This window comes from Meriones unguiculatus, chromosome 2 (assembly GCF_030254825.1).
Source record: "Meriones unguiculatus strain TT.TT164.6M chromosome 2, Bangor_MerUng_6.1, whole genome shotgun sequence".
NCBI classification, from domain to species: Eukaryota; Metazoa; Chordata; class Mammalia; order Rodentia; family Muridae; genus Meriones; species Meriones unguiculatus.
Window position 1 is genome coordinate 5,403,573 of NC_083350.1, and position 114,336 is coordinate 5,517,908.

General features: G+C 50.2%; 2 protein-coding genes and 2 long non-coding RNA genes across 8 annotated transcripts; 3 read left to right on the top strand and 1 right to left on the bottom strand.

Annotated features, from left to right (window-relative positions):
* Positions 1–5,818: 5,818 nt before the first annotated feature.
* Dipk1c (divergent protein kinase domain 1C) lies at positions 5,819–57,867 on the bottom strand. Of its 4 annotated transcripts, none has more exons than XM_060376977.1 (4): positions 57,667–57,866; positions 46,429–47,088; positions 40,586–40,750; positions 5,819–5,938 (listed from the first exon to the last, which is right to left on the bottom strand). In XM_060376977.1, exons 1-4 carry the CDS (start codon positions 57,847–57,849, stop codon positions 5,834–5,836), a joined length of 1,113 nt encoding a protein of 370 aa, XP_060232960.1. In that variant the 5' UTR covers positions 57,850–57,866; the 3' UTR covers positions 5,819–5,833. The 4 variants fall into 4 exon arrangements, with proteins under 4 accessions (XP_060232960.1, XP_060232959.1, XP_060232961.1 ...); XM_060376976.1 differs by lacking the exon at positions 5,819–5,938 and adding an exon at positions 14,231–14,467 and having other exon boundaries at positions 57,667–57,867; XM_060376978.1 differs by lacking the exon at positions 5,819–5,938 and adding an exon at positions 17,037–18,395 and having other exon boundaries at positions 57,667–57,864.
* LOC132652260 (uncharacterized) lies at positions 11,365–31,980 on the top strand. The gene is made up of 3 exons (XR_009589729.1): positions 11,365–11,520; positions 24,168–24,225; positions 29,804–31,980. It is a non-coding gene; the product is annotated as an uncharacterized LOC132652260 (long non-coding RNA).
* LOC132652259 (uncharacterized) lies at positions 54,911–65,272 on the top strand. Its single transcript, XR_009589728.1, has 5 exons — positions 54,911–55,185; positions 59,031–59,163; positions 63,106–63,437; positions 63,765–63,937; positions 65,181–65,272. It is a non-coding gene; the product is annotated as an uncharacterized LOC132652259 (long non-coding RNA).
* A 20,487-nt stretch (positions 65,273–85,759) lies between these two features.
* Cndp2 (carnosine dipeptidase 2) lies at positions 85,760–103,646 on the top strand. Of its 2 annotated transcripts, none has more exons than XM_021648774.2 (12): positions 85,760–85,888; positions 88,958–89,039; positions 89,761–89,904; positions 93,757–93,919; positions 95,259–95,347; positions 97,406–97,606; positions 98,633–98,717; positions 99,570–99,730; positions 100,625–100,789; positions 101,756–101,897; positions 102,128–102,275; positions 102,970–103,646. In XM_021648774.2, the coding sequence occupies exons 2-12, from the start codon at positions 88,980–88,982 to the stop codon at positions 103,037–103,039; spliced, it is 1,428 nt and encodes a 475-aa protein (XP_021504449.1). In that variant the 5' UTR covers positions 85,760–85,888; positions 88,958–88,979; the 3' UTR covers positions 103,040–103,646. The 2 variants fall into 2 exon arrangements, with proteins under 2 accessions (XP_021504449.1, XP_060232962.1); XM_060376979.1 differs by lacking the exon at positions 85,760–85,888 and adding an exon at positions 88,472–88,490.
* Positions 103,647–114,336: the final 10,690 nt, after the last annotated feature.

The following is a 114,336-nucleotide window of genomic DNA, read 5'->3' on the forward strand; positions in this document are numbered from 1 at the left end:
CCTGGAGAGCTGTTCTAACACTGAAATACTCAACTTTCTCCAAGTCGTTCTCAGAACATGAGGCCTCCAGCAAGTGATGAAAAGCTTTACTCAGAAATCTAAAGAGCTCAGGGGGAAATCTCCTGAAGACACTACCAGTATCCAGGACGCCCAACTACAAAGCTCAGCAGATCACACAAGCTGCTCCAAGCATCCAACTGCTCAGAACTCGAATCTTCAATCCAGCTCTGAGGACCCAATTCTCAAGACAACCCTGACTTTCCAGATGGAGAGCAGCCTGGACAGAAGGCAGCCGAGGAGAGAAGCCAGGCTGCGGGAAGAGGACAACCTCTGAAATACCGTTAGCTTTCTCAGAGGGGAAGGAAATGTTTTTTTTCTATAAACATGAGTAAGTAAGTAAGATTATTTTCTAAAAAGGAATAGCAATAAAAGAGCTGGTGGCTAGAGAAAAAAAATTCTTTTTTTCCTTTTTGTTTTTGTTTTTTGAGACAGGGTTTCTCACTTTGTCCTGGACTCACTTTGTAGACCAGTCTGGCCTTGAACTCACAGAGATCCCACCTACCTCTGCCTCCCTGAGTGCTGAGATTACAGGCCTGCACCACCACGCCTGGCTAAAGCATTATTTGAAATACATAGAAAAGTTAGAAGGTGGAAGTGAGGTTAGAGGATTTGTGATCACCGGGCTGTCAGTCTACAACCATAAGGGAGTGATAGGGAATTTCCCTGCCCTCAGCTATGTTAGATACCACAGATGCATGGAGTAGCTTTGAGTCCAGAAATCTGGGACTTGAGAGGACTATTCAGTTGCTTAGAAATGCTTCCCCACAGATGCTACCAATTCCCATTTCTACTGAAAGTTAAAAGAAAAGCAACCCCAACATCTCAGGCCCTTGCTTCATAGTGTCTGACTTTCTTTGTATTGCATAGATCAACTGCTGGGGACAGAGATGAACAGTTCCACAGTTCATGATGATGGCAGAGCCTGGGGCTCGTTCCTATTTCCTTCTGCTTCCTTAAACAGTCATGTGTTTCACAGAATTCTGTGTTTTTACCTGTCAGACCCATGCATCACATTGTCTTCTATTATTTGTTTTTATAACATTTTAAATCTGTGTCGAGGTAGTATGTACACTGCCCAGTGCACAGGTTATGAAAGGGAAGAAAATCGCAGTTCTTCCTCGCCCTGTCTCTCACACCTGCAGCTTCCTCCCCAGTGCCACAGTGTAGATCCTTCTAGTGACACTTCCTGCGTGGACAAGGCCCGCCCCCTCTCCACAGCAGCTCCTTCCAGGACGATTCTGACCGACTTCTACGCAGCCGGTATTTGGAGGTCTTTGTAACTGCACATTCCCTCCCATTCCTCTGTCAGTGCAGGCTGCTTGGCCAGGGCTTGACTGGTGAGCACTTGAACCCACCACCCTCACGGTTGTCTTCACATGTCTCAATGATGTTTATCACAGTAATTTAACTCTGAGAAAATAAAAATGACTGAGAGAAAAGTGATAAGAACTAAAACAGCAAACATGGCATACACAGAAAGGAAGCTACAGATGAGGGAAAGTCCAGAAACTAGACCAAAAAAAAAAAAAAAAAGATGTGAAAAAGAAGTGAGAAAATGCGGGAAAAGAGAAAAGTTGGAGGAATCCTAAACTCTAGAAGAGAAATGGAAGTTATTTTTAAGGGAGACTTACTGAAGGGAGTGATAAGGGATATTTGGGGGATGTAAGGGGCCTGGGTTTTTGACAGAAGAATCCAGTGCCGTGTGTGAAGGGTTACAACGCATGAGGGATCGGAACAGCGGGGATCTGTTGTTTTCTCATCCTACAAATTTCCAGAATAAGTAACTGAGCAGCTACAAAGGAGCAGAGCAGGAAGCTGAGCCCACCACAAGGCAACAGCGAGGGTACCCGCAGCAGCGCCAGTTCAGTGCTCTGAGAGTGACGCCAGAGCCTCTCGCAGGACTCACCGGGGCTTCCAGGGCACCAACAGCGGGTCAGACAAGCAAGGTCAGAAAGGACCAACATCTTCGGTCCAGTCCTCTGAGGCAGGGCAAGTGCAAGGCTGGCCTGGGAGCCAGACTTCCTCGGTGTTTGCGCACTGCTCCCGCACGGCCCACCCCCACCGTGTGGCGTGGTGTAGGAAAGGGCTGAAGCTGAGAGCCAGCACACCAGCTGGCAGGTCTCCTTGCATGCGGCACGCTGTGGTTAGACACTGTGTCCTTGAGACCCATCTGGCTGCACTAGAGCGGGCCGACACCCCGGAACGTGGAGGCCCAGCATCTCCTTCAGAGAGGACGCCCGAAGTGGGAGCGGGGCAGGGCAGTGTCGTGTCCACACCTGGGACCCTGACCTCTCTGGGGGCCTGTGCAGCTGTGTCCTCATCTGGAAAGGCTCTGGAGGCTCCGGGATGTCCATTTGCTCATTAGCTCAGCTGCCCAGAGGGTCAGTCAATTGTTAACTCTTTCTCTTTTACTTATCAAATCCCAGCCTCAGCCCTATTGGACTGGCTCACCCTGAGTTATTTTCTTGGCCTAGGATCTAACGCCTGACACTGTGTTTCATTTAACATGTGCAGATATTTTTTCAGAGCTGAGATAGATCACAGTGAGGGCCTGCGCGTTAGCACAGAGCCTCATCCGCCCTCACAGACTTACCATGCTCTGCAGGAGACATACAGTTTTACTGCAAGGAACTGAATTTGCTTAAACATAAAGAAGGAAACTACACATAATAGTTTTTTTTAACATTGAAGTTTCTTTTTGTTGAAGAGATGAAACTTAACCACATAAATCCACAAGCCAGATCAATACTATAGGTTGTGTATACACACAGGCACACACATACACACATACACACACACACACACACATGGTCATCATGGCATAACCAGGAGGAACATAAAATTTCACATTACAACATAATAAAACTAAGCTTGAAATAACCCACTAGGAATTTGCAAGATACAAACAAGAATGTTTCATGCAATTTGGCTTCTTAAGAAATTCGTGTCCAAGTGCAGTGCCTCAAACCTTTATTCACAGCACTTGGGAGGCAGACAGGCAGATCTCTTGAGTTCCAGACCAGATGGAGGCATGTAATGAGACCCTTTCTCAAAGAAAGTTCTGGGGACAGCTCTCAAAAAAATACTGACGTTTAGCCAGGCACAGGGGTGCACACCTGTAATCCCAGCACTCAGAGAGGCAGAGGCAGATGGATCTCTGTGAGTTACAGGCCAGCCTAGTCTACAAAGCCAGTGCAGAACAGCCAAGGCTACACAGAGAAACCATGTTTCAAAAATAAAACAAAACAAATACCAAAGAATTCTGATGTTTATATTTATTTGGGAAAGATGGTGTGTTGGGAACATGTGTCATAGTAAGTGTGGGGGTTTGTATGAGAAATGAGCCCCGAAGGTTCATGTATTTGAACACTTTGATCCCTTCTGGGTGGCACTGTCTGGAGGGTTATGGAATTACAGAACCTTTAAGAGGAGGAGCCTTCCTGGAGGAAGCAGGTCAGTGTGGGGGGACTAGAGGTATATGGGCCCTCCTCCCCCTCATGCACTGGCTCTGCTCTCATTTGCTCTCCCTGGTCTCTTCCTCTCTTGCTCTCTCCTCTCTTGCTCTCACTCCCTCTCTCTCCCTCTCCCTCTCTCTGCTCTCCTTCTTCCTGTGTGTGAACGGAATGCGATCACCCCCTCTACTGACATGCCTTCCTGCCCTCATGGGCTCTTTCATCTCTGGAACTAGAAGCCAAAATAAACCCTTTCTCCCCAAATTGTTTTGTTTCCAAGCGTTCTACCATGGCAACAGAAATTTGGTAAGTATAGTAAGTGATTAAAGAGATTGCGATACGGGCAAACTTTAAGGATAAAAATGAGGGTTTTAAAAACAAGTAACAGTTTTGGATCATAATGGCCAATGACAAGAATGGCGCCCATCTGAGGCTGATGGAGTTGCTGGGCAGAACTCCGGACCAAGAGCCCACAGTCCTGGCGGTCTTCGAAGCTGTAACTGCATCACAGGAAAGAACCTTCCTTTGGACCCTTTTTTTGTTTTGTTTTGTTTTGTTTTGTTTTTCTTTGGCACCATCCGATTAAACACAGATATGGGATCTTTGTCCATCATGAGGGCAGTTGCATGAGCTTTTTTTTGTCAGCCCCACACAAGGAATCCACAAAACCCTGCACTAACCAAGCACATTGGTGGTGACATCTGGCATGTGGTCATCTTTGTCACTGTGACGGAGCATCTGAGGAAAGTGTCCTAAGGAGAGAAGGGGTGCTGTGGCAGCAGAGTGCAGAGCAGCTGGTCACTTGCATCCATGGCCATGGAGCGGGAAGAGGCTGGTGCTCGCTGGCTCTCTCTCTCGTCCATTCCAGCCCAGCCCGTGGTGCTGCCCGCACTAGGGAAGTCTCAGCTCGGTTAGACAAATGTGGAGATGCTCATGGACACGCCCAGAGGTTGTGTCTCCTAGGTGATGCTAGCTAACCTGTCATGCTAAGAGCAACTATAGCATATTAACTGTGAGATCCCTCTGTGGGTTTCTTTCCCGTTACTCGAAGCTCTGGTTGGCAGAAGCCAGAGAGTTCTTCATACGTAATACATTCCAAAGCTCTATGACAGGAAAGCAGACACCTGTGCCCTGACACGCATCCCTTCGGGCCGGGATGGCTTGTCTCTGCTAACCCCAAACGCCCCACTGTCTCCAGACCAGGTGCTGATGTGGAGGCTGACCTTCAGCTTCTCACGCAGGCTGCAACCACCCAGCTCCCCTCAGCCAAAGCAAATCCTGCCCCTGCACTAGGGGTCCCCCAGCTTCCCTTTGCTGGAAGTAGAGTCATGTCCCCACAGTCTCTGGAGACCAGATTTCCTCATTCAGGAGATCTTTCTTGAGCCTTCTCACAGGACAAGCGCCCTTGAGCACCCAGGTTCACACCCGTCCGCCGCCCCACTTCCCGTGCACATCTGTGGTAGCACCTGGCCCATCATTAGTGACTTAAGCTAGTAGTGGACAGTGGGGGCTGAGAAGGTAAATCACACTCTTTACGTGCACAACAGAAAAACAAGTCCTGAAGGTCAACATGACCACTTGGGAGCGAGGGCAAAATCCCACCACCAGCCGACTCCTGGGAAGCAGCACTATGGCCAACCTGGGCCATGCCAGACTCCAGCTGGGAAAGTAGGAAGACCACACCAACCCTGGAGAGAACAAAGAAATGCTCTTCCAGATTGCTGCTGGCTCTGTGGTTCCCACTTCTCAGACTCAGGAAGCGTGCGCCCGGAGCCAGACCTCTGGGCATGTTCTCAAGAAAAACTGCTACCCGCATCTATTAAAAGCTCCCTAGAGAGCGTGGTCAGTACTTAGGATTCCACTTCATATATTACGTTCTCATATTTCCCAACTTGAAATACCACAGCGAACACATCAGCATTACAGGACAGCCCTCAGTATTCGACGATGTCAGATTTAATCTGCTATTTCCCTGGCACCTGCAAAAACTGGGAGCCAGGAGGAAAAGGCACTTAGCAAGTGCTTGTGCCTTCAGCAGCCTCTGACTGCCGAAGCACCCTGAAATGCTTGTAAGGTATTATTACTCAGCACCTCACCTGTGGATAGGTAGCTGTGGTCTGGAAGTCTTAGGGGTGGCTTGTGTCATGTCAAAGTTCATAACTGTTCAAGGTCACAGCGTCATGCTGTTTATACAGCAAGTGCCAAGCAGTATCTGCTACTGCCTATCACCCCACAGAGCCCCAAGAAAGGAGCTGCCTCCCCTGGAACTTGATGACTATACTGTCACAGCCCGTGTCCTCATGCTCCTGCAGCTCCTCACATCACACAGGCCACGTTCTTGTAAGCAGGTCAGTGAGCCACGAGCAGGGACCATGAGTCTTCGGCTCTTCGATCAGGTGAGCTGGTATGGCAGCTGCTGGGGGACCCTGGAGAGAGAGTGAGCAGGTGAGAGTGTGCTTCTCAGCTTCCCTGGTTTAGAAAGGAGAAGGCAGTTACCGTCAAGGAGTGTGCTGCTGGCTGTGCGGGTTGAAGAAGCTCGTGGATGGACACACAGGAGGTAAGGTAGGGTAGGAAGTGAGATACAGGGTAACTCATAGGCCCTGCAACTGGCCCTTGTTAGAGATAAAACCTGATGGTTCATTTTCAAAGGTGCTTTGAGCCAACTTAGATCCAACTACAAATGAAGAGAAAGTTAATTTCTAACCCTCTGCTGATGGCTGCTAGTCTACCTATAACCCCACCCATCCAAACCCTAAACTCCCCTACACTCACACACATCCAAACTCTAAACTCCCCTACACACACACAATCAGAAATTTAAAGCAGAAAATTACTAGCAGCCAAGCTTGTCTGCAAGGTCACGGATCTGGTAAACTTTAAAATAAACAAGATGCAAACTGCAGAGAGGAGCCCACATGTGCACGGGAAAGGTGAGCCCTAGACAACCTGTGAGAGTGTTTCATGATTATTAAAAAGGGGAGGAAGTGCTGGGCTTATAAGCTGTCCTCTTCAATCGGCATGCCGGCCATTCTTAGACCAAAACCCAACTTTGCAAGGTCATGAAGCAAACGGCCCTGAGTTCAGGACTCCAGGCCTGCTGTGCCCTTAGTATGAAATGATGATGCCCTTATTGTGCAGTGAGGATTATTGTTTCTCAAAGCCCCAGGACACTGTTCTCAACATCTGTGCAGCTTCAAGGATGCTTCTGACCTGGGCATCCCAGTCCTCCTAACTCCCCTCCCCCGCCATGCTGATAGAAGGCTGCTCTGTGAAGCACCACTGGGCTGGAGTGTTTCCTGGGCAATGGACCCTTGGGAAAAGGGATGTCATGGACACAGGATGGGAGTGTGGCCTGCGTGTGCCCCTCCCACCCACCGCCTCTGTTACTGATAGTGTATCCTTGGCAGCTGTAACACAACACCACAAACTGGGACTCAAAGGGTGAGTGCTGCAGCTCTACATGCTCAAAGTGGGCTGGGTCCCAGCAGGGGCTCTAGCAGCTGCAGACTGCGACTCGGAGAGAGAACACGCTGGGGCCTTTCTTATAAGGGCACTAATCCCATCCAGGGAGGCTCCATCCCCGTGACCTAATCACCATCAAAGCTTTGAATGCCACCATTTGGGAAAATGATGAATTGTGTAGGGGCACTAGTGATTTTTGTGTAACAACAAAGTGACTGGACAAAATCACACAAGGAAAGAGGGAAAGTTGTAAGTCTGAAAATAACAGTATTAACTTAAAATTTTCTAGGCTTTGAAACCATCACCTTTAAAACAGAATGGTGCCCAAGAGCTCCTGCTAGAAATAGCCAGTACGCTGCTCATTTCCTGCCTCCATTCTAAAGCATGGTCCCTAAGTAATGGGTGTGTCTTTTACAGAGCGTGAGTGAGCGTTGCCACTGGTCAAGGGAGGAGCACAGGGGTATCAGGAACACCGCCTGTGGGCTGGAGAGAGGGCCCAGTGGCTAAGAGTGCTTGCAGTTCTTGCCAAGGACTGGTGTTCGGGTCCAAGCACCATGTCCAATGGTCATAACTGCCTGCAACTCCAGTTCCAGAGGATGAGATGCCTGCTTGTGGCCTTCTTGGGCACCCACACACACACTAAAAATTAAATCTTAAAAGAAGCAGAGCCCTGGCGAGGCTTGAGGAAGCAGCTCTGTCGGTGATGTGCTTGGAATGCACAAAGCCCTGGTTTCCACCCCAAACATCACATACGCTGGTGGGGGCCGAAGAGTCTTCAGTCCCAGCACTTGAGAGGTAGCGGCAGAAGGGCCAGGCCATCCTCAGCCACCTGCGCAACGTGAGAGGACAGTACCAAACAGATGCAGACATGATCTGAAGTGGCCGTATCTCTGCCCTTAAAAATAACCTGTTCTGCACTGCCCCATTTGCATCACAACCTGTTCTGCCTGTCTCTGCCCCACGGCAGCACTTGGACTGTGCCCTCTGCTGGAGCCCTTCTCATCCCTAAGCTCCAGAGGGTTCTGGGAGGCTTCTTACCCAATCAAAGATTTTGAGAAAGGATCCTCCAGTCATGGGAGGAGGGCAGGGCAGATGGCTGCAGGGGACACGCGGTTTCCACTGGGAAGGGAGTTCAGGAAATACACTGTGGTGAAGGTTAACCAGCATTGTCAGCGCACTGAAGTATACACCTCCAAAGAATGTGATGGCTAAAGTTTATGCTGTGTATATTTTACTGCAATAAAAACGGCTAATTAGTAAGCCCTGCTGCCGCTGCCAACATTCTGGTCATTAGCTAGGAGAGGGCCGGCCTTGCACTGCTTGAGGACGAAGGGGCACACAGCCTCACCGAAGGCACGGCACCACTGCTCTTATCGCTGTCATGCTGCTGTTATCACTACCTGTCTCAGTCAGGTCTGTGTGGCTGTGCTAAGCTGGTGACATAAAGCAACTTAAGAGGATACATTTATGTCAGCTTACAGTCCTGAAGGGAGGTCAGAACAGGAACTCAAGGCAGGACCTGAAGCAGAGGCCAGGAGAACACTGCTTGCTCCCCATGGTTGCCTGCTTTCCTGTAGCACCCAGGACCTCCTGCTGAGGGATGCACCGCCCACAGTGGCCGGGCCCTCTTCAACCCTCAATCAAGAAAATGCCTCACCCTCACCCGAAGGCCCACAGGCCAGTGAGTTTCCATCTTCCCAGATGACTCCAGCTCCTGTCAAGATGAAAACAAATCTGTCAAGGCGTCACTTCTACTGTTGTTGTTAATGTCGCCATTACTATTGCGCTATTACTATTTTATTAGTACTGTCACTACTTTTGTTATTACTATCAGTATTATTATTGCTGTCACTATTATTATTATTACTATGGATTTTTATGTTTATATAGCCCAAAGGGGAATATTAGTTGATACAAAGCTTATCACTGCGACCTAAAACTCATCTTCAGAGTCTAGAAGCATGGGTTCAAAGTGTTGGTTTTACTGAATGGTTATGAAAAGGTAGAGATGGACATTATATATTACATTGCATTGTATTATATTTTATATTATATATTATATATCTTATGGACTTCTAAAATTTTCCTAAAAACATTTTCCCTCCAATATGCTTCTCTTGGTAACAGTTGCTCAGTGCTCATTCTTCCTCTCTTTGCCTCTCCAAACCTTGTAAACTCAATTACTTTCTGCCCTAAGTTTTACCATTGTGTATCCAATAGCCCAGTGGTCTACTGAAGACCACAGCCCACCAGGTGTGCTGTTGGTGTTGGTGTTAATGTGAACTGCCATTTTAAGATCTAGGTGGGCCTAAGACACAGGCCTCCCTGCACACCTGCAAGCAATTATCTAGGTCCTGTTGGCCCCTGGGTGTGCCTCTGAGATTAGCATCTTTTAGGCTGATCAAGGTGGGAAGACCTGCCCACTGTGGATGGAACAGTTCCGTGGGCTGGGACCTGAACTACAGGAGCAGGTGAAAGGGGCTGAGCACAAGAATGCACCACTGCTCTCTGAGTGCACGTGAGATGTGGGCAGCTGCTTCGACTTCCTCCTGCCTTGACAGCCCCACCATGAGGGAGCGTAAACAGTGAGCCAGAACAGAACCTTCTCCCTAAGTTCCTTTTGTTGGGATGAGGTATCACAGCAACAAGAAAAGAAGCCATCCCAGAAGCCGAAAGACACACACGGTATATACTCACTTAAAAGTGGATATTAGATATATAATATAGGATAACCAAACTAAAATCTGTACACCTAAAGAAGCTAAACAAGAAGAAGGACCCTGGGTAAGATGATCAATCTTCACTCAGAAAGGCAAATGGGATGGACATCAGAAGAGGGAGAAAACAGGGACAGGAACCTACCATAGAGGGCCTCTGAAAGATTCTATTGTATCAAAGCAGATGCTGGACTCATAGCCAAACTTTGGGCAGAGTGCAGGTAATCTTATGAAACAGGGGGGAGATAAAAAGACCTGTAGGGGACAGGAGCTCCACAAGAAAAGCAGCAGAACCAAAACATCTGGGCACAGGGGTCTTTTCTGAGACTCCAACCAAGGACCATGCACGGAGATAACCTAGAACACCTGCACAGATGTAGCATATGGCAGCTCAGTGTCTAAGTGGGTACCCTAGTAAGGGGAACAGGGGCTGTCTCTGACATGAACTCTCATGGCTGGCTCTTTGATCACCTCCTGCTGATGAGGCCACAGAGGAAGACAATGCAGCCAGTCCTGATGAGACCTGATAGGCTAGGGTCAGATGAAACAGGAGGAGGACCTCCCCTATCAGTGGACTGGGAGAGGGGCATGGGAGGAGATGAGGGAGGGCAGGTGGGGTTGGGAGGGAATAAAGTGAATAAATTACAATAAATTTAAAAAAAAGAAAAGAAGCCAAGACAGTGCGTATGTCCCACAAGCTTCCGTGCAGTGTTTATACGGCAGACCCCAGAGTCACGTCCTGACTGTGAGGAGAGAGCACTGTGACTTTCAGGAGTGCCTCCGCACATCTCACCATATGCTCAGTATTTCCATATAAAGGCTCCCCAGGCAATCTTGGTCTTGCTGGGCTGTGGGCTACTGTGTTCTGAGCAACCCGAGGAAGCTGTGCTGGTTAAACTGCAGCCTTCTGTAGAACAGGTGTGTTCTACAGTGTTTACAGCCTTCTGTAGAACAGCTGTAACGAGTGTTTCCAGCGCCTGATACAGTCCCGAGTGACAAGTTCATCAGGACAGTCCAGGTAGTAGTTGAGGAGCAGCTGAATAACTCACCTCCGAGTGGCAGGCCCTCCTTCCTTCTACCTCATGAGTGCCCTGACTGGCGCATTTTTGTGTCCCTGTCACCCAGCCTGGCACCTGGCTCCCCAGCACCTGGGGCTTGTTGAATGACTGAAAACGTGTAAGGCTGGCTTCATGCCTCACCACCCTCTTTCTGATCGCCTCTCTCCAAAGTTAATGACATCCCACAGCTCTCAGCCAGCCGAAGAGTATGGCCACACTGTGGCCAGAAGCACACAGTAAGGGGCTTCTCCATTTGCCCTGCACACAGTACGCAGCATGTCACGGCCCCCGAAGCTTCCTTCTGATCAGGGTACACGACAGAATGGACTGACTTGGAGGCAAATGCATTTCGAGGTTTTATGTTTCTGCGTCTGCACTCTTTGCTTTCCTTGGCTTTAACCCAAACCTCTTGGGCAATTATTTTTGGCTCATTCAGAAACGGCTTTGAGCCAAGATTTGGTGTCCTGAATCCTTAATGTAGGGCTTGTCTGCTTGCCGCGTTTACGGCATCCCTGGCTGCTGCTTCTTGGTAGCAAGTCTTTTTGTCTCTAACCCAGTTTCCTGCTCATGTTACGGCCATGCTGCCGGCCCAGCACGGCACAGGAGAGAGTTGAGTTCTTCGGTTAAGAGAAGTTTCTCAGATCGGGAATGTCCACACTGTACACATTAGCAAATGACCGTTAGACTCCTAACGCTGTGGTCAGCAGTGGAGCCAAGGAAGCCAGCATGCGTCAGCTCTCTGTCCCCCGTGGCCACAGAGAGGTCACACAGGTAGGACTGTGGATGCATTGCCCTCCGTGTCTGGGGCCTAGTGCGTAGTGTGGTTGTGGTTTGTTTGCTTTAATCTTAAAATTTTTTGTCCTGTTAATAAGAACACCTAGGCACGAGGGGTTGGGGAGAGGGCTCAGAGTAAAAGCAGCTTGCTGAGCAAGCATAGAGAGCCGAGTTCCAACACCAAGTAACCAAATGAAATAGGCAGGTGTGGTTTTCCTTGCCTCTCTGTGTTAAGGCTCAAGGGCACCCTAACACTTGACCCAGATTGCTTCCTCCGATAGAGCCTGTCCTAACGCTGGCTCCAATTGCTTGTACGTGGGAGCTTCTCTGTTCACAGAAGTGTGAAATCAGTGCAGGTGTGAGCCATGTCAGTACAATCTAGCACCGGCTCCGGCCCGCGTAGAGACCTCGTGGAGTGCCCTGTGCTTGGCTTTCCTGGATCGTTTCATACCTTCATTTCTTAGCTTACTTCACACCCTAACTGGAGGCATCTGTTCAGATCCTGCAGTTTAAGTCGCCTAAGACAAGGGTGCGCTACTGACCCTATTCAGATAGCAAGTCCTCCTAGTCCCCAGGATTTCAGACAGGCAGCCCTCCCTGACTGGTGACCGCCAAACCGCAGCTCCATGTTAGCTCAGTGTGTTTGTGGAGGACAGAGCATCCGCAGTGCTGATCATGGCCCTTTCTCCCTGAGCACTGAGCCAGAGTCCCGAGTTCACAGAGCAGCAGTCCCCATCCTGCTTCTCATCTGTGACTTTGAGTCTCTTTGCTCTTCCAGCAGGGAATTCTCAGCAGGGTCTCAGGTTCTGCATGCTTGTGAGTCTTGATATTCTTCACGTGCTTGAAAGGGGCTAGTAAGTGAAAACTCGTCTCCCAGCCAGCTCCGTTCTCCATGATGTGTTGACCCAAGTCTATAGAGCAGACGGTATCAGCATGTCTAACGGTGAAATAACTAAATCAGGTTGGAAGGGAGCGCCCCGGGATAACAGTTCAGTCTCCGAGAGCTGCCACTGTCCCCTTTCATTGATGGGGAATTTCTAAATCTCCCAGCCTTGTGTCTGCCTCGCCTGAGTCCCAAAGCTACAAAGAACTGCCTGGTTTTCTCTAATTTGTACAACCTTTTGCAGTGTGTTTTACATTTAATTCTTCTTGTCATTGTGGTAAAATATGTGTGGCATAAAATTGCCATCTTAACCATCTTAAGTGTAATTCCACTAAACACAAAATGGACTTGTGTTTGGGTTTTTTGTTTTATTTCTTTTTTTCTACTTTTTTGGGGGACATGGGAGAGGGGTGATGTGAATTCCCCAAATAATACACAATAAATACATACATAGGAAGTAGTGCCACCACCACGACCCTCTGCCTGCACATTGCTTTCAGCCTGTAGAACTCAGGCTCTATTCCCACCCAGCCCAGGCTAACTCCTAATGCCCACGGCCAGCCCTGGAGACCACAGCCCGACTTCTATCTCTCATAACCTCTTTAATTAGAAGTATCTGTGCCCAGCTCCAGCTGTGAAATGCAAAAACCTACATCAGAGAGAAATTAGTCCCTCCACAAGGTCATGTTCTACCTGAAGTCCTGCTTGGCCTCTGAGGCTATGGGCTGTTCTGTGGGTCCTGCCTGTGGAACACATGAACTCAGGAGGGAGGAGGAGGAGAAGAGATGAAGGAGGAGAGCAGATGTGGGAGGAGAGGGGAGGAGAGGGAAGGGAATGGGCGGGAGTAGAGGGGAGGGGAGATGTACGCCCCTCATAATCTGGAAAATGAACACATAGACTTTCAATGGAAACAGACTTCAAGTCATAAGAAATTTTTGTGGAAGAAAAAGTGGAAGTGGACATGACCAAGATACATTGCAGACACATGCGTTGTTGTCAAAGAATAAAAACATTCTGAAAAGGAAAATTTGATACCAATAAAGTCAGTGCTGGGTGTTGAGAGAACTAGGGTATGGGGTGGGTGGCCTGGCAAGGGACACTGTCTGGCTGAGCAGCTATGCAGACTCCCCACCCTCCATTCTGGGGCTCCAGTGCGCTGTTTCCCCCTAGTCAAAGCCTCCCATTCACTCGACTACAACGCTTCACTTGAGCTAACTGATGACCCAAATAGCTCCAAGCAGCTCTCTGGGTGGCCAGCTCATTAGGAGGGTGTCCAGTTCCAGCTGCCCGTCCCAGGTGCCTTTCTACCCCATAATGGGGGAGTCCTGCTTAAGAAGCTCCTCAAACACCCTCTCCAGAGGGGAGGGGGAGAGGGCCGCCACTGTGGGCAGTGCAAGCAGGGAGCGGAAACAGAGAGAGAAGAGGCGAAGGAGGACGGCAGAATGCGTCCTTCAGACAGCCCTGGTCAGGGCCTGTCGCTGCCTAGGGACCTTGGTCTCGTGAATCTTCTCCACCAGTTAAAGAGCGGCAGACAGGAGCCTTCTCTGGCACAGGGCTGCAGGTCGTAGTTATTAAACGTGGAGAGACACACACAGCCGGACACATGGGGAGGAAACACACACAGCCGGGCACATGGGGAGGAAGACGCCCCACAGGGCGGAGGGCGCTCCTGGAAGCCAAAGCCGCTTTCCCTGATGGCTGGGGGCTTGAAGGGGCTTTGTTGGCCTGGGATGGGACCTGCTCCCCTAATTTTGTGTTGTTCAGCTTAACAAAGAAAGGAAAACACGTTTAGAGCCAGCCTGAATGTACCTGAGCAGCTTGGAGCGTCAGCCGCAAGGGAAGCCCTTGCCGGTGAGAAGAGCAGCCAGGTGGAAGGGCACGGACAAAGCCGGGAACCTGGCACGTTCTTAGCCATCCTTAGGCATCCCAGGGCCCTCCGTGTCTGTCTGACTGCCAGGGATCTGTCCAGGCAGCGTGCAAACACAAGCAGAGGTTATCAAGGAAGAGCAGAGTGATCCAGTAAGGCTCGTTATTACCGAGGCGTTCACAACACCACGCATGCTGGAAAGAAATCAAATTGTATTAAGTAGGAGAAGAGTCTGTAGCATGCAAACCTTCCTTCCAGCCAGAACCCCAAATAATGCGTCCCGCACCCGCAAAAGCTTCTGAGTGCAGGCGGCGGTTAAATCGGGCTCTTCCTGCCCGTGGCTAAAGGCGCTAGGATTAGTGTCCACCAACTTCAACAGGAGGCCTGACCTGTGTGTGTGTGTGCATGGTGTGTGGGAGTGTGTTCATGTGTGCATGTATGCACACGCGTGGACGTCTTCCTCAGCCACTCTGCTGTGTCCTCAGAAGGCCACTGAACCCCTGCACTTGACCACACTGTGCATGGCAGGCCCTGCCCTCCTGCCTTTGCCTCCCAGCGCTGTGACCGCAGCTGCGCACCGCCAGGCCCTATCCACTCATGCTCACAGCTGAAATGCCGACCCTCAGTCAACACAGGGAGAGCTGTCAGCCCAGCCTCCAAGATAAGATGACAGTGGCCACTTTAAGAGGGAAAATTAGGCCTGAGGATGTTAACTGCATTTTTATGGCTTGTGATCACCCTCCTCTCTGTTTGCAGAGCAGGATGGTTAGAAACCCTGTCACATTCCATGACTGTGAGTGAGCAGCCCTGAGCCGGGCACCATGCTGGACACTAGAGACAGAGGGACAACACAGACGAGCCACCGACTACGGGACCTCAGAGCAAGGACAGGCCACCTCTGTGCTCGTGGTTTGTCACAGGTGGGCACACTTGCCAAGATGGAAGGAAAGGGACTGTCCTGTCCGTGCTGGGTTTTTATCCAGCAGTAACCGGCACGGCCTGCCAGGCTTCAGCCTTCTCGGCTAGCCGTGCCCTGGGCCCTCTCATCAGCTAGGCATGCTCAAGACTCCTCAACAGCAGCAAACCTTCCATGCTCAGAAGCAGGCTGAGGGCGGCGCAGCCAGGACGGGAGGTGGTTCCGCAGGCCACTGACACACGTCACCATTCAGCATTTTCCCTTCCAACAGAAACGTGAGCCGTTCCCAGAGACCCTGGCTTTCTGCAAGGGCCTGTACAGCTCTGCCCTCCCTGGGGCCTCCTCTTGGCTACCCTAGTCACACAGATTCTTTCCCCCTTTGGAAAGCTTGCAAGGCAGAGGACACATTCCCACACTCAGAGGGGACCAGAGCTGCATTTCCAAGCCAGTGCAGGCATTAGCAGCTCAAAGGAGGTTTTCATCTCAAAAGACTTTATTTGGTGTGAAAGACAAATACATTATTCATCCTTTCTTTAAAGGAAAGAATGCCTGTTTGTAAAAGCAAGCCAGTTTTAAGTATCTTTCTATTCAGGGTCTTGATGCACGTTTAAAAAGTCTTTCCTTTCCACCTTCCTCCCAGCCCCTGTCAAGGCTTGCAGTGATTTGTAATCTGTGAGTCTATGTTTTAATATCTGCAGCTGTGAAGCTGAAAACACCCTCAGGTTCGTGTTGGGGAACATTTACTTCACAGGAGAACAAAATTTCTCAGAACACTGTGACTTGGGGTTAAAGGGGGAAAGAATCATGGTGGAAACTTTCCATCTGAGTCCGTGAAGCCTCATCACCTCGGGCTTAGAGGACAACAGTAACTGACACAGGTCTCAACTTTGGGCCTCTGGGTCAGACTCAGGAGTGGTCGGTAGGGCAGAGGGGCCTCTTTGCCTTGCTCTCAGGTGACAGTCACAGTCTTTACTTTCCCTGACTCTGGGAGCCGCTGACAGGAGAGGAGGAGGCAGCCTCAGCCTTCACAGAAGGGCTCGGCACTCTCTTCAGCCCTGCAACCCTCTCCCAGAACCAGCAGCCCCCCTGCACTCCGCACAGCTGGTGTGCCAGGAGGTAAGCCTGCCCAGCCTGCACCTGCGTGCACTCTTTCAGACTAAGGCGTGTGGCCCTGATGCCTGCGTCCTACCCTGTGAGTGCAGACTTATACGGCAAAAGGCGCCTTGCAGATGTGACTGTGAATTCTTTTTTTATGTGTTCCATAAATATTTATTGTCCATAATAAGCAGGCCTGGTCTACAGCTGGATATCCATCCACGACCAAAGCAAACATGAATTCCTGCATGGATGAGACTCCTTTCTGAGTGGGAAAAGAGACAATAAAAATACCAATAAACGCTGGGGAAAAATAAATCAGAGAAGGGGGTAGAGAGTGAGGGGGAGACGCAAGGACTGAAGCAGTCAGAGCTGCACAGCCACACTGCATCCCAACACACTGAAGAAGATGGCACGAGGAAGAAGAAGGTGCAAGGAGACCCAAGGAGGTCTGCCGGCAGAGGACTTGAGGAGAGAGCTTGTCTGGCAAACTCAGGAAACAGCAAGGAGGTGGCAGTGTGACCAAAGCCAGCCTAGGGAGAGGAAAAGCAGAAGGAAAAAGGAAGAGGAGCACGAAGGCCTTTAGGTCATGGAAGACGTCTTTGTCCCTTTATTCCTGTGGGCTGAGAAGCCAATGGAGGTCATTTCTTTTTTCAAAATTTTTTATTATTATCATTTATCACAATTCATTCACTTTGTATGGTAGCTGTAGCCCCTCCCTCATTCCCTCCCAACCCCACCCCACCCTTCTCTACACATGCCCCTCCCCCAGTCCACTGATAGGGGAGGCCCTCCTCCCCTTCCCTCTGATCCTATCAGGTCTCATCAGGACTGGCTGCATTGTCTCCCTCTGTGGCCTGGTAAGGCTGCTCCTCCCTCAGGGAGAGGTAATCAAAGAGCTATCCATTGAGTTCATGTCAGAGACAGCAACTGTTCCCATTACTAGGAAACCCACTTGGAGACTGAATCTATGGGTTACGTCTGAGCCAGGGACTGGAGGCCATTTCTTAAATAGATATTATTCATTCTCTGAGCTTTCATTCAGGGAGACAATGTGTTTTTATCAAATCAACCCCACACTCTCCTCTCAGACCCCTCGCCATGTCCCCTTCCCAGCCTCATGTTCTCTGTTCACAGCCCACTGAGTGCAATCAGGGCTGCCTGTGTGTGCACGGGTCACAGAAGACGCCACTTCCCTGAAGAAACCAGACTTTGCGACTCCAGCAGCCTTCAGCTGCCAAAGCTTCTCTCCAGGGCTGGTGTGTCGTGAGCGTTACTCATCTGTGCTAGAGTGTTGGCTGGCTTGATCTTCCATGGGTCTTGTTTGGACAAGCAGAACCACGGTGACTTCATGAGTACAGTGACCCTCTTATGGCTATTCTGGCCAACCTCAGGCTCTTGGTCTCTCTAATTCCCTCTTCCTCAGTGTTCTCTGAGCCATGTGAGAAGGGAGTGATGTAGATGTTCCCATCCAGGGCTGAGGCCCTCACAGTTGTTCGTTCCTGAACTCTGACAGGCCGGTGCTCTGCACTGATCAATGTCGACAGCAAAACCACCCTCCCTGTACAAGGTAAAGCTGCGCTGGTCTGTCGGTGTAGAACAAGTATGTGAAGGCAGTTTGCTACTGTGTCCGTTTGAAGTGACAAGACCACGATCTTAAAAACACTCTCAGCTTCCGGAAGCTGGAAAGGCAGGGGGAAAGGTTGACCTTGCTACCTCAAAACGAAGCCAACCCTGTGACCCCATGCCCCTGGCCCAGGGACTCTGACTCTGGACCTCTGGCCTCCAGAATGGTAGGAGTCACTTATGTGGCTTTAAGCTCCTAACTGTGTGGCCACCTTTAAATCAGCCCAGGAGGCTAAGACAGAGCGTGCACATTGGTCACTGCTCTGTTGTGTCTGATTGGAGCAGCTCAAGGAAGCCCGGGGTATTTGGCTCCCAGTTGGAGGGCCCAGTCCATGTGGTAGAGGTGACGTGCTGGCGGCGGCAGCAGGCAGTTGTGCTTCTTCATCCTCGCGTCATGCAGAACAGGAAGCAGAGGTGGCGTGTCGGCGCACTGTTAGAGTTTGGTTTTGCTTTGCTCAGTCTGTAACTGTGCCAGATCCTTCCTCCTGGGAATAAGGAAGTATGGAGCTTAGTTTTTATTTACAGGTTCCTACAGTTGAGAGACTTTTAAAGAGACCTTGGGCCTTGAAAGAGAACTTGGACTTGTAAAATGTTGTACATTTTAAAGACTGTAGGACTTTTAAAATTATACAATGCTTTATATGATAATGTTAATATGATGTCTTGGGGACAAATAAGAAAGAAAGTTTACCGTTCGCTACTGCTGTGTTTGTGTGTCAGGTTGACAAGGGGTCAATTGTTGGTGAGTCCTTGTCAGTTTGACGCAGGTTGAGGTATGTGAGAAAAAGGGACATCAATTGAGAAAATACCTCCATTAAATTGTTATAGGCAGGTACATGGGGGAATTTTCCTAATTAACTGTCGCTACGGAAAGGCCATCCCACTGTGACAGTGACGTCTCCATAGGTGCTCCTGAGCTATATAAGAAAGCAGGCTGAGCAAGACCTGGGAAGCAAGCCAGTAAGCAGCACCCTCAGTGGCCTTGGCTTCAGCTCCTGCACCAGGTTCCTGCCTGAGTTCCTGCCCTGGCTTCCTTCATTTAGAAACAAACCCGTTTCTCCCCACGTTTGTTTTGGTCAGTGTTTGATCACAGCAATGGAAACCTAAGGCACTTAGCCCTAACAGACTTTATGGGCCCTTTGGCCCTTGAGATTGGGGACAGGGGTCCTTGACATGAGTTACCATGAGTTACCAGGGCCTGACTTGAGTTACCACAACTGACTGAGAGGCCTCAGATCAGAGTCTCCACCCATGACAAGAGCACCTGTGACTAGCAAGGCAGACCATCTCTCAGGAGGGGGCACGATGCAGTCATGGGTGTGCACTTGCCTGCTCTGTCACTGTCCGTTTATACTTTCAGTTTTCTTTTTCCAACTAATTTCTTTGTTTAATCCTCAATAAATCTTCTTTTATTGATTCCCATTTATGTCTTGCAAGGCATTCAAAGACTTAATGTCAATTTCAGTTTCAAAAGCTGGTAGCAATTGAGAAAAGAGCTTTCTCCAGATCAATATTCCCTCTCAGCTTGACACTGCGCAATTAATAATGACTTGGCATATGATTTCTCTACAAAGAGGCAGGAGCCAATAGGACGGCGGCACACAGATATGAAACCAGCCGTCTGTCAGATTTCCATGCAGAAGCCGCCATGCTTCAGAAGCAGAAGCTGCCCTTCCGGCTGAGTCCCGTTAGCTGTGGACCTCATTATTGCCCAAGAAGCACTTCAGTGTCTCCCTCGGCCAGCTGTGGATCAACGTCTCATTTTCCTCCCACTGACTGACAACTTCCCTGCCATCTCAGCCACTGAGACACAATTCACAGTTGCTAATTGACTTGTTGGATCCCATCTTAGTTGGCCAAGGAAGGATTAGGTGCATTTGCTCCAAACGTGAAACCCAGTGACTCTCCCAGGACTGCCCAGACCCCTCTGTTGGTGCTCCTCTCTTCCCTTTATAACCTTCCTAGCTTTAGGGACCCCTTCGGCAGGGGAGGGCAGGGGCTCGTGACGAAAGCCTTTCACCTCCACAGCATCGAGGGATGAATAGATTTCCCCCGAAGGGTTAGAAGAGCAAGCAGGAATTTTAGTGCCAACAGGGTGGGGTGTCTTTCAGGTTAGCTGTAGAGCTTCCTCTGCAGGACCAGGAAGCATCAGAAAGAGGCCAAGACCTTAACGGTGTCACTCACGTCTACCTGGAGCCAGTCAGGTGTTTTCTACATCCTTCCTGCTGCTGGAGGTCCCTTTAGAGAATACTCCTGGGTGCCAGGCTGGCTCAGTCGCTGTGAGCTCCCCTACATGCCTGTGGCCTCTTCCTCTGTCCACCAAACATCAAGCTGGCACTGGCTGGTAGAACACTCACTCACACACACCACACACGCACACATATGACCTCACTTTCACATATGATCACACATTCAAATATGCATAAACATTGACACTAAAATGTAGTCATACATGCACTGTCAAATACCACACCCACATTCATATACATGCTGTCTTACACACACACACACTTTAGTGAAAAGCAATAGAATCAACACTGCCCCCAGCAATGCAAACGCTATCCTGATTTTCCCCCTTCTATGAGAATTGTCTGTCTGCTTAGGGGCTGCCACACTGCTTCATCTTAGCCATAGCATTTTCTCTTCTGCAAACCACTCTAAACCCTTTTAGATTATGCTCTCTGGGCCAGCAGGGAGCAAGACTGTGTTTCTGAGAGACCTGTGTGTTTCCGTGATTTAACCGAAACTCAGCTAAAGTTTCAAAATAACCACTGTCAGGAGCCTAGGAGACTCAGCTTTGTCCTGCCACCAAGGCCAGGGAGTGAAAGTCTAAGGGTGAAACATGACGTGCTCAGGGATCCTCTCCTCGCTACCTGCCCTCCACTGCGGCTTACCGGCCCAGCCCGGAGGCTTTGCCAGCCAGCTGCAGGCTGACTGCGCCCGTCCCGCTGAAGACCCTGCACCCGCTGAGATGCCCCGTCCCGCTGAAGACCCTGCACCCGCTGAGATGCCCCGTCCCGCTGAAGACCCTGCACCCGCTGAGATGACCCGTCCCGCTGAAGACCCTGCACCCGCTGAGATGACCCGTCCCGCTGAAGACCCTGCACCCGCTGAGATGACCATTCCAGTTTATGGGAAACTGTTAGACTCCGCCCAGACATGTTTTACCTGCCACAGCCTCATGCTTGCCAGGATCACCGCGAATGATGCGGAACACACGTGTAGAACATGCAGTCGTGTCACCGTGGCAAAGAGTTGGACACCTCTGGAGCCTTAAGCATGTCTTGCATTGCTTTGTCTCAAAAACAGTTTTATGTCCTGGATGATGAGGTGGCTCAGCAGGCAAAAGTGTTTGCCATCCATGCCTGATTAACTGAGTTTGAGCCCCAGGACTGTCTCTGGAAAGTTGTCACGCACACTCATGCACGCACACACACCCACACACGATGAAACGTGGGCCCCTATACACTAGTAATCAATTGAAAAAGAACAGTGACCTCTCATTTTGTATCTGAAAATAAAGTAATTCCATCACAAGACTTTTCCCAGGGAACGGCTACCACGGAAATCACAGAGGTGGCTAGATGAGGTAGGTGACGTCTAGGCAGCTACAACAGACAGCTGGGTGCAGAGAGATGAAGAGTAGATGGTGGGCACATGACCCACCAGTGGGTAAAGGGGCAAGAGCCCCTCTCTCCAAGGCTGCTGTACTGCAGCCACTCTCCCGGAGCAGGCGCCCAGACTTCCTGGCTCCATCGTCCACCTTCCCATCCCAAGGTCCTTCCAGCAGGGAGGAGTCGGCTGTGCTGACAGCTTCATTAGGGATCCCAGACCTACGTGTTCCAAGGAAAATCCACAGTAGGGTTTATACGGTCCCATCTGGACCCTGAGGAGCAGCAGAGGGAGCAGCTGCCTTCTGAGGTGTTTGCCAACGACCTGAAAAATCAGCACACCCCTGACCTGGAGTGGAAGCTTCTCCATGCCCCCTCCCCACACAAACTTTCCAAGTCACCACCTGGTACTTCCTATCCTCCATGGTCCTTCCTCCCCCTCCTACTCCCCCCCACACACACCTCGCCATTTGGACCCTGGTAGGGTGCTTATAGCCCTGGGGAGGTTTGAGGTCACCATCTGGCACTTCCTGTCCTCCATGGTCCCCCCATCCCCATTGGGCCCCTGGTAGGGCGCTTATGGCCTGGGAAGGTTTGAGAACACAGCCTGAAGATGGATCCAAGAACAAATGGTAGAGCCAGGACACAGATGTGCTCAAGCGCACGTCCAACAAGCTGCTCGCACAGCTCAGGCTGAATGTGAGAGGATGTGTGGGTTCACACCTCTCCAGAGTACAGAAAGGATATAGGTCAGACTGTGGCCACAGCTGTCATCACCGTTCAGAGTGGAGACCCTGTCTCCAGGGTCCTCAGGCCGAAAACCCCAAATCAAGCAGCAAAGCCTCCAGCGATGGCCTGAGTGAATGACCATCAGAAAGACCACACTCGGCTCTCTTCAGGCCAGCACCTTCCGCCTGAACCTTAACCACCTGAGAACAAGGCTTCAGAAACCCTTTGTAACGCAACGGCTAACCACAAGCTTGCTCCGTTTCTGAGGAGGGAGAAGGGACCCTAAAGCCATGTCACCTGTGTCTGCTTATACTCAGCTTATATTTAAGACACAGCCCTATTCATCTCTGATTCAAATCTGCATTTACTTATTCGTTCTGAAGGACGTGGCATGGGTTCGTGCGTAACATGGTCTGTGCATGGCATATGTATGCCACAGCGAGTGTGTGTGTGGAGGGCACAGCTCGTGGGAGTCCGCTTTCTCCTTGCACAATATGGGTCCCGGGGACTGAACTCAGGTCATTAGGGATGGTGGCTAGCACTTTTACCCATGGAGTAATCTTGCTGGCCCCAAGCCTCCCTCACCTGTGATACCCAGTTTTCCTGAGAGAGAGAGAGAGAGAGAGAGAGAGAGAGAGAGAGAGAGAGAGAAGAGGATAAAACCGCACAATGGGGGTTTGAGAGTGGCTCTGCTGTCTGAGCACTGGCTGCTCTTGCGAAGACCCAGGCTCAGTCCTGAGCACCCAGCCAGTCATGCTCACAGCTGCCTGTGACTTCCGTCCTGCAGGCCTCATGCTCCCCTCTGGCCTCTGGGAACTTCGCACACATGTGGTTCACACACATACACCCAGGCGCTCATGTACCACACATAAACAGACAAGTCCTCTCTAAAAGGAAGAGAAAACAACCTTTACAAGCACTGGCCGAGGAAAATCACAGTGCAGCTAGACATATATGTGCGAGCTGGGCAAGCGGCACCTGCCACGGGCTGCCATCCAGAGAGCAGGCACCGGCTCAGACCCGGCTTCAGTGCGCTGTGGGCACAGCATGCATAGCAGCCTCTGCCGGCTCACTCACACAGCTTCTCAGGGGAGACAGGTAGGGCGCCCCAAGCTGGGTGCTCTCAGATGTGGGGCAGAGTTCCTGATTTTCCACACAGGACGGTTCTACGCTGATGACCAGAGCAAAAATAACCTCGATTTTTATAGCCTAGAATTTGTTTTCCAAGGCTTTGGCCCATAATCTTACTAAGTGGAACAGTTCAAAATAAGTTTCCCTGGGACACTGAGAGCTGAGAGAGGCCAGAACGCCCCTGCTTTCATTCCGGCATGGTCCCTCTGCCAGCCACCCCGGAGTGCACAGCCTAGCGCCCTCTCTGGATGCCATGCTTGGGTGTGGACAGCCTGCAGCGCTCGGCTTGTTGAAGACTTGGCTTGCTTCTCCTCCGCCGGGAGGGAGTCCATGACTGCGGGAGTGGCGGCCCCATCTCAGTTCTGGTGGCGGGAAAGCTTGGAGAGGTTCTGGAACTTCTGCCTGGACACCACTGGCCAGTCCGTAGACTCTGTCTAGAGCTGCCATTCACAAGTTGTGCCGGGACCCCGTCAGAGCCCCATGCTGTCCTCCCAGCGCCCTCAGCTCTGCTCTCCACAGAGCCCTGAACTCTCCTTCCTGGCACGTCCTCAAAGCCCAGACCCTGGAGGAACCCTGTGAGCTTCTGCACTGTCCTTTCTGCAGTCTCCAGCCCTCCCCTCACAGCAGGCCAGCCCACAGCCTCCTCGCCCACGTCTCCTGCACACTTCCTGGCCAAGGCCCACCCGTTCGCCCTCTCGGCTTCTCCCCAGCAGGTCTTGCCATGCTTCCTTACTGCTCACACATAATTCACTCTACATCATGCTCATTGTTATTATCCGCCCCCAGGGTTCCAGCCTTGCAGTGAGAAATTCTCCCCTGGGAGGAAGAAAAAGAAGAAAAGCTGGTGAGTTTGCCCAGCCTGGGATGTGCTCTCTCTTAAGCATCTTGTGTTAATGTCCTCAAACATTCAAGTTCTGCACTCATAAAGTACGTCACCATTGCCACTATTAAGGAATTAAATTTGGCAAGTTGCCTTCAAGAGGCTGCATAAATTGCACTATTGTGAAAAAAGAACATTGTGGTTGTCTCCAGGCTCCAAGCAGCTTAGGGAATATGATGCTTTTGTAAAGTGCTCCGTCTCATGGGGTTCCTGAGGCGTCAAAGGTGAGCTGAGGCATGTCGCTCTTATGGGGCAGGGAAGAGTTCAACTTCATGAATAGCTTTGCCCCATTGCCCTTCTCCTGCATGCCTTGGCCTCAGCCTCTCGTCTTAAACATTTGTAACACTCCTCACTGAAGAATTGAGGAGGAAGGTTGGTGTTTCTTCCCAAGATGGCCCCTCCCTGGTTAGGCAACATCAGCTCCTGGCTGCTCAGTTCCTGCCTGGGGCTCTGTGAAGCCATGGCTGCAGAATCCAGAGTCAGGTCTCCACCGGCCTCCTGCGGCCCCTTCAGCTGTTACAGCCTGGATGGTCAGTCTACATGGCCTTCCATATTCTGCTAGTGATGAAGCTTCGCTTGCCACCAAGAAGACCTGGCCTTTCCCCCGATGCTCCCCTGGTTCTATGCTCCCTGCTACCCAGGCAGATTCTGTCTAAAGCCCTGGTGTCCCTGGGTTGGCTCTATGCTCTGAGCTCTGGCTCTGCGCTGTGGTCTGCACCCTCAGCACGATCCTGGGAGCTGGGAGAGCTACCTGTTTGTGCGCCATCCTCCTTGGTCCTCTGCACTAGCGGGGCCACGGGATGCTGAGGATGGAGGTGGTTCAGAGATGCTGCACGGACAGTGCCTCAGAAGAGCATGGAGGAGTGCCAGAAACCCAGGTGCTCTGGCTCAGGACCCAGAACCAAGACGCTTGTTCCCAATCGGTACAGTTTTCCAAACTCTGGGTTTTTTTCCTGGGAAATTCTAGGATTGAAGGAGAGCACTGGGCAGAATCACCACCTTTCACTGTGAGCTGGATGGTTTAGGGAACAAAGAAAGGACAAACACATCTACAGAGAAGCTGGGAACAGGTGCACACAGGAAGAGACACATTATGACCACCGGCAGCAACCCAGAAGCTCAGCAATGGAGGTGCGTTTGCTCTTTACATCCCAACAAGGAGGTCTAGCTAATCCCATAGCAGAGGCCTCAAACAAGGCAGTCTCAGGTGGCAGTCATGTGGGAGAGGGAAGCTGTGGTTGCTAGTTTTTGGACACAGTGATCAATTGTTTGCCTGGACCAGAGGAAGGCTTTGGCAATCCCATGAGAATAAGTCCTTGACATCAGAGTCTTGGACAGGGCTGTGTCCCTGTAAACATTCACTTCCTCGCCTCCTCCATCTTTGAAAGAAGGCTAATTATGGTAATCTAAGCCATGAGGTAGCTGTGTTGCATCTTTAAGAGCCTCATAAACCTGAACCATCTCAGAAATAGTACCTCAGCCTCAGAAAGCTACAAGGCAGAGTAAGTAAGGACAACTGTCTCTACACTTAGTGACTTCAAGCAAAGAGGCACAAATGCTCATGCCCCTGCAGGCCTATGTGTGTCAATAATCTCCCCTGCACAAAACTGTGATTCACAATGGAGGATGTCTGTGACATACTCACATGCCTAGCCCACGCTCAGCCCTCAAGCAATGTGAGACGATGTCCTAATATTCTCAGGAACAGGTGATTCCATTAGAAGATACCAAGAGCTTGGTAGAACACAAGAAAGAAAGAAAGAAAGAAAGAAAGAAAGAAAGAAAGAAAGAAAGAAAGAAAGAAAGAGAGAGAGAAAGAGAGAGAGAAAGAGAGAGAGAAAGAGAGAGAGAAAGAGAGAGAGAAAGAGAGAGAAAGAGAGAAAGAGAGAAAGAGAGAAAGAGAGAAAGAGAGAAAGAAAGAAAGAGAGAAAGAAAGAAAGAAAGAAAGAAAGAAAGAAAGAAAGAAAGAAAGAAAGAAAGAAAGAAAGAGGGGAGGGGGAAGAGAAGGGGAGGAGAGGAGGGGAGAGGAGAGGGAGAGGAGGAGAAAAGAAAAGAAAAGAAAAGGAAAGGAAAGAAAAGAAAAGAAAAGAAAAGAAAAGAAAAGAAAAGAAAAGAAAAGAAAAGAAAAGAAAAAAAGAGCCAGGTAGGCAGAACTTCGCAAAGTCCTACAGTAGCCTGTTTATCACGCCCAGCTCCTGAGCTTGCAAAGCAAGCAGCTGCTGGAACCTAGATCCAAAAGAGGGTGAGGGAGACAGAGTCAAGAAGCAGGGAAACAGACTCTGGAGACCAGCATCAAGTGAAGATCTACATTCATTGCACAGCAGCAAGCGCTTTCTTATACAGCTTTTTTGTTGTTCTGGGGGGGGTTGTAGTTGTTAGCATCATTCCTTTATTGTGTTTTTTAAATTAATTTTATTTATTTTCACTTTTGAAATTTATTTATTACAGTGTATTCACTTTGTATCAGAGCTGTAGCCCCCATCCCCTCCCAATCCCGCCCTCTCTCCCTCTTCTCCTCCCATGACCCTTCCCCAGCCCACTGATAGGGGTGGTCCTCCTCCTGTTCCATCTGACCCTAGCTTATCAGGTCTCATCAGGACTGGCTGCATTGTCCTCCTCTGTGGCCTGGCAAGGCTGCTCCCCCCATCAGGGGAAGGGGGTTATCAAAGAACCAGCCACTGAATTCATGTCAGAGACAGTCCTTGTTCCCCTTACTAGGGTACCTGCTTGGATACTGAGCTGCCATGAATTACATCTATGCAGGGGTTCTAGGTTATCTCCATGCATGGTCCTTGGTTGGAGTACCAGTCTCAGAAAAGACCCCTAGGCTCAGATTTTTGGTTCTGTTGCTCTCCTTGTGGAGATCCTGTCCCCTCCAGGTCTTTCTGTTGCCGCCTTCTTTCATAAGATTCCCTGTACTCTGCCCAAGGTTTGGCTATGAGTCTCAGCATTTGCTTTAATACCCTGCTGGGTAGAGTCTTTCAGAGGCTCCTGTCCTGTTCCCTGTTTTCTCCCTATTCTGATGTCTATTCCATTTGCCTTTCTGAGTGAGGATTGATCATCTTATCCAGGGTCCTCCTTCTTGCTTAGCTTTCTTTAGGTGTAGAGATTTTAGTATGTTTATCCTATGTTATACGTCTAATATCCACTTATAAGTGGGTATATACCCTATTTGTCTTTCTGCTTCTGGTATACCTCACTCAGGATGATCTTTTCTAGTTCTCACCATTTGCCTGCAAATTTCATGATTTCTTTGTTTTAGTTGCTGAGTAGTATTCCATTATGTAAAGGCACCACAATTTCTGTATCCATTCCTCAACTGAGGGACATCTGGGCTGTTTCTAGTTTCTGGCTACTACAAATAAAGCTGCTACAAACATGGTTGAGCAAATGTCCTTGTTGTGTACTTAAGTATATTTTGGATATATGCCTAGAAGTGGTATTGCTGGATCTTGAGGAAGCACTATTCTTAATTGTCTGAGAGAGCACCAGATTGATTTCCAAAGTGGTTGTACAAGTTTACATTCCCACCAGCAATGGAGGAGGGTTCCCCTTTCTCCACATCCTCTCCAGCATGTGTTGTCACTTGAGCTTTTGATCTTAGCCATTCTGGTAAAATCTCAAGGTCCTTTTGATTTGCATTTCCCTGATGGCTAAAGGGGTTGAGCATTTCTTTAAATGTTTCTCTGCCATTCACTATTCCTCTATTGAGAATTATCTGTTTAGCTCTGTTCCCCATTTTTTAAAATAGATTACTTGATTCATTGCTGTTTAATTTCTGAGTTCTTTATATATTCTGGATATTAGCCTTCTGTCAGATTTAGCCCTCCTGTATACAAAAGACAAATGGGCTGAGAAAGAAATTAGGGAAACAACACCCTTCACAATATCCACAAAGAAAATAAAGTACCTTGGTGTAACTCTAACCAAGCAAGTCAAATGACTTGTATTAAAAAAAAACTTCAAGTCTCTGAAGAAAGAAATAGAAGAAGTTATCAGAGGATGGAAAGATCTCCCATGCTTGGCAGGATTAACATAATAAAAATGGCCATTTTACCAAAAGCCACCTACAGATTCAATGCAATTCCCATCAAATTACCAACACAATTCTTTACAGACCTTGAAAGAAAAATTCTCAACTTCATATGGAATAACAAGAAACCCAGAATCGCTAAAACAATCCTCTACAATAAAAGATCTTCTAGAGGTATCTCCATCCCTGATCTTAAGCTGTACTATAGAGCAACAGTTATAAAAACTGCATGGTACTGGCATAGAAACAGGCTGGTGGATCAATGGAACCGAACAGAGGACCCAGAAATAAACCCACACACTTATGGACACCTGATTTTTTACAAAGATGTCAAAACCGTATAATAGAAAAAAGACAGCATCTTCAACAAATGGTGCTGGTCTAACTGGATGTCTACATGTAGAAAAATGCAAATAGATCCATACTTATCACCCTGCACAAAACTAAAGTCCAAGTGGATCAAAGACCTCAACATAAAACCAGACACACTAAATCTGTTCAAAGAGAAAGTGCATTAGAGCCTTGACCTCATTGACACAGGAGACAACTTCCTGAAGAGAACAACAACAGCACAGGCTCTAAGAGCAACAATCAATAAATGGGACCTCATGAAACTGAAAAACTTCTGGAAAGCAAAGGACACTGTCATCAGAAGAAAATGAGAGTATACAGCTTTTCGACCAATGGGGAGCTGATGTGAACTCTGGGATAGATAATCATCCCACTGTCACTCTGGGGAAGTGCCAGGCCTTTGAGCACCTGAGGGGACTTCCTGCAGAATGGGGGAAAGCAGCCACTGCCCTGTTTGCGGCCCAGTCTGAGTCTCCACCAGTTTGCTGGGCGCCTCCTCTTGTGTCCCGTGGTTTGCCAGCAGGCATGGACACTCATACTATCGAGCAGCATAGAAGCCTCCCTCACACCCACCGGGACCCCACGGGGGCCGCAGCGCCCTCAGGCACCAAGAAACAGGGCTGCGGAATCCTGTCCCTGCGCCCTCTGAGTACACATGCCACCTGGCCATCAGGCTGGACTGCTCTGGGAGGTTCTTCTCTGCGCACGTGCTGGCTCTCACCTAAGCCTGCATTCCAGGCAGCCATGAGCTCAGCTTCACACCAACAGTGTGTGTGTGTGAGTACCCTAAGCAAGTACCCTAGACAGTACCCTAAGCAAGCCTGAGCCCCCAGGGATGTCTCCAATGGGTCCTCCTGCCCTCTTCTGCCCTGGGAGGAGCACTGTGAGCCTGGTGAGGGGAGAGGAGGGTCAGAGGCAGGTTAGGGCCCTACGTCTGTTTACTGCGGATACAGTTTGACCTAGTATTGTTTCAAATAACCAGTGAGGAGTGTGTGTGGGGGGGGGTGTGTGTGTGTGGTGCACACACAAGTAGGACTGTGAGTGAGAGCCCATAGATAATAAAGGTTTTTGGTTTAACCATTGTTTATGACAGAAACTGGAGGTTTGGGGAGCTACAAGTCTTCTATTACACCTTGTTTTGCTTTGTTTTATTGACAGCCTCACTCTACAGCCAGGCTACCCTATAACTCACTATGTAGTACAGCCTGCCCTTAATTCCTCCTGCTTCACTCCCCAAAATGATGGGATTAGGGGCATGAGCCTCCACACCCAGCATTGCAGTGTCGTCGCTGCCTGAGCTCATAGGCACAGTTTGCTGTGACAGCATCAAGTTCTGGGACACAGCTTCCTGCTACTGTAGCCCCCGGTGAAGTGGCAAAGTTCATGTCTATTCTGCCACCAGGACAAGGAAACATGGGCTTGTTGAGTCCATTCTTCAAGTGCAAGCTGAAACATTGATTTTTGCTCTCTCTCTCTTTCATCTCAACTATTGCTGTAAAAAAAGAAAGAAAGAAAGAAAGAAAGAAAGAAAGAAAGAAAGAAAGAAAGAAAGAAAGAAAGAAAGAAAGAAAGGAAAAGCCTTTTGGACAAAACCCTCAGAGGAAGCAAGCCTTCATGTTCTGCAAATGAGCATTCACAAAGTGCAGACCTTCATAGGCTCCATCTTAGTGCTCCCTTGCTGGCCTTCCTGGAGCTTGGAGCTAAGGATGGACCTCTCAGCACAAGACAACCCCAGAAAGGAGACTCTGGAGGCCGGGGAACCTGCAGGATGCGGGGTCAGAGGCGTGCCATAGTTGCAAGAGTCACCATGAGCAAGGCAAACATTTAAGAAAGCATTTCCTTGCTGCTGCCTTATACACTCAAAAGATTAGTGTATTGTCACCACCGCAGGAAGCAGTGCAGTCCTGGTGCTGGAGCAGTAGCTGAAGATGTCTTGATCCACAGGCAGAAGGTAGAGAAAGAGAGACAGTGGGTCTGGCTTGGGCTTTTGAAACCCCAAAGCCCACCTCCAGTGACATAACTCCTCCAACAAGGACATACCTCCTCCAGCAAGGACACACCTCCAACAAGGACACACCTCCTCCAGCAAGGACACACCTCCAACAAGGACACACCTCCTCCAGCAAGGACATACCTACTCCAGCAAGGACACACCTCCAACAAGGACACACCTCCTCCTCCTAAGGCACACCTCCTCCAACAAGGCACACCTCCTAATCCTTCCAGATGGTTCCTAGGCTGGGCATGCACAGATATGAGCCTATGGAGAACCACAGGGTGACTGCAGGAAGGAGAGCTGTTCCTAGGACACTGTCCACTTCTCCCACCGACAGCCACCAGGAGAAGTCCACCTCTTGGTACCTATGCAGTCACCTGGTGAGTAGGAGAGGGCTGGGTTGTTTCTTTGTGTCTGGAAGAACTAAGACTTGGAGAAGAATTACACTACCAACGAATCCAGCAAATGTTGCAAGAGAGAACTAGCCAAGCTCACAGTTCGGCAGAAGGCATGTTTACAATAAGCACGAACACTGATCAAAAGCGCCAATTTTAAAAATGGTTTAGCTTTCCCAAATTATGCAACCTCTTATTACACTGTTCACTCTGGTTTCATCTCTCAGTCTTCAAAGAAATGTCAGGACACTGGACAGGATGAAAGGAGCAGTGATTAAAGAGAAGAAAATGGCACCACAGGAAGGCTCAGAATGTTGGAAGGGCCTGAAGGAAACCTGTATTCCTGTATGTTCTCTCAAAGCTGATCTCAACAAAGGCAAACCTGCTTTCAAAAGGGGGAGCTGTGCCTAGCAGAGTATTCAGGTCTTCTCCAATGACCTGGACAGAGTACCCACAGACGGCCACTCAGGGTCAAACAGGAGAAAACAGGGGACTCTGAGATCCTGCCAGCACAGCCTAAGGGTCAGATGGAAACACCGGGTCCTCAGCAATGCAAGCAGAGACATGCAGCAAGAGGAAGGGCCAAGGTGCCTGAAGGAGCCCTGAGCTGTTTAGGAGCTGTGATATTACATGTGATGACCTGGATGTTCTAGAAGTCTGCATGAGCTAGAACCTTATGACAGTGCCCAACATTTTGATGCAACGTTGTCATGCAAACATTCACATTCAAGAACCAAGCAATGCTGTTACAAAAACAAAACACTTATTTACATTGACACTGGTCCTGCTCCCTGTGCTTTTCAAAAGGGTGTGTCTTCTACTCTCTAACAGATTTCTGAGGCTGAGCTTCCTTAGAAATGCTACAGAAGAGTGGCAAGATGGCTCAGCTGTAACGTCACTTGCTAACATGACCTTCCTAGGGAGCAGTTGAAGGAAAAAAAATTTTTTTTTTACTTTCTTTGTAAGTCCTGGCTGTCCTGAAACTGTGTCTGTAGACCAGGCTGGCCTCAAATTCAGAGTTCTGCCTTCCTCTGCCTCCTGAGTGCTGGGATAAAGTGTCCACCGTCACCACCTGGCCAAATGTGAAGGGTTTTATTATAGATCTGTTGTAGAAGAAGAGAACAGCCAGAGACATTCAGAGTAGTACAGAGCAGAAGGTCAGAGACTGAATACAGCAGCGCAGCAGGCCTAGCCAGGAGAGAAGCAGCTGCAGGCAGAGGCAGCCAGGGGCAGTGGGTAGAGAGAACTGAAGACAGAGAGGGCAAGAGAAGACAAAGGCCTGTGCATGGTGGAGATGGCAGAGTTGAAAGGAGAATGGGAGCCCTGGGGAGGGATGCTTCTGAGCTAGAGGAAGTTTAGTCTTGGGAGCCACTGGTCTGCTAGCTTGCTTTGATATTTCGATCTCAGCATCTCAGCGGAAAGAGTGCTTTCACCATGGTCTTCACCTTGACAGAGAGGGAAGGAGGTATTGCCAAATTCCTTAAGAGTTTGTTCCAATTTCCTTAAAAGCTTGTCTGTGTGACCTTGGACCATAATTGCTTTATCTAATTAGTTTTAGAAAAGGACTATATCCAATATAGGGAGGTAGTTTTTGAAAAGAAGTTGGGATTTCCATGAACTTTTTCTTTTTGTATTGATGTGACTTGTTTTTGCCTTACCAATAAAAAATGAACCCTGGAATAAACCCATGCTGCTTCAGTCATATTCACAGACCTCTCAAGCCATCCCATGTATAGTGTGATTTGTTTTAATTATTTTAAATCCTCACTCCCCACTCAGGTATTGTTCTTCTCTGCTGGCGGGCTCCAGCAGTTTAGGGTCTGGAAGAAGGCAAGAAGAGCTAAGAGGAGTCAGGATGCCAGCATGGACTGACTCAGAAACATGGAGTGGGTACTTGTGAGACTGAGGGAGCCTGGAGGCCAGCATGAGCTTTGATATTCTAGTAAAAGCCACAGATTTCTATTGTCCCCTCTGCCAGTGATAAGGGAAATGGCTCCTTCGGTAGAGGGGAACCCGCTTCACAAGTTCCTGAGAATGCTGCCTTTGTTTCACTGCCGGAATCTATGGAAATGTAATTTCCTTTGGACCTAACACTACCAAGCCTGCCCTCCTGCCTGTAATCCCTGGAACCATGGCAGGAGGACAGAACTGACAAGTTCTCTTCTGATACAGCAAGTGACCACCACATGTGGGCTATCACACACGCACACACACACACGTGTGCGCATGCATATACATGTAAAATAAAATTTAAAGTCCAAGTACATGATCCTTTAAAAATATTTTATTTCTTTTTGTTTTATGTGTGGTGTGTGCCTGCACGTATGTGTTGCCCCATTGTAGTTTCCAATGAACATGGGGGCTAGAACAGAGCATCACATTGGAAAGAACAAGTTAAATTTATAGGTTTCTTTATGAATTCTATACCCCATATTAAACTAAGTTCTCCCAGTACTTTTCCAGAAAGCAGAAGGACGAAAGGAGAAAGGAGAAAGGCAAAAGGCGAATTGATACAAGGCCCACCCTGTTGCAAAGGAATGCCAAAGGTCTCCACCCTGCTGCAAAAGAATGTCCAGAAATGCTGTATGAGATAGAGTTGCCTGGCAACTGGTGCAGATGTCCTGGGCAGGACTCACTGGACTTGGGCACCTAAGATGAAGCAATCATTTCAAATGTCAACCACCCTATAGCTCTTTCTCCCAATCCTAAGCTGCCAAGCTTGCACACCCATACACACACACACACACACACACACACACACACACACACACCAGCTTCCTGCGCTTTTTCCTTTAAAAACCCCAGGCTTTTGTCTCTTGGTGCTGTTCCTCCATGATTTGGAGGGCAGCCCCATCATGAGATGGCTTGAATAAACCTCTTTCGTTTAATTCAGTCTCCGAGTTCTCTTAATCTCTCTCACCAGAAGTTAGGCTCTTGCTGGGCCTAACAGCGGCCCTCGAAACTGCAGTTACAGGTGGTTGTGAGCTGCCATGTGGGTGGACTTAACCCAGGTCCTCTGCAGGAGCAACCGGTGCCCTTAACTACTGAGCCGTCTCTCCAGACCCTATAAGATGCAAGTTGTCTTATTTCTGGGTGTGAAATCAACCAAGCAAATAAACAACAAACTCATAGTGAGAGACCTTTCAGGAGAAATACCTCAATCCCACTTTCACACTATTGTAGAGTAGTTTGTGGTCTGGATGAGTTTCTGCCTCAGGAGTGAGTTCTCATGGGTTCCTGGGATCAAAACCTGTGGGCAGGTTTGGCAACATGTGCCTTCACCAGCTGAGCCATCCTGCCAGCTCTTCTGTTCTGATGACGCTAAGCCTCAGCACTTGCTAGAGTAAAAGACACACCCCTGCCTGAGCAGGTCAGGGAGCAAGACCAAGGCGACTGCCAGCTGTTAAGTGTCTTCCAGGTGGACCTCAGATCTGAAGGGTGGGTGGGACAATTATTTGGAAGCATGTTCACTTACCCAAAACTGCAGATCAGACAAGCAAGGCAAGGATGCAGACAGCCCTCTATTACACCTTTTCAAAACTGAGCCATCAAAGCTGCCTTTGATGCTCAGATCTGGAATGTCCCCCAACGCTCACGTGCTAAAGGCTTGATTCTCAGGTAGGAGGAGCAGACAGCGCCAACAGCAGGTGGGAACCATCAGGGAGAAACCTCTGAGTGCTTGCCCTTGACAGACATGGGATCCTTTCTCCTCTCCTTCTCCCTGTCTATGCATCCCTCCCTCCCTATCCCCAGGCCTCCTGTAGCTTTCCTGTACGACAGCCAGCTCGGAGGAGGAGGACAGCTAGGAGGAGGAGGACAGCTAAGAGGAGAAGGACACCTAGGAGGAGGAGGAGGAGGACAGCTAAGAGAAGGACACCTAGGAGGAGGAGGAGGACAGCTAGGAGGAGGAGGACAGCTAGGAGGAAGAGGACAGCTAGGAGGAGGACAGCTAGGAGGAAGAGGACAGCTAAGAGGAGGAGGACAGCTAGGAGGAGGAAGACAGCTAGGAGGAAGAGGACAGCTATGAGGAGGAGGACAGCTTGGAGGACAGCTAGGAGGAGGAGGAGCACAGCTAGGAGGCCAGCCCGCACACTGTTGGCGCCTCCATTTATGTGAGGAGTTGAGAGCTCAGCAATGTCAGCAGTGTTTGTGCTTTCATAATCATGTGACCCCACTCAATGAACAGCTCAGGGATCCAGGAATCAATGTGACGCTCGTGCAAGAGAACCAGAAACCTGTGGGTAGGTGTCAGCCGTACGTCAACAGGCTGCACATCCTTTCATCAAAAGGTCATGATAGCGCTAACCAGGATAATCTCTGAAAACTGAGCAGTGACCGGAAGGCTCAGAGCGAGGCAAGCCAATTCTGGCAGGGGAGACACATGGTCACGCAAGCGGTTTTTCCAGGGCGAGACTTATCCATTGTACTCTGCATGTGCGTTTCCTGAGATTTCCCCAGATACAGAAAACTCCATAATCTGTGGTAGAGAGGACTGTGCTCACGCTCACCCCTGGTTAAAAAGAAAAAACACAAACCCAGTTTTAATGAGGTTTTTGGGTGCGTTGTTTTTGGATTTGTTTGTTTTGAGTTTTGGTTTTTGAGGTTTTTTTGTTTGTTTGTTTTCTTTTTAGGGTCTGTTTGTTTGATTGATTGGTTAAGTTTTTTGTTATTTTTGTTTGTTTGGGGTTTGTTGTTATTGTTGGTGGTGGTGGTTGGTTTATAGCAACAGGATTTCTCTGTGTAGCCTTGGCTGTATTGGAATTGCTTTGTAGCTTTGTAGACTAGACCAGGCTGGCCTCGAACTCACAAAGATCCATCCGCCTGCCTCTGTCTCCCTGAGTGGGAATACAGGCACACACTGCTGCGCCCGAGTAAGGTAAAGACAGTGTTTTGTGTGTTGTGAGTGTAACTGAGACAGCGTTTCTCCTCATGAGTACAGTTGTTGCTCAGCTGAGTGAGCACAACCTCTCTCGCTCGTCCTGTCGGAAGTGTTAAGTATGAGCCGGGTGTGGCAACACACACCTTTAGTCCCAGCACTCGGGAGGAGACAGGGTTCCAGGACTGCCGGGCCACAGAGAAACCCCGTCTTGGAAAAATCAAATTTAAATATGGCCCTGGGTTCGTAGCTCAGTGATATGGTGCTGGCCTAGCTTGCCCAAGGCTGTTTACCCAACCCCAAGCCTCCCAAGACAAAACAAGCAAAAGCAGGAACATTGATAATGCCATATTTGTTTATTATATAAAAGGCAGTGTTCTGAAAAGTTTAAGCAAACAAACAAACAAAAGAATTTACCACACTTTAAGAACCACTGCCTTAAAAGGAGTCTTCCGTCAGGAAGTGTGTGGTGTGTAAATGGGTAAAAAGCCAGCAGAAGGGGATGCTGCCGTGTCAGGTGATTACATATTGCACATGTATTTCCGTTTGGGGTTAAATGAGAACTACTAGCGGCTGCAGCCGTCTGGGGCCACTGCAAAGGCCTGCCACCTGACTCCCAGGCCAGAGGCCGAGCAGTGGTCACAAGCATCAAGGCCCCCAGGGGAAGCGCGGAGCGCCTGTCCGCCGTCCAGGCTGTCTCACACCATCTTCCTCCTGTGACTTTTCCACTACTGTGGAACAGGCCCAGGAGGGGCAGCTGCCTCAGCCTGGAAAGCGGGAGCCCCGCTCTGCAGGCCACGGGGCATTACCAGCTGTGACGCCCTGCCAGCCCAGACCTGGGCACCTGCTTGGCGATTGGCTGACTTCTGCCGGGTGACCCACACAGGCTCCCGTCGAGGAGCAGACCGGAAAGCAGGCCTTTGGGAGCAGCCCAGAGGGCAGCCTTTAAGAAAGACCGCTTTGCCTGGCAAACTGCTGGGGCTGGGATGAGGGGGTGGGAAAGGCAGGAGACCTGCACCTCCAAAAAGCCTTGAGGTGTGAGTGTCAGGGCTGGTGTGCCCTCCGACTGTCGTCTGTCCTCTCGTGCCACTGCCCGAAGCTCCCAGGAGCACAGCCGGGGGTCAGAGGGTGGGTGCTGTGGGCGGGGAACGTGGCACGTGAAGAGAGAGGTGAGGCGCCATCGTTCCGTACACTCCTCAGACCTCAACCTTTGTCTTTCCCTCCCTGTAAGCCGCTGGCACACCTCCCACACCCTCCAGGCAGCACATCGTCCTTGAGTGCCCTGACTGGCGCAGTGTGGGCGCACTGAGCGCTGGCGGAAGGAAGGTGGCCAAGGGTCCGGCCTGCTGGTCCCAGCCTCCTCCGCCGGAGCCGTGCAGAGCCTGCCTAGCCCTGTGCAAGCCTGCCCGCGGGCACCTTCGCCAGGAGACCACAGGGCGCCCATGGCGCCCGGGTAGCCTGTGCCCACCGTGCCACAGTGCAGCACACTCGAGCCGCTCCCCCGTAGCGAGCTGCTCCCCGTAGGTCCGAAGTCAGAGCCCACCAACTCTCGCTTGCACCGTCCCTGTGGGTGACACGCTGCAGCCTGCAGACACGCGGTGCCACGCAGAAGGAACAGCTCGGGAAGGCGTCCATGAAATCCCGCAACATGCAAAGCACTAAAGGCTGCTGCTCCACACTCCCGGAGGAAAGCCACACTTCCGCCGGCCACGCAAGCTTCCAGGGGCACACCGGACAGCCACCGCGCCACACAGCCTCCACCTGGACAGGCACACGCAACCTCGGCATTCACATGAGTGCACCCTGGGTATGCTCACAGACTCACAGGCGCGATGACGGGCTCATGCGTGTGTGTGCGTGCGCGCGCGCGCACACACACAGACACACACACACACACATGCGCGCGCATTCAGGAACACCCTGATTCTGAGAATCTGTGCAATCCCACCATGTACACACACAAGCCCACGCGCATTTACAAACACACCATACTCATGTATATACAATACACATCCGTATTCACAAATGCGCTCACACACCTATGGGCATACACCCGCGCACACTGATCTGAGAGCATGCTCCTCTGTGCACCCACACTCATCCTTCCGCTCGCTAATGGCTCTCGGGAAGCGCAGAGGCCCTCGTCTCTGCTGACAAGGTGTGTGTGTGTGCTCCTGGGGGGGGGGGGGGGACTCCACCCTGGCACGTCCACAAGTCAAGTGAAGAGCAACAGGACAGCAGTCAGCACAAACACGGCGGGAGGGGAGCAGGGCAGGGCCCATCACAGCCACAGGTGGGAGGCCAAGTGCACGCTGCTTCCCACGCCGGAAGCGGACGCTCCTCCTCGGGCAGAAGAACTGGCCTGAAGGTCACTGTGTCCCCTCGAGGACCATGGCTACTCAGCCGCCTCCTGCAGCTCCCTGAGGGTGGCCTGCAGCAGCCACCGCAGCCTGGGGAGCACTCGGGGCGACGGCCGGGCCCCCCCGGAGCTGGCCCCGGGGCGCGCACACTCCTCGGTGGCCTGCTGCAGCTGCAGCCGGAGCTGGGGGGACACTGCGGGGCTCCCGGGGGAGAACCAGTGCCGGAATATCTTCTCACAGATGACCTGAGGGGAAGGTGACAGGTCAGTGCAGCAAAGCAGGTCACCCTCAGCCGCACCAGCACCGGGAGCAGCACATGCCCGAGGAGCTGTTCACAGGCACTCACACAGCGTTTGCTTCCCGGCTTCAAGGTCTCCAGACTCATGAGGAGCACTGCCCCAGAGTGCCCAGACAACAGCACCCGGCTTTCCTCAGGCCTTCTGTCAGCCTCACTCACCAACTCCTTCAGCGGCAAGGAGCACCTGTCACCTCCATCTCCGCTACTTGCAAAGATATTACTTTAAAAAGAATACTTCATTTAGTGCAATATACTGCATCACAAAGAAAGCTCATGCTCACTTCTGGAGCTGTATTCAAGGTCAGTAAAGAGTCAGGAACAGGGATGAGTGTGTCCACAACCGCTGCAAAGCCAGAACGTCACATCACTCCAAGGAAACATTCACCTAACTCCCTAGAGTGTCAACTGTTAATTAATAGCATTTTAAGGACTAGTCCCAACTGGCAAAAGCATATCATTGTTGAGTGTTAGTTAGCATAATTTAATTATGTCTTTAAGTGATGAGATAATTTCCTAAATTCTTCAGCCTTTTGGATTTGTCATCTGTGTCTCACTACACCTGTTCTACCAGTTTTCTTTGGTTCAAGGTTCCACTGGCTTTTCAGTGAATCTGTAAGAGTCGTGTGTGTGTGTGTGTGTGTGTGTGTGTGTGTGTGTGTGTGGTCAGAGGACAGCTTGCAAGAGTCAGTTCTCTCTACCATGTGAATTCCAGGAATTAAAACCTAGACGTTGGGCCTGGCAAGTGACTTTACTCACAGAGCCATTTTTGCCAGTTCTTGGTTTCTCTTAAAGCAGAGATGTCATCAGAGATGGCAGGGTCTGGGTGGAAATCATCTTGTCTGCATGGCTCAAGGGCCGGGGAACCACAGATCCATCCAGGGGTAGCTCCACACGGAAGGGGCTGAGACGGCGCCCCGAAAGCCCATGTCACGGATGGGCCTTCTTGAAGTGGAGATACCTGGAGATCCTGGCACTCGACCCGCAGTCTGTGTAGATGCTGTGCTGACAGCCTGGCTTTTGCCTTGCTGGGTGAGCTCCACCAGCTTGACACCTCTGTTGCTGGGTCTCTCCTTCAGGGTAGGAAAGCCCCAGGTGTGCCTTCCTGAGCACCTGCTTAATCTGCTGTGCTTCAGCTCAGGACTCCCATCAGCCCCAGGTGTAAAGCTCCTTGGGAGGATGGACTAGGGGCAGTTGTGGGTGGGGAGGGCTGGATGACAGAATTAGAGTCTCTAGGGCACGGGGACAGGAGAGAGAGTGACCGTGGCAGGCGGCAGTGAGCCAAGCAGCGTGGGCATCCTCCAGGCTGCCCTCGGTGGCTGGGCACCCGGAGGCCCATGGTCACACCCATCAGCCTGGAAGGATCAGGTGAGGTTGGTGGGGACTATGATGTGGAGAAAAGGAATGGGAGAGAAACTCGGCCTGGGATTGGAGTCTCCCTACCTGCCAATGCACTGGCGCTGATGAGCCAGAGGCAAGTCCTGCTCACCTCCTCAGGCCTGACCTCCTGGACCCACACCCTCACCCTCCCTGTGAGCCCCTGCCGCCGGCCCTGCCTATGGTGGCCAGCCTCCCCTGCTGGCCCCTCTCTCAGGACTACCTTGACCTCTCGGGTGGGCTCCTGTGTACTCAGCCTCAGTGGACCCAACTCTGGCTTGCATCCTTTCTCCCTGTGTGAGAACGGACAGGGAGGCCAACACTGGCCAGAAGAATGGCTCTGCTTAGGTGTGAGGCGGTTTGGCTGAGAACAAGCCTCTCCACGGATCACCGGATCACCGGGGCCGATCAGCTGGCTAGGCGAGTGTTGCCTTCCTATCCCAGCACCCTGAGTGCCGCCTGCTCAACTTCCCCGGGGAGCAGGAAGCGCATTCTGCAGCTTCTACGGGCACGCAGTAGCTGCAGTCCCCTGCTAGACCCCCCAAACAAGCTCTCCAGCAGCCTCAAGAGGAGCTGCAGGGGAGAGAGCAGCCTCGTGGGCCGTGCGCCACCTGCAACCTTCAGCCCCTCCCGCTGCTCACCTGCAGGTTGCTGTTGACACGCTGGGCTCCGCACTTGTTCACCCGCAAGTCACACTTGGAGAAACAGTCAAAGAAATTGCAGTCTTCGTCCCCTGTGCAGTTTTGCTCAAGGATTTCCCGCATTTTAGGCTCAAAAAAGGCCATGTCTACGTCGATGGCTACCACCTGAAATCAAAAAAGCACACAGCAACATGGCAGCCCGGCAATATGGAATCACGGCGTGACCCCTGCAGGGGGCCTGCGGTTCCTTCTGTCCTGGTGTCCATGTGTCACAGTGACTGTGGAGGTGCTGACCACAGGACTGTGACCAGAGTCCACCTGTCAGGAGGAAATGCCCAGGCCATGACCTTGTTTCCCCAGAGTGTGTACAAGTGCTTCCTTTACACAAGCTGCTACCGTAGATCATCAACTAAAGTCTTACTGTAAAAAAAAAAAAAAAAAATCCTTTGATGTCACTAAGTCTAGCCAAGGCTCTGGGACTGTGGCCAACCATATCACTTTCATCTTGGACTTTAAGAGTATATTATGTACAACAACTTAGAATGAATTTTCTTTTTGTTGTTTTCATAACCTTTGTTTTTATTTGTGCTTATGCGCATGTGTGTGCATGTGTGCCACAAGTGTGCAAGTGCCTGTGAGGCTGGAAGAGGAGGCTGGCTCTCCTGCTGCTGGTTACAGGCGGTTGTGAGCCACCGACCTCAGTTCTGGGAACCAACTTCCGGTCCCCCCAGAAGGGCATCTGGCACCCCTACACACTGAGCCGTCCCTCCAGCCCCTCCTCCTGTTTCTTCTTTGACCATCTATGATGTTTGTCCACATAAATAAGCAGCGAAGCTTCTCCAGAGGACACCGATACTTGAGAATGGAATGCTGAAGTGTCGTCATGGTGCTGGTGAAATGGACATCCATATGAAGAGGCCTGGGGAAGGGAAGCTTTTAAAGTCAAAAAGCCCTGGAGAGTGCTCAGTCGTAAAGTGGGTACGAGGACCCGAGTTCCATCCCCAGAAGTCATGTTATAAGAAAGAGAAAGAAAGCGTTGTAAGTCCAGAGCTGAGGGAGCAAAACCAAATCAATCCCTTGGGCTTAGTGGCTAACTACCCCAAGCTACTTGATGAGGGTCAGGCTAGCAGGAAATCCTGCCTAAACTGATGATGATGATGATGGCGGTGGTGGTGGTGACGATGGTGATAGATAACACTGCCTTACACACATGAACACACACACATACATAAAGGGAGTAAAGAGAGTAAAGGGAGTAGCATCAGAGCCTTTGAAACAGTAGTCCTTGGTCACGATGATTAACCACAGCATGGCTTCTAGCCAAGGATAGATGAACAGAAGTGGGACAGACATCCTGTGTCCCTGCAGAAGTGTTTTGTCTGAGACAGTAATGGCTTCTGTGAGAGCTGTAGCTGTGACAGGTCCACGTGACACTCACTATCAGGCACAGCTCCGTCCTCCACCTCCTGCTAGTCCATGCCTGTCATGAGAATTCCATTTGACTCTGCTAAGTTCCACACTTCTGCACAGCTCTCAGGGTGAGGATTACAAACGCTGTGAGAGACAGATGATTGAGCCACAAGACTATGGGAAGTCACAGGCTGCTCTGTTTATGACCCATCTGGAATCCATGTCAACTACCCAACCAGATGGGGCCACAGGCAAATGGCACTGTGGCACTGACATTAGGATCAGCATGTATGAGCCCCGACCCAAGAGCATCAGCCGCTAATTCCATCATCACAGTAAGAACTTGGGGACTGCTGAAATTTCAGATTTATCTTTCTGGCTTCCAACCAAACAGGCTTCAAAACCAGAAGAAGAATAACTTATAAATTATGCAGGTTTTCCTTCACCACCTGGGAAAAAAAAAAAAAAAAAAAGAGCTCAAATCTGCAAGAATCTGGAGTCTGCCCAAGTCCAACAGCTGATAGCTTGGAGATAAGAAGTCATTTCAAAATGTGACATCTTTGATGGAGCTGGCATCCCACAAGCCCTCCAGGCCGTTGTGAAATGTCAGCACACACACACACACACACACCCGCCCCAAACAAACCCTATAGCATCTCAGAGGGCTCATTGGCTGGTGTCATCTGGCTTCAGAAGGCGTGTTTGCTGACTTCTATTTTTGTTTTCTCCTTTTCATGCAGGGTTGACGCTGAGAGGCGCTGGCCTCTTGGGGATTATCAGTAAAACAGCAGCAGAGACATAAATTATCTTCAGACTTGTAGAACAATGAAAATAAAGTACGGAGAGCCTTTCCCTCTTTCATGATCTTTGCCTAATAATGAACTCAAGGCAAACTGTTCGTTGTTGTCTACTTGTTTCGGGAAGTTAAGTTTTTTATTTTTTATAATATCTTTATTTAGTCTCTGACAGTTTCATACAGATGCACTATGTCTCTTGATCATATCTACCCCAATTTCTCCCTTTCTACATTCCAACACGCAGCCTCTCAAATGTCCTCTTCCCACTTTGCGCCCCTCCTTTTGTTGCTATTTTGGGGGAAGTAGTGGGGACTGGAAGGGGGCATCACAAAGGCCCAGTAAGCGTAGCGTTCTACAGTGAGCCACCCCCGTCCTCATTAAAGTGGGTGGGCGGGCTTTTCTCATTTTGTGTTGTTTCATTTTGTTGTTGTTGTTTGTTTTTGGAGACAGGGTTTCTCTGTTTTAGCCCTTGCTGTCCTGGAACTTACTCAGTAGTCCAGGCAGGCCTCGAACTCACAGACATCCCTCTGCTTCTGCCTCCCAAGTGCTAGGAGTAAAGGTGTTAGCCACTATTGCACAGCAAAAGTGAGTGTTTTGATGTCTTTTTTTTTTTTTTTTCTTTTGAAATGCTGAGGATAGAGCCGGGCTGTGTGCATGTCAGGTAGGACTCTACCACTGAGCTATATCCCAAGCCTACACATTCTCCCCATCTTTGCTGTCTTGTTATTTGGTCAAAACTAATTAGTGACAAGAAGTAATCTTGTCACTTGTCTTGGTTAAAACACTAAAAGCTAATGAGAACTGAAGCTGGAGAGGTGGCAGTTAATCATTGTTGCTGTCTCAGAGCACCCAGGTTTGGTTCTTAGCACCCACATAGTGGCTCACAACCAACCATAACCCCATCTCCAGGGGACCTGATGCTCCCTCTGGCCTTTGTGGACACCAGGCGCACTCATGGCTCACAGACATACATGCAGACAAAACACTCATATACATAAAAAATAAAATATCTTAAGCCCAGTGGTAGTGGGCTTTAATCCCAGCCTTCAGGAGACAGAAGCAGGCGGATCTCTGAGTTCAAAGCCAACCTGGTCTACAGAGTGAGTTCCAGGACAGCCAGAGCTACACAGAAAAATCCTGTTTTAAACTTCCAAAATAGATTTTAAGTGACACAGAGACATAACATCAGGCAAAACAACCATACACATAAAATATTGAAATCATTTTTAATTTTTTAAGTTAATGAGAGCTATGCTAACAAACCTTTACTGTCTTCATGGTTTATCTTTAGGGTGAGGACCATTTTCTCGCTAATTCCCAGCACTCTCACCAGCCTCTGTGCCCCTCCTCAGCCCCTTCTGTGACACTGTTCTGCTCATCTCCCTGTGAGAGATTTATTTTTTAATTTATGCTGTGTAGCCTAGAATGAATTGCTGCTCCTATATGCCTAAAATAAGAACAGCAACAAATCAAACAGGAAAACCTTCCTGATATTTCTTAGCATTGGGAGAATCACAGAATTCATCCTACACAAAATGAGGTAAGCAGCGGCCTCCACTTCAACCTCATCTGGCACCAGAGGGTCGTCATTGCTTTTGACCCCCTCCTCTCCGTTGACTGAGTTGTTCCTGGTCCTCCTGTACTTCCTTCTCTCTCTCTCTCTCTCTCTCTCTCTCTCTCTCTCTCTCTCTCTCTCTCTCAGGAAGCATCTCAGCTGCTTGAAAGGTGCGCTTGTGTAGTTTGGGGTCACTTTCTTTCCTAGATGTTTAGTATGTACTGCATAAACCCTGAAGGCCTTCACTGGAAGACTTGAAATCTTCTTGTTCCTCTTCTATAAACTCCTCCCCCGAATCAGGGCAGGGGTTGTCCAGGGCTCAAAAATTCAGCCCACCTTCTGGAAGCAGGAGTGCAGGTTCCCAAACTTGAGCACAGAGCAAAGGCACAATGAGCGTACCTTGTCTGTTAGTCTGTGTGTTTTTGAGACAAGATCTTACCATACCATGTAGCCCAGGCTGGCCTTGAACTCAGCACTCTCCTGCTTGGTCTTTCTGAGTATTGGATTGGATCAGTGTTGGTGCCTTGGCCCTCTCTAGAGTCTCAGGTTCAGTAGGTCTGAGGTGCAGTGTGAGAATTTACAGGGCTGGGCTGGTGAGATGGATGAGCAGGTAAAGGCACTTGCCACCAAACCTGAGGACCTGAATTCAGCCTACATGGCATTAAGGGCAGGACTGACTTCCACAAATTGACATTTAACCTCTCTTCATATGCTGTGACATTCATGACACACGATAGATAGATAGATAGATAGATAGATAGATAGATAGATAGATAGATAGATAGATAGATAGATGTGACAAAAATAGGATTTGCATTGCTACCAGGTTCTCTGATGATAAGATAAGGAAAACCACTAAGATGTCCTCAGGGGCCCCAGAACATTCTGGGACTCACCAGAACTACCCCACAGGTCCATCTTGTCCAATTAAAAGCTACCCCTGAATCTTCAGACCCTCCAGAGCAGGCATGGCCTGGGCATTAGAAGGACACAGTGAGAGCAAGGACAAAAACCTGATTACATACAACTCTGGAGGCAAATGTTGTCCCCTGGATTTCAGGCTGCTTTTAAAGAGTCAATCCTGCGCAGCCTACCATGAAATGCCATGGCCCAGCAATAACTTATTTGGTCTCTCAATGTCCTAACCGGGAAGAAGAGCCTTAGTCCATGGGCCAATCCCCACAATAAGCAATCCAGTTTGAGTAGCACTTGCAGCATAACAACAAAGTTGCTGCAAGAGTGACTAACCAAAGCACAGCCCTCCCCACTGCCCACCCTGTGCCCATGACATCATCACAGGCCCCATGACATCACAGGTCCCATCACCACTTCCTGCTGGGTGGCTGGGTGGCACAGCACCTGGCCATGGAGGCGCTGAGACCAAGGTTGGGAGACTCAGCAGAACCTGACACTTACTACTTTTAGCCAAGAGGGGAAAGTGTCTGATACTATCTAATAAAACGTGCAAATGCCTCTTGTCACCCCTAGCCCGCCACAGTTATCTCTGCTGCAGCTGTGTAGCCCCCGTGCTGGGGGAAAAGGCACCCCCCGTGTGCAAGGGCCGCGGGGCCAGACCTTTACCATCCCTGAGGGCCTCTCCGGCTGGCAGACACTAGAGCTCCATGCGTGTGTGCAGAGGTCTCATTGCTCCTCCCCAGAGGAGTGCCGCTGGCTGCCACTGAGTGTTCCCAGCACTCTGGTGCTGCGCTCGCAGAGCTGGCCTGGAAGAACAGCCCTGGAGCTCTTACCACACCATCCCTGTCAGGGAATCCATCCCCTGCACCCACACAGACCCCGGACCAGCACTACCGAGGCATCAGAGCTGCCCTCAAGGAAGTGGGCACCTCCTGAGCTCCCTGCTGCACTCTGCCTCCCGAGGGCTCCTTCACTGGACTTGACGGAGCAGCAGATGCAGCTATTTATAGCCTCTTGTTGACCTGGCGGGGAAGTGGTCTAGAACGGGAGTGACCGGGGAGCCACAAAGCTGCCCAAGGTTACTTCCTTCTGGAGGCCGAGACCTCACTCCCTCCCACAGACCAGACTCTTCTCCCTGCCAAAAGCATGGCAGCCTGCTCACTCACCGTGAAGTCCCCCCTGATGGCAAAGTTCTCGGGCTTGATATCACAGAGGTGGAGGCGGTGGGCAAAGTCGCTGTCAAAATGGCTCACCATGTCCAAGAAGCTGAGGGCTATGTGGCTGATAGCCTGTGCCTGGCCAGCGTCAGCCAGTGGGAAGAGTGCCCTGTGGTGAGGGCTACCGGCTGCCAAGTGCTCCACAGCGTAGAAGTGGCCACAGGATCCCAGCACGGGCAGGATGTGGCGGCTCAGGTCCGGCAGTAGGCTGAAGTACAAGTACTCCTCCTGCTGGAGCAGCGACCACGCGCTGGCCAGCTGCTGCCGCCAGCGGGGGCCCTGCCTGGCAGGCCACAGCGGGGCTATGCTGTTGTTGGGCAGCTCCAGGCCCAGCGTGCTCTTGACCTCCCCAGCCACCATCAGGAGCAGCTCAGCCTCAGGGATACCCGGGTCACCCGGCCCTGCCTCCTCCTCCGGCAGACTGAGGGCTGGGAAGCTGGTGAAGGCCTCCTTCTTGGATTTAAGGACCACAGTCCGGCCTCGCCACTGGGCCTGCAGCACCTTCTTGCCATGCTCGTAATACAGGCAGCGCTGGTACAGCAGCTCCCCGGCCACGCACAGGTCCTCGCAAAGGGCGCCCGTGAGCCAGCCGCCGCGGTAGTCCCGGCACTGGAAGGAAAGGGAACAGTGGGTCACAACAGGGCAGGGGTAGAGGCCAAGGAGAAGCACACATCGGCACCTGCAGGAGGATTCATAACGAGCCGAGGAGAGAAACAGTCCAGATGAGAGAGGTGGGCTCTCCTGGACCTGTGAGCTGCCCGGCCAACGCTCCAGCCGGAAACAGTAGTTAAATGGTGTGCACAGAGCACAGACTATCCCGCTTGTCATCGCTTCGCAACACAGCATAGCTGCATTGCACCCTGCGGCCGTGAGTATCGTGAGTATCGTAAGAAATGCAGAAGTGATTCTCAGCATGGAAAAGAGGTGTGTAGCTACCCAGGTCTAGGCTGTGGTGGGGGTAACTGAGCCCCTTGGGTTGATTTTTTGGTATCCAGGGAGAGACAGGTTCAGACAGACAGCCCTCATGGTAAGATTCTCATGATTATGTCACTCAGTCGAGCTGAGGACGTGGCCTTCTAAATCAGACATCTAGAGTTCAAGAGCGTCTCCTTGAGGAGGGGGCTGAGGAAGGCTGAGAAAAGCTGAGCCCTGGAAGAGCAGATCCAGGTCACGACCCTCACACGAGGCTCATCCATGGGTTAACATGCCCATGCCAGAGCAGCTGGGTTGGGTGAGGCCTCGTCTACTCTTCGGGCGGACCACGGCGCTATCCTTCCTACAAACACACGCCTGTGTTCGCCTTCACACCTGAGGTGGCGTGCTCTCCGTGCTCCCACTCCTCCAGCGCCCACGATGTCAGATAGCATGGCTCCTGCTCCTGGAGCAGACAGGGGCAGGGAGGGCCTGGTGACGCTCTGGATGCGTGGGGACGGTTTGCGGCTGCTTCTGCAGTGAGGCCTGGGGTGGGGAGTCTCTCCCACACATCCCGGGGCTCCAGGATGGCACCACTTGGGGGACATGGGAACCTGATTAGCCTCCCATCGCTTCCTAGGAAGACTATTCTGTCAGTCCTCAAGAAAGAGGAAGGAGCACAAAGGGGCAGGGAGTGAAGGGAGAAGAGTCATAACTCTGTTCAGTGTCTTTTCACCTGCTTTGCTTCTCTAAAATGCCCGGATGACCAGCGCAGACACTCTGACTGAATCTCCTGTCTGAGAGCTGCAAGCTGGGGGCCTGACCACTCTCTCCCTGCTGGGCTGCAGCGCCCCAGCATGCCGCCTGGTTGGGGCCGCCTCCTCCTCCTCTATCTAACCTGTTCTGCCGCCTTCACAGTGTACAGCCCAGCGAGAAGCACGTGTGCAAAGAACAAGATGGCCTTTGAGCCACAATCAGACATGTCAGCATGTTGTTCTCAAAGACAGGAGCTTGTTTCGCGTTAGTCAGCTTTACTGCCCCTGAGATGATTATAAGATGTGCCTTGAAATCAAGAAAATAAACTCCGAGTGCCCACACACAAATAATTTCCAAACCAAAAGCTGTCTGGAAACCACAGACTTTCATGACTCATTTGGCCACAGTGGCATCAGGCTGAAATGACGGGGCGTTTACGGTCCCTGCTGGGCTCTGACTGCGTGCATCTAAGAAACTCCTGATGCCTGGCACTGCCCCGTGCCCTACATGCAAAACATAGCTGTACACACCATGCCTCACAGCCCCTGCACCATGCAAAGGGTGTGAGTTCCAAACACAGAGCAGCTAACAAGAAACTGTGGACTTTCGTGACTACTGAAGACAGAGGTTCAAAACTCCTGTCAGCCAAGAGCCCGCCTGTGCTGAAGGCGGTGCCTGTACCATCCAGCCACTTTTACACTAACTCCACAGCTGCCTGAAGCCCCAAAGCCACAGGTCCGGGCTGCCCCTCCCGCAGGCTTCCTGCTGACGGAGCACACCTGCGTTGGTACCCTTTAGACCTCCGTGTAGCAGAGACGGAGGCTCTCACTAATCAAACACCACGCTCCAAGCCTTCTACGACAGGGTTCTGCAGGAAGAAAGCCTGGGGGGCTCAGCGGTGCACCCCGCTGCTCCTGCAGAGGACCTGGGTTCAGATTCTGGAGCACACATGGCACCTCACAGCCATCTGTGGCTTCGGTTCTGTGCTTTGGGGGAGTGTCTGACACCCCCTTCTGACTCAGACACCAGGCACACACGTGGTGCACACACACGAGTGTAGTGAACACTCATACACATGAAATAAAGAAGGATTTTAAATAGAAAGAAAGTGCTGTGCCTCATCTCCCCGCTAGAGAACGACGCCATAAGCTCAGAGTTCTGCTGCTGCCCCTGATGTTGATGATGATGGTGGTGGTGGAGGTGGTGATGGTGGTGAAGGTGGTGGTGGTAGTGGTAGAGGTGATGATGGTGGTGGTGATGGTGATGGTGGTGATGGTGGTGGAGGTGGTGGTGATGATGGTGATGGTGGTGATGGTGGTGGAGGTGGTGGTGATGATGGTGATGGTGATGGTGGTGGTGGTGGTGGAGGTGGTGGTGATGATGGTGGTGGTGATGGTGGTGGTGGAGGTGGTGATGGTTGTGGTGATGATGATGGTGGTGGTGATGATGATGGTGAGGAGGAGGAGGATGGTGGTGATGGTGGTAGTAGTGGAGGTGGTGGTGGTGATGATGGTAGTGATGGTGGTAGTGGTGATGATGGTGGTGATGGTGGTAGTGGTGATGATGGTGGTGATGGTGGTGGAGGTGGTGATGGTGGTGGTGGTGGTGGTGGTGGTGATGTTGGTGATGGTGGTGATGGTGGTGTTGGTGTTGATGGTGATGAGGAGGAGAATGGTGATGGTGGTGGTGGAAATGGTGGTATGGTGATGGTGATGGTGGTGGTGGAAATGGTGGTGATGGTGATGGTGATGGTGGTGGTGGAAATGGTGGTGATGGTGGTGGTAGAAATGGTGGTGATGGTGATGGTGATGGTGGTGGTGGAAATGGTGGTGATGGTGATGGTGATGGTGGTGGTGGAAATGGTGGTGATGGTGGTGGTGATGGTGGTGGTGGTGATGGTGGAAGTAGTGGAGGTGGTGATGGTGGTAGAGGTGGTGATGGTGGTGGTGGAGGTGGTGATGGTGATGGTGGTGGTGGTGGTGGTGGTGATGGTAGTGTTGGTGATGGTGGTGATGATGATGGTGATAAGGAGGAGAATGGTGATGGTGGTGGAAATGGTGGTGATGGTGGAGGTGGTGGTGGTGGTGTGGTGTGGAGGTGGTGGTGATGGTGGAGGTGATGGTGGTGGTGGTAGTGTGGTGTGGAGGTGGTGGTGATGGTGGAGGTGATGGTGGTGGTGGTGGTGTGGTGTGGAGGTGGTGGTGATGGTGGAGGTGATGGTGGTGGTGGTGGTGGTGGTGGTGATGTTGGTGATGGTGGTGATGGTGGAGGTGGTGGTGGTGGTGGTGTGGTGTGGAGGTGGTGGTGATGGTGGAGGTGATGGTGGTGGTGGTGTGGTGTGGAGGTGGTGGTGGTGATGGTGGAAGTAGTGGAGGTGGTGATGGTAGTGGAGGTGGTGATGGTGGTGGAGGTGGTGATGGTGGTGGTAGAGGTGGTGGTGATGATGGTGGTGATGGTGGTGGAGGTGGTGATGGTGGTGGTGGTGGTGGTGGTGGTGGTGGTGATGGTGGTGATGGTGGTGATGGTGGTGTTGGTGATGATGATGGTGATAAGGAGAAGAATGGTGATGGTGGTGGTGGAAATGGTGGTGATGGTGGAGGTGATGGTGGTGGTGGTGGTGTGGTGTGGAGGTCGTGGTGATGGTGGTGGTGGTGGTGGTGGTGGTGTGGTGTGGCGGTAGTGGTGGTTGTGGGGTGTATATACCTGTATATATGGAGGCCAGAGGTCAGCTGTGGGTCCCTTCCTTTATTGTTCTTTACTTTTTGAGACAGGGTCTGTCAATAAACCAGGAAGCCACTTTTTGGCTACACCAACAGGCCAGTGGTTCCGGGGTCTGCCTGTGTGCCCTACCCCACTGCTGGGATCACGGGTGTACAGCACCATGCCTGACTTTCAGCGAGGATCTGGACGTGGACCCGTGCTGGCACCATCAGCACTCTACTGACCGGCCGGACTTTGACCCGGAGGGAATGCTGACCTTTGACCTTAGCTCTGGGCCGTCTTTCCAGATGGCCTTGGGAAGGGAGGGTACTGAGACAGCCAGTGGGTGTCACAGAGCTGTATGCGCATACGCTATTCACTGTCTGAGTGTTTCCCTGCTCAATCCAAGTTCACAGCTTCACATGCCTACAATAAACCTGGTAAAAAAAAAAAAAAAAAAAAAAAGGCAGCACTGTCTTGCCTTCCTTTTAAATTAAACAGGAGAAACGGCGTGGTACCCAAAGTGGCTTGGACCCATTCCACGGCATTTCTCTGATGTCACTGCAGCAGTAATTTAATTGGAAATGCTCCTGCATGAAGCTCAGGGCAGAGCTGAAAAAGAAAGCGGCTGTGTGATCACCTGAGCTGGGGGCTGCGGACACTCACAGTGCTCAAAGGGGCACTCGAGGAGCCAGGCCCAGAGGAAGCCTTAGAAGAGGCCCTGGCTAGGCCCCAGCCACGGAGACACTCTTCCCTGGGTATGAGTTAGAAGCGTGTGGGGAAGGGGAGCTGGCTCTCCTCATCACTGCACCAACCATGGGTTATACTGCAGATGCAGGAGCTGGTGAGTCCCATCAAGATTGCTCTAGAACAAGGCCCTGTCCCCACCTGGACACAAACAAGTTAACACTGACAGTGTTCCGAGTGTAACCCTTGTGAGTGAGTGCGCTCGGGGCCACCTCAGCGGGCAGCTCCCAGGCTCGCTTCACAGCTGGATGACAACCATGGGGGCTGCTGGCCCCAGAGCACAGCAGGAAGGGCAGCACAGCACAGTTCCTGTGGCCGGCTGGCTTGGCCGGCCTCTGCCCCTCATGGGCTGTGCGCCTTGCTTCTGAGAGTGTGCAGTAAGGACAACAGTCCAGAGTCACAGGTGATGTCACGAGGTCCAACACAGTCAGAGGCGCCGTCCCTGGCACCTGGCCCTGGGCAGCGAGAGCCCGTCTGCAGCTTCCCAGACCTGGTTATAGAGAGTGGGGTCAGGCTTCCCAGGCTGAGTGAGCTCAGCGTTGACGGCGGAGGGGCGAGTCAGCAGGCAGAGAAGAGGGGGGTTCTGCCAAGTTTTGACAAGGCACCAAGTGTCCAGAGAATCAGAAAGGGCACTTCCAGGTGGAGAGCAGCGGAAGCACGCTCTAAGGAAAATGCTATTCCAGGGTGTGGAGCACGGCTCAGTGGGCGAAGCTTGTCGCACAGTCATGAAGATCCGAAGATGCGTGAGCACTAGCTTGTGATCCCAGGGCTCCTTTGGGGAGACAGGAAGCAGAAACGGGGTACTCTGGTACACGTGGTGGTCAACAAGGAGACCCTGTTTTCAGGTTGTGCTCTGATCACCACACATGCTCTGTAGGATGCATTACACACACGCACACGTACACACACGTGTGCATGCAGAAGTCTAAAACTTTGCTACTTCAAATTTGGCACAGTGATTCACACCTGTAGTCCTAGCACTGGGGAAACTGAGCGGAGTGACGGCCGTCTATGAGACCAGTCTGTCTCAAACAGACCCTGCCTCCAAAGCAGTCACTCTCCTGTCTCCATCCACTCTTCCCATTGTGTCAAATTCACCGAAAACCTTCTCACCCGGGGGCATCCTACTCTCTCTGTCTCTGTCTCACACACATACACACTAAATAGCCGTGTGACCATTGTCTGTACTGGGTCCACCAACATATTGCTTTATATACAAATCTGTTTCAGCAGTGAAACAAATAAAAACTATTGAAATGTCCAGGAAATTCACCCCAGCAAATTTGGAAGGCAATTTCCAAAGAGGAGTCAGGAGACGCTTGAACCAATGGTATCGCCACTGAGTTTGCATCAGCCTAGGGGAGTGCGGGGCAGGGATCACACCAGCTGCATTCTGGGGACCATGCTGGCTTCCTGCTAGACAGCCTAGTGTCTGAAAGGGCAGGATGTGAAGGCCAGAGGCCTCCAAGCCTGCTGGCTACCACAACTTCTCAATGGCCCAAGAAAGAAATCCACAGTAGAAGTGTGCTCGCGAGCACACCCAGGTGCGTTTACTGCAGAGCATCTGCTGTTCCTTGTGTCAAGACGCAGGCTCTGCCCTCTCTCCCACCCGGCTGTCTTCTACAGGTGGAGAGCTCTCTCCCCTGTGGCTGGCTAAACCACGCTCTCTGAGCTAAGCATGCTGGTGCCTGCTGGGTGCAGAGAAAGACTTAGTCGGCAAATAAGACACCAGTAAGCTGAACATACAGACTACAAGCTTAAAGGGGGATCTGGAAACTCTAGATATGTGAGTGCTAATGGCTGGCTTACTGTATTAGCAGCATCTTCTAGTGTTTCAACAGAGGGGGCTTCAGTAGGTGTATGTTTAAAACTGGACTGTTTCTCTCCCTCCAGAATCTCCAGGATCACAGGTATGTGCTACCACGTGTGGTGTTTTAGTGGGTTCTGGGAGCAGAACTCGGATCCTGATACGTGTGAGGAAAGTGAATCACCAGCTGAGCTGTGTCCCGCACACCTCTGCTGGCACAGTTTATATTAATAAAATTAATAGTGAACCTGTGTTTCCTGTTGTTGTGTATACACATCATCATCATCATCATCATCATCACATCCCTCCCGCCCTTCCCCACCCCCTCCAGCTGCTCCCATGATCCCTTCCCAAATTCAGGACCTCTTCTTTAAATAGCATGGGAACATATAAGTGTGTGTTTCTGTGTTACAGATCTATGTAACACACATGTGCATACAACTTACTCAGTACATTCGGCATTGCTCAAATGTGCATGTAGGGCTGACCACTTTGGACTGCTCGTCTATGAGCCTGGTGAGCACTGATGCACTGAGCTCTCACAAACGCAGCATCGAGCACTAACTTGCAAACACACAGCATTGATGCACTGAGCTCTCACACACACAGCATTGATGCACTGAGCTCTCACACACACAGCATTGATGCACTGAGCTCTCACACACACAGCATTGATGCACTGAGCTCTCACACACAGCATTGATGCACTGAGCTCTCACACACACAGCATTGAAGCACTAACTTGCACACATGCAGCATGGATGCACTGAGCTCGCACACACGCAGCAGTCAGGCTTCCTGAGAACAGGCCTTCTCCAAGAAGCTGCACTGTGTATGCTGCAGAACCCCAGCAAGCAGCGCCTCCGTGTGCAAAGTCTCCTCTGAAAACACAGCTGACTCTTTGCAGAGAGGGGCTGCCCACTGCTATGAGCTCTTCCTGGGCAGAGACCCAGGGTGCTGTGTCCCCTGGGGCCCGGGCAGTCTCCATTATCACAAAAAGATGACCCTGCCCTGTTTTTTGTTTTGTTTTAATCTTTAAGGTAGGCAAATGTTGGCAGTCCACTAAATTCCATAGCACCTAGTCAGGTCTAGACAGTTAAGGCTTCTGGATGCCACTATCTGTGGGCAGACTGTTGAGGCTTTGACAACAGCTTGCTGGGGGAAGACCCCCTAAGCTGCTGCTCCGGGTTTGCACGGTAGAAAATTTTAAGCATCCAGGGTCTCTGCTGTTCAAGGCACCAACTAGAGTCTTAAGTCCTCAGCACATCAAAACTGCCAAGCAGGACAATGCTACATTGCCTTCCCAGCCTTAATTCTGTCCTTCTGCAAAATGGGCTGTTTTCAAAGTGAACACATCATGGAGCTTGTCAAGAGGATTAAGTGAAGTGGGATGGGCTGTGCTACTGTGCCTGCTGCTGGGCAGAGCAGGCATCAGCAGGTGCTGGCGGAGAGCATGGCGCCTCTCTAAGGCTGTCTGCCTGCAGAAGCTAGGGGTGTCCTGACAAAGCTCCCAGCCCTCCTCAGCCCAGCAGAGCCTCACCACTCAGCTCCCCCAAAGAAAGGCCTTAAGGACCTCCCAGCCAGCCCAGGAGTCCCCTTCCATGACTGCAGTATGCTGAGGAGCTACACAAAGGGGAAGACACTGGGAATCCAAAGGACCCAGGGCCTGAAGGTTTCAAACAAGTCATGTTGGCTTTGAAAGCGCAGGAGACGCTTGGGAGACTGGCAGACCCTCCCCCCATCCTCCGGCCAGCTCTTCACCCCCTGGTTGCTGTATTATGCAGGTAAGGTTTCCCCTGTGGCCAGCAATGTCACCTGCCACTCTGGGGCCTGGGAACACAGGCTGCCAGCATGGGCCACTCTCCAGTACTCCTGGCCCTGCACAGAGAACCTCCCTTTGGCTCTAATTTCTTATGTGCTCTGGATACTCACAGTGAAAGCTAATGAGAGTCTGGAGGCCAGTCAGAAAAATAACAACCGGTTTTATTATGTAGGATGAAAGCCAGATGAAATGCAAAGTGCCGGGGGAGCCAGGACACAGAGGCGCGATTCAGACCCAGCCCTCAGAGGCCACAATGCCAACCTCTGCTTGGCATTTGCCTGGCTGGAACTGCGGTTTGGTTTGCCCTAATTTAGGGTCTTGCATAGGAGCTGAGTCAGGGTACGTTCTCAGGTTCGCCTCGGCAAATTCAGAATGAAAGCATCAGGAAAGAAGGTCCAAGAGTAAAGAGAGACCTTTCCTTGGCTGAAGACCAGCTCACACGCTGCATCCCCAGTGGGTCCCCCCCCCCCCCCGCCCTGCGCCAGCATTTCACCTGGGACTCTAACAAACAAACTTGGGAAAATGGCTTTGAGAAGTTGGCAAGGGTTAAGAATGAAGGATGTCAAAGACAGAATCAATCTTTTCAGCTCTCTGTCAAACTAAAAATGATCCCACATGGCTACATTGAAGATGTATTGGTAGAGCTTCTAAACAGAATTGGTATTAATTTACAGCCTGGAATGCTGGGAAAGTTATGACTACCAATTACTTAAATTATGTCAGGCAATTTAATTTCCATTAGGCTTTTCCCAGCATGACCAAAGATAAATAAATAAATAATGGGCTTTGTTTCCTATTTTAATCTAAAAGATTATATTAAGTTTGTAAATGGGATCTGGGTCTTAGCCAAACTATTAAATTTTATTGTCTTAGTCAGCAAGGCTCATCAAAATAAAAGGGACAATCTCTGCAATCCAAAGGATTTTTAGGTGGCTACTGGGGAAAGTAATGAGATCTTGCAACTTAAAACTTGGTGGAACTTCAGTTGATCAGTGGACAGAACGCCTCTGTCCTGCGTCAAGGGCACAGGCTAACTGGAGCAGGAGCAGCTTGTAGTTAGGAAGCATGCTTCAGTGCGTTGACTTTTCCACTCCTTTGAAAGGTCTTTAAAAGTCAGGAGCAGCAGTGGCATTCGCCTGTAATCCCAGCACAGGCAGAGGAGGCAGAGGCGGCAGAGGCAGAGGCGGCAGCGGCAGAGGCAGAGGCAGAGGCAGAGGCAGAGGCAGAGAGGCAAAGGCTGAGAGACAGAGGCAGAAGCTGAGAGGCAGAGAGGAAGAGGCAGAAGACAGAGGCAGAGGCAGAGGCAGAGAGGAAGAGGCAGAAGACAGAGGCAGAGAGGCAGAGGCAGAGAGGAAGAGGCAGAAGACAGAGGCAGAGAGGAAGAGGCAGAAGACAGAGGCAGAGGCAGAGAGGCAGAGGCTGAGAGACAGAGACAGAAGCTGAGAGGCAGAGAGGCAGAGGCAGAGGCAGAGGCAGAGGCAGAGGCAGAGGCAGAGGCAGAGGCAGAGGCAGAGACGGTTCCTGGACAGCTATAGTACTACACAGAGAAACCCTGTCTTGAATATCCAAAAGAGGAAAGAGAGAGAGAGATCCCTTAAAAATAGTTAATGCTTAACAATCAACGTTTGGAAATTCTCACAATCTGAAAACAAAACAAAAACCACCTTTCTAAGCAAAGGACGTGAGTAATCAAGGTAGGAAGCAAGTACAGGCCACTTTCTCCTCCTTTCAGGAAGCCTCCCTGCACTGGTCTCCCCTAAGTATGATTCCAAAGCAGAAGCACGAAAAAAAAATTGCATTCTGCTTCAGGGACGAAGGCCCAGGGCATCCGCTGACCTCGTTCTTACCATCCGCAACAACCCGGAGAAGTCAGGGAGCAACTTGGTGGAATCCTCTGACCTCCCCGCTTTAGGGGGCCGCGGGCTGAGCACGGAGCAGGGTGGACCAGGGGAAGCGGCTCCACGCGAACAGCCAGGCCTGTCTTGGGGTCACGGGGAGGAGAAGCCAGAGCGGCAATCTTAGGGTTTGATCAGATGGGGGTGATCAGGCAGCCCCGGTGGGGTCGCCGAAGGACGGCGGCCTAAGGGGCGAGGTAGCCCAGGAAAGAGGCGTCCCTCCCACACCCGGCCACCTAAGCTGCTGTGAGCGCCGGACCCGAGAGTCGCCCGCAAACTTTCTTCTGGAGCCGAGGCTCCGGGCGCCCGGGAATGTCGAGCCGGGACGCTGGACTGAGCAGAGACGGGGAGGGCGGTCCCGGGTCGCGCACGCTTTGCCTGGGGACTTCATGCACCCCTCCGCTCCCCTCGGCGCCGCCCCCGGCCACCCCATTCCCCGCCAGGAGCGGTGGCCACGCCGCGGCAGCACGGCGGATGACGCGCCCCGAGGGCCCCGGAGAGCGCGTGGGGACCCGACCGGACGCGCCCCGGGCAGGCGGCGGACCTACCAGCGCGGCCAGGATGCGCCGGCTCTTCTCGTCGGTGCAGCGCTCCGGGAGGACGGCCGGGCGCGCGCGGAGCAGCAGCGCGGCCGCCAGCACCCAGCCGGCCGTCCACGCGGCGACGGCCAGCAGCGCGCCCCGCCAGCGCCCGCGCCGCGCCGCCCGCCGCGCGCCCGCCGCCCGCGCCATCGCCCGCCGCGCCCGGCGCCCGCCGCGCAGCGCAGGGGCGGGCAGGAGGAGGGGCGGCGGAGGGGCCGGCCCGGGCACCCGTGCGGCCCAGCCCGGGGCCAGCTCCCGCCCCGCGACCTCGCCCCCGGCCACCTTCCCCGCTCCCTCTCCACTTTCCTTCCCAGCCTCAGCCTCTCTCTTCTCCGAATGGCCTCACCTCTTCCCTCTTTCCTAGACCCCGGACTCTCGCCCCTTCCGGACCCCGACCCCTCTGCCCTCTAGGTGCGCTCTCTGCTCACCCCATCCCCTCCACCACGTCTGACCTCAGCTTAGGGTCACTCCGCGCTCCCGGGAGTGTGAGCTCCAGGTTTGGAGAGGAGGAATGGGACAGTGGGGAGCACCCCTTTCTGAGAGCGAGAGCGCGGGGTCACCCTGCAGCCTCCCGGACTGCACCCCTCAGGACCCCCCTGTCCCAGTAAAGAGGAGCAAGCTGTCGGCGCTGACAGCCCTGAGAACGGTTCACGGACGTGTTTTTTCATGTTTGGGTCTGTGTTGAGCGGAGCCATTCTTGAGCTCCTACTGTCCAGACCTCCCCCTTCAGAAAGAGAGGCCACGGTGGGCGCGCTCAGAGTCCTGAGAGGCATTGTCCGCCCTGAAGGCAGCTGAAAGGACAGGGCCTCTGCCTCAGGCATTCAGCAGACAAAGGCTCTGCAGGAGCCGTCCCGCAGCCCTGTGCCCTAAGTCTCAGGCTCCCTTTCTCACCCTGCCCTAAAGACCTGTGGGAACTGGTGTCCTAACTTCGTCTGCTCTGCGTCTCTAGTTAAACTGTGCTTTGTGGATGGCTGCCTCCCAGGACTTTAGAAAAAACCGGAATGCTCAGCTCTAAGACAACAAACGTAGGGTACCAACTCAAGTGAGCACCCCTGAACACAGCAGGCTCTAGGGGGCGGGGGGCACCCAGTCGATCACAGCAGTACTCCCTCCAAAAGAGCCTTACCACCTTCTGGTCCCCAGGACATATGCGACCCTGTGAGTGTTCTCACAGGCAGCAGCGTGGAAATGTCTCCTCTCGGGGATGGTTCTGGAGCACAGAGACAAGAGTACAGGCTGCAGCCCCTCCTTTTTTCGGGGTTAGCAGCTCCTTCCCGCTAGAACAGAAAGGAGATAAAGCAGTCTCATGTATGTGTTTAATCCCTCCTCAGGAAGAGGATGAAGAGAGATGACGAGCTTTGAGGAAGAACATACAGTGGCGACTTCTTAGAAGGAAGATGAGCTGTAAGACTCAGGAAGTTCCCAAAACTTACAAGACTCAGGAGGCACCTCCCTGTGGCCATAGTAAGCAGTTGCTGGGACAGAGGGGACAGAAACACAGTTAAAAAAGAAATAATTTTTAAAATGTTTTTGTTTGAAACTATAATTACGTCTTTTCCCCTTTGCTTCCTCCCTGAAAACCTTTCCATATACCCTTCCCTACGCTTTCAAATTCATAGTCTCCTTTTCCACTAATTGTTGTTACATGAATATATATGTGTACACACACACACACACACACATATACATTTTTTCTAAATACCCTGCTCATTCTGTATAATGTTACTTACATATATGTTTTCAGGACTGATCATTTCATATTGGATAACCAGCTGGTATGCTTTTTCCTGGGAAAGACTATTTCTCCTAATTTTACACTAAGGAATTAAAACTATGGGGAAGGGAGCCATACCTTTAATCCCAATATTCAGGAGGGAGAGGCAGGCAAATCTCTGTGAGTTCAAGGCCAGCCTGGTTTGCAAAGCAAATCCAAGACAGCCAAGGCTACACAGAGAAACCCTGTCAACAAACAAACAAACCTATCAAGAATGGGAAGCAAATCTTGAAATTAAAATTAATATTAGGATTACATTTTTTGTGACTTTTAACAAATTTTACTAAGCAAGCTTCATAAAGAGATCCATCTTACACCAAACAAAAGCTGTCACCCCATCACAAAGCTCCATCTAACATTTAGCATTGATTGGATGCAGCAGTTAGCCTGGTCTTCAGACCCTTAGACTGAAGGACCCGCACGGAACTGCCGTTCTGTTGTGCACTTCGTACACTGCACAGAGCCAGAAAGGAGCAGTCTCTCAGAGCTCAGCTCACTGTGCCCTGGCCTGGGCGCAGAAAGGGAAGCCTGACTGTGTATAACTCAAAAGGACTCGTGGTCCTGATGAGGACAAGTGATGGAGGCCTACGGGTCATTAAAAAGAGTACAGTATAGGCAGATGGGGGAGGTCGTATCAACTTGATCTAATCAGGTTCAAACTCCTTAAAGAAACTACAAACCCCCTCACCACAAAGTAAATACAGGAATCGAAAACATTGAGAAATAGGGCCGTGATTCTTCCCGTCACAGTAGCAAGCTTCCTTTACACGGATCTTCATGAAGGTGGTGTCCTTTGCCTTGAAGGAAATGTAAATCTAGCTCTGTATCACCACTGAGTCAAAAGTCATATAACAGACAAGAGGTACCCCCAAGACACCCCCAGACTCTAGAGTTCAGTGCCCATGGCCCACACCTGAGTGCCATTTTGTTAGTTTAATCACTGTGACAATTTTTAAAGGAGGGACTTATTCTGGTCCATGGTTTCAGAGACCTCAGTCCACAGTGATCTCGCTCTATGGCCCTGTGAGGCAGATTATGCAGAAGCAACAATGGCTGCTCAGCATACAGCTGCCAAGGAGCAAAAGGCAGAGAGGATCGTGGCCTACTTCCTCCAGTCAGTCCCTACCTCCTGCTTCCTATCACCTTCCACATCAGCACATGAATCAGTCAATGGATTAATCCATGGATCAGCTCAGAGCCCTCCCAACCTAATGTCTTCTCAATGACTGCATCATCTAGGAACCAGGCCTTCAACACGTGAGCCTTTTGGGGTACATCTCATCCGCAAGCCATATAAGGACTCCTTGACCCTCAGCCAAATGAACACATGCTGTGACTGAGCTGTTGTTCCAGCTCAGGTCTCTGGCCTAGCCTTGACTGGGGGTGCTCAGTCAACTGAAGACCCTCAGGGAGGGCTGCGTTTACCGTCTTCTGTACTCCCAGAACTCGATACAGTTCCCAGTACAAAGCACGCCCTGACATGCTCACTGCACAGACGGCTGGAGCATGCTGCTAGCATGTCTTCCCCCGGGAGATCAGAAAGCGCTGAGCACCCTGAAGAACTGTTCCTGAGAAAGAGCTTCTGACGGATAAATGTTTATCTGATTTCTGGAGGCGAGGCTGAGCAGTGCAGACACTTTGCGGGGTGAGGAGTACCTTTGAACATATCCTCTGGGTTCTGCACTCATTCCTTGATCGCTGAGCTTGATCGCTGAGCTTGTCACCCAGGGCAGGGCAGGACTAGGTTGTGTGTGGCTGTTACCGGAAGGAACTGCGGAATGCTGTCATTTTTCTAAGCACATGAAGTTACTAATTCTCATTCTGCTAAATTACATGAATTTACAAACACTTCCTTAAAGGATCTCGGGGACGAGAAATCTCTCTTGTGACTACAAAGTGCTTTATTTAATTTATTTATTAGTGCTGGAGACCCGGATGCCAGGCTGAGTAAAGACCTTCTCTGTGGGACCTGTTGTTTGGAAGGACACTGTTAGGAGTCCATTTCCTCACTGCTCAGTTCCATGTTCTCGTCTCTGTCTCAAAAGTGTGTGTGTGTATATATATATATATAATATTATTATATTTATTTTATGTTATATATATTGCTCTGAAGTGAACTTGGAAGATGCTGCTCTGGACAGCCACTCTTCATCATGACAGAGATGTCAAAGCAAATCAATGCAGAGTAGGAGCCCTCGACACTGTGCTGGAGCGCCAGCTGCTCTACCCACTGTGGAAGTCAGTTTGGAGGCCTCTCAAAAAGCTAAGACTAAATCCACCATATGACCCAGCTTTACCGCTCCTGGAGACATGCCTGAAGGACTCTGAGCCGATGCACCACAGAGAGATTAATCCGACCATTAACGTCAGAGGTTCCACTCTGGGCCATCGACTGTTGTTCCTGGTCCCTCCCTCCCCCCCCCCCCCCGCCCCATAAGACAGTACAGCCTCATGAGCACATGCTGAGCACCAAAGCCTCTCACTTCAGAGGAAGGACCAATCGAGCTTCAGGGCCACACCCTTAGTGATTTACCTCTGCAGGTCAGGCCCTACATCTTGCTTTCTACCATTTCCCAATAATGCCTTTAAATTATGCATCCGTCTTTGTTGGTATAATGTTCTTTTGGAATGTATACAACTTACCCTTGTTTATTCAAATGCTGATTTCTCTCCCCCACTATCTGGTTTCAATCTGGACATTTTATTGTGATATTTATTCTAAGCATCACCTGTCCCAAGTTTGTGTAAACATGCCACCATCTGTTCTCTAAATTGTCAGTCAATTAAAATAACCAGCCACATTGCTGGACAATGGAGAGGATAGAGTGGGACATCCTGGTCTGGACTGAGAGGAAGAGGAAGGAAGCAGGAGAGGAGGAGGAGGAGAATCTGGAGGAGAGGTCTTGGAACCACGTGGAGAAATGAACTGGACCTAAGATATCACTAAAAGCAGTATAATGGGTGAATCTGAATGGTAGGAATCTATGTGGGTTTGGAAGTTTAGGATGAAGTAACTATTGCCCAGCATTGTGCTCTAGGTTAGTTAAATAAATCCTAGTCTCTGTTTGGGGATTTGGCTATATAGCTGTTTACGAATAATTACTCATTAATTAAAAGATAAATCAATAGTAAATATTAATAACCAACAACACATCTTGAACACATCAATCCGCTGATGAGGTCGGAGCCCTCAGGGTTCAGTCATCTGCAGAAATCCACCTCTGGGCATTGCCCTGGGACCATGCACATGAGTTTTAGGCATATTTCATATCTAAATTATCACACTCTGTCCATATCATTGCTGTTTACACAGTTATCTTGCCATGAACATTTCAACAATTACCGTTTTCACCAGATTTTTGAAAGAGGTTACATAGAACAAGATTTTAACTTATGCTCAGTTTGTCTCCTTTGCCACGGCTACCACACGAATGTGGGGCAAATGCGGGGACAGAGGAGAAGCTGCTGCCACCTTGAGGGGAGTGAGAAAGCCGGAGCACGCCAGCGCCGGTCACACGGCCACACCCAGACACAGCCGGCACAGAGCGTTAGGGACTACCTCCCCATTGCTTCTCAGTAATGGGCCCAATTTAAAAATGAGGGTTGTTGTTCTTGTGGTTGTTTTTTGATAGGCCCCGACATGCCTTGGTGAGGTTTGAGCTGTGGAGACTGAAAACCGATACACAAGAGGACAGATTGCTAAGAGGTGAGAGGAAAACTGGAGACATGGCACCAAAGAAAGTGGGAGCCTAAAAGCATCCAATGATCAAACGCAACGTCTGCTCTTCGCTGGAGCGTGGGCAAAGCACCCATTAAGCTGCTCTTCACCACAGCTCATGGCCGCAACCCTGGAAGTAACTAAATGTGCACAGGAGGAATCGATAAACCTTCACCATCTGTCTGCCAAAAGATGGCCTAAGAGTTGTGGCAGAGCACGTTTCTAAGACAGTATCTTGAGAGATCTGTGAGTCCTGATTGTTCTATACCCAAAGTTCCCTGGGAAAGTCACACTTGTTCACTATAAATGTGAGGGGGGTTGTGATGGGTTTCACGTCTCCTGACCATGTGGCCAGGCAAGGCAGCCTCAGAGTGAGAAGCCAGTCAGAGCCAGAGAGACTGTCCTCAAGCTTTGACAGACTTGGGCAAGAAAGGCTGTGTTTGACTGTACTATTTTCATAGCTGTTTTGTACAGCTAAGGCCATATAACTGATGTCTTTTGTACTGGCCGGCTTTCCTCAACCTACCCCTCTGTGTCGTAACCTATCAGCGCTTCATTTCCTTTATATTACAGTTGAGTCCATCATCTATAGCGCCGAGAGATTAGCACTGTATCAGCTCATGAACATGGGACTGTTTCCATGTTCTGGCCATTGCACAGAGCACCATTACGGGAGTTCATGTACATGTCCTGATACCAATGGATGTTTTCATTTCTCCTGGAGCCTGGAATTGTTAGGTCTTAAGGTAAACTAAAAGTTAAGTTGTATATGCATCTGTGTGCGCAAGGCTTGGGCTATATGTGCACGCGTATGCATGTGTGTGTGAAAGAGAGGTATATAAACATGTGAAGGTATATATACACATGTGTGCGAGGGGCCTGTATTTGTGTGCACGTGTATATGAGGATGTATATATGTGCACGTGTGTGAGAAAGAGGTATATATGTGTGTGCGAGGGGCTGGGCACGTGCACACGTGTGTGAGCAGGCACACATGCTTGCGCCCGGGCTGGAGGATGGTGCTGAGTACCCTCGTCTATAACTCCACAACCTGCTGCTTTGAGCCAGAGTCTCCTTGACTCTGGAACTCACGTCTTTTGGCTGCACTGGCAGTTACCAAGCCCCAGCCATGCCCCTGTCTCTTTCCCCCACGACGGTGGTGGCACACACAGTCCAGCCCGTGCTCAGCACATTAAGCGGGTTCAAGCTAGTCCTCACGGTTGTCCAGCAAGCGCTGCTAAGCACTGCGCTATCTCCCCATTGCCTAGACTTAACTTTTTAAGAAACAGCCAATTCATTTTTCCAAAATGGTTGCATCACTTCACATCCCTGGATTTGTCAAGGATGCCAGCTTCTCTGCATCCCTGCCAACAGGCATTAGTTAAATTGACTGTTGACATTCTAGAGGCAGTGCAGCGGCCTGTCCGGCAACTGTGAACTGTGTTTCCCTGTGAATAGTCATTGTTTTTATGTCCAAGGGCCAGAAGTAGCCCTACAACTTAAGCCACAGTTCTCTTGACCTACAATAAGTCCATCTATGATAGAACTGCAATTTAGGAGTTCAAGTCCAAGTCCTCAAGCCTTACAGGGCCCAGCTTGTCACAGAGACATTGTCCAGCCCCAGCCCTGGGATTGTCCAGAATGCTGGGCCAGCTCCTGGGAACACAAGGAGCTGCCCTTTGCTCTCAGGATGCCAGCAACACCGATGAGGGCCCAGGAGTTGCAAAAGTGCAGGCACGTCCTGCCCCTTCTCTCCTCGTTGGAGGAACTGGAGGGGAGCTTCTCCGTGAAGCCTCCGATGTTCTATTTAGCTGGCGCCGTTGTTGCTTGCTGGACTTGACCAGAACGATATGCGCTGAATCATCTTGCTCCTCTCTGGGCTGAGCTTGGGTTGACGAGCCTCTGGGCTTTTCTAACCACCCACAGTTGCACTGAATTTTCTGTAGGAAGCTTTAGGAAATATGTGACCTTTTCTCCACCTCCCTTCAGGGTCCACAGCAGTCTCCAGCTGCAATCTTCCGCTCACCCCACCCACAGCTGCGCCTTGGGGTTCCCTCCAGAACTGTCACCCTCGAGTTAATCCTCTGCACACCTGTGAGCACTTGTCGGCGCCGCACATGGAGCCCGCCAGATTCACACTGGAGTGATGCACAGGGAAAACTGTGTCATGCCACTTGGCGATGAGACGCTTATTCAAGCCTCTTAGGAAAAAGTGACATCCCAGGGTTGTCTTGTCTCATTTGGCAATGGTATGTGACTCACTGCCAAGGTCTGTGCTCAGCCGCAAAACGCGCCTGAGGGAGTGTGTGCAACTCTGCCTCCTCTCCTCTCAGAGCTGGCCCTCCACTATCCTCTGGGCCTTGGGAGAGCCTAAGTACTTCCTCATAGCTGCTTCATCAAATATGTGCACTTTGACAATAAAGCTGTCTGTCTGCACTCTCCCTACCAAGAGGTAAGAAGCCAACACCATGCTGCCAGCTTTCCTGGAAGATGCCATAGCCTTGGAAGCAAGAAGACTATGTCGGAGGCTGAGAGGGCTCGGCTGGAAAAGCACCTGTCCCCGGTGTGTGCCCCAGAGCCCAGGTGATAACAATAATAAAAATACAGAAGACAGGCAGGCGGTGTGCGCTTGTAGAGTCCATGCTGTGAAGCACACAAGCAGGTCCCCGGGCCTCACTGGCCAGCCCAGAACACCCAGCAAGCTGCAGGCCACTGAGAGGGCCTGCAAGCAAGGGGTGTCACAAGCAAGGGGTATGGCCCTGAGGAATGATGTGGGAAGTGGAGCTCTGACCTCCAGATGCACCCTCAAGAGCAATGCACACATCCTGGGGGAGGGGAGAGTGCTTTGTTACACAGAGAAGCTTGTCCTGCCGAAGTCCTGCTCTCCAGAAATGGTCTCACGGTCTTTGTGAGTCCGTGTAGCTTTGACCTGCTCCACCGCACCACACTCCTGGGATCCCTGAAGCGCCCGTGAAAACAACACCTCTATTAATGTCCTTGTCCTCAAAACATCCCTTCTACCCTTCTCTGACAATGAAACCGTTGACTTCTGTTTTTAAAATAAACTGGATTGTGTGTGTATGTGTGTGTGTGGGGGGGGGGTCTTTTGTTTGGTTTTGTTGTTGTTTTGTTTTGAGACAAGAGCTTTGTAGCCCAGACTGATCTTGAACTTCTGGATGATTGGGATTACAAGTAAGTACAAGCACATCAGCGTTAAACATGTTTGTTTGTTTGCTTGTTTTTTGTTTTTAGAGAAATGTTAGCTTTAAGTACAAATAAGAGGCCCAGTGCACCGATTTTTCCACCCATGCCCCGCCCCTTCACAGGCCCTGTTGTCTTCACCTGTCCCCAGCCCCTCATAGGTGCCACCACCACCACCACCACTGGAAACTGCACTGATGCTTCAGCCTCTAAGAAACATTCAACGCAAATCTTTTCTAACACTATAAAAGGCTTTTATACCAAAGAATTCAAATCTTTTCATCTCTCCCACCCCATAAAACCTTTGTTTGCACAAAGGCCCAGGTCTCTTCTTAGATCAAAGTGGCTGGCCCCTTCCCCCCTCATCTCCTTTGTACCAATTCTCTTTAAAACTGGCCAGTGGCACAGGACTGTGAGGTCAGACTCTGGACACTGGGGGTGGGGGGAGGCAGGCATTCGAATACAATCCCGAGTGTTTCCTGAACTGATGAACCTGCTGTTTGGAGTACAGTGTCCTGACCAGGAGTAAAGTTGTGCCTTGTCAAGACCCCTCACCTGGAGGGGTGGCCTCTTTCTTTGAGGTCTGGAATTCATTTCTAGCAATACTTGCCCGAAGCCCATGGTCTGTGTGAAGGTCCGTTCTGGGTCTGTTACAGCTGTGGGTGTGAGCACAGGTGTATTGTCATGAACCCCAGAACGCAGAGTTTGCACAGTGCTGCCTAATCACCCACCACCCCAAACTCCCTGGCAGCCACTGGAACCAAGCAGGGCACAGCTTTTCAAGCCGGCGACGTGGGTCAGCCTTCTCGTGTGTCCTTCTGTGGCTTGACCCCTCGTTTCCTTTAGCATGAACAGTTCGATGATGGAGATGGATTAGTTTACACTCTTACCTATTGTGAAACTTCCCAGTTTGGGGAATTAGGATGAGATAAACACACTGAACATCCATGTTCAGGCTTGCTTGTAGGTATAAGTTTGCAGCTCGTTGGGTGAAAATACACAAATGGATGGCGGGTCACATGACTGTTTGTGTTAGGAGCATCAAAGTGCACTTCCTGGGCCGTGCCCCTGTCGCAGGCCCAGCTCTTCAGACAGAGCCTGCAGCGGTTCCCGGCTGCATCTGGAGGGGGGCATTGCAGCACCTGCGCTCCTGTGGGGGGTGTCTCGGCTGTTTTAGCCCTCGGCTCCCGGACAGCACGTGTCGGTGGATCTGTAGCTCTGTCAGCATCAGCTTAGGGAACAACCACGGCACAAAAACTAAAGACTTGCTGGGAATCTTTCATGAAAAGCAATGAAATTGTCACCACCAGAAACCTAAATCCGTTAGAATTCCTTTTACTTGATCTGTATTGAGAACTGCTTTACATTGGGTTTGTCATGAGGAGCGCCACCATCATTAAGGGCATCATTAAGGGAGGCTGGACCTCCAGCCTCCCCTGGGTTAGCAAGTCCACTAGCTGGGCCCTGCATAGTCTGAATTCAGGCCTCTCCTCTAAGCTCTGTAAAGCTCTGAGCTAGTCACCTTGATTGACCTGTAGACACATCAAATCCGGGACCATTCCCACCTCTGCTGAGCCTGCAGTCCCCACAGTGCCCACACTCATAAATAAAAATATATTTTTATTTTTAAAGTTATACTGGCCATGGTAGCACACATCTTTAATCCCAGCACTCAGGAGGCAGAGGCAGATGGATCTCTGTGTGTTCAAGGCCATCCTATTCTATTTAGAGAGCTCCAGGACAGCCACAGCCACATAAGGAGTAAGACAAAACAAGTGTCAACTGTGCTGGCCCAGGGCCAGTTGGATGAGGTTTCTGTTGCCCTCAGAACACACTGGGCCCTCTGCGCCTGCCTGCAGCTCCTTCTTGACCAGCAACCTCCTAATGGCCCCTCCCAGCCTTTCCTTAATTCGACAAGCTCTGCTGAATCTTCTGGACCATCCTGGTGCTGAGACGATGAAGAAAGGATAAAAAAATCCACTGAAAAATGAACTGTGAAAGCATTCATAACAGGTTAATGGTGTATTATATGTTTTCCTTCACCAGCATTAATATTTAATGATAAAGCAAGTGCCTGAAAGGGATACATTTTAGAACACCAGTTTGCATTGTGTGCATAAATAGTATTTTACCACGCTGTCCCTTTACGTAACTATGCCCGGCTCCAGCAGCCTCTGCCATCCATCTCCTCAGCTTCCCCAGGGCAGACCCTGACCTCCCTGAGAACTACGTCCATTCTCACCTCCCTGAGAACGAGGTCAATTCTCACCTCCAGTATCTAAGAACCAGGTCCATTCTCATCTCCCTCAGAACCAGGTCCATTCTGAGAGTGTTCATGAGCTGAATTACCATGGGCTGTGATCAGTTTTTTCAAAAGCCGTTTATCGCCAGCCCGTGTATTCCATCTGATGTCCTTTTGACTTCTGTGTAAACTTTCTGGAGTGTGTTAACTACGATCCGGGGAACTTTCACTATCAGGAACCCCCAAAGTAAAGATGCCACCAGCTGTTGTCTGAGGCCTCCGGCAGAGACATCCCTCTGCACTGGGACCGGCCCTCCTGGTGTCCCCAGCCGCTGAGGGGCTCCTGAGTTAGTGTTTGTTCTGTGACTGTGAAAGTTACACAGCCTCTCACTGGTGGGGTGTGCCTTCAGGTGTCTGGGCCATGGTCTCGGAATGAACTGATCTTCACTCTGGAGCAGGACCTGTTTCCTGCTGACCCAAGCTGAATTATAGTTAGATCCAAAGCTGCATGTGCTTGTGGCTTCGCCCCACCACATGGAGGCAGTGAGACCTGTGACAGGTGCGGCCTGTGGGTAGGTGTGCCTTCAGAGGCTGTGCTGAGGCCATGGCCTCTGTCTGGGTTTGCTGCTCCGTGTGCATGATTGCCTTCCCGTTGAGGAACGGTGAGTGTGAACGAGGTACAGGCGTTCTGTGGCAGTCTGATAAGAGTGGCCCGTGTGCACATATATTTGAACGTTTGGTTCCTGGTGGGTGGACTGTTTAGGGGGGATTATAAAATGTGGCCTTGTAGGGGGAAGTGTGTCACTGGGGGTGGGCTTTGGGGTTTCAAAAGCCAACACCTGTCTCTCTGTCTCTGTGTGTGTCTGTCTCTCCATCTCTGTCTCTCTCTGTCTCTGTCTCACTGTCTCTCTGTCTCTCTGTCTCGCTCTGTCTCTGTCTCCCCAGCCTTTAATCTGCAAATAAGCTGTACCTCTCCGCTCCTGCTCCAGTGCGATGCCTGCGGCCACCACGATCAGAAAATCACAAACTGCAAGTTGCTCCTAACTAGAGGCTTCACGTGTGAGTCCCCGTGGTCCTGGTGTCTCCTCCTGCAGGAGAGCAGTGTGTAACACACGCTCGTGGCTCAGCCCTCGCTGTGTCAGACGGCAGCCCGTCTCCATGACAACAACCCAAGTCTCCACGCCACTGTGCGGTCTACTAATGGCCGCTGCACCAAGCAGATGATGGGATCACTCTCTTGGAATTGTGAACACACACAACACATGCACAACACACACCACACACACACACACACATTTCATACACACACCACACACATACCCCACACATCATACACACATGCACACACACATCACCTATCCACAGACACACATGCAGACACACACAGAAACACACACACATATATACACTACACACATGCACACACAGAGATACTACACAGACACACACACATACACACCACACATACACATACGCACACATATACGCACATATCACACATATACAGAGACACACACACACACAAAGACACAAGACAAAACACACATAAACTTGCAGGCATCACACATACCACACATGCACAGACACACCTGCACACTCACACATACTATACACACAGACATACATAAAAAGCCTGCCGTGGAAACAGACCAGTGGCACAGTCTCGGCTCCCACACCAAGCACTCACTAAACTTCCCTCTGTCTGAGTCTGTGTCCAAGTGGTCAGTGTGCAACTTTCCCGAGCCTCCCCCCCGGAGCTGTGATTCACAAGGCCGGCATTCTGGTCGCCTCCCCCTGGGGACAAGTTCACTAGTACTGCCACAAACATGCACCTAGGCCTCTGTCTGACTCCCCTAGAAAACACGGTTGGTTGGTTTGTTGTAGTGGAGGAGGAACCGGCAGTCAGGAGAGCGTCCTGATGAACCATTGTCAAGTGCAAAGCCACAGTCCTCATCCTAAAGGGAGTCAGTTGGTGCTGGAGCCATTGACTGGCCATGGCTTGGGAACACAGATACAGGTCATCCCAAATTCCCTATGACAACACGCAAGCCCTTCTGTGCAGTTTTGTCATTTTACAGAACAAAGAAAGTCCTAAGTCCAGGCAACTTCAACATGTATGGGTGAGTACAGGAGAGAGCGGCCCAGCGAGATGGGGGGGGGGGGGCCTTGTCTACAAGCCTGAGATGCCGTCTGTGCTGACCAGTTCTCTGTCAGCTTAACACAAAGCAGGCTCCTCAGAGGAGGAGCCTGGCCTGAAGAGCAGGCGCAGGGAAGGCTGGTGGCCATGGGGAGGCCCAGCCCAGGGTGGGTGCTGCTGCTTGGGGACCCATGGTGGGGGCTGGTGTGCTGGGTCCATAGGAAGCAGGCTGAGCGAGCCATGGGGAGCCAGCCAGGGAGCGGCACCGTCCATGGCGTCTGCATCAGCTCCTGCCTCCGGCTTCCCGCCCCGATTCCTGCCCCGATTCCTTCGGTGCCGGACTGTGGTGTGGACCTCTGAGTGTAATAAATCCCCCCAAACTGCTCTCGGCCGAGGCGCTCATCCAAGCAGCAGTCACCCTAAGACACCATCTGCCTCATGGCTTGAGGGGCGGTGGAGGCTGATGGAGCCGCTAAGCCAAGAGACTTGGAAGGTTTTTGTGTATTAGTGTCAGCTTGTTAGTTCTGACACAGAGGTGGGCAAGGGATGGCTGCCCTAAGGCTGGAACTAGCCCAAGGTGAGGTAACTGGCCTCTGGGCCTGCAGCAGTCCAGCCTCTCCAGCCTCAGACAGCTTCTGTTCTGTTAATTTCCCCTACTGTGAAATCAGAAAACGATTTCTCCTTAAGGCACACCTAGGGATATGTGATTGAAACTGATATGCAAAAACATGGCTCAGAAAAAAGCTACAGGACCTTGGTGCTCACCACACCACAGGGTCACAGAAGCCGCAGCCTGAGACCGGGCAATGCGAGGAAACAGTGCTAGGCCAAACAACAGCAAAACAGAACCAAAGCTGCCATCGTGTGCGAAGCCCAAGTCCCTCCTCCCCTCCACCCCTTCCTGCCCACATGCTGCCAGCGTCTCATTCCGTGGTGTCACTTTCTCCTTCAGGGACCCCTTCATCTCCGTGCCCTTAGCACGCTACTCAAGGAATCCTAGTATTATGAGAACGTCTCCCATAAACGCTGTGGTGGTGTCTACTCCAGAGCACTCTTCTTGCTTGAGTTGGGCCATGTGTGAAGATGTGGAGGATGCCAGGAGGAACACCCAGAGCAGGACACCAAGGATGGGAGATACACACAAATGCTTGGCTCCTCAGGGTGTGACCAGAAAGCAAGGTTCCACCCCACAGTGTAGACTGCCTTGGGTACCCCAGCCCCTGACATTTGGCCTTGCTCATAGCCCAGTTGCTTTCAGTGCTAAGGGGAAGGCAGCTATTAACATCAGCACCACAGAGGCCATTAGGAATGCACGCCTTCCCTGACCCAGGCCACCTCAGGCCAGAGCATCTGTAGGGAAGGGGTCTAGGCGCCCTCCTCCTCCTCCTCACAGAAAGGAGGAGTTTCCAGAGTTTCCACCCTCTTCTCTCAGTCCTTACATCCATAATTATTTTGGGAACTCTCTTGTAAGTTGCCTCCCAGTAGAACTGGGCATCCATATTTTGTTCCTTTATTATTTGTTCCCTGCAACTAAATCAAATGTTTGATATACACATCATAAGCAAACATACAACCTCCATGGAAAGCTATAAGGAGCTCTGGAGAAACGTCTTGTGGGTGCTCAGCAGTGGAAATGCCTCCCACACTCTCAGGGCCCCTCTTTCCCTAGAGCAATAAAATGCAAATATTAGCCTGGACAAATATATCTATCTATCTATGGTTTTTTAGACAGGGTTTCTCTGTGTAGCCCTGGCCGTGCTGGAACTCCCTTTGTAGACCAGGCTGGCCTCGAACACAGAGATCCACCCGCCTCGGCCTCCTGAGTGCTGGGATTAAAGGCGTGCACCACCACACCTGGCGGCAAACTTTATTTTAAACTGACATGTGGACAATTAGCTGCTCGTGACTGTGTTTACTGTGTTATGAATTACAACCCACGCAGAGATTCATGGCGCCTCTATCCCAAACAGTCCTCTCTGCTATTCTTTTTTATATTTATTTTTGGGGTGTGGAGGGCAGCCGTGCGTGTGAGTGTGTGAGAGCACTGGCTGTGGAGGGCAGAGGTCAACCTCAGGTTGCTATTTCTCGAGAACTCCCCATGACTTGGGACAGTCTCCAGGGCGGCCTCTAACCTCTAACTGAGCAGCCCCCGCCAACTGGCCAGTAAGCCCTAGGGATGCGCCAGACTCCACCAGCAGCAGAATGTGTGCCACAAACCCGGCTTGGCACGCGAGCTCTGGGCATGAGGCTCCGTCCTCACACGTGCATGGCAAGCACTTTGCTGTCAGCCGTCTGCCTGCCCCTCCCCCTGCCTCTCCTACCGTCACCCCCTTCCCTCTACTCCTGCACCAGCTACACCCCAACACCCCATGCAGTTTACCGTGGCTTACATTTGCTTCAGTTCATCGTGAAGTATTTTCTAAATTCCCTGTGAGCATTCAAATTTTCCCATTGTTTATGAAAGAGTATGCTCTGTCATTTCTCCATGTTTGCAGACTTCCCAAACTTCCTTCACTTATTTATTTTAATTCCATCTCATTGTGGTCAGAAGAGATTCTTTGTATGAATTTTTTTAACTCCTTATGGCTTGTTTTGTGGCTCCGGATATGGTGTATTCTTGAGAATGAACTTGGGAAAAAGCATATTATGTTGTGGGGTTCCTGGGTACCCGGCATCACAGGATCGTTCCAGACTTCTGTTCTCTCAGGGTCTTCTGCCCTGCTCTTCTCTTATTGCTGAGAAGGAACCGTTGGGTCTCTGTGCCATTGAGGTGCCTCTATTCCCTTTAACCCTGACAATCTGTGCTTCGTGTAATCAGGGCCTGTTGTTGGGTACATATATGTTTACATCTGTGTTTCTGAAGTCTTAGCCCCTGGCCATTATATCATGCCATTGTCTGTTGTGAAAATTTAGTCATAAACTCTGTTATTTTCTTTCACTCTAGATAGTCCATTTCCCTTTGGGATATTGTTTGTGTTGTATATTTTCTCCTTTCTTTTCTTGCCACCCTTTGAATTTAAGGTTTGTGTCCTTACTTATATGTCATTGCCTCTTCCCCCGAGAGTTAGTCCAACTGGGCCAAGGGACCACCCCCACTCGAGTGCCTGTCCACCGCATGGCTAACGTCCATGCTGGAGTAACCCATTTAGCAAGGCTTTGCTTTCCTTCCTCCATGCTGCGCCTTCAGGCAGCTGCCAAGCTCACAGCTTCCTGCTGTGGTGTTTCTTGTTTGAACTGTAATAAACTTGCCCTTGAGTTTTCTTTCTTTCTTTTTTTTTTAAACTATTTTATTAACAAAACTAAAAATCTCAAGAGGGACCTAGATTTCCCTGCTCTGCGAGGAGTCCCGCAAATCTCCAATAGCAAATATGTCTATAGTAGGGTCAGGTCTGTCTGCCCACTCTGCCCATCTCTGCTTTTGTTAGAACATTTCGTTCACGTGCATTTACTAACACTGAGAATGTGCATGTGCCATTCAGCCACTTGAATTCTATGTGTTGTGGCTTCTTCTTCCTTCTTTTATATTAAATACTAAACGTTCTCGTTTTTTGAGTCAGGGTCTAGTATGAAGTTAGGACATGACTGTTTCAAGGTATGACTGAGGAGGTTTTTATTGTAGACATGAGGGAGAGAACAGCTGAAGGCATCTGGAAGAGTCCAGAGCAGGAAGAGAAAGCAGTAGAGTAACTATGGCCAGCAATGTGAACTGGGCCATGGGCAGCAGGAGAGGAGGACCCAGAGGGGTCAGGAAAGAGCTAAGAGCGTGCAGGGCCAGACAGCAAGGTTGCATGGGAACAAGAAGCTGGAGGAAGGGAAGCTTAGGGTGGAGGGTGGGGAGAGGAGCCGGGAGGGAGCCGGGATTCTGGGAGAGCCTGGAGGCCAGCATGCATGTCAGTGTGCTAACGGGCACACTAGCCATTTGTCCTGATTTTCTTCTGGACACTGGCTGTTCTGAAACTCACTGTGTGGACAAAGATGGCCTCAGTCTCCCAGAGCTCCATGCCCCAAATGCTGCATTAAAGGAGTGTGCAATCACACCCAGCTTGAATGCATGATTTTAGTGTGTCATGCTAGTGTCCTATCAGAGTCCGTCACTCAACCCTGGGCTCCATCATATGTCTCCTTTACCTGCCTTTGCGCCTTTTCAGAAACACTGGGTTAGTGTAGACCATTCAGCTAGAACTAATTGGACTCAGGAGGATATCAGTAATTTTTTAAGGCTGTTAGCCAAGTGTGGTAGCTCAAACATTTAATCCCAGCACTCAGGAGGCACAGGCAGGCAGATCTCTATGAGTCTGAAGTCAAGCTAATCGATATAAAGAATTCCAGGCCAGGCAGGGGTGCAAAGAGAGATCCTGTCTCAGAAATAAAAAGTAAAATAAAGACATAAAGTTGAGGGGGAGCTGGGTTTCAGGGCACCAGAGGGAGAGGGAAGAAAGCAGCGTGGACTGATATAATCCGGATACGTTGTAGGTGCTGGAGAGAGAGCGCAGAGGCTAGGAACACCTGCTCTTCAAATGAAATTTTTAAAAAAGAAGAACTAAAAAGGAAGGACATGACTGTTCTATGGTGAAGAAAGTTTACTGTACATAAAAGGGGGAGCATAGCAGAGGCAGAGACTCCTGGGAGAGTCCAGAGTGGACAAGACACTGAGCCAGGCCTTGTGAGGAGAAGGAGAGAGGGAAGAGGCAGACCAAGAGGCCAAGAGAATAAAGGTAGACAAAAGGAGAAAAGGCCGGGTAACCAAAATGGCTGCTTTATATAGGGAAGGGCAGCCCAGTCCCTGGGCTGGAGAAGTTTAGGGTAGGGGCCAGGATGCCAGCCATTCCCTCTAACAGGCAAGGACTAAAGGATGCTGGGAGAATCTAGTGGCCAGGACCACTTTGGTTTGTTAAATAGGCACTTCAGCCATTTGTCTGGGCTTGAGACCTAACAACACTCTTGTTGAGGACTGGTTCAGTTCCCGGAGCCCATACATGGCTCACAACATCAGCAGTTAACACACACCAGGCCTGGGGCATGTGCCTATAATCAAGTACTCAAGAGCCTGGGGTACCAGGATATCGAGCTGAAGGTCAGCGCAGGCCACAAAGAGAGTTCAAGGTCAGCCTCAGCCACTTAAAGAGACCCTCATAGACACACACCAGAGAGACAGAGACGTACCGCAAGCTCAGGACATTTCGACAGGGACCAACTTCCTCCTGCTATGCCCCTCCTCCCCAAATTTCCACAACTTCCCAAAATATCCCACCACCTGGAGACCAGCCTCTCAGTACTGAGCCTGGAGGGACATGTCCCATTCAGACTCTAACAGGTGATAAAGCCCGGGTAGCATTGTTGCTTGTGAGGCTCCAAAATTAGTTTCAAATTGTTACAATCCCAAATCCAAACACACAGCAGAGCAGAATAGACAGACATAAAAGTGGAAAGTAGGCTGCCGTAACTCCGCTGTTGTTCCCACATGGGGCGAGCGGGTGAACACAGACCCCAGCGAGCAAACCTGACAAACAGCACTCATCCTGGAGCGTTCTCTGTTCTCTCACAGCCACCAGGGCTGGGCAGTCCCTGCTAAGGGGCATTTGTCAGCCTGTGGTGCTCCTAGGGGTTCCTTTCATGTCCCAGTAGCAACTTGATTTCCCTTCCCACACACAGAAACACCCTGCAACTAAAAATGAATTTATTATTTTCTCTTGCATAGAAAAGATGAAAAGCCCAGTGAAGCTCTCCTAGAAACGACCAAGGGGAACCAAGCTACACTTTGGAAATGCTGTGAAATTTTTATGAACATTGCCTGCATACTTTCTATTTAAAAAAAAAAAGACAAAAATTCACAAGTTTATTGGCTTTCAAAGACCTGATATGACCTCAAGGTGACATCTGCACAACTACAGGTAGAGGCCCCTCTCCTCAGTCACGGCCACCGTATCCTCGGCACACCACGAAGTCATGGGAAGGTCAGCATTGAGAGCCCTGAGAACAGAGCTCAGGGGCAGCTGGGCACTTGGGTCAGCACTGTTTCTGGAGCCCATCCTTTGTGAATGTGACTAATGTAAGAAATTTAAAGAAATGCTCTCCTTCAAACAAAAAAGATTTCAATCAACTTGATTATCAACTTGATCACATCTGGAATGAACGAACATCCAAATGGCTGGGCCCACCTGTGAGGGATTTTGTTTGTTTGGTTTTGGTTTGTTTTCTGAGACAGGGTTTCTCTGTTTCTCTGTTTCACACACACATATATATGAGAATTTTTCTTTGAGACAGAGTTTCCCTGTGTAGCCTTGGCTGTCCTGGACTCACTTTGTAGAGCAGGCTGGCCTCCAGCTAACAGAGATCCTCCTGCCTCTGCCAGCCTGAGTGCTGGGATCACAGGTGTGCACCACTGCACCCAGCTGGTTTGTTTTGTTTTGTTTTGTTTTGTTTTGTTTTGTTTTGTTTTGTTTTGTTTTTAATTAAATCATTTGTGGGAAGATGCACTTCTAATTCAGATCTTTCAGGAAGTGGGAAGACCCATCCTTGATCTGGACCACTCCTCCTGGCAGCCCCTCTGAAGGATGTGGAGAAGGAAGCTCGCTCTCTCTGCCTCCACTCTCACTCTCTAGCAAGCCCACTCCTTCACTGGCATGAGAGCACTTCTTCAGGATTCCAGCACACACTGAAGACCAGCTGAGACTCCAGCCTCGAGGACCAAACGGCTACTGGATTTTAGACCTTCTGTTGGTAGACAATCATAGTTGAACTAGCTGGACCACACCCTATAAGTCGTTCTAATAAATCCCATATATAGCCAAGGAAGTGGCTCACGCCTGTCATCCCAACACTCAGGGAGGAAGAGGCAGGTATTTCTCTGTGAGTTCGAGGCCAGCCTGGGCTACAAAGTGAGTCCAGGCTAGTCAAGACTACACCGAGAAACCCTGTCTCAAAGAAAAATTCTCATATATATGTGTGTGTGTGTGTGTGTGTGTGTGTGTGTGTGTGTGATTTAACATGAATATATATTGTATATTTAGAATTTACTAGGTATTAATTTATATAAAACAATGTTTATATATTCATTCTGTAAGATCTGTCAACTAGAGAAGCCTGAACAACAAAACCAGTGAAAAGGTGGAGCCACCGGGACTATTCAAAGGTCGCCAGATGGCAGCTGTTCACAGGGAGGGCCTCTTTTCCCGTTAAAGCCGGCACCCCCAGCAGCTTTGTTAGCTCTGCTCATGTTATAGAGCACTGTCCCCCATGGAAAACAGCCATTGCCACCTCAGCAGAACCGCTGTGACTCCCCACAGGGGAGCCTCAAGGTCAGGATTACCGATATTTCCTCATGAAGAGAGGGGGCAGGAGGATCAGCAGACTGTCGCTGGGATCTGAGCCTGTCCTCCTGCATTTTCCTGTCAGGGGGATAGAATCTACCCACCCGCACAGCTCTCGGTCTTGGGAGTTGCTAGAGCATATGGAGTCTGGAAGGTTAAAGGAAGGAGAGCTTCCAGCTCCCCATGTGTGTGGAAGTTACTGTTCATGCTGGGGGAGGCTTTGGAGTGATGGAGTCATTTAGGGAACCCTTTCTCCTGTGAGTAACCCCTCACTTGCACTCTGGCGAGTCTGGTCCCCTAGGCTGACCGGAGACCCAGCCTCTGCCCCCCCCCCCCCAAGCATCCCTGATGTGTTCTCATTCCCTTAAGGACCCTCATTGAGGCAAAATTCTTGAACTGCAGAAATGGCCAATAGGAAGCCTGAGTTTATTAAAAGAAAACCTTCAGCTCGACCTTAGACAAGGCAGAAGGGAGAGCTTTTACAGACGTCTGAAGAGAGAGCTCATCTTGTTTACACTGCTGTGCATATGAGCCCAGGGCTTCTGAGCCACGTTGCTAAAAGTGTAATTTACAGCAAGGTTTAAAGGTTGGAGAATTTTCTTCTGTAAACACAGTTATAAGGTGGATTTATGAGGGGCGTTGTTTAGATTTAGGAACCTAGGGGAGAACTAAAACTCAAGATCGTAAATCAGTTTGTCTCTGAGTACGCAGTTAGTTTACCGTCTTGACAACTCTGGGTTGTCTTTCGGAAAACATGCAGAGTCTCTGTGGGTGATTTTGGCTTCCTCGGTGCTATCTGAAGCCTCCTGCTTCAACCAGCAGAAAAGGGAAGTCAGACCCGAGGGTGAAGGGCCACTTTTCTTCCTCATGTTCTCCCTCCTATGCTGCGGTGGTCTTTCTGTCATGCTCAGTGCTCTAGTCCCACTCTCGGAAGGTGGAGGTGGAAACAACACTTAAATCTATGAGTTCAAAATTAGTCCAGGCTACATAGTCAGACCCAAAGAAAGGCAAGTCTGGAGAGAAGAGGAAGGGAGAGGAATTGATGGGGGGGGGGGAATGAACTCTCAAAAAGGTCGCCCACTTTCTGGAGGTCCAGGATGTCTGGCCTTCTCTGAAGTCCCTTTTAATGCACATTCTTAAAACTTTATTAAAACTTTCTTCTCCCTCCTTCTCCTCCTCCTCCTCTTCTTCTTCTCCTTCCTTTTCCTATTCCTCCTCCTCCTTGTACTTCTTCCTGAGCCTGGGTCTCACTATGTCTCCTTGGCTAGCTTGCACTGTGTCCAGGGTGGCCTTGAGTTCACAGAGGTCTGCCTGCTTCTGCCTCCCAAGTGCTGTAAAAGACTCACACCACCTCACCTAGCTCTAAAAGCTTTCTTAATAAGTTGTGACTTGTACTTGGGGTGGAGGCTGAAGGAAAGAAAATCCAACATACAATGCTAAAATGCTCTTTCTCTGAGACATGCAGCCAGATTTTATGCCTAGTAGTAAAAAGCAGACAGCTAAGAGATTAACAGACCACCCATCCAGGAAACCAGTCAATGTAAGACAGAAAGCCAAACTGCACACCACGTAGTAGCCATAGCAGGTGCAATATTCGCACTGACAAGGTGATGTTTTCACTGACCTTTGTAGAAGCCAATACGAGTAGAAATGGCAATTCCTCATGACCGGAAGCCTTCTCAAGCTTTTCAAACTTGGAAATCTTGGGCACACCTCAGGAAGAGCTTATCAAATTTGAGAAGTTACAAATTCATTAATATGATACTAAATTATTGTCCTAAACCAGAAAGCAAGAAACACTTATAAATCTGACTGGGGAGGGAGAGAAGGCTCTTTGGGGAATGTGCTTGTTCTACGCATATGAAGACCTGAGTTGGACCCCACATATGGACTCGGGTGTGGCAGCCCACACCTGACCTCCAGCATTGGGCGTCGACACAGGAGGATCCCTGGGGCTTGTTAGCCAATCAGCCACTCTCAGGGGAGCTGCAGACTGGGTGAGGACGCTGTCTCAAAAAATCAGAATAAAAAGAAAGTGGAGTCAGGTGTAGAGGCTTACACAGACAGGGGAAGCTCTTTGAGCTCTCGGCCAGGATGGTCCACGCCAACCAAAGTGTGACCCCGTCTCAGAATACGTAAGCACTAATAGATGGTGGAGTAATAGAAGCGGACAGATAATGTCAAGCCGCGACAGCACATGTGCAGATGTGTGCAGGCCTGGGCACACACGTGCTCAGAGAGAAAGGAGGAGTCTGGGGCTTGCTGCTGCTGCTCTTATTGATGCTCTTGGTGGGACAGGGAGGGGTCGATGAGAAAACGGGTGTATTCCCGCAGGGGTAGCTTAAAGGACTACGGCCTTCATTCTGTCGCCTGGTCCCATGTCTCTCGATTGTCCACACTTCTGCCCGCCTTGGCACCTCAGATTCTGTGACGGAAATGCCGCTCTGGAAACCATTACAGGACCAAGTACACAGGGTTCGTAAGATGGCTCAGAGGAGAGGACACCAACTGAGAAACTGCTTCCGTGAGATCAGGCTGTGGGCAAACCTTTGGGTTTCTTAGTTAGTGACCCATAGTGGGTGGTGCCATTCCTGGTTGCTGGTCCCGGGTTCTATAGGAAGGCAGGCTGAGCAAGCCAGGGCAAGCAAGCCAGTGAGCAGCTCCCCTCCATGCCTCTGCATCAGCCCCTGCCTCCAGGTTCCTGCCCTGAGTGAGTTTCCACCCTCACTGTTTCTGATGATGAACTAGTATATGGAACTGTGAGAGAAATAAACCCTTTCCTCCCCAAGCTGTTTTGCTCACAGTATTTCATCCCAGGAACCCTGAGACACCTGCTCAGGGCCAGCATTCTCTCCCTTAGCGTCTGTGGGTTGAGCAGACTGGGGCAGCTCACAGCAGGCCACACTCCAGCCAGGGCCAGTCTGTGTTCTTCCTTGGGCTTGACTGGGGAAGAGTCCTCTCCCAGCTCATTCGCTGGGTGGTCAAAAAATCACATGGCGGAAGCCCTTGGCTGTCAGGGGCCACCTGCACTCTCGGCCTCTTGACTTCCATAAGGAAGTCAGAGGAGATGGTTCCCTCCTCAGGAGTCAGAGGAGATGCCTCTTCTGCAGCTTCCAGGCTCTACAGCCTCTCACCTCTGGCCTACACGTTCTTCAAACGAGCACACTCGGTCAGGCTCACTGGCTCAGGAAGACGGCAGGATCTCAGAATTCTGCCTGGCGCAGAGGTAACAGGAAGGGAGGGGTAGTGTCTGGCTTTACACGCGAAGGTGTAACCTTCTTAATATAGTGCAGCATAGATGCTGTGTTACTGGGTTAACGTTGTTGTTGTGTGTGTGTGTGTGTGCGAGGGTCCACCTGTGTGTTTGTGTACCTCACGCATGCCAGGTGCCCACTGAGGCTGGAAGAAGGCATCGGGTCCCCTGGAGCTGGAGGCATGGGGAATTGTGAGCCACAGTGTGGGCTCTGGGGACTGAACCCAGGTCCTCTGCAAGAGCAGCAAACGCTCTCAACCTCTGAGCCGTCGCTCCAGGCTACATCATCATTACTTTTCAATAAATTAAAGGTGTTTGCATGAAACACATCGATCGATTGGCACCATTTTCCAAATAGCTCTAATGCTTGCTAGCAGTTTTGAGCAATAAAAATAATTCACACATGTGAGAATGTATTTTCTTCCATATAAGTGAGAATCAAGGGTGAGCTCTGCAGGATTTAACAGGCGGCTTCAGGGTCATCCAGGATCTGGGTTTCTGTACTTACCTATGTTTTGTTAGTTCGTCTTGTTTCTTTCATTTACTTATTTATTTAACTTATCTGTTTCCTTGCGGGGTCTCATGTAGCCAGCCCCAGCCTTGAACCGTGCAGCTGAAGATGATCTTGAGCTCTGATTCTGCTGCCTCTGGCCCCTCAGTGCCCCAACACACCTCGCACAGCATTACATTCCTAAAAAAGAGTGTGCTGGACCAGACATGGCGCGCCTTTAAGCCCAGCGCTCGGGCAGAGGCAGGTGGATCTCTGTGAGTCTGAGGCTAGACAGGGCTATAAAGTGAGACCCTGGCTTTAAGACAAAACAACAACAACAGCAAAATGCAGTCAAGACAGCACACATATCTAGCTCCGGAAGTGGACGTATCGCTGGTCAGGCTGCAATGCACCCTTTATTAAGAAACTGGCCTGCAGCGCCACCTTCCGGATATTCGCAGACATGATCACTGGCTCTCTGCTGTTTCTGGCGGAGTTCCGATTGGACACCTGAACCCTGAGCTTTCTGTCCCTGGAACTGATGGCCATGGGCGCAAGCGGGCAGCAGAGGGCGCAGGCCGTTCCGTGCCGGCATGAAGATTAGCCCTGATAAAGCTCCTGTTAACTCCAGGCGTCCTTGTAAAAGTCCAGCTTGTATCGACTCCGGATCTTGGCATGCTGCAAATGCGGGGTTGCAAACCCAGCACTATCTTACTGGAAGACGACGCTTTAGTGCCTGGGCGAAGGGCAAGAGCGTGTTTTGCGTATTTCAAAGGGCAGAATCTAGAAAGGTCTATCTTCTAAGGACATACTTTCATACAAAATGCCCAAGGCTAAGGATACGTTTTGTGTTTTCTTAACATTTATTTGGGTTCACCAGCTTTTGGCAGAAGACGATAAAGTCTCATAAGTGCGTATTCACTTACAACCCGACCCCAAACACTTTTTAGCTTGGGTTTACTGCAGCTTCTGTGCTCGTTTGTGTAATCCCAACACGCCAAACAGGAATGGGCGATGGATTCATTCCTAGCTACCTGTCTTCAGCTGGCGGAGCGGGTGACTGCACCCCTCCCACACGGAAAGCCACGGCTGGAGGATCTTGGGTTTGAGGTGAGCTTTAAAAAAAGAGCCTGGCTCAGCACCGACCCATGATAAACTATACTCTTTCTCAAGCATTTACAGTTGTTTGACAACATGTGAAAGAGACGTGAGGATCTTTAAGTCATTTGTGTACAGATTGTTCGCACCTCCATAGCCAGCTCCAGGGACTCAGCAACAGCAGGTTGCGTCATCACTAGCCTAGGGGATCGGATACATTCACACTGTCCTCCCCTGCTCATGCGCTACATCACCTTCTAAAAGAGCCTGTTCTCTTTCCCTCCACCCTCACCCAGAGGTCACCCCTGTATCCCTTCCCTAATAAACCTCACAGTAAGATCTGGCCCATCATGTCACTTTATAACATCCACTAGTGTTATGATAACGCTAATTATCATAATCATAATTTAATCCAGAAGAGAACAGTCGTTTTTAGTGGGTATTTGAACTGTGTGTAGCAGGTCCTCCTGCCTCTGCTTCTCAAATCCTGGTATTACAGGCCTGCACACCATGCCCAGTTCAAAAGGAAAAAAGAAAGCATAAAATAAATACTAGCTTAGAGTTTGTAGAGGCAGGCTCAGCAGCTGCTCTCCCGGAGCACCCCAGTTCCCAGAACCCAGGTCAGGAGGCTCACAGTGTTGTAACCTGCTAAACTCTACAGCCCCTCTGCGGAGACCCACTTCAGTTCTTAGCATAACTACGGCTCCTCTGTTAACACCTGATGTCGCCTTTAGTATATCAGAGGCCCTTTTACCTCCCAGTCACCATCTTGAGTATGAAGTAAAATAAAGTTCAAGTTCCCAGGCTCTACATTCTTGAGCACAGGATACAACTCAATACTTCAATGTTTGTTGCTTAGAATAAAGCAATAGATGATAAATGCATGTTCTTTTTGAATTAAAAATACAAGCATGTTGTTAGAGGTAAAATCACGGCATCCTGCTATGTTCTTTACTCCCAGAGAGCTGGAAAGTCCCCAAGAGCTCCCCCATCCTAAATCCCAGCCAATCAGCTTAAAGTGCTTTGTCTAGCCACCTAGATACAACAGAATACACTTGGAACAATATCAGTTATGTTTAGCTGCTCAAACTGATGTGATGCTGCCCCCCCCCCACTTCCTACACCTGGTCACCTGGCTGTTACCTGGTTACAGTTATGTTTTTTTGTATAAAAAACTTGCCTTAGAAACAGACCAGCTTCATAGTCTAGCTCCTGAGTACAGATTATGACCCTGAACGGTCAGTCTTTGTTCAGCATTCGGAAAACTTCCATCAGTCTGAGTCTGGTGTCCAAGTGGTCAGTGTGCAGCTGTTCCTGAACCCACAACAACCCTGTAACTCCAGCTCCAGGGCGCCCACCCCTACATGGAATAAAACCATAGCATAATAAAAGTTTAAAGTCAAAGATAATCTAGGTCAGGCATGGCACACACCAGTGCCTTTGCCTTCAGGTCCCGGGATTAAAGGTGTGTGCCGCCACTGCCTGGTGACACATCTGAAACAAAAACAAAACACACAAACTAACATCAAATTATGTGTGTGTGTGTTTGTATTTATACATATATGTGTATGTATGTGCACATACATAATATAAGTATATATTATATATAAACATATAAAACTAAACATATAAATATATAATTTGTTGGTGGTGGACATATATTGGTGGACATGTTTGCTAGAGTACCTGAGGTGCTGAGTTAATCTCTAGTATTAAAGTAATATATTATTATTATATGTAAAAATAATAAAGAAAAAGAGCCCATGAATTGGAGAGGTCAGGGAACATGGGAGAGGGTGGTGGGAGGAAGTGGAGGGGAGAAAGTGATGTAATTATATTTTAATCAAATAAAAAATTAAAATATATATATATATTATAGAAAAATATGACAGAATCATCAGTTAAAAGACCATCAAGCCGGGAGTGGTGACGCACGCCTTTGATAGCAGCGCTCAAGGAAGCAGAGGCAGGTGGATCTCTGTGAGTTCAAGGCCAGCCTGGTCTACAAAGCGAGTCCTGAACAGCCAAGGCTACACAGAGAAACCCTGTCTCGAAAAACCTTTAAAAAAAAATTAAAAAGAGGAATGATCACTTCGTTTTGGAGTATTCGGAGTATACGACACTATATTCCTTGCAACTAGAAAAAAACCCTCTCAGAGCAGCTTTGAAACTGGGGGAGGGGGGGGCGTGGAGGGGAGCCGGGAGCGCACGCGCCTGCAGGAGTCCCAGCGCCCCGGCTGCAGCTCGCCGTCAGTTCTGGCAATCCTGACACCAGGCGCACAAGCGGTGCACAAACGTGCGTTCAGGAGAAACACTCACTCATACAAAAATATTGTTTAATTAAAACTGTGGGAGGGTGCGAGGGACCGGGCGGCGGTGAGTTCCAGGCCAGCCTGGTCTACAGAGCGAGCTCTGGGGCAGCCGGGGCTGTTTCATAGAGAAACCCTGTCTGGAAAAAATAACAGAAACAAAATAGAACAGGACAGAAAACGTGGAGGGGCTGGCACGGTGTCACAAATTGGTAACCCCAGCACGTGGGCGACTGAGGCAAGGGGACGCGAGCACCAAGTTCTACGCTTTGTCATCAAAGGGACTAGGCGGAGGGCGCGCTGGCCGCAGGAGTCCATTCCGGCCTCTGCTGGACAGGAGAGCGGCGGGAACACAGTCCCTCCGGAGAGCGACGCGGGTCCTCGGGGAAACCCCTCGCTTCGGGGTTCAGAGCGGCACCGACTTCTAGGCGCCCGCTTTGAAGCAATGGCCTTGAACACCTTCGGGAGAGAGCTCGCCAGCCGGGAGGGGCGTGGCTACGGCCGGCCGGGGGCGGGGCCTGGGGCGGGGCTGCCCCGAGGAGACCTGGCATTGGCTGTCGAGGCGGGGAGCGTCGGCGGGGCGGGGCGGGGCCAGCCCCAGGCCTCCGGGCATTGGCTGGTCGGGCGGCCAGGGACACGTGGTGCGGAACCGGCACGGTAAGCGGGCGGTCCGGGGGCCTTCCTGCCGGGGAGGGCGTCGGCGGGCTCGGTGCGGGGCCCCGGACGGCGGGGGAGCCGCCCTGGGCCGCGTGGATGTGCGGGGCCCCGGGGCGTGCGGGCGGGAGCGGCGGCAGCCGGGAGGGCCCGGATCCCTGACGCGCTGTCAGCCCAGGCCTGAGTCACGCAGGCCCCGCCGCCGGCCCGCGGTCCCGAAGGGCCGCAGCCCGGGACCCAGGCCTCCCCCGCCGCAGGGTGGGTTCTGATCCCCGAGCCCCACCAGTGCCGGGTCAGCCCGGCCACCCCGTGCGCGCTGCGCGGCCGATGGGCCGTGCGTCCGGGCCGGCCTGCGTGGCGGCGTGGGGGCCGAGGGGTCGCAGGGAGCAAAGGCTGGGCAGTCCTCACCCCTAACTTGGAGTCCCAGGATGCTGCCTGGCGCCAGGCGCTCCTTGGGGGCAAAGGCCCCGGGCAGAGTCCACCTGGACCTCGCCTAGGGTGGATCCGCAGGGGAGAGGACCCCTTCTGCCAGCTTGCTCTTGCGATTAGGCCGCTCATCATTCACTAGTCCCAGCTTACTCATTTGTAAAGCGGAGTGGATGTTTGACGACACTAACCCTGAGCGCCGAGGGCGGCCAGTCTTCTCCAGCCAGTCTTGTCCTCTCGGACTCGAGGCGAAGGCCCTGTTTGGGACGGGTTTGTGCCGCTCCCTGAGAACTTCGGACTTACAGATAGTGAAGTTGTTTGGCAGGAAGACTGCTTCTGTTCAGCTCCACCAGCACCGCTTTTTACCTTAATAAATGGATTCCAAGTGACGGCCTTGATGTTGGGGGAAGGGAAGCAGGGGTCGTCAGAACCTAGTGGGGGCAGCGTGGAACCGGGCCTAACTCGCTGTGTCTGGAGGGACAATTTAGAGGGAGGGTTCGTTTTAAGATGCTCTGGGAGCTCTGGGGTAGTTGATTCCTCTCTGCTACTGCCCTCAGAGAAGGGCGAACCTCAGATCCAACATCTTTGCGGGAACGTTAGAAACAAAGTTGTTGGTTTAGCTGTGAGAATGTGAGTCCGCGGTGATTGGGATGTATGCAAGAACAGAGCCTGGGTGAAACCCACCCCGTGTAGCAGATGGGCCTGCAGGGCAAGGTTTCACCGTGTAAACTGATGCCACAGCGGCATCCGTGGCGTCTCCCAGCGGCCCTGTCAGGGGAGGCTGTGTGAAGCAAGATGGAGCGGCCCTAGCAGTTCCGTCTCCCACCCCGGCAGCGTTTGCCATTTGAGGTGCCCTGGGATTTCAACTGCTGGGGAAATTTCAGTGTGCTGCATAGCCGCCTCACCTGCCACCGCAGAGCATCGCCTCCCTCCCCTGTTTGGAAGCTGGCCGGCGATCCTGTACCCAGACGCAGTGCTCTGCAGCACCCAGCCAAGGCCATGCCCCCGCGTGGTAGCAGGTCCCTTGCTTTCACCGCAGGACCAATGTTCTCAGCACCACCAAGCTGTGTTTCACCTATGCTGAGTTAAGCCCAAGTCTTGATATTTGAAGAAAGAGAGGACACCAGTTGCAAATCTCAGTGCTTGAGGCGTCTGTATGTCACACTGATTCCTTTTTTAAAAACAGCTCCACAAATTACTTTCTCCTGCCTCTGTAGAGTGCAGGAGTTCCGGGGTCTCAGAGATGAAAACGGAATGTTGTAAACTGTGCCCAGCAGACTGGAGTTGTAGCTCTGGCTTCTACTCTCAGTACCGGGGGAACTTATTGGTGCGCGCTTGGAATTCTAGCAAGTGCAGGTGAAAGCATGAAGATCAAAAGTTCAAGGACAACCTAGGCCACACTGTCTTGTTTTTAAACGGGAAAAACCTTGCCCAGAAAAAGCAGGCACTGAGTGTATTTTTGCAGTGCCTAAAATGTGCGTATCCATGCGTGCCCCTACACTGTGCAGAACGGCATAGCTTCTCAGACCTCGGCCAGTTCTTCATGGCGAAAACACTGCCCGGCCCTTCTAGCTTTCTGAAAAAGCATGCAGCTGCTCTCCATGGCGGCCCTCCTGCAAAGTGGGAGTTTCCTCCCCTCTGGCTCTTAAGGAGATTGAGCGGAGTCCCTTGATGTCAGTGGTCCTCAGCTGAATTCATCTTGCTTTCTGGACCCTGCTGGGTGTAGGTTTGCAGTTGAAGAGCCAGAATATAAGGGGGAGTTGTTGTTTGTTTACTTGCTTGTTTTTTGAGACAGGGTCACACTGTCTCTCTAGCTGGCCTGGAATTCACTCTGTATGTATATAGCAGGCTGGGATTAAAGGCATTTGCCACCACGCCCGTCCTGTGACATCTCTATGGAGATCTTTGAAATGATTATTTCTTCTGTAGTGACAGAAGGTTAATAGTTCACCCTGTGCTTTAAGACTATAAAACCGGGTCTGTAGTTCAGTTTGCAGAGTGCTTGCAAAGCATGCAAGAAATCCTGGATTCAACCTCCACTACCACACACACCTGGTAGTTTGGACTTGTAATCCCAACTCATACATACATACATACAGGCAAGAGGATCAGATGTTTAAAGCTAGCCTAGGCCACAAGAGATCCTGTCTCAAAAAAAAAAAGTATAACATTTTTTAAAGTAAGTGCCAACTAGGCATGCTGGCACACATCTTTAATCCCGATACTCAGAAGGCAGGAGAATTTCTGTGTGAGGCCAGCTTGGTCAACACAGAAAGTTCCAGGTAGCTAGGGTTATCAAGTATGACCTTGTCTTAAAAACCGAATTGCATGGTAAACCGATGTGGTGGAAACTACCCACTTTTAGTTTTCTTCAGATTGTCTGACACTGGGGCCATCCTTTTTGGCGAAAAAAAAAATTGTGGGCTTTTCTTTGGAACAAGGAAGGGAAGATCAGCCTGAGCCTCTGACTCCTTCCCAAGCCTTTGGCCCTGAAGTGCAGTCACTTCCTGGAGAGTCCTGTGATTAAGTGTCGCAATCCAGTGCTGAAAGGAGGGTGGAGGAGCAGTCTCAGTCCTCACAGCACAGCGCCTCTGGCTACTTGGGTCCAGCCCCAGGCAGGTCTGACCCACTGCTCTCTCTGCTCAGTTTCCCTGAGTCTGCCGGAAAGATGTCAGGCCTTCACACCGTGTTCCAGTACATCGAGGAAAACCAGGACCGCTATGTCAAGGTGAGGGTCTGCTTCTTCCAGAAGAACAAAACCTGCTTTACCCTTGTCAGATCTGGGGGATTTTCAAGACGCTGATAGGAGTTATGCCATTTTGATCAACATTAAAGTTCCATGTTTCTTCATCTCTTGATGGTGAAAGTTATACTCTTGTCATTGGAAAGATTTCAATAACTTTATTTTTCTCTAATCTCATCTATGGTTTCTTGTGATACTCAGATTAAAAAAAACAGTTTCATTAGAGTGTGTTCTGAGTGATTCTATGATATATTTTAATCTGTTGCTCAGTTTTTATCTGATGGATTAATGAGGTTAGTTTACTTTTGGAAGAACCATTTTAGACAAAACGTTTTGACTTTTCACTCTAAAACTTACCCCTTAGAAAACTTGGGGAGAGAGTACACTAACTTGGATCGCAACATTGTAGCACATTTTCTGCATGTTGCCATTTTTTTTTTTTTTTTACTATAGATACAAACTTATTTATGGAATTGTGTAGTTTATAATCATGCTTGGCTAAAAATGCACGTTCTGGCATGTTTTCCTTTCTGCTTATTCTGAGGGTAGAGACAGTACAGTTTTGTTGTTTGATCTAGGTCTGCTCCGCTCATAAAGCGGAGTAGTAGCTGTCAGCAAAGGTCCGTTGGTGAGCCCATCCTTTTTTTTTAGGGCACGTTGGCGTGCCCTAAAAAAAAAGCCCTTTCCACTTGCTCTCTACAAACAGAAACTTGCAGACTGGGTGGCCATCCAGAGCGTGTCCGCCTGGCCGGAGAAGCGAGGAGAGATCAGAAGGATGATGGAGGTGGCCGCCGCTGACGTGCAGAGGCTGGGGGGCTCTGTGGAGCTGGTGGACATTGGGAAGCAGAAGGTATGAGCCCACAGAAGTGGAAGCAGACAGCTCTCCTGGGGGGTGGGAGGGGCTGCAAGGCCTGGGTGACCTTCACTGAAGATGGTCCACCCTCCTTCAAAGCAAGCATGTACTGGCTTTGTGTGCATCCCAGTGGCTGTCTTGCTTGGGGTGAGCTAAAGGATTAGCGATTAGTCAGCACACTCTATTCCAGGAAGGTGAGCTGGAGGCCAGTGAAAAGTAAGTGAAAAGACTGTCCTCTTAAGAAGAACTGAGGCCATTTCCCAGAAACCAAAGCTTTCACTAGTGTGCGATACACATTATCTGATTCACCTTCTAAGTAACAGCTTCCTGCACCGGTCCTCCTGTGTGTCAGCACTTTCCGTTTAGTATTTTGTGGGAGCTTTTGTGGGAGTATAGTGTGGGAGCTACTGGCTCTTTGATTCTTGTGCCTTTTTGTGGGCCCTTTTCCTTCTGTTGGTTTGCCTTGTCCAACTTCAATGTGATAGGTGCTGTTGTGTCTTTTTATGCTATATTTTGTTATTTTTGTTTTCTCTTGAAAGCTTATTCTTTCTAATGAGACACAGGGGAAGCTAGGAGGAGTAGGGAGAAGGGAAACTGTAATCAGGAAATATTGTAGGAGGGAAAAAAAGTCCATTTTCAATAACAGAAAAAAATATACTTAAAACAAAAACATAAAAATTAATAACAAAGTTTCTCTTGTCCGCCAGCACTTTTTATAATGATCTGTGGGTGGAGAGGGCAAGCTAGGAAAAACTTGTCTGCTTTCCAGTTTTTGTTAGTAGTTTTGGTTTCTGTTTGAGACAGAATCTAACTATGTAGCCCTGGCAGGCCAGACCTACTCCAGACCAGCCTGGCCTGGAACTCACGGAGCTCCCGCTGCCTTTACCTCCCAGGTGCTGGGATTTAAGTCGTGCGCACCACACCCAGCTGCCCTCTGACTTAAATTAATAATTTGACTTTATGATATATTTTTCTGCTACTTTAGTCTCACATGATTTTTTTTAGGCTCATATTGTTTTGGTTTGGTTTTAGACAGTGTCTTCCTCCTTGTAACCCAACTTGGCCCAAAACCCATGCATGACAATCTTCAGTTTCCCAGGTGCCGGGATTTCAGCTCTAAGCCACCACAACTGACTCCATTCTATGTGTTTTCAAATCTTTTTGCTTGTTTTTGTTTTTGTTTTTTGACACAGGGCTGTCCTGGAACTCAATCTGTAGACCAGGGCTGGCCTTGAACTCAAAGAGATCCACCTGCCTCTGCCTCCCAAGAGCTGCTGGGATTAAAGGCAGGGCAACTGCCACAGGGCTGTGTTTTCACACCTTACAAGTCTCTTATGTTGCAAAATGTGGCAAGACTTGATTTATCTGGGTCTTTTGTCTGATGACTTAGGTGTGCAGTTGAATGCACAGTTCTGGGATTTGGGGTGGGCCGTTCAGATCACCCTGCATACTTCAGCTGAGAGGTGGACTTGCCATTGGGAGCTTAGTGCCTTAATGGCAAAAGCAGAGTTCAAATCCAACCTTCCTACTCCTGGGCCAGCACTTTTCTTGAAGTTTTCTTCAGATGACAATTTTAACAGTTAAGATATAATAGCAGCTTCCCAGCAAATATCCCCCTCTGTTAGGGGAATAAACTAAGTTTCTTCATATTGTTTTCTGTAACATTTTGTTTAGTCTTTTTAAAATTTGTATTATTATGTGTTTCTTAAGCAAGGTTTTACTCTGTAGTCTAAGCTCCCAAATGCCAGGGTTGTTCCCTTTTGCTTTTTCTGCTCATGGCCTTTGCCATTCTTCCGATTGTGTCAAAACAAACAAACAAGAAATCACTAGGTGGGATAAACCATTTTTAAGAGTTGTTCCTTAAAATAAATGCACCTGTTATGTTACCACTGGAGTACTTTAAAAAGGCCCTCTGTGAAAAGACACAGTGGCTGCTAGGTGTTCCACTGTTAGAGAAACCCAGCAGGGGAAAAAAACAGAAGCCAAGACTACTTCACATGAGGTAACAACCACATTCATGAAGGAATTGAGAGATTTCCCTGGTCAGGCCAGATGCAGGAGAAGCCATGTGTTCTATGTGCCCAGAAGTTTAAGGCAGGATTCTCTTCCCTGGTGGCTACAGCCAACCTCATGAGATCTGATGTGCAAGCCAAGCCCTCATGACGCAGGCTAGGAGCTGCCAGGGTCAAGAAGTACCTGAGTGTTTTATTAGCAGAGTTTACTTAGAAAATAAGTTATGTGTTCTTAAGAATTCCTACGACCTGCTGTGTGTGGCAGAGTGTGCCTTCAATCCCAGTACTCTAGAGGCAGGACCAGGGATCTCAGGCCACACAGTGAGACCTGTCTCAAAAAACAACAAATCCCGACCACCCACCTAGTGCTCTAACATGCTTTCAGGCTGAACGTTGGGAGCTGAGATTTTTCTCAGCCCTTACCTACGTTGTCCTTGCCTTGTCACTTTTAGTTGCTGCCCATTTTACCTCCTAATCATAAATTATTAGTCTAGCTTCATTACCAGGATAATGGTGTGCACTGGGCTGTGAGGGGATGGTCTGGCTTGAGGGCTTGTGGCTATAACTGCACGGTCCACTGCGTTTGTGCCTTACGTTTTCAGTAGGCGTTTTCTTCTCAGCTCTTTGAAGTGGTTTCAAGTACATGAGCGTTGTGCACAATGTCCACGCTGGAACAAGTGTGTGTGTGCGAGGGCTGATGTCATGCCCTGCCAACTGCCTGAGGCACTCTGCTGTGATCACAATTTTCCCGATAAGCTGCAGGAGCCAGCAGAGGAGGTACATGGGCTGCAGGGCGGGATGCAGCCTGCCAGGGCCACAAGTGGTGGCCATCACCCAAGATGATTTGTGTGTCCCTGAATTCTCCTCTAGACTCAGGAAATTCTTCAGGGGATGTCCCGGACAGCTGGCAAGGCCTTCGGGGGAAAGCCAAGGAGAAGCGTCCACTGCCACCATTTTACTTACCAGACACTATGTGAATTCACTTTCCTTCTTTCTTTGTTTCTTTCTTTTTTTTTTGGGGGGGGGGTGTTTGTTTGTTTCAATACAAGGTTTCTCTGTGTAGATCTGGCTGTCCTGGAACTAGCTTTATAGACCAGCCTGGCCTTGAACTCACAGAGATCCACCTACCTCTGCCTCCCAAGTGCAAATTAAAGTCTTTCTTTCTTTTTTGAAGATATTTTTTTAAAAGTGTGAGTGAGAGAGAGAGAGAGTGTGTGTGTGTGTGTGTATGTACACAGGTACACATTTTGCTGGTGCCTAAAAAGGCCAGAAAAGATCATTGGATCCCCTGGTGTTGATGTGACAGGGTTGTGATGTCTGGCATGGGTTCTGAGGCCTGAATCAGTTCTCTGAAAGAGCCAAAAGTGTTTGTAACTGCTGAGCCATCTCCCCAGCCCTGTTCCTGTCCTGGTTGATGGCCCATTCTGTTCATCTTAGTTGTCTACAGATACAATTTTAAAAATGTAGCATTCAATTGCAGGTTGTAGTTGTTTCAGCGATTATTTCAGAAATGAGTTAACTTGTATCTCAGCCCCAGGCTGCATAATGTTTCATTATGTATATTGATGGTTTGAATAAAAGCAGCCTTAAGCAGTTCATCAAACTAGCTGTAGATGTGGTTTAGTTAATGCTCACTGGAATTCAGGAAAGGGATTCAGGAGATCATTGGATTTTGAGACGGTGGATCCTTGTTGACTGTTAAATGATGTGATCTTAAGCTCCACAGCAGAGGTTGATGGATAAGAACACATAAGACCATCCTAGCTGGATTTAATGACAGCCGTCAGACACTGCCAGTCTACTGACCAGACTGTCCTCTATTGCTCCTCCTGCTCAGCTCCCAGACGGCTCGGAGATACCCCTTCCTCCCATTCTGCTGGGCAAACTGGGCAGCGATCCGCAGAAGAAAACTGTGTGTATTTACGGGCACCTGGACGTGCAGCCTGCGGCCCTGGAGGACGGCTGGGATAGCGAGCCCTTCACCTTGGTGGAGCGGGAAGGTGAGGGCACCCAGTGCATGCCCCGCAAAGCTCCAATACTGGAGCAGGCACTCAGTGCCCATTTTCAGCACTAGAGGAAATGTTTCAGACAGGCTACGTTTGGAAAATCACTAATAGTCTCCTGAATTTTTCTCTTTTTGGTACACTTTTTTTTTAACAGAATCTAGTGATTAGTGTCTGGAAGTGTCTCACTTGTGCCTCAGTTGTTAAAAGCTCAGAAGAGTTTTCCTTTTCTCATGACGAGCCCATGGTGGGAGCTTAGCAGGGTTTCCCGCCATCCTACTGCCTTTTCTAGCGCACCCAGCCTGCTCTGAGGCTGCACGGTCCCTGGAGCCAGCCTCTCCTCACTCCCGCTTGGGAAACGCTCAGCTTCCATTCCCAGATGCCACTGCTTCCGTCAGGGGAGTCCCTGGGAGGTAGCACCTTCTAACTTTGAGCCTTGCCCCACAGGGCTGAGTTCCAGGCCCCTAACTGCGTGTGGAGCTGGTCTTCACGTGTGTCCTGACTCCGTGTGGACTGTTGCCTGGCTGTGAAATGTGAACATTTATTTTTATTTAACACGGCCTTTGTGAACCCTCATCCCATAAGCGCCCCCTCTCACCACGTAACTGGGATGGACCTGTTGCTGTTGACTCCAGGGCACGTGGATTCCCCCCAAGTCTCAGACACAAGTCTGTCTTTATGGTAGTTCAAGCTGCTCTCACAGGAACCCTCCCTTTTCTTCTTGGACCCTCTCTCACACATCCGTGAGTGGCACCACCAAAGCCAGTCGCCCTGCCCCTGCCGGGTGCTGTCCTGCTCTTCCCAGCCCTGCTGTGCCATGCTGGCAACACCCTGGCCCTGATCCCAGATGCCCGACCATGCTCATTTGAGCTTAGTGCCCCCAGAAGATTCAGATTAGGTATCAAAATTGGGATGGGAGTGCAGTGTGTGCTGCTTCCATGATGTCGCCATGAGCGTCCATGAGGTTGCTGTTAGTGTGAAGGTGCCTAGGTCTTAAAGGGACAGCGGCCTGACCCTTTAAGGGGACAGGTAAGGGTTTTCTGAAGTTAGATGGTGAATCTCAGCCCTACTTCTCTGTGAGTCCCTGTCCTCACCGTTGCTATGAGAGGGGAGAAAACAGGAGGCACTGACGTGGCTGCTTCTTGGGCTGCAAGAATTCTGACTGGATTTTAGCATAGGGTTGGATGGAGACTCAGGCCGTGAAAGTGGAAAAAGCCACTTTTTTTTTTTTTTGCTCAGGACAGCTGTGTGGCTGTGCTAGGCCTCATCAGATATTCACTTGTGAGAGGTCTTTTCATTTGTTGTGTCTAACTGCATCTCCTGACTGCTGTTCCAGGCAAGCTGTACGGGAGAGGCTCCACGGATGACAAGGGGCCAGTGGCCGGGTGGATGAATGCCCTGGAGGCCTATCAGAAGACTGGCCAGGTACAACCCCCGTCAGATTCTCTCCACTGCTCAGGTCTCGTGAGTAGTGGTGTAAAGATCACTAGAGGGGGAAAGCCGGCCCCCACCTTGGTCAGCATAGGTGACTGAGCTCAAAGATGACAGCCGGTCCCAGCCCTAGAAATCATTAAACAGTTGGTTGTCTTTCAGATGCTCAAAGGTCACACTATCACTACTCTGCAAGATTTTTGCCAACACTTAGAAAGTGGCCTTTGTTTCTCTCCTTTCCCGGCTTAGATCAAACCCAGCTCCTCACACATGCTGGGAACTTGCTGTACTACTGAGCCGTATCTCCGTCCCCACGTCTGAATTTTATTTTCTTTTACTGTGGATGTTTCAGGGCTTTTTTTGTCATTTATTTGGGGTTTTTTGGTTTGGGGTTTTTGGTGGTGGTAGTGGTGGTTGGTCGGCTGGTTGATTTTGAGGTAGGGCCTTCCACTGTATCCCTGGCTGGCCTGTAGCTCACAGGGTCTGCCTGCCTCTGCCTCCCTAGTGCTGAGATTTTAGCTGTGTGCCACTGCACCCAGCTCCCAAATGGGACGCTCAGGTGTGTTTGTTTGACACAGAGTCATGTTATATATCTCAGGTTGGCCTTGAACTACTGACAATCCTCCTGCCTCAGCATACAAGTGCTGGGATTACAGGCAGGTGCCACCAACCCTGGCTAATGTGAATTTTCAATGTGTAACTGTAACCATGAGTGTGGTCCCTTGCCCGAACAGACTTTGTGATATTGCAAATTCTTTTCTCCATGTGGTTTTTATTCTCGTTAAAAAAAAAAAAAAATGTTAGATTATTTTGAGTTGTTTTCTTCTCAAAGTTGGTAAAATATAGAAAAGGGGGGTGGTATTTCTAGAATCCTAACTCTTGAGTACCTGCTAGTACTGTTTTCTACCCAGGCTTTTAATTATCTTTAAGCAGATTGTGATCATGGTATCTGGACAGGCTTTGCATATGGGTTTAATTTTACAGCCCAATAAAATAGGAATGAGTATTTTTGTCAAAGTGTGGAGCATTAGATCTGGAAAGGGGCTTAGACTCTTTGTCTGTGGATCATTTGCACAGGAGAGAGTGGTTTTGTTGTTTGTTTGAATACACTTGGCCTGTCCGACAGCTGACTGAGAGCTGGGCACAGAAACTGGGAAGCCTCACACTGTGTTGGAAGGCCATGGGGGTGCACGGGACAGAGCCCCAAGAACTTCACTTGTAGCTGTTCTGTATATTGAAGTCCCAGGGCAAGTTTTACCTGGGACAGAAGAGGGGTGCAGGAGGGAGAAGGTGTTCAGTGATCCTTGCCCAGGCAGCTGTGAGCTGGCAGAAGTCTTTGGACCCCGCGGTTCTGCCCTGTGTGGCCTGTAGCTGGTTGCTTGCTCGTGTGCGGCCCCCTTTTCTTTGGAGCTAGAAGAACTCGTGCAGCAGAATCTGGAGAGCTGGACCCAGATTCCAGTGCTGTGTTGAGATTCGCTTCAAGCACCTTGGACAGTTGGCTTGTGTGCGCAGAGGATGCTGGCCGAGTGCAAGCCCTTCCCAGTGCAGGACAGGTCTCGCTTAGCAACAGGGAAGGCTCGGGGCTTGCTCAGCAAAAAATTCTCTCCTCATTCCTCTATTGTTCTTCCATTTGTGTGTGTGTGTTGTGTGTGTGTGTGTGTGTGTGTGTGTGTGTGTGTTTGCAAGTGTTACATGTGTGAGGGTGCATTTGCACATGGGTGTGCGTGAATGCGGAGGTCTGAGGTCGAGTTGCAGACAGCTGTGAGCAGCCACGTTTGTGCTGGGAATGGAACCCTGGTCCTCTGGAAGTGCAGTGCTCCCCGAGCCAGGCCTGACTGCCCTTCCCCGTCTCATGGCTTCCCCTTCACTCAGGCTCACTCTGAGTGCAGAGATCCCTCGGCATGGCTGGTGGGGGGCTTTCCCTTCTGACCCCGGGCTCCCACAAGCCAGTGGGAGAAGAGCTTGCATTTGAAACTGAATCTTGAAGGTCTCCTGTGTGTTGCTTCTGTGAGAAAAGTGAGGAAACGAACTTCTCCCCATCTCCCATCCCAGGAGATTCCTGTCAACCTGCGCTTCTGCCTGGAAGGCATGGAGGAATCTGGCTCCGAAGGGCTGGATGACTTAATTTTTGCCCAGAAAGACAAGTTCTTCAAAGATGTGGACTATGTCTGCATTTCAGACAACTACTGGCTGGGGAAGAACAAGCCCTGCATCACGTACGGCCTCAGAGGCATCTGTTACTTCTTCATCGAGGTAGGCGCCCACAATGGCACCTTGCTTCTCTCTGACGCCTAAGCCTCTTTGTTCTTCATACCCTGGCATAGGCAAATGCCAAGAACTTAATCATACATGAAGGAGGAGCGCAGGACTTCCCAGGGCCCCTTCTTGGGTTCCATAATCCATCCTAATACCCAGGCATGGATTCCTGAGGTCAGAAGTCAGATCTCATAGCAGTTTCAAATTAAGGCAGAATTATCTTAATAACATAGATATTGTAGTAGAGCAGATGAGATGACAGTAGATGCTAGTCCTTCTGAGACAGCTTGGACAAAAAAGCTCTTGAGAACCCTTCCTCTAAAAGTTAAAATGTTCACGTGTTGGCAGGTGAGTTCTAACCCATGGCTGAGGCATCAGAAGAGTGACCCTCTACCAGATGAGCAAGGAGTGCGGGCAGACCTGCTACTCGCTGTGGGAGAGGCTCTGAGCACATGGTGGTTGCCTGTGTGGCCTGCGCTAAGACTAGTCAGTACTCACATGGGTCAGAACCAGACCCCTGGGGCTCACAGGGTCATGCCCCATGTTTGGGGTCGTCCTCTGAGTAAATGTGTACAGGGTCTCTGTGAAATGATACGATTCTGCCCTTCATTTAAAAAGGGCTGTCAGTGTCGGAGAGGCCGTTCTCTGTCACAGAGCCAGCGTTCCCAGTGCACCTGTGGCCAGCGTTCCCAGTGCACCTGTGGCCAGCGTTCCCAGTGCACCTGTGGCCAGCATTCCCAGTGCACCTGTGGCCAGCGTTCCCAGTGCACCTGTGGCCAGCGTTCCCGGTGCACCTGTGGCCAGCGTTCCCAGTGCACCTGTGGCCAGCGTTCCCTGTCAACATGGAGTCTGCTGTTGTCTAACAGACTCCTGATTAGGAAATGTCTTGCTTTGCTGCTTGAGGAAGCAGAGTTATTCTGGAAAACTGTGTGTCTTACAAGTGTTCTTTGTTCAATGCAATGTTGCATAATTAAAATAAGCTCCCACTAAGCCACCAATGAAGTGACCTTTGTTTCTGCCCAGGTGGAATGCAGTGACAAAGACCTCCATTCTGGCGTGTATGGTGGCTCAGTGCACGAGGCCATGACAGATCTCATCTCGCTGATGGGTGAGCGTAGGGTCGGCACTGTCTGGGTTAGCACTCTGTCATCAGGAAGGTGGGCAGGGTACCTTTTCTAAGCTCTGTGTGCAATGCATGTGTCGGCATCTTCGTGAGCACACTCAGCCGTGTTTCTATCAAGGTTCCCTTCCTCTGGGCGTTGTTTTAGCTAAAGGGCCCTATGGTTGACACCTGCCTCTGCGGGCTTCCTGTCCTCCCTGCATCCTCGCCATCTAGAGAACTGCCCTCCCTCCCATATCCAGTGGGAGGGCCCCAGGCCCCGCTTAGCATGTCCCTGGGAACCCTGCGTGCCTTCTTCTGGGCATAGTATTTTACGGCTCTCAGAGGACATCTTCGATCTGTTCCAACTGGCCATAGCTAGGTCCCCCTGCTTGGTCAGCTCCTGGGAAGCAAGGACCACAGCTCCCTTCCAGCATCCTGCTAGCATAAAGCTAGTTGGGGTTATTGTCTCCATCTTGTTCTGTGACTTCCTTTCTCCACCCCACACCCCAGGATGAAGGCTCCCACAGGTGGAGTGACACTGATCTGTAGAGAGCACCGTGTCCCACCGTAGGGCCCTTCTTGTCTCTTGTGGAATGGGCATTGTAAAGGAATGCTGGCTAGTGTGGGCTTTTAGGTTCGTGCCTTGGTATACAGCTGGGGGATAACTTGTGCATTCCACCGCCCCTCTGAGAAGCTGAGTAGTGGGGCTGCTTACCTGACGCAGGGGCATAAGCATGGGGTCCTGCTGCTGTCACGCGGCCGCTGTGTGTGCTGTGGTGCCTGAGTTGCCGAGTCGGGACAGCTCAGAGTACCTGTGTGCTCCCCAGCGAAGCATCTCTCCTCTGCTACGCCCCTCAGGCTGCCTGATAGACAAGAAGGGGAAAATCCTCATCCCTGGCATCTACGACGCCGTGGCTCCTGTGACGGATGAGGAGTGTGAGCTCTATGACCACATTGACTTCGATATGGAAGAGTTCGCCAAGGACGTGGGGGCCGAGACCCTTCTGCACAGCTGCAAGGTGCTACTTGACGCGCACGTGCACACACACACACACACACACACACACACACACACACACACACGCTGGGCAGGCCACCAGGGCTCCTGTAGCGGGCATGCCCACCATGCAAAGACATCCAGGGTCAGAGGCTTATCCTTAGAGAGCCTTGCTCAAGAGCTTTCAAAAGCAGAGTGTGGCCGAGCTGAAAGAAGTTAGGCTCCTCAGGTGTCAGGGTCAACTTCTGAGCAGCAAGAGCTGAGGAGGCGCAGAGGGTGTAGCCGCCTCTCCTGCCACTGGAGCTGTTTGCTTGGTGTAGGCCTGTGGGCCACCTTGCTCCCACCAGGCCCAGGTATTAAGCTGAGTGTAGAGGCAGAAGCCATTTGCTGTTATCTTGGTTTATGTCCAGACTCAGGAGTGTGGTTATCAGTTCATCACCTCTCATAGCCAAACTAGCAGCATCCTGCATCAGCCTCTTCTAGACCCAGGGACAGAACATGAGAGGGCCAGGCCTGGCTGGGCTCCTCCTGAGTCTCTCGCCTTTCTCAGAGGCAAAGGGATAAATAACTATAAACTGTTGTGCCATCAGGCAGGTGGGCACAAGGGCTCGCAGAAGAGCAGAGACATCTTAGGCTGCTGGGGACTGGAAGCCCACTCTATGACACCCTAACATCACCCACCATCACTTCTTGGGGCTGTTAAGGCTCACAGCCCTCTGGAGTGTGTGACAGTTGTCCCTATACATTGTGTGGGCTCTGAACAGCCCTCCTGGGTAGGGGTCCTCGTGTCCTGTGGGAGGGGGCCCGTGTCCTCACCCATGCCTCCTGTGGGGGGGTATCCAGTGTCCTGTGGGCGGGGCCTGTGTCCTCACCCAGGCCTCCTAAATAGGCGCCTGTGTCCTCTGCTCTTCTGCAGAAGGACATCCTGATGCACCGTTGGCGGTACCCCTCCCTCTCGCTCCATGGAATTGAAGGGGCCTTCTCCGGTTCTGGGGCCAAGACTGTGATCCCCAGGAAAGTGGTCGGCAAGTTCTCCATCAGGCTGGTGCCAAACATGATACCCGAAGTTGTTAGCGAGCAGGTATTTGGGATGCAAGGCATGAGTTGGGGCAAGAAGTACGTGGTGGCAGCTGAGAGCCGCTGTAATGTTGAGCTTACGCAGTAAGAACTTTGACCCAGGCAGAAGCCTCCTCCTGACCCAGGCAGAAGCCTCCTCCTGACTCTAGCCCCTCAGCATTTGCTATAGCAAGCAGTGTAGAAGCTTGTCAGACAAAAAGGCCATCTGAGCAAGAATCACACACTTCAGACTGAGACATAGGAAACTGTGACTTCTGACCGCACCCCAAAGGTGTGAAGCAAATTCTCATGTGTGCCCACATGTTAGCTGAAAGTCCCAAAGGGTGCTCTGTCCTGGAGCTGAGGGGCAGAAATGGGGGTAGCTACAGGTGTTTGAGGCTCACGGAATATGCTTGTGCCTCGATGACCAGAGAGCCTTCATAAAGAGATAGAGCCAGAGGCTTCTGGGAAGAGCACCCTGAGGTGTCTTCTCAGAGGACAGCGGGCTTTTATCTTGAGGCCAGGTCTTCACTGCTCAGTTAAACCAACCTACAAGTTAAACACCCAGGACTGTGTTCCTGTGGTGACTCTGAATCCAGTCAGCCTGCCGGAAAGAATTAGCCAAGTGTCAGCCTCAGCATTTCAGGCCACAAACACCCTGTCTGTTGAATATGTCAGGTCAAACAGCAAGGTTTTTGCTCAACTTCTAAGTGCTGTCATAATTCGGTGTCTGTCAAGGGTGAATGGGTTGAATTGAACACGTTGGCTTTCCGCTGCCGTCGCTTGCTTTGCTCCTCTCCGCGGCGGCAGTGGGTGTGCCCGTCAGTACTCAGCTGGAAGAGAAGCCCAGCACAGACCCGTCCTAGACCCCGAGAGGCTGTGTAGACCACTGTGCCCAGCGTGCTGTCGCAGTGGCTGGACACGTGTGACTCCTCCCACTGACCAAACGCCAACTATAACACACCATGCATCTCTTCTGCTCATGGCGCAGGTGTCAAGCTACTTGTCAAAGAAGTTTGCTGAACTTCACAGCCCCAACAAGTTCAAGGTGTACATGGGTCACGGTGGGAAGCCCTGGGTATCCGACTTCAACCATCCTCATTACCAGGCGGGGAGAAGAGCTCTGAAAACAGGTTGGCTGCCCTTTGGAGGTGGATGCCAGGCCCCTGAGTCTGAGGACGCTGTTGTAGCATGTGTACACATGACAGTGTCTGTGGTGCTGTGAGCAGGGCTGAAGTGTGGGGTGGGTCAAGGCCTCCTATGAGTAGACTCCTGAGCCCAGGGTCTCGACTGTCGCTGAGTGACAGCTCTCTGGCATCCAGGGCTGAAAGTTCATTGTTGCTCTTTGTTTTCTTTTCCCCAGTGTTTGGTGTTGAACCTGACCTGACCAGGGAGGGTGGCAGTATTCCTGTGACCTTGACCTTTCAGGAAGCCACAGGCAAAAATGTCATGCTGTTACCCGTGGGGTCAGCGGATGACGGCGCCCACTCCCAGAATGAAAAGCTCAACAGGTGAGACTGGAGCCTGAGGTTGGGCACATCCTCTAGCCATTGGGGGAGGGGGCATCTGTGATCACCCTCCTTTGTTCCTTAGGGGCTGGCTAGTAAGAACCGGTGCAAGGCAGTTTGAAAACGGGGTTCACCCAGTGTTCTTGTTCATCACACTCTTGTAGCACTCCATAAAAAGCCTTACACTTCTTGAAAAGTTACCCTAATGTCACTAACTGCTTAAGCCCCCTTTGCCTCTGACAGGCAGATATTCTGGGGTTCCTCTGGCCTGCAGGATGTTAGAGAGCCTCTGATCTAGTGAGGAGGGACCCAGGCAAGCAGGCCACAGGCAGTGTGGAGGCTACAGCCCTGTAGCTACCGAGGAAATGGGGAAGTAGAGACCCAGGATGAGGAGTCCTGGAGAAAGGCACCTGGTTACTGGGCTATAGGTCAAAGAGCTGATCTTCAGGAACAATAGCCATTCACTCCCAGGGTTTCGGTGAGACTGGGCCCTAGAGCAAGCCAGGACCAGTTATCCTAATGAGGAATGGCGGAGGAGGTGTCACACCGAGCCTGGGTGAATAATTATTCCCAGCAGGCTGAATCGTAAAGCCAGGCCAGCCTGTAGGTGGTAAAAAGGAGGAATCAGGGTCCCCTGGATACCGACTCCTCCACAGCGGCTGATAGCTGCAGTTGTTTGCTTGTTTGTCTCTGTCAGGCTCAACTACATAGAAGGAACCAAGATGCTGGCTGCATATCTGCATGAGGTGTCTCAGCTGAAGAACTGAGGAGTCTCACTCTCCGTGGAATGCCACGCCTGCCAGAATCATCTGCCCTCTGCCCTCTCTTTCTTCCAGCTTTCCTGGGAAAGTGGAACTTCCTTTTTTCTCTCTCTCAGGTCACAGGCAGACTTGCAAAAATGGAGACAGTGCCTCCAGCCATCACCAGGGAAAATCAGCTGTGTCAGGCAGTTGGAAATGTTCAGTTCTAAGGCTTATTGGGGACGACTGATGGCTCCGACTGGGGGAGGGGACTCTCAGATGTGGCCAGTGTGACTTTGTCTCCAGGAATAGTCAGAGTCCAGAAGCTCCAAGTCTGTGCGAGGCGCTGCCAATCATGGACTTGAGTGAACAGGATGGTTGCTCCCTACTCCCTGTTCCCGGTGAGGCTCAGGGAATGTTCAGGAAGGAAATGAAAACATTCAGGAGCTCTTTGTGCTGTGACAGCGCCACGGTGACCCCTCACTGTGCCTCTATCCCTTCCTACCACTCTAGCTGACCATCACTGGGTCCCCTCCTGTTGCAGTCTCTCAGAATCTGTCTCAACAGTCCCGGTGGAAGTAGCAGTCTGCTCGCAGCTACCCTGCTAATAAAGGTGACCGGAGCTCTGGAGAAACTGCTGTACTGACTTTCCTGGGGAACGCACATGCGGTTGTTCACTGGTGGTGACTTGCTTTGGGTTGGGTGGTGACGTGTGTGTTGGGCGCGTCTGGGCACCTATCACCTCACAGTGAAAGATGGTAGCCAGCGCTCGTAATGCAAGACTCTGTCCACCCTTCTGCCTCCACATCAAATTCCTAAAGGGGCAGTTCCAGGTCTCTGGTGGCAAAGACAAGCTAGGAGCAGCTTGTGGTGGAAGAAAATGGCAGAGATGTAGAACCTGAGAGCACCCAACTGCCAGGGAATAGCTGAAAGGGAACATGATGATAGTAGAGAATCCGGAAGCTGAGGCAGAAGAATTACCACGAGTTCAGTGCCAGCCTGCAGTATGGTGTGAAACCCGGTCTCAAAGTAGTAAGCAAACAAAAAAAATCACAAAAAAAAAATGAGTTATGGCCTGCAGAATAAGTGACCGCCCACCATCTCTACTAATAAGTGGTGAGCAGGGCAAGGATTATTGGGAAGAATTCCCACTCAATAATGCAGAAGTAAAGGGGAGGGCACTAGAAGAATTTTAATTCAGGACATGGCTGCCCTGGCAAGAGATCGCATCCAAAGACCTAGGTCTGTATGACTAGAATACAAACACGCCTTTAATCCAGGAACAGAGGCAAACAGATCTGAGCTCAAGGCCAGCCCACTATAGAGCAAGTTTTAGGTAAATAAAAGCTTGGGTTCAGGCTTGGTGGTAGACACCTTTAATCCTAGCACTTAGGAAACAGAGGCATGAAGATCTCTTGAGTTCTAGTCAGTGCAATATTCAGGCACTTCTGTTGAGTCAGTGAGCTGAGCGGCAGTGCAGTGGAGCAGAGTTCATGGCTGTTCAGTTTGTGGAATTCAGAGGCAGCTTTACAGAGAGAGAACAGGCTAGTCACAGGTAGAGACAGAATGAACCAGAGAATGAGGAGCCAGAAGATTAGAACACATTGCCAAAGTTAGTATGAGGCCAAGCAAGGCAATTTACTCAGAAGCTGAGAGAAGCCAGTTTGAATCAGTCAGCTTGGAGAGGAGTTTGAGCCAGAACAGCTGAGTTTGAACCAGCCAGCCAGAGTTCAGAAAGAATAGAAAGGGTGAACTTACTCAGCACTAAGTCTCAGAGGCTGAAAACATTCTGAGTCTAGATAAGACTGTATAGAAGCTAGACACTTCCAGAACTAGGCCGAGGTTAGCAGACAGCAGTAAGCCTCTGAGATGACAGCTGAACCAGGTGAATAAAAGTTACTTTAACCTTCAGTTTGTTTATATGGTGCATTACATTGGTGGATTTCCGTATATTGAACCATCCCTGCATGCCTGGGACGAGGCCTGCTTGGTCATGGTGGATGATATCTTTGATGTGTTCTTGAATTAGGTTTATGAGTATTTTTGCATCAATGTTCATAAGACAGATGGGTCTGAAGTTCTCTTTTTTTTGTTGGGTCTTTGTGTGGTTTAGGTATAAATGTGATTTGGCTTCATAGAATGAGTTTGAGTTTGGTAATGTTCCTTCTGTTTCTGTTTTGTGGAATAATTTAAAGAGAATTGGAGTTAGCTCTTCTTTGAAGGTCTGGTATAATTCTGCGCTGAAACTATCTGGCCCTGGGCTTTTTTTTTTTTTTTTTTTTTTTTTTGGAAGGGAGACTTTTGATGACAGCTTCAATTCCTTGGGGGATATAGGACTATTTGGCAGAGAAACACTTAAAGAAATGCTCAATGACCTTAGATATCAGGGAAATGCAAATTAAAATGACCCTGAGATTTCACCTTACACCCATCAGAATGGCTAAGATCAAAAACTCAAGTGACAACACATACTGGAGAGGTTGTGGAGAAAGGGAAACCCTCTTCCACTGCTGGTGGGAATGTAAACTTGGAGAACCACTTTGGAAATCAATCTGGCGCTTTCTCAGACAATTAGGAACAGTATTACTTCATGATCCAGCTATATCACTCCTAGGCATATATCCAAAATATGTTCAAGTACATAACAAGGACGTTTGCTCAAACATGTTTGTAACATCTTAATTCATAATAGCCAGAATCTGGAAACAATCCAGATATCCCTCAACTGAGGAATGGATACAGGATTTGTGGTATATCTACACAATGGAATACTACTCAGCAACAACTAAAAACAAGGAAATTTGCAGGCAAATGGTGGAAACTAGAAAAGATCATCTTGAGTGAGGTATACCAGAAGCAGAAAGACACATAGGGTATATGCTCACTTATAAGTGATATTAGACATATATATAATATAGGATAAACATACTAAAATCTCTACACCTAAAGAAGCTAAGCAAGAGGGAGGACCCTGGATAAGATGATCAATCCTCACTCACAAAGGCAAACAGGAAAGACATCAGAAGAGGGAGAAACAGGGAACAGGACAGAAGCCTACAGAGGGCCTCTGAAAGACTCTACCCAGCAAGGTATCAAAGCAGATGCTGAGAGTCATAGCCAAACTTTGGGCAGAGTGCAGGGAATCTTATGAAAGAAGGAAGAGATAGAAAGACCTGGAGGAGACTGGAGCTCCAAAAGAAGAGCAACAGAACTAAAAAATCTGGGTACAGGGGTCTTTTCTGAGACTCATACTCCAACCAAGGACCATGCATGGAGATAACCTAGAACCCCTGCACAGATGTAGCCCATGGCAGCTCAGTCTCCAAGTAGTACCATAGTAAGGGTAACAGAGACTGTCTCTGACATGAACTCAGTGGCTGGCTCTTTGATCACCTCCACCTGAAGGGGGAGCAGCCTTGCCAGACCATAGAGGAGGACATTGCAGCCAGTTCTGATGATACCTGATAGGCTAGGGTCAGAGGGAATGGTGGAGGACTTCCCCTATCAGTGGACTTGGGGAGGGGCAAGGAAGGAGAAGAGAGGGGGAAGGTGGGATTGGGAGGGAACGGAGGGGACTACAACTGGGATACAAAGTGAATAAATTGTAATTAATAAAAGATAAAATAAAAAAGAAAGGTAACTGTAAAAGAAAAGTTACTTTAACAAAACCCACTATATGACCACAATTGCCACAGGTGAGGTCGCCAAAATGCATACTAAAATGCACACTAAATATAGTAAAGTGCAGGGTTCAACCGCACAGACCCTGAGAGATAGTTCACCGTTTGAGTAACACAGGCATGTAAGATGAGGGGTAGCAGATTGTTTTCTTGGGGCACACATCTCTGAAAGGACTAGTGTGGACAGGATGGGGTGGTTAAGAAGGAGAGGACATCAGACTCTTGATATCCTAGCTATGACTCCAGGGCAGGACAAAGGTCTGTAAACCTTGGATGATGTCACGACTTCCAAAGTCACAGTTCCATTCAATGCAGGGCCTGAGAGGCTCCACGTCTCACTCGGATTCTGCAGTTTCAGAGCGTCTGATAGTTTGTCACTGATCAAAAAGTCCGGAGCTGACATGCTGTCCTTAAGAAAACAAGAGGACAGCATGGTGTGCTGAGGGCATCGCCACAGGCTGCTCACGCTGATCACCTGGCCTGGGTGTCTGTTGGGGCTCCTCTGCGGTAAAGTCACCGGGTTTTCCAAGGGACTAGGGTTTTAACCTGGGGTTTTAACTCCTCACTAGAGCTAAAAGCTTTAACATAAGGCTTGTGAAAAGGCAACAATGTTTCCTGAGGAAATTCTACTGTGGGTGGAGACAGTTCCGCCCTTTTGAATATTCACAGCTGCTCTGCACTGTTTTCCCCACAGCAGGAACCTGGCCCCTGGGAAATGCACAGCCTAGAACAGCTCTTTCTACTGCATTGCTGACCCGCAGAGAAGCGCTGTGTCCTGAAGGAATGTGGATGCTCTTCATGACCAAGAGAAAGTGAAGTTGTTTCCATCCTTGTCCTTCTGCAATCTGGGTCAGAACAAGTGATGCTGGAAGTGCTCAGCGTTGCCACGGCTGTGCAGTAGTTAATTAGGATACATACAGAACAGACTGCTGCAGCCTCAGTTGTGAAGGCCGTGCCTGGGGGCTGGGGGTCTCAGGCTTTGGACCTCGCCTGGGCTGGCATGGCGGCTGCTCTGTCATCCGGGGCCTCGGAGCCTTCGGCTGCACAGCTCAGGCCTTCATTTGCCAGTTCCCCTCATGGGCCCTATCTCTGAACGCCCTCCTGCCAGAGCTGTACCAGGGAGCAGACAAAAGGGAGGGCAGGCAAGGCCTCCTCAGGCACGAGCCACAGTAGTTGGCATTTAGTTCTGCAGACTAGCCACTGGCCACCCGTACCTCACCCACACCTGCAAGGGAGGCTGATGACAGGTCTGTTAAGTTTGCCGCAGAAGAAATGGAGCAATTCAGAGCACTTGCTGCTCCTCCAGAGGACAGGGGCCAGTTCCTAGCACCCACATCAGGCAGTTCACAACTAACTGCCTGGAACCCCAGCTCCAGGGGATCTGACCCCCTCTTCTGGCCTCTGCAGATGCCCACCCACAAATGCATCTGCATTTGTGCACACATACTTAAATAATAAAGTAGCCAGGCACGGTGGCACACCTTTAATCTCAGCACTCAGGAGGCAGAGGCAGGTGGGGCTTTGTGAGTTTGAAGCCAGCCAGGGTTACATGGTGAGAGCCTGTCCAATAAATAATTCTTGTTAGTTCTTTCGTCAACTTGACACAGCTGGACTCATGTGGAAAGCAGGAACCTCAGCTGAGGAAATGACCCCACAGTACTGGCCTGTGGGCAAGCCTGTGGCATTTTCTCAATTAACGATTGATGTGAGAGGGCCCAGCCCACTGTGGGTGGTGTGGTAGGTAGATGTGGATGGCATAGAAAAGCAGGCTGAGCGAGCCAGGAAGCAACACTCCTTGCTCTCCAGCTCCTGCCCTACTTCGCTCGGTGATGAACTGGCACTTGGAGGATAAGACAACTTGAGCCTGTGCCTTCCCCAGCTCCTTTTGGACTGTGTTTTGTCACAGCGAAGGAAACCCCATTAAGACAGTGAGCAGGAATCCGGAATAAGCTCGCTGACACCACTGAGTGAAGAGGGGAACTGCCGTCCTGGTGGGCAGGGCCAGGGCGGCTCCGGACAGGCTTCAATCCTGGGTCCAGTCTGCTCTCATTTTGTATCTAAAACTGTAAGGTGGGGCGGAAGGACGGGCGAGACTTGACAGATGCAGACGTGGCAGTCAGCAAGTTGCTACTGGCAGCAACCCATTGTTTCAGCTTTTTCTCCGTATTTTTCTGTTCCTGGTAGCAAATGAAGTACATGGTTGGCAAATAGGCAGTACAAGCAGTACATTAGCTCAATCAGTCAATCGATAAATCAGTATCTGATAAACAGTCTTTTCTACCTTATTCTACTTCAACAGTATGATGAAGTACAAAAGTGCAAAGTCCTGTAGCTGTGCCCTGCTACAGCAGCACAAAATGGGCTAAGACAATTAGCTTGTGACTACAATCGTGCAACATATACCATCAACATGGTATGCACCTTGAGCATACACATCTGTAATTGTAAGTTAAAAATATTTAAATGTAAATATATACATAATATCATGTATATACACATCTGTAATGGATAAAGAAATATCCATGAGACACTTTTCACAGAAAAATGCTCAACCTAAAATTTAGGATTGTTCAGAGCAGGAAGCAAATCTAATCAAACAGGTTTTATTTTCCTTTGCCTTTCTTTTCTTTGTGATCTTTCACAGTCAAACTGTGCTTCTAATGCCCTTGGACTGACCTTGCAGCCTGTGTCTGAGGAAGGAATTCTGCTGTCAGTATGCACACGGGGGGATCTGGGCTCCACCCCAGAAGCACCTTAGAAACTAGAAAAGAGACAGCGTCAGAAAGACTAGACATTAGAGGCTGCCCTGTTCCAGTGTCTCCGTTCTCAGAACAGGGAGAAGGGCTCTTCTCTGGAGTTCGTGTGCACTGCCGTCTAGTTCTTGGTCCTCAAAGGTTTCCAGCTTGCTGCACGTGGTTGAAGGCAGTCCCCCTGCTGTAGTTTCTAGGCAGCCCGACTGGTGGACTTCCTGCCTTCCACCTCCTCCCTGCACAGCAGCTCACAGCTGCCTTGTAAAAAGGCAGGCACATCTGTCTGGTTCACTTTGGGCTCTCAAATGCTCTCTGTTCTCTGTTCTCAGCACGTGTTGTTATACCCAGTTCAAGAGCCCCCAAAAGATCTAAAGGAATTGACTCCGTTGCAAAACACATGAGGGTCTTTTTATTGTAAATTACAAGCTGCAGCTTGGGCCCACAATACCCACCACCGAAGCAGTGGGAGCTGAGCGCGCTGCACCCAGGTTAGTTGGATGATATATAGATTCTGGTCCATCCCAGCATGCCCAAGGCAGGGGTGATTCCTGCCTGGCAAGCATCTATTGGTCAAAATGCTACATTTTGAATCGATTGGCTATAGGAAGGTTCCCAGACCATTAATGACCAGGTGTCCCTCCCTAGGGGGAATGGTCCAGTTTCCTAGCAACTGTATCTCTAGTGGGTGGGGAAAGAATGCAGTGAGGTGGCTCTTCCCCTCAGGGCATTACTGTACTTCTTTACAGTACCTACTTTAGGTCTTAATAGCTGCTAATTTATCTTTTGGTCTCTCAGTGTCAAAAAAGCAGCTTCCTCTAGGGAAGTGGCCACCTCTTTCCTGGCAAGCCCTATAGCCAAGGGTCTTTGCCAGGGCCAGCAGAGGAGATAAAGGAGTGAGTGAGGCCTGGGGTCGGGGGAATCTGGCCATCAGAGTGTTTCTTTATTTACACAGAACTCAGTAGGCAGGGGTTAGATGCCTGTTGTTCCAAAACAGATCATATCAACTTTGTTCCCAGACATGTGCTTTAACTTTTTCTTGGTCTAAGTTTAGTCATCACTGATAAATTGTAACATAACAGAATTATCTTTTACAACCATTTTCCCTCATCAGCTCCACAACCCAACTTTTAAGTAAGAATCTTGTGGTTTGGAGGGCACTAGACAGAAGGAAAATCTCCAAGCCAGGCTGGGCAGAGCACCATGTCCCAAGCAGTGCATTATCAACTTTTAAGAGGCAGGTGCTAAGTGTCGTTAGCCCCAGGCAAAGTCTTTAGTCCAAAGCTGAAGTTATTATTCAATTTTTGCCTTAATACAATGGTTATGTTTTGATATTTGTAGAATTTATTTATAGGTGTAATCTTGGTATTCTTTTGTTCCTTGCTCATAGACACCACAGTGACCCTGTATGAGTTAACTTTTTCTAAGAAAGGGAGGTCTTAATACTTCATTCTTTTATCATTTATCCACATCTTTCATTGTCCAGCAGTAGTAGGAAGAGGCTTTTCATTTGGCCTGCTGCCAACTTCTCTAGTTCGCCAAATCTTGTTTACCTTTTAAAGTTTACTTTGCTCTGATTATCTTGTTCCTGAGTAAGTGCGGAGGCAGATTGTACCAAGAGTGTCATGGAGTCAGTCTTGTAAGAAGGTCCTTGACACCTTTATTTGAGTCACAACCTCCAGAGCATAAGTAAGACCTTCAAAAGTAGGGCCAGATAAGGACATCTCTCTAAAAGCATGAGAGGTAGTATGCTCAGGGTATTATGCTAAGCTTCCTGGAGAAGCTAGAAGCAGTACTCCTGGGAGAAGGCATAAATGAGTCATAAGAAATCTCCCATCAATCCAATATCCCTGAGTTGTAGAAATATTAAAAGCCCTCTCCCAAGCATGCAACACATGGAGAGTGAGACCAAAAGTGAAGGACAGCATGACGGCAATTGCACCACTCGGCTCAGCTTTGCTGAATCTTTGTCCAGCAGCTGTGCCGGCTTTATGACTTTCGCTGTTCCTGGCTCTGCCAGGATTTTCTCATAAAGGATTTTCTCATAAAGGAGGCTGGCTGCTGTCGCCTGCTCCTGACCAGCAAGTAGCATCTGGGATCAAAAGCATGGCAGACACAAGTCAAGATGTCCCAGAACACCATCTGCTTGGCAAAGTTCAGATGGCTCCTAACCTTTCACTTTTTTTTCTTTTTAAGACAGGGCTTCCCTATGTAGTCCTGGCTGTTCTGGAACTCACCTTGTAGACCAGGTTGGCCTCAAACTGAAAATGAGACATGAATGTACATCTCCTGTGCCTGTCAGCCAGTTCCAACAAATATGAACTCTTGGATGCTCTGTGTTTCAATAAAATCCCCTTAGGTTCCCCTCCCAGCTCCTAGGAAATTCTAAAGTAAGTCCTAGACATGACAGTATTCATCTGCAGTGTTATGTTGTTCAGGCAATTCAACTGGCCTTCTCTTATCCCTAAGGGTCCTAACAACATCCTATGTCAGTTCCTGCGTCCTATGACATCATCTGGGCTAAGTACATGGTGACCTGTTGGCACTCCCCCTCTTTCTTACTCTCTTGATCTCTCCCCCTCTGTTGCTCCCCTCTCTCTGTCAGGGCACCCCTTCCCCCACCATCTCTCTCTCTCTCTCTCTCTCTCTCTCTCTCTCTCCATCTCCATCCAATAAATCTCTTTCATATAATACCTGTTGTATGCATGGCATCATTTTCAAATAGATACTAACATGCAGGTCATCCCACACATAGTACAAAGACGTGCACAGCAGTGAAACCATCACACACCACAACAATTGCAATCATTATTTCATCCACAAATGCACAGCCTACCCACAACCTGTGGCCAGACATGATCCCTGCAGAATGTCTCTTTGTACTTGATAACAAGTGTCCACAGAAGGCCAACATATTTTCTCACCTATCTCTCGCATCCTTGCTGTTTTAGAATGTGCTTCTTTCTCTTTTAGGGGTAAAATGTTCATAGTAATTTTAAAAACCAGGTCATTTTCCTCAAAATCCATACATGCTTGGCAGGTAAGCTGGATAGCAAGTAAGGGTACTTGCTGTTCCAGCTTGAAAATACGAGCTCAACCTCTGGAGCCCACATGAAGGTGGAAGAGAGACCCAATGCCACAAAGTTGACCTCTGACCACCACACGCACACGGAGGTGTACCCCACCACACATATTTAAGTTTCTGCTCTACTTGGCAGTTATAACAAGCTTAATCATTCTCTTATCCCGAACAAAGAATAATAACAAGCCACATCAGTAAATGATTTCCTGTCTTCTCCTCACTGCCAGCACCTTTTTGTCATAAAAGCAGTGGTATATGGGATCATAAGTCATATGTTGTAAGAAAAAAAAAAAGCTGTTCTCAGAGAATTGTACCACTCTATAACCCAGGCTGGTCTCAAGCTCACACCAACCTTCCTGCTTCAGCCTCTCACATGCTGGACTTACAGTGTGAGTCCCTAAGCCATTCTTAATCATTTACCAATCTGTGAGATGGGGCCATTTCAGCATCTACCTTACACAACTGTCAGAGTTCTTTAAAACCATCAGAGCTGTTACATGATCAGCTCAGTGCCTCCACCATACAAAAGCACTGGTTGTAAAATATCGGGACTTCTATTATGAATTAATGAATTATGAATTATGAATTAATCGAGGGTGAAGTGAAATCTCCCATTCTCTCCAGAGTTCCAGGCTATGGGGGAATCCTGGCAACATCACTCAGCTTCTATTGAAGAGATGCTAATCATCCTGCACCACACTCAGCACGGTAGAAGGTTAAACCCTGCCCTTGAGATCCTCCCAGCAGCTTCTTGAGTTCCAAAGATTTACCTTTCTGTCACTCATATATCAGCAACTCTCCAGTTCCAAAAGCCTTGGAGAGAGTGCAGCTAGGAGCTAGGGCTGGGGGTCTCCTGGATCCTGCCTGTGCCAAGTGAGGACAGACTCAGAGGCTGTCCCTGCCAGCCTACCCCCACCCCACCCACTGTGTCAGAGGGAGGCATTGTCAGGGCGCCATTCTGTGACCCGTGCTCCCAGCCTAGGAAAGCAAAGCTGCCGTGGGCCTCCCGGGAGCATGTGCCACCTTCCGGCTGGCTGCCCCTCTGAGGGTACCACCTAACGCCCACCAGAGTCTGTCTGGAATATCTGCTCTGAAGGCACCTGGCTTTGACCAGTTCTGAGGGTTTCCTATACCCTGCAAGCCCACACCCATGTGAATAGGGATCTACCAGCAACCGAGGCTTTCCTGGTGCTGAGAGCTGGGCTAGAGAAGCGGCCTGAAGAAAAAGAGCTTTCCACAGGAGTCCATCTATTCTTTGTCCCCCTGGCACCTGCCTTTGTTTCTCTGAGCCCTTGAGCAGGTACGGGTCATGTATACGCTACAGGCTGGACAAGCTGTGGTCTGTTTGGTCTTGCTGATTCAGGACAGACAGGAACATTGCGGCTAAGGGCTTGAACTTTGAAAATCTCTCTGAGCTGCCTCAGCCCTCCACACACTGAAGTGGGAGGCAAGGGACTGCAGTCCCCAAAGCACAAGGCCCCAGTGTCCAGTGGTACAGTCCCCCATTCAGACATTCCAATCCAGCCGACCGTGAACACCGCCTCAGTGTGTGGGAGAGGAGAGTGCTGGGAAGAAGCACTTATTCAGAGTTCCCAAGATCCTAGGTGACAGGGAGACACCAGCCTGGCAGAGAGCAACTGCTGTGTCCCTGCTTCCGTGGGACCAGCATACGGGCGTGGGTCTATTTTACCTCCAGATGAAGTAAAACAAGGCACAACAGACTAGTAGTCAGCTACGGATCTATCGATTGATTTAGTGACTCACTTAATGTGCTGCTTGTGCCAACCATTTGCCAAGCTTGACTTCACTTGCTAC

What these genes read in the sequence shown, in the direction of transcription:
- Dipk1c (XM_060376975.1), bottom strand. Translation starts at nt 57,849, where the DNA reads ATGGCGCGGGCGGCGGGCGCGCGGCGGGCGGCGCGGCGCGGGCGCTGG. An exon ending in GGCGCATCCTGGCCGCGCTG is followed by an intron (nt 47,089 to 57,666) that starts GTAGGTCCGCCG and finishes CTTTCCTTCCAG; the next exon opens with TGCCGGGACTACCGCGGCGG. An exon ending in CCATCAGGGGGGACTTCACG is followed by an intron (nt 40,751 to 46,428) that starts GTGAGTGAGCAG and finishes TTTTGATTTCAG; the next exon opens with GTGGTAGCCATCGACGTAGA.
- Cndp2 (XM_021648774.2), top strand. Translation starts at nt 88,980, where the DNA reads ATGTCAGGCCTTCACACCGTGTTCCAGTACATCGAGGAAAACCAGGAC. An exon ending in ACCAGGACCGCTATGTCAAG is followed by an intron (nt 89,040 to 89,760) that starts GTGAGGGTCTGC and finishes CTCTACAAACAG; the next exon opens with AAACTTGCAGACTGGGTGGC. An exon ending in TCTGTTACTTCTTCATCGAG is followed by an intron (nt 97,607 to 98,632) that starts GTAGGCGCCCAC and finishes GTTTCTGCCCAG; the next exon opens with GTGGAATGCAGTGACAAAGA.